This window comes from Gorilla gorilla, chromosome 3, assembly GCF_029281585.2.
Source record: "Gorilla gorilla gorilla isolate KB3781 chromosome 3, NHGRI_mGorGor1-v2.1_pri, whole genome shotgun sequence".
Taxonomy (NCBI): domain Eukaryota; kingdom Metazoa; phylum Chordata; class Mammalia; order Primates; family Hominidae; genus Gorilla; species Gorilla gorilla.
This window is the reverse complement of record NC_073227.2, coordinates 34,234,443-34,378,621: the sequence shown is the minus strand read 5'-3', so window position 1 is coordinate 34,378,621 and position 144,179 is coordinate 34,234,443. Positions and strand designations below refer to the sequence as shown.

At 43.6% G+C, this 144,179-nt stretch overlaps 1 protein-coding gene, 1 long non-coding RNA gene and 1 pseudogene across 5 annotated transcripts in view; all 3 read right to left on the bottom strand.

The window, feature by feature from the left end:
- Window positions 1-27,745, bottom strand: part of RBPJ (recombination signal binding protein for immunoglobulin kappa J region) — a 269,801-nt gene extending 242,056 nt beyond the window's left edge. The window contains exon 1 of the mRNA XM_055385548.2: window positions 27,625-27,745. Coding sequence (XP_055241523.1) covers window positions 27,625-27,701 — 77 coding nt within the window. The 5' untranslated portion in view covers window positions 27,702-27,745. The remainder of the gene's footprint in view (window positions 1-27,624) is intronic.
- A 49,900-nt stretch (window positions 27,746-77,645) lies between these two features.
- Window positions 77,646-79,710, bottom strand: LOC134758398 (zinc finger protein 25-like; annotated as a pseudogene).
- A 6,152-nt stretch (window positions 79,711-85,862) lies between these two features.
- On the bottom strand, window positions 85,863-127,764 carry LOC134758307 (uncharacterized). 4 transcript variants are annotated; one of them, XR_010133356.1, is made up of 5 exons: window positions 120,152-120,857; window positions 116,843-116,897; window positions 111,059-111,199; window positions 109,117-109,224; window positions 87,403-87,587 (listed from the first exon to the last, which is right to left on the bottom strand). It is a non-coding gene; the product is annotated as an uncharacterized lncRNA (long non-coding RNA). The 4 variants fall into 4 exon arrangements; XR_010133354.1 differs by lacking the exons at window positions 87,403-87,587; window positions 116,843-116,897 and adding an exon at window positions 85,863-86,185; XR_010133355.1 differs by lacking the exons at window positions 116,843-116,897; window positions 120,152-120,857 and adding an exon at window positions 127,043-127,764.
- Between the last annotated feature and the right edge of the window lie 16,415 nt (window positions 127,765-144,179).

Sequence of the window (144,179 nt, the reverse complement as noted above, 5' to 3'; positions counted from 1 at the left end):
TCTCTCTCTCTCTCTCTATATATATATATATATATATATTTTTTTTTTTTTTTTTTTTTGAGACGGGGTCTCACTCTGTTGCCCAGGCTGGAGTGCAGTGGTACAATCATAGCTCACTGCAGCCTTGACTTCCTGGGCTCATGTGATCATCCCACCTCAGCCTCCTGAGTAGCTAGAACCACAGGTGTGTGCCGCTATGCCTGGCTATTGTTTTTATGTTGACTTTTAGTAGAGACGAGGTCTCGGTATGTTGCCCAGGCTGGTGCCAAACTCCTGAGCTCAAGTGATCCTCCTGCCTCGGCCTCCCAAAATGCTGGGATTATAGGCATGAGCCACCGTGCCTGGCCACACTCTATACATTTCAATGTATGTATGTTACTTCTCAAGAGATTGATCTGCAAAACCCCAAACAAAGCTGACATCATTTCTCAGTGCAACAGGCATTGATTGACAGCTTACTCTAGATAAATATTTTTGCTGTTACAGAGAAGGGTCAAACAGCAAAAGAGGGTCCCCTGTATTCAAGGAAATTACACAAAGGCTAATGGTCTTCAAACTCGCTGAAGACTGTCCACAGAGTACTTGGGTAAGGATAGTTTTGAGGCCCCTTCTGGAGCCCTCGAAGAGAGGCATGCATGTCCCTGCAGGTTCTCCCTTTCCATAAGTCCTTTTCCTTTCTCTCACTGTATAAAGGGAAGGCAGACGCCCTCACCTATTTCTAATCATATCATGGTACATTACCCATGGTTTGAAAGCCTTCTGGGTACCAAACTCAGGTCAAACTTGAGTTATCATTTTGGGAAACCCTCATGTAATTGTTAATCCAAGTCCCATAAATCTGTCTGGGACCTGCCTTTCCCCCTCTTATGTTTCCCATAGGGACCAGGTTTTGCCTTAGAAGTTGGGTATCTTAGTCCATGAAGGGATGTTCTCAATCAAGATCAATTGTAGAATGGAGGGGCAGCACCATCTTCTAAACCAGCACTGCTCTCAAAAGATTTGCTGCTCTCAAGGGAGATTTCCATGAGAACAAAGCAAAGCAAGCAGCAAATGCTACAAGTAGCTGATTTCCATATGCTTGAGAGCAAGTGATTCTTTCTAGCTACTGTATTCAGGTATTGGAACAGTGACTGCATGTAGTAAGTGCTCATTAAATATTGACCATTATTATCTGATGCACAGGTATTGTATAATCCATTTGCTCCTGTGTTTGAATTTTATTATGAATGGCAGCATCTGTCGAGTGTGTATCTGTGCGTGTGTGTTGGGTGTGTTGGGGGAACTTGTGTGTTTAAGAAAAGTCTTCTTCCTAGGACTTGTTATTAGTTGTTAAGGAAAGCACCTGACAACAGCTGAGCCCTACAGGCTAATTAATGATGCTGACTCTTCAATGAACATAGCAATGTTTTCTGGAACTATTAAGATTTCCATGATAAAACCTGCAGATAGAAATTTTAGGTTATGTCTTTCAGATTTTATGTCTACTATTCCATGAGATTTTATCAAATCTATACTGTTTTTATCAAATCATACATTTTCTTTCTTTCTTTCTTTCTTTTTAGGTGGAATCTTGTTTCCCAGGCTGGAGTGCAGTGGTGCAATCTTGGCTCACTGAAACCTCCACCTCCTGGGTTCAAGTGATTCTACTGCCTCAGCCTCTCAAGTAGCTGGGATTTCAGGTGTGCACCACCACATCCGGCTAATTTTTGTATTTTTAGTAGAGACGGGGTTTCACCATGTTGGCCAGGCTTGTCTCAAACTCCTGACCTCAAGTGATCTGCCTGTCTCAGACTCACAAAGTGCTGGGATTACAGGTGTAAGCCACTGTGCCCAGTCAAAATCATACATTTTCTACTTCTTATTTGATACATGTGGCAGGTTGGATCAGTTTTTGCAGTATAGAGATGTAGTTTGTTTTCCATTAAATAACTTTATTAAATAGAAAAGTTTGAGCATGAGGGCTAATAAAATTATTTATGATTTGTTTTTAATATAGAGACAGAGTCTTGCCCTGTTGCCCAGGCAGGAGTACAGTAGCATGATCATAGCTCACTGCAGCCTCAAACTCCTGGCCTCATGTGATCCTTCCACCTTGGCCTCCCAAAGCACTGGGATTACAGATGTGAGCCCTTTGCCCAGCTATTTCTTATTTTTAAACACAATTGTCATTTACTCCCAAGGTCACACACACAGCTTAAGGAAAGACTATCTTGCCTTCTATCACATTTCTGGCTTCATAGATAACATAATTTTAATAACATACTGTATCATTTTATTGCAAATCAAGTTATGAGAAACAGCATTCTTACCCTGTTTAATGCTTATAAAATTAATTAAATCAGATCTATATCAATGTAAACTTGATTGCTCTTTAGTAATCTATCTTATATGATGCATGCATAATTTATTCCTCAGTGGTTTTTATAATATTCTTCAAAATGAATATTAAGACACTTACTTAAATTGAACAATAAAGTCACACTTTTAATGACAAGGAATATATCTAATTTGGCTGACTGATTTGAAAATTAGGTTATATGATGAAACATTTTTCATCAGTTGAATGAGCCAAATCAGCAGCTCCAAGATTTTGACAAAATTTTATTTAAGGTCCACAAGGTAAAAGCATTAATGTAGTTCTACTACAAAAGATGTATGGAAATAAAAATTTTTGTTTTCTCAACTTGTTCTGTGACAGATTTAATAATATGCCTCTAAGTGTAAGGATAACTGGTAAAATAATACTTATTTAAAAGTCTTGACCTTTTTAGTATACTTCAGAGAATGAGACATTAAACAACAAATCTGTTCTCAAGTTGAATGATTTCTAATTATTTGCTTTTGACAAAATTGTAGGGAGACCTAACCAAAGCGATAGATCCTTAAGATTTATTAAGATCCTTTTATTAAAAAGAGTTCAAAGAATTGTTTGTCAGTGCTTTAAGAAAATTCTTTCTCTTCTCATCTACTTTTTTACGTGTGTGTGTGTGTGTGTGTGTGTGTGTGTGTGTGTGTGTATGACAGAGTCTTGCTCTGTCGTCCAGGCTGGAGTGCAGTGGTGCCATCTCAGCTCACTGCAACCTCCGCCTCCCGGGTTCAAGGGATTTTCGTGCCTCGGCCTCCCAAGTAGCTGGGATTACAGGCACACACCATCCTGTCCAGCTAATTTTTTTGTATTTTTATTTTTATTTTATTTTTTGAGATGGAGTCTCGCTCTGTTGCCCAGGCTGGAGTGCAGTGGCATGATCTTGGCTCACTGCAGCCTCCACCTTCTGGGTTCAAGTGATTCTCCTGCCTCAGCCTCCTGAGTAGCTGGGATTACAGGAGTGTGCTACAACACCTGGCTAACTTTTTTTTTGTATTTTTAGTAGAGACAGGGTTTCCCCATGTTGGCCAGGCTGGTCTTGAACTCCTGTCCTCAGGTGATCCACCCACCTCGGCCTCCCAAATTGCTGGGATTATAGGTGTGAGCCACAGTGCCCAGCCCCCATCTACTAATTTATAGGAAGGAAAGTTCTCAGTGTTCACAGCTATGAAAAAGAAAAACAGAATAGAAATTGTTCTAAACCTCCTCTCTTTCCAGTAGTGTGTACAGTTATTCATGAATATATGAACTTGTTGGCAGTAAATATCTACATCCATGTAATTGAGATGTATTAAAATTACTTTAAATATTATAATTATATCTCAGAGTTAAAATATATTTATGTTGTTTTGTTCAATTGTGTACTACTAATAACTTGTGATACTTACTTCTAGAAGATGTTTTTCTTTTACATTTAGAGCCTAGTAGTCAGAGGAAAAAAGTTTCACTCACATATATGTTACAGAGTACAATAAGATGGTCAACAGAAGACTTTAACACATAAAAACATATTAGAATAAAATCCTGAGGGGGAAGAAAAACAGAAATAACAGTTCAAAGAGATACAAGAATAATATAAGATTTCTGACCGTAAAAGAAAAAGCTTGTTTGTGTTTTTTGTTTTTGTTTTTGTTTTTTCGAGACAGGGTCTCACTCTGTTGCTCAGTCTGGAATGCAGTAGCGCAGTCATGGCTCACCGCAGCCTCCACTTCCCGGGCTCAAGCAATCCTCTCACCTCAGCCTCCTAAGTAGCTGGGACTACAGGTATGCAACACCACACCCAGCTAATTTTTTGTGTGTTTTGTAGAGGGGGGGTTTTGGCATGTTGTCCAGGCTGGTTTTGAACTCCTGGGCTCAAGCAATCTGCCCACCTCAGCCTCCCCAAATGCTGAAATTACAGGCGTGGTCCACTGTGCCAGGCCTTGTTTGTGTATTTTTTAAAATGGGTGATAGTGAGGGGCAAATTGCTGGGGTATTCCGTGGATAATAAAGTCACTTAAAACAGTGATGCAGTTGTTTTATTTTCAAGTATAAGTTGGTATAATACATTGAGAATCTTTTGTAATCATTTAATCTTAAATAGAAATGGTAAATTAAAGTTTAGGTAAATTAGAAATGTATAAAGAAGTATAGTTTTCAGACTTGTTTTTTAGCGAATACTAGAGTGAACATTTTTGAATCCCACTGACTTAGTTTCTGAGAGTGGACCTCAGCAGGTCTGTGAAAGCAAATGGCCAAGCCTTGGCCTGTGCATCTCAGCACCTCACTGCTTGGTTTGTCTTAGAGAGGCTGCCCAACCCTGACCTCAGAGGGTCTCGCTCAGGCACTGCAAGAAAGAGAGTGGTTGGGTCCACAGGGCACAGTCAGGCAACATTGCCCTTCAGACTAGTTTGCTCAATTCTATTAAACATGACTCTTTTCTCAAACTGTATCTACCAAAAACCCATGTAGTATTCACTGTGTACCTGGCACTGTTCCAATTGCCTTACAAATATTAACTGACTTAAGCATCATAAAAACCCTATGAGTTAAGTAACGATGTTATCCCAATTTAACAGATGAGGAAACTGAGGCATAGAGAGATTAAGTAACATGCTAAAGGTCACACAGCTAATAAATGGTAGAACCAGGACTTCTTATACATTGGTCTTTTTTTTTTTTTTTTTTTTTTTTAAAGCGGGGAGCAGAAAGAAGTTACGGTATTCTCCATATTTAAGTGGATGTCTATCAGGCCTATCAGAATTCTTTGTCTTCAACATGCAGTAGTAGTTCCATTCCTGTTTCTTTCTTTCTTTTTCTTTTTTTTTTTTTCTTGAGACAGAATTTCGCTCTTGTCGCCTAGGCTGGAGTGCAATGGCGCCATCTCAGCTCACTGCAACCTCTGCTTCCTGGGTTCAAGCGATTCTCCTATCTCAGCCTCCTAAGTAACTGGGATTACATGCACGTGCCACCACACCCAGCTAATTTTTGTATTTTCAGTAGAGACAGGATTTCACCATGTTGGCCAGGCTGGCCTCAGGTGATCCACCGGCCTCGGCCTTCCAAAGTGCTGGGATTATAGATGTGAGCCACCGTGCCCGGCCCCAGTCCTGTTTCTATATCCAACCTTTGCCTGGCTTACAAATAGACTAGATTTACCTGTGGGGATCCTAGGAATCTAGTACAGAATTGAGATGCACTGGGATTGAATTTCAGTGGCCTGGTTAATGACACTGGCTTTCACAGCCTATGAATCACCATACAAATGCCTTATTCAGAAGCTGAGGTGGAGACCGAAGGACTCTGGATAATTAATATTGCAGGTCACTAGTAAAAGGCCTCAGAAAGCATCAAACCATCCCAAAAATTATTTTTCCTGGCCTTCTCCATACAACCTCGTAATTCCAGTTTCAGATGTTTGGAGTGGGCAAAATGCTCTTACGATTTCCTTTGCAGCAGTGAGGAATACGCATTACCCTGACTGTGGTGTTGAGGAGAGAAACCATTTTTCTTCCATCTCTTGCCACTGTCTTCCAAACAACTTCCATTAAATTTGCCATTTGACACAGGCAGAGGGTGGCAAAAGAGATAGCAAGAACTTAGAGGGTGAAAAATACCGTAAGACGTTTGCCACTTTGCAAAAGAAAAACCACTTTAAAAAATACAAGCCCTTCTTGAAAAAAAAAAAAAAAATCCCTCCTTGATGCAAAACAACATAACTATCTTTTCTTTTTTTTTTTTTTTTTAGACAGAGTCTCGCTCTATCCCCTAGGCTGGAGTGCAGTGGCGCAATCTCGGCTCACTATAACCTCTGCCTTCCAGGGTCGAGTGATTCTCCTGCCTCAGCCTCCCGAGTAGCTAGGATTACAGGTGCCTGATGCCACACCCAGCTAATTTTTGTATTTTTAGTAGAGATGGGGCTTTGCCATGTTGGCCAGGCTGGTCTCGAACTCCTGACCTCAGGTGATCTGCCCATCTTGGCCTCCCAAAGTGCTGGGATAACAGGCGTGAGCCACCGCACCCAGCCCAACATAACTATCTTCAAAAAAAGTTCTTCATTTATAGACAGATTGGTATCTATTACTGTGCCCTCCGACAAACTATACTTCTGGGCAACTATGGGACTTTTCCATGCCCTTAATATTACGTAGGATACTTTGGAGCTCTGAGCCAGTCCCCACATCCCGGACTTGGCCTCCCACTCCAATCTGTTTTGAGGATTGACAAAGATCATCTCCTTTGACCAAAACTTGATTCAGCCTCCCCTGAGTCCTCTGCTTGACTTGTCCTGAGGTCTTGACCTTGGGCCTTTCTTTCTGTCCTTGTAGAATCCAGTTTGAGCAAGAATCCTACTAAGTCAGTTTAGGAAAGTCCCCCACCCTTGGTATCTGACCACCCTCCGTGATAGCTTATCACCTTGGCCTGCCTTCAGCAAAAATCCTATCAAGACAGGAACTCTCCATCCTTGGTGTTTCGTTTTAGTAATTTTTCATCCACTGCCCCCACCCTGCTCCTTGGCTGTCAATCCCTGCTTGCTGTTACAGTCGGAGCTGAGTCCAGTCTCTCTCCCCAATAGCAAGAACCCATTGCAGTGATCGCTGTACCTATGGCCACGGGCCCCTTGAATAGTCCACCTTGAATAGTCCACCACTTGTCTTTAACAAGTGTTTGGATACATTTTTTTCTTTCTTTCTTTCTTTTTTTTGTTTTTGAGATGAAGTCTCACTTTGTCACCCAGGCTGGAGTGCTGTGGTGCCATCTCGGCTCACTGGAACCTCGGCCTCCCAGGTTCAAGCGATTCTCCTGCCTCAGCCTCAAGAGTAGTTGGGAGTACAGGCACCCACCACCATGCCTGGCTAATTTTTTTTATTTTGTTTTTTTGAGACAGAGTCTTGCTCTGTCGCCCAGGCTGGAGTGCAGTGATGCGATCTCGGCTTACTGCTACCTCCGCCTCCTGGGTTCAAGCGATTCTCCTGCCTCAGCCTCCCGAGTAGCTGAGACTACAGGTGCGTGCCTCCATGCTTGGCTAATTGTTTGTATTTTTAGTAGAAACGGGATTTCACCATGTTGGCCAGGCTGGTCTCAAACTCCTGACCTTCAAGTGATCTGCTCGCCTCAGCCTCCCAAAGTGCTGGGATTACAGGCGTGAGCGACCACGCCCGGCTACATTTTTTCTTTAACAGGACAGACCATCTGGGCTATTATCAGTCCTGGTAAGAAGGCTGCTGGGATTAGCCAGGTCCTAGCCCACCACTAACCAGACTTAAATCTGTTAGAAAAATTTCCCAACACCTCCATTTTACTGCGCAAGATTAAATTGTCTTCTAGTTGTCTGAGTTGGGAGCATCAAAAGAACTGAAGTGAAAAACAAACTGGCTTTAGGGGAGCTGCACCAGTGTCAGGCCCTACGAATGGCATTGGAGAGCCCTGTCTGCAAGTAATGGGGCGGGTGGTTATTAACAAGAATGGACGTTATTAACAAGAACGTGTGCTCTGACTCTTCCCTGTTATCTGCCTTGTAAAAAGGAATTGAGTACGGTCATGTGCCGCACCACAGTTTCTGCGTATGATGGGCCACATATATGAGGGTGGTCCCATCAAATTATAATGGAGCTGAAAACTTCCTATCGCCTAGTGACAATGCAGCACAGTGTGTTACTCACATGTTTATGAGTAATGCATTGATGATTGGTGATGCTGGTGTACACACACTTTCTGCTCTGCCGGTCCTATAAAAATCTACACATAAAACATAAACTATGTACAGTATGTAATGCTTGATAATAATAAATTGACTGTGTTACTGGTTTCTGTATTTACTATACCATACTTTTTATTGTTAGCTTAGAGTATATTCCTTCTACTTATGTGAAAAGTTAACTGTAAAGCAGCCTGAGGCAGGTCCTTCAGGAGGTACCTAGGAGAAGGTATTGTTATCATAGGAGATGACAGTTCTATGCATGTTATTGCCCCAAAGACCTTCCAGTAGGAAGAGATGTGGAGGGAGAAGACAGTGATATTGATGATCCTGGCCCTGTGGAGGCCTATGCTAATGTGTGTGTGTCTTAGCTTTTAACAAAGAAGTTTTAAAAAGTAGGCCGGGTGGTGGCTCACACCGGTAATCGCAGTACTTTGGGAGGCTGAGGTGGGAGGATCGTTTGAGCTCAGGAGTTCAAGACCAGTCTGGGTAACATAATGAGACCCCCATCTCTACAAAAAAAAAATAAAAAATTAGCCAGATGTGGTGGGGCATGCCTGTAGTCCCAGCTACTCAGCAGGCTGGGACAGGAGGGTGGCTTGAACCCAGGAGGTTGAGGCAGCAGTGAGCCGTGATCAGGCCACTGCCCTCCAGCCTGGGTGACAGAGCAAGACTCTGTCTCAGGCAAAAAAAAAAAAAAGTTTAAAAAGTAAAAATAAATTAAAAAGTTTTAAAAAGCTTTTAGAATAAGGATATAAGGAAAATATTTTTTTACAGCTATACAATATGTTTTAAGCTAAATGTTATTACGAAAGAGTCAAAAAGTTTTTTTTTTTTTTTTTTTTTTGTGACGGAGTCTTGCTCTTTTGCCCAGGCTGGAGTGCAGTGGTGCTATCTCGGCTCACTGCAAGCTCCGCCTCCCGGGTTCACGCCATTCTCCTGTCTCAGCCTCCCAAGTAACTGGGACTACAGGCGCCCGCCACGGCGCCCGGCTAATTTTTTGTACTTTTAGTAGAGACGGGGTTTCACCGTGTTAGCCAGGATGGTCTTGATCTTCTGACCTCATGATCCGCCTGCCTCGGCCTCCCAGAGTGCTGGGATTACAGGCGTGAGCCACCGCACCCAGCCAAGAGTCAAAAAGTTTTAAAAGATCAAAAAGTTTAACATGTAAAAAGTTGCAGTAAGCTAAAGTTAATTGATTATTGAAGAAAACAATTTTAAATAAATGTAGTGTAGCCTAAGTTATAGTGTTTACAAAGTCTGCAGGAGTGTACAGTAATGTCCTAGGCCTTCACATTCACTCACCACTCACTCACTCACTGACTCACCCAGAGCAACTTCCAGTCCTGTGAGCTCCATTCACGGTAAGTGCCCTATGCAAGTCTACCATTTTTTATCTTTTAGACCATATTTTTAATGTAGTTTTTCTATGTTTAGATACACAAATGCTTCCCATTGTGTTCCAATTACCTACAGTATCCAGTAGAGTCACATGCTATACTGGTTTGTTGCCTAGGAAGTGGTTTGTAGCCTATGACTGAGCCATACAGCCTAGGTGGGTGGTAGGTTGTACCATCTAGGTTTGTGTAAGTACACTCTGTGATGTTCACACAAGAATGAAATTGCCTAGTGATGCATTTCTTAGAACATATCCCCATCATTAAGGGACACATGACTATAATAAAAGTTGAGAGACTGAAGGAAAGGGAAAGGGGAGAGGATATTCTTCGTGGCCCAAGGAGGTATGGAGAGGGAGGAAGGCTATCGCATTAGATAGGGCAGAATTTAGGAGTTATGTGTTGCTGGAGTGTTCTGAATGCGGTCTTCTTTAATTTTGTTTTGGAAGATGTAAATCAGAGATTAAAATTTTGTTTTTAAATTTCCTTTGTTTAGACTGTGCTTCTTTGGAGGTGAACTTGTGCTGATACTTGATGGGTCACGCAGACTTACAGTGAGAAACAGCTTCAGGAAAATCAGAAGAGAAATCTGAGCAATAATTAAAAACACACGGTATTAGTCTGTTCCCAACGCTGCTAATAAAGACATACCTGAGACTGGGTAATTTATAAAGAAAAGAGGTTTAACGGACTCACAGTTCCATGTGGCTGGGGAGGCCTCACAATCATGGCACAAGACCAAGGAAGAGCAAAGGGATGTCTTACATGGTGGCAGGCAAAAGAACATGTGCAGAGGAACTGCCCTTTATAGAACTATCAGATCTCGTAGGACTTATTCACTATCATGAGTACAGCATGGGAAATACCCGCCTCTATGATTCAATTACCTTGCATTCCTGACCCATGTAAATCCCTGGTCTACATTGCCCTTCATAATGGTCTTGTAGCATTTTCTAGCTATTACTGCTATTTGTGAACACATCTATTCTCCTTAACTATTAATAGTATAAACAATTTGAGGGTAGGGCATACTATATTTTATTTTATTTTATTTTTATTTATTTTTATTTATTTTTATTATTATTATACTTTAAGGTTTAGGGTACATGTGCACTTTATTTTTTAACCCTTAGGACAACAATGCTATAGTTTGAATGTTTGTGTCCCCCCCAGATTCATGCATTGAAATCCTAATCCCCAAGGTATTGGGAGATGAGGCCTTTGGGAGGTGATTAGGTCACAAGGGTGAAACCCTCATGAATGGGATTAGTGCCCTTATAAAAGAGGCCCCAGGGAGATATCTCACCCCTTTCACCTTGTGAGGACACAGATAGAAGACACCATCCATGAACCAGGAAGTCGGCCCTCATCAGACACTGAATCTGCCGACACCTTGATCTTAGACTTTCTGGCCTCCAGAATTATAAGAAATAGATTCTGGTTGTTTACAAACACTCAGTTTATGGTATTTTGTTATAACAGCCCCAACAAAGAGAAGCCCTCAGGGTCTCCTACTTTCTTTCTTTTTTTTTTTTTTTAACCTTTATTTTAGGTTCAAGGGTACATGTGTCGGTTTGTTTTATAGGTAAACTCATGTCACAGGGGTTTGTTATACCAATTATTTCGTCACCCAGGTACTAAGCCTAGTACCCAATAGTTACTTTCCCTGATCCTCCCCCTTCTCCCACCCTCCACCCTCAAAAAGACCCCAGTGTCTGTTGTTCCCTTCCTTGTGTCCATGTGTTCTCATCATTTAGCTCCCACTTATAAGTCAGAACATGCAGTATTTGGTTTTTTGTTCCTGTGCTAGTTTGCTAAGAAAAATTGCCTCCAATTCCATCCACATTCCCACAAAAGACAGGATCTCATTCTTTTTATGGCTGCATCGTATTTCCTGGTGTATATGTACCACATTTGCTTTAACCAATCTGTAATTGATGGACATTTAGGTTGATGCCATGTCTTTTCTATTGTGAATAGTGCCGCAATAAACATTTGCGTGCATGTGTGTTTATGATATAATGATTTATTAATATAGTCCTTTGGGTATATACCCAGCAATGGTATTGCTGGGTTGAATGCTAGTTCTTGTCTTTAGCCATTTGAGAAATCACCAAACTGCTTTCCAAAATGGTTGAACTAATTTACACTCCCACTGACAGTGTGTAACTGTTCCCTTTCTTCCACCACATTGCCAGCATCTGTTATTTTTTGACTTTTTAGTAATAGCCATTCTGACTGGTATGAGACGGTAACTCATTGTGGTTTTGATTTGCATTTCTCTAATGATCAGTAATACTGAGCATTTTTTCATATGTTCGTTGTCCTACTTTCTAAGATCACACTCATTACATTACATAAGTACTTGCGTGAATGGACTCATTTGAGACAGTTCACTTATTCATATTACTCTAGGAATGCATGGGGGATTCTGGGGCCCACCAGAGCCCCGGACCTCTTCTGTTCCTTGCAGTGGCTATGACAGCTGGGACCACAGTGGGGCTCCATCCACAGTAGTAATTCTTTGGGGAATCTGACATGGTTCTTTCTGGGGGAGATTTCAAAAAAAAAAACAACACAGTAATCATCTCACTTCCCACCAAAATGCAGCCAGATCTCAAGCAGAAGATGACAGCTCTCGGATAACACCATGAAACCTTTCAAAACATCTAACACTGGAGGAGAGAGTAAAGGAAAAAGGAGTCTGTCATCAGCTACCAGTGGTTGTGCTTGCTTTTTTGTTACTCTTCACTATCTTCCAACCACTGGGAGTGTCTTCTAGGCACCACAGGATGCATGCTGCATGGGTCCCTGGTGAGTGTTGCGACGTCAATTAGCAGCTGGGTTTCAGGGATGGCTGGAAAGCTCCCCTGCTTCTCCACCCTGCAGGCCGCACGTGAGGCCCAACCGCAAGACAGGAACCTTGGCTTCCAAACCCCATCCTCCAAAACTGGGCTTATATAACTTATTTGTTTATTTTTAAGCCAGCCCTGTCCAAGTGGAGAACATTTAAGATTCCCTTTTAGAAAAAATTTGGAAACCAACATTATTATTAACTAAATCAGCAAGCAACGGTTTTGTAAAAATTCCAAACGGCACAGTTCTGTGGACTTTGAGCATCCTGTTCTCGGTGGAATTACATCGCATGGTGGGTTCTCAAAATTGTTCCTGGGATTTCACTCTCACTCCCCTCCTCTGCCCCATGCACTCTGGCCTGAGGCTAAGGGGGTCTGGGACTTCTTTTTTTTTTTGATACGGGGTCTTGCTCTGTCACCCAGGCTGAAGTGCATTGGTGTGATCTCAGCCCACTGCAATCTCTGCCTACCGGGCTCAAGCAGTCCTCCCACCTCAGCCTCCCAAGAAGCTGGGACCACAGGCGTGCACCATCACACCTGGCTAATTAAAAAAAATTTTTGTACAGACAGGGACTTGCTACTGGCTTCAAGCGATTCACCTTGGCCTCCCAAAGTGCTGGGATTACAGGTGTGAGCCACTGTGCCCGGCCTGGGCCTGGGACTTCTGCAGCACTGGAGCCCCCTCCATTTGATAAGGGGCCATGGAGTCCCTGTTCTATAACTGGGTCCAGTGGTTCTCCAGCTAGTTCGGTTGCTGGGGCCTCTGGAAGACACCTGCTCTTCAGAGCATGGTAAAACAGAAAACATAAGATATATCTTTGGGTCAGATCAGATGCCACTTTATATTAGATTCTAGACATGGGGGGACCATGTGCCAATGGTCTGATAAAAATGTCTTCAGAGATGTTCACTGCTATATTATTTCTACCTGGAAAAACACTGAAAACAATCTAAATGTTCAGCAAGAGTGGCTAATAAATTGTGGCCATTTTCAATCTATCCATCCAAGTCATAAAGATTCTTTGCAGAGTCTTTAATGATGTGAGGGAAGTGTTTATGATTTGTTAGGTTAAAACAAAAAGTGGAACACAAAGTCACATATGACGTACGAGGCCAATGGTGTTTATTACATGTACAGAGACTTAGAAAATATACTACAATTTTAGGAGAGGTTATATCCCTGCATGATGGCATTATGGGTTGTTTTTATTGCTTTCTTTTTACTTTTCAGCATTTGCAACTTTTCTAAGATAAGTATATATTACTCTGATCATCAGAAAATAAAATGATTACAAGGTAGCTGACTTTCTTAGTGGTGATGGATTTGGGTTCACATTTTTCTCTTTCTTTCTTCCTTCCTTTCTTTCTTTCTCCTTTTCTTTTTTTCTTTCCTTCTCTTTCTCTCTCTCTCTTTCTTTTTTTATTGAGACAGGGTCTCACCTTTGTTGCACAGGCTGGAGTGCAGTGGTGCAATCTTGGCTCACTGCAACCTCCACCTCTCGGGTTCAAGCGATCCTCCCACCTCAGCCTCCCAAATAGCTGGGACTACAGGTGCACAACACTAGGCCCAGCTAATTTTTTGTATTTTTAGTAGAGATGGGGTTTCACCATGTTGCCCAGGCTTGTCTTGAACTCCTGACCTCAAGTGATCTGCCCTCCTTGGCCTCCCAAAGTATTGGGATTACAGGCATGAGCCACTGCGCCCAGCCCACATTTTCTTTAGATACCACTTTCCTAGGTCCTCACTGCTCTTCACCCTCTCATGTCTCCTCCAGTGACGAGCTAGAGGGAAAGGCTTGAATTCAAGATGAGGAGGATGAGATGCTCTCCTATGCACAAAGTCACAGTAATTCTCCCCGGGAGGCTTACGAATATCTAGGAGCTTATGAAGGCTTATGAATATATAGGAGCGGCACACACCCAGTCCAGATTCCTGTGTGTAAACTCACAGTGTCACAAGTCTAAGAAGGAAAGAAACCAGACTCATGGCAACTTTACATTTATTGAATCATCTCATCTTTAGACAAGAAAAGATTCTAGCAGGACACTCCTTCCCTCACCCTATGACTGCAGCTTCTGCACCCCTAAAAGAATGTTGACTGAAGTGCAGATAGACATCTTTAAGGTCTGGCAAGGCAGCCTGGTTCAAGCAAGGCAACTGGGCTGCACACGCTGAGCTCTGAAGGTGGTCCAGCCAAGACAGGCCTGGCTTACGCCTTGGGCCAGACCACTCCTTCAGTCCTTGTGGGTTTCCTCCTTGTGTTAAATGAATGTAATGTGACTCGAAGCTTCTCTTGGAGCTATGTCCCATGATCTCATCTACCACTGCCTATACACGTGGGGAAGTGCCTGCCTCCAAGCGCTGAAGCATAGTGTTGAATGGGGACATCAGCTGGGCATGAGAAACAAGGCTTTTCTTGAGTGTTTACAGGAGGGGAGCAGTCTTAGTTAGCAAGCACGGTGATAATTCAATTCAATTACATCCAGCAGCTGTTTACTGAGTGATTAGCTACATTCTGAACAAGGCATTCAGGAATCCCCCCAAATTCCTTACAGCATGCCTCAGTTTCCCCCATTAGCATCCCATCAACCTCCTTACTTTAAGACTTGGATTCTTGTGTGGTGTTGTGAAACCAGCACTGGTTTTAAACTCAGTGAGTCCGGTTGAAAATCCCGTCTCCGCTCTATCACTTGCAAGCAAGTTGCTTTGTCTCCATAAGACCCATCTTCCCTGCCTTTGAAATAGGAATAATAGAGCCAGCTTCAGTGGGGTGTTTCTGAGTATAGTTGCTGGATTGAGCAAAGAAAAGTACAGACACCCAGTTAAACTGAAATGTTAGATAAACAAATTTTTTATTTGTTTGTTTAAGTATGTCCCATGTAGTGTTAAGGACATTCTTACACTAAAAAATTATTTGTTGTTTATCTAACATTCCAGTTTAACTGGGTGTCCTGCATTTTATCTGACAACCCTATTTTTGAGGCTAAAATGAAGAGATTTACCGGAAAGCCCTGCCCAGGGGCTCAGTGATTTCACTTTTCCCCGCACCTTTCCCTCTTAGGGTGGATCCCAGAAGGTGCTTAACACCTTGCCCCTTGCATATCAGAGGGAATGAAGACTGTGAGCAGGTGGGTGGAGGGAAGGTCAGGATGCTCAGTTAGGGAGAGCATTTACCCAATAACAGTAAGAGAGTACAAAACACAGCGCCGGCACACTGCTAAACCTCTGCCTCACGGACACCTTCAAAGACCGTGGAGAATAGTGTCCTTTGGTGTGTGTGCTTGAACACGCTGTGTTTGCTGCATGTAGGTCTGTCAGTGGGAGTGACACCACAGGGTCAGAAGGAGCCCTAACGGGGACACCAACCCCAGGGAAACCCCATCTAGGCATGATCATTCCATTGGCTTCGGAGGCCACGGTGGTGCACATTTGAAACAGGGACTTTCCTGGAGGTGATTTTTACACAAAAGGGGTAAAGGTAACTGGGTGCCCCAGAAACCTCCCTGCAACTTGCAGGAAACCTGCGGTGTGATGCGGGTCTGTACTCCTGCTCCTTTCTTTGTTTCTCTGCTCCCTCTTTGTGGCTTCTCCCTGCTGCCTCCCCCAGACTCAAATCCCCTCGCCAGCTCAAGCTCCCCCAGCTTGTAGGGTGGAGGTGGGCAGATGGCAGGTCTGCTCTCCCGAGACATGCACATCACAAGCTGCCCAGGAGCCCTCAGAACCTCAGGGTATAATTTCCCTCCTCTGAGCATCCAAATTCCAGGCGGGGAGCTCAGCTGTTGTCGGCTTCAGGAAATTTTTCCACCAGGATTGAAACTGGGGCCAAGAAAGCATGGCTCTGTAGAAGACATTCTCTTCTGCTATTCAGAAGCACTTTCCCTTTAGTTCAGGCATTAGAAAATGGTGCCTTTACTCAGAGTCATAGAGGAAAGTTTTGGATTTCATTACAATGAGAAAACACATGAAGAGGGGCCATCATAGGCTGCATTTCCAAATCTCTGCCATGTCTTTTTCTCATATCCCTTTCCCTTCTCTTTTTTACTAGCTTTCTTTAAGTGAATTCATTTCCTATAATTTTCTAAGAAAAATTTATTTTAAGCAGCAATATTTATGAAATCTACGGTTTGATGTGATCACATATATATGTGTACATATATGTGTATATATATACATTTCTCCCTCAATATATGAAAATTAATATATGCTTTGAAATTTTAAAATGCTCATCTGGGCTGGGCGCAGTGGCTCAAGCCTGTAATCCTAGCACTTTGGGAGGCCAAGTTGGGCGGATCACCTGAGGTCAGGAGTTCGAGACCAGCCTTGCCAACATAGTGAAACCCCATCTCTACTAAAAATATAAAAATTATTCAGGCATAGTGGTTTGTGCCTGTAGTCTCAGCTACTCAGGAGGCTGAGACAGGAGAATCGCTTGAACCTGGGAGGCGGAGGTTGCCGTGAGGTGAGATCACACCACTGCACTCCAGCTTGGGCAACAGAGTGAGACTCCATCTCAAATAAATAAATAAGTAAAAATAAAAATGCTCATCTGTGTATCACTTAAAACTACGTCTCTGAAACACAGCTCCACCGCATGAAGTTATTTGAAGCCACGGATTCCTGCCTTATCATTCGGTTAACAGTAGCCAGAGCTGAGTGAGAAATTTACGCCGTGTCAGTCACCAGAGGAAGTCCTCCCCAAAGCTCTAGAAATAAGGTATTCGCATTGGCCCCATTTTAGAGATAAGGAAGCAGACTTAGGTAAAGGTCATCTCACTAGTAAGTGAAAGTCAGATTCAAGCCCGAGCTGAGTTCAGAGTCCACGCAATCATCACTTTCTCCCACCTCTTGGGAAAAAACACAGGTGTTGATACCACGGCTTGCCAAGGAAAAAGCAAGCAACCGTCCTGTTGAAGAATGAATTCATTCAGTACTAAATGGTAAGTGCGTCCTTCCTGTAACTTCTAATGCATTGCTTGCAGCTACCGGCTTTCAGAGGAGTTGGATTCCAAAAGTTCATTTAAAAGCAATTTCCCAGTCTCCTTCCTCAGTGCTTCCCTACGGTACTTTGTACACACCTCTCCTATTGCGCTTATCACGTTGTCTCTTAGTTACTCACACATCTCCCTCCTTCACAGGGCTCCGGCTGCCCAAGGGCAGGGACCTTGCTTTATTTATTTTAATATGCTCAGCACCTAGTCCAGTGCCCAGCCCGTGGAGATGCAGAGTATACACATGTTGTATTAAATTACAAGTCATTTGTTTGGAACTCAGCACGCATTTCCCCAAAGAAATGCATTACAAATGGGAGTGGAAGCGTTATGTTTCCAGCCAGCCCACAAAAGTTTATTTAACCCATCTTGTAGCCTACCAAGTTATCTGGAGTCGTGGGTGGGATGAAAGATAGAAATCTTCCCCATCTCCTGGGTGTAAGGTTAGACGTAAATAAAATTTCACATAGGTCAGTGTTGGTTTTCAGCTTTCTCCAAATTGCCCTTTTTTGTCTGCATCTCCCACCTATGAGCATCTTTGTCTCCAAACTTCCTACTCAAAACCTACTGCAAGCCGGGCGCGGTGGCTCATGCCTGTCATCCCAGTACTTTGGGAGGCCGAGGTGGGCAGATCACTTGAGGTCAGGAGTTCGAGACCAGCCTGGCCAACATGGTGAAACCCCATCTCCACTAAAAATACAAAAATTAGCCGGGCATGATGGCACATGCCTATAGTCCCAGCTATTCGGGAGGCTGAGGCAGGAGAATCACTCAAACCTGGGAGATGGAGGTTGCAGTGAGCCGAGATCATACCACTGCACTCCAGCCTGGGCAACAGAGCAAGACTCTGTCTCAAAAAAAGAAAAAAAGAAAGAAAAAATCCCAACATACCCTACTGTAGTCCCTTACCCCAATTCTTTTCCAAATAACCTACTTGTCCTGCTCACTCAACAAAATTCCCATTTTCTGAGTGTGGCTGAGCTCAGTTGATTTTCAGTAGGAAAACAATCTGACAGTTAATTCTTGCTAAGCTGTGAACGACTGCCCCTAATGTCTTTTCACTTGCCCCCACCTCCAAAGCCAGGCATATGACTATGTGTAGCACAGTGGTTAGGATTGTGGGATTGAAAGACAGACCTGGATTTGAATCCCAGTTCTACATATAAGTTATGTAGTCTAGGCAGAGTAATGTGACTTCTCTCAACCTCAGTTCTCTCATCTGTAAAATGGGAATCATTGTAATTATCTAGAGAGCTAGTGCTTTTATAACACTTCTCAGAGTTATACCATCTATCGGGCACAGTTCTAAGGACTTTAAAAGTCCAGTTTGTCTTCACAGCAACCCCATGAGGTAGATATTAATTATTATAAAGGAGAGTGACATTCCAAAAGAGATTTCTAATGGTAAGTTAAAATTAATTATGATTTATTCCCCGCTTTCTTTATTCCAAAAAGGCTTTTGAGGAAAGAACGCTACATTGATAAAATTTCTGGCAGTGTGGATAGGAAAGGACAGTTATTCCCAGGAGGAGACTTTTCAGGGCTAAGACAGAGGGGATTGCTGCTAGATCACCCATGGCAGAAAATTTATCCTAAGAGTCTATTCCCTTATGCTGTTCCTGTTTCCACAGCTTTTCCCCTTCCTCTGCCTCTGAATGTGCGGAATCTGCAAGTGGTCCAAATTTTTTTTCTATCTCTTTCTTTCTTTTTTAATTTTTTTCACACAGCCCACGGCAGCTGCAGGGTGGTGGGGGCCAGGCGGATGGCGGCAGCTGTTTGTATGTATGGGACCTCTGTAGTCTTTCTTTGTGACTCAGGGGCTGTCTGTATATATCACGAGCTACCACCTGGCAAGACATTTAGTTCCATCCATGTTGTTGAAATATTTCCTGGATGATATCATCAATGCACAAGGATGGAAGGAGCTTTACGATGTGGATTTCCAGCCTTCGATGCCCTCCGGCCTTACACTGAAACAGTCTGGGGCGATTTTAACCTCCAGCTTAGCAGGCAGCCTTGGATTTGCTCTCCAGTATTTCCCACTTACCGGATCCAGAGACCTAAAGCCCATGGCATATACATCAGAACAGACCTAACAGTGTAGTCATGCTGATGACAGGGGCAGGTGGCAGGTCCACTCCTCAGCCCCCTTTTGCTGTGGTGGCCTTGTGATGAAGTCACTGCACTTCTCTGGGCCTCAGTTTCCTCTTCTGTCACACAGCGGGTGGCTGTACTATCTCTACTCCCTCTGAGCTTTACGAATCTTGGATGCTCTAATAAAGGACCCGGACAGATGGCAGTTGATCCTTTCTGATGTCACCCAGGAGTGGACAGTCCTTTGTGACTATCGTAAGCCTGTTCAAATGTGTCCTCTTCCTTAAAATTGAGAATTATTCCTTTATGCTAACTATACATTTCTTGTTTTAATTTGAAATTTGTCTCACTCTGTCACCCAGGCTGGAGTGCACAATCACAGCTCACTGCAGCCTCTAACTCTTGGGGCTCAAAAGATCCTCCTGTCTCAGCCTCTCAAGTAGCTGGGACTATAGGAACATGCTACCATGCTCAACTAATTTGAGACTTTTTTTTATTGTGCAGGACTTCTGAAAATATAGATAAAATTCTACCCCATATTCTCATTACAGTGATACCTTGTATACTGTACAGTGACATGTCTATGTTTTAACCTAGGCGATTAGTTTTCAAGGACTTAGTGGTAGTGATATTCTATTTTATATGACATTTATATTTAAGAAATATTTCATGTGAAACTCAAAACAAAAATAGGAAGAGAAATTATACTCATTTTTACAAGTGATGAGATTAAGGATGAATACGTCTAAATATCTTCAACAATATCTCATTACTAAATGGAAGAGGCACGGCGCAAACACAGGTCCTTTGACTCCTAGTCTAATGCTCAAGCCACAAGATCACATATTAATATAAACCACCACCACCAGCCAAAACAACAGCCACCCCTAGCTGAGTTTCTGCTACATGGCACCTTACTAGGTGCTTTGCATACAATGCCTCTAATCCTTGAAGCAATTGTGTAAAGGAGGCATTATCATCCTCAGTTTAGAGATGGAAAAATTGAAGTTCAGAAAGATTAAGCATTAAGATTTGTCTGATGGCTGACATGTACTGAAGGCAAAATTCAAACCCAAGCCTGTTTTTTGATAGTGCTGCCTATTGCTTAAATATGCATCACCTAAAATGAGAGCCAATATCATTTAATCTTATTTCTTAAGGTCGCATAAATTATCATTTCATGAAAACACAGTTAACAAAAATTACTGGTTGGTTGAATCACATTCAGCCAACTTACATCTCACTTAACTGCTCTTAAATTTTCCTGTTTGTATCCTTCTGCTTCTGAGATTTTCTTTTCTGGATTTTCTTTCCATTCCTTTTTTTTTTTTTTTTAGACAGGGCCTTACTCTGTTGCCCAGGCTGGAGTGCAGTGGCACTGCAAGGCTCACTGCAGCCTTGACCTCCCTGGCTCAAGTGATCCTTCCACCCCAGCCTCCCAAGTAGCTGGGACTTCAGGCATGCACCACAATACCCAGCTAATTTTTGTATTTTTTGTAGAGACAGAGTTTTGCCATGTTGCGCAGGCTGGTCTCAAATTTCTGGGCTCAAGCAATCCACCTGCCTCGGCCTCCCAAAGCCCTGGGATTATAGGCAGGAGCCACCATGACTGGCCTATTTTCCATTCTTTTGAAAATATATATATTTTTAGAGAAGCCAAGATGGCCGAATAGGAACAGCTCCGGTCTAAAGCTCCCAGTGTGAGCGACGCAGAAGACGGGTGATTTCTGCATTTCCATCTGAGGTACCGGGTTCATCTCACTAGGGAGTGCCAGACAGTGGGCACAGGACAGTAGGTGCAGCGCACCGTGCGCCAGCCGAAGCAGGGCGAGGCATTGCCTCACTTGGGAAGTGCAAGGGGTCAGGGAGTTCCCTTTCCTGGTCAAGGAAAGGGGTGACAGACGGCACCTGGAAAATCGGGCCACTCCCACCCAAATACTGCGCTTTTCTGACGGGCTTAGGAAATGGCACACCAGGAGATTATATCCCGCACATGGCTTGGAGGGTCCTACGCCCACGGAGTCTCACTGATTGCTAGCACAGCAGTCTGAGATCAAACTGCAAGGCGGCAGCGAGGCCAGGGGAGGGGCGCCCACCATTGCCCAGGCTCGCTTAGGTAAACAAAAAAGCCAGGAAGCTCGAACTGGGTGGAGCCCACCACAGCTCAAGGAGGCCTGCCTGCCTCTGTAGGCTCCACCTCTGGGGGCAGGGCACAGACAAACAAAAAGTCAGCAGTAACCTCTGCAGACTTAAATGTCCCTGTCTGACAGCTTTGAGTAGAGCAGTGGTTCTCCCAGCATGCAGCTGGAGATCTGAGAACGGGCAGACTGCCTCCTCAGGTGGGTTTCTGACCCCTGACCCCCGAGCAGCCTAACTGGGAGGCACCCCCCAGTAGGGGCAGACTGATACCTCACACGGCCAGGTACTCCTCTGAGACAAAACTTCCAGAGGAACGATCAGACAGCAGCATTTGCGGATCATGAAAATCCGCGGTTCTGCAGACACTGCTGCTGATACCCAGGCAAACAGGGTCTGGAGTGGACCTCTAGCAAACTCCAACAGACCTGCAGCTGAGGGTCCTGACTGTTAGAAGGAAAACTAACAAACAGAAAGGACATCCACACCAAAAACCCATCTGTACATCACCATCATCAAAGACCAAAAGTAGATAAAACCACAAAGATAGGGAAAAAACAGAGCAGAAAAACTGGAAACTCTAAAAAGCAGAGCACCTCTCCTCCTCCAAAGGAACGCAGTTCCTCACCAGCAACATAACAAAGCTGGACAGAGAATGACTTTGAGGAGTTGAGAGAAGAAGGCTTCAGATGATCAAACTACTCTGAGCTACAGGAGGAAATTCAAACCAAAGGCAAGGAAGTTGAAAACTTTGAAAAAAATTTAGACGAATGTATAACTAGAATAACGAATACAGAGAAGTGCTTAAAGGAGCTGATGGAGCTGAAAGCCAAGGCTCGAGAACTACGTGAAGAATGCAGAAGCCTCAGGAGCCGATGCGATCAACTGGAAGAAAAGGTATCAGCGATGGAAGATGAAATGAATGAAATGAAGTGAGAAGGGAAGTTCAGAGAAAAAAGAATAAAAAGAAACGAACAAAGCCTCCAAGAAATATGGGACTATGTGAAAAGACCAAATCTGCGTCTGATTAGTGTACCTGAAAGTGACGGGGAGAATGGAACCAAGTTGGAAAACACTGCAGGATATTATCCAGGAGAACTTCCCCAATCTAGCAAGGCAGGCCAACATTCAGATTCAGGAAATACAGAGAACACCACAAAGATATTCCTCGAGAAGAGCAACTCCAAGACACATAATTGTCAGATTCACCAAAGTTGAAATGAAGGAAAAAATATTAAGGGCAGCCAGAGAGAAAGGTCGGGTTACCCACAAAGGGAAGCCCATCAGACTAACAGCGGATCTCTTGGCAGAAACTCTACAAGCCAGAAGAGAGTGGGGGCCAATATTCAACATTCTTAAAGAAAAGAATTTACAACCCAGAATTTCATATCCAGCCAAACTAAGCTTCATAAGTGAAGGAGAAATAAAATATTTTACAGACAAGCAAATGCTGAGAGATTTTGTCACCACCAGGCCTGCCCTACAAGAGCTCCTGAAGGAAGCACTAAACACGGAAAGGCACAACTTGTACCAGCTGCTGCAAAATCATGCCAAAATGTAAAGACCATCGAGACTAGGAAGAAACTGCATCAACTAACGAGCAAAATAACCAGCTAACATCATAATGACAGGATCAAATTCACACATAACAATATTAACTTTAAATGTAAATGGACTAAATGCTCCAATTAAAAGACACAGACTGGCAAATTGGATAAAGAGTCAAGACCCATCAGTGTGCTGTATTCAGGAAACCCATCTCACGTGCAGAGACACACATAGGCTCAAAATAAAAGGATGGAGGAAGATCTACCAAGCAAATGGAAAACAAAAAAAGGCATGGGTTGCAATCCTAGTCTCTAATAATAAGAGCTATCTATGACAAACCCACAGCCAATATCATACTGAATGGGCAAAAACTGGAAGCATTCCCTTTGAAAATTGGCACAAGACAGGGATGCCCTCTCTCACCACTCCTATTCAACATAGTGTTGGAAGTTCTGGCCAGGGCAATTAGGCAGGAGAAGGAAATAAAGGGTATTCAATTAGGAAAAGAGGAAGTCAAATTGTCCCTGTTTGCAGATGACATGATTGTATATCTAGAAAACCCCATTGTCTCAGCCCAAAATCTCCTTAAGCTGATAAGCAACTTCAGCAAAGTCTCAGGATACAAAATTAATGTACAAAAATCACAAGCATTCTTATACACCAATAACAGACAAACAGAGAGCCAAATCATGAGTGAACTCCCATTCACAATTGCTTCAAAGAGAATAAAATACTTAGGAATCCAACTTACAAGGGACGTGAAGGACCTCTTCAAGGAGAACTACAAACCACTGCTCAATGAAATAAAAGAGGATACAAACAAATGGAAGAACATTCCCTGCTCATGGGTAGGAAGAATCAATATCATGAAAATGGCCACACTGCCCAAGGTAATTGATAGGTTCAATGCCATCCCCATCAAGCTACCAATGACTTTCTTCACAGAATTGGAAAAAACTACTTTAAAGTTCATATGGAACCAAAAAAGAGCCCGCATCGCCAAGTCAATCCTAAGCCAAAAGAACAAAGCTGGAGGCATCACGCTACCTGACTTCAAACTATACTACAAGGCTACAGTAACCAAAACAGCATGGTACTGATACCAAAACAGAGATATAGATCAATGGAACAGAACAGAGCCCTCAGAAATAATGCCACATATCTACAACTATCTGATCTTTGACAAACCTGAGAAAAACAAGCAATGGGGAAAGGAGTCCCTATTTAATAAATGGTGCTGGGAAAACTGGCTAGCCATATGTAGAAAGCTGAAATTGGATCTCTTCCTTACACCTTATACAAACATTAATTCAAGATGGATTAAAGACTTAAACGTTAGACCTAAAACCATAAAAACCCTAGAAGAAAACCCAGGCATTACCATTCAGGACATAGGCATGGGCAAGGCCCATGTCTAAAACACCAAAAGGAATGGCAATGAACCAAAATTGACAAATAGGATCTAATTAAACTAAAGAGCTTCTGCACAGCAAAACAAACTACCATCAGAGTGAACAGGCAACCTACAAAATGGAAGAAAATTTTCACAACCTACTCATCTGACATAGGGCTAATATCCAGAATCTACAATGAACTCAAACAAATTTACAAGAAAAAAACAAACAACCCCATCAAAAAGTGGGCAAAGGATATGAACAGACACTTCTCAAAAGAAGACATTTATGCAGCCAAAAGACACATGAAAAAATGCTCATCATCACTGGCCATCAGAGAAATGCAAATCAAAACCACAATGAGACACCATCTCACACCAGTTAGAATGAGGATCATTAAAAAGTCAGGAAACAACAGGTGCTGGAGAGGATGTGGAGAAATAGGAACACTTTTACACTGTTGGTGGGACTGTAAACTAGTTCAACCATTGTGGAAGTCAGTGTGGCGATTCCTCAGGGATCTAGAACTAGAAATACCATTTGACCCAGCCATCCCATTACTGGGTATATACCCAAAGGACTATAAATCATGCTGCTATAAAGACACATGCACACGTATGTTTACTGTGGCACTATTCACAATAGCAAAGACTTGGAACCAACCCAAATGTCCAACAATGATAGACTGGATTAAGAAAATGTGGCACATATACACCATGGAATACTATGCAGCCATAAAAAATGATGAGTTCATGTCCTTTGTAGGGACATGGATGAAATTGGAAATCATCATTCTCAGTATACTATCGCAAGGACAAAAAACCAAACACCGCATGTTCTCACTCATAGATGGGAATTGAACAATGAGATCACATGGACACAGGAAGGGGAACATCACACTCTGGGGACTGTTGTGGGGTGGGGGGAGAGGGGAGGGATAGCATTAGGAGATATACCTAATGCTAAATGATGAGTTAATGGGTGCAGCACACCAGCATAGCACATGTATACATATGTAACTAACCTGCACATTGTGCACATGTACCCTAAAACTTAAAGTATAATGATAATAAAAAAAAAAGAAAAAAAATGAAAAAATATATATTTTTTCTGGACCCCCTTAAAATATCTTTACTTCATTATTAATGATGGGAATTTAAAGTGAGCATGGTGGTCTTAGAACTTGAACGATGTCCAATAGAAGAAAAGGATTCTAGCTTCCCTCCCCCTTCCCTCATTCAGATTATATATCCTAGAATCATTTTACATTTATTCATAATCCATTTTTCTGGCCATCTTACCTAGGTAACCCTTGCCTATTTTGTATCTGCATAATTCATCCATGGAATTCTATCACTAACATCTGTAACTTCATCTATGAAATGAGGACGGTGATTCCTGTCCTGTCCATATCTCATAGTTTTGGTGACATTCAACAAAACAGTATATAGGGAAGGCACTTTGAAAGGTATAAAGAACCATCAGCATAGATAATTATAGCGTATTTTGCTTTAGAAAAAGCTAAACTGCAGAAATGGAGCCAAATAATCAGGATTGTTTAGTAAGGCTGAGATTGGATGTCCACATTTCTGTACTATTTATCATATATAAGAGGTAATAATGACATAATCTAATTAGTCATTAAATTATTTTAAAAGAGAATTTTTTTGCATAATAAAGAGCAGTGCCCTTTTCATTCCATAGACAAACATAAAGACTAGTTCAATACAGTATAATATTATACTGTAGTTAAATACTATACTAGCTAAATACAGTAGAATACTACACTATATGTATTTAACTAGTCCATTGTTTGTCTATGGTATGAAAAGGGCATTTGTCTAAGTTATGCATAAAAACTAGTTAAATCCTTTCTGAGCTTCCCCAGGCCTCCCTGGTTTTCTGGCCTCTAGACTTCTGGTGGTCTACAAAACCCCACACCTTCTGGAATTGCTGTGAATTCTGCATTAGGCTTCTGATACAGAACTAGCAGACGGTCCCCCCCATTTTCCAGTAGAAAAACACATTTTTAACTTTTTGTGCAGTTCTATGACAACAATGAACTTTTGGAATCCATTGGCTGAGAAAATAATGACAAAAGAACATTAAAAGTTTCAGTAAAACTTTCAAATGGACTTATATTTAATTGATCACAACTGCATCCAAGTACTTTTGGAAAATACACAGGCATGTGTGAAACATTATTCTACCAGCCATGTTGTAGACATGCAGTAGATATTTGTCAAGTGAGTGCACGAATAAGAAGAGAATAAAAATTGGCAGACAGTGCTTGTGGTATATGGGGACTTGTGACCCTTCTGTCATAACTCCATTCCTTGGCCCCTGCTCTGAGAGCCAGAGCTCAGAGCTCAGAAACCACTTGTATTGTTTCTTAAATACCTAATATACAGCAGGCACTCAATAATAGTGTATAGGTGTAGAAGTGTATGTATAAGTGAATAGTATACATACTATTGTAATGTATATGTAATGTATAAGTGAATAAATAGTGTATGTATGTACAAGTGAATAAACGCATGCATGAACATTTCTGTTGTCTTTCAGCTAAATTACAATGTTGAAGACAGCTGGTATGTTGTGGGCCTTTCTCTGTCCCTGAAAATCCCAGTGGTGGGTTTCGAGACAACATCCTGCTTTCAGATAAACAACCAACGTGATCAGTATCACCTACCAACAGAAGCATTTTCGGAGGAGCTTATTTAAAAGAAAACATCTAAAAATGTAAATACCTAGAGGGACTATAGATGTTTTTGATTCTAGAAAATTCTTTTTGTTTCTCTGCAAGGGCACATAAAAGAAAGTATGGAGTTAGAAAACTATGAGGAGACATGAAAGGTCCTAAGAAGGAAGGAGTGTTACCGGTCTGGAGGCACGGGGAAAAGCATCTTGTCCTAGGACGGCACAGCTTATCTTTTGCAGCCTAGGCCGGATCATCTGCTGAGTGATCTAAGGCCTTATCAGAAAGAAGGCAGTATAACCAGAACACTACCATGCAGAGATTTCAATGGTAAAGGAGTTGGTTAACTTGTTACCCCTTGAGGTGGCAGTAGCAAAAAGCAATTTACTTATTCATAAGTCACGAACTAAAGCATGTTAAGTATTTTTATGGGCAACATAACATAAATAACTCATTAGAGAATTCACTTACCTCAGTGATGCTGGATAGAGCAGTCCAATCATCTCAAAGAGAAACTCAATACAGGTTGTTCTTGGAGGCTCAGTCATGAAATGCCGTAGGAAGAGCCCCTTCCACCCAATCTGGTGGCCACTTTGCCTGGCAACAAAGGAAGTAAAAATGTCAAAATGAAGAGGAAGAGATTCAACATTCTCTCTCTCTAAGGGAAAAAATGCAGACACAAGTTTTTTTTTTTTTTTTTTTTTTTTTTTTTTTTTTTTGTGGGGTAGAGGATTTGGATGTGCTTTGATTACAAAGGGTATCTGTAAAGACCAACATAAATTAATATTTATTGCTTCTTCTTTTTCCTTGGCTTATCCTGAAATCAGAGGCCTGATTTTTACTAATAGCAGCATGCAAAACAAATCACCAAGGGAAAAAGGAAATAAATGATGTTACAGCTGCTTTAGGCTAATTTGACTTTCTTTCATGTTTAGTGACTGCCTTGATGTTCCTGACCTCAGTTATTTCTGATGAGTTAAAATACTTAATACCCCAAATCCTAGGTGAGGCCTTCACCATCATTTGGTCCAGATTCCCAATCTCCTAGCTCTGAAAGTTGAGGTACGGTGATGTCATGTACCATGGCACCAGCCCAATAACCCATAATGTCATACTCCCTACAGTGCCACATCTCCAAGCTTGACCTCTTGAGCAGAGACTCAGCCTTCTGTAACATAAGCCCTGGTGACAACCATCTATAACAGGCCCTTCTTGGTCTCCCTGCCGCTCTTCCTCCAGACACTTGTGAGCCTGATAGCATACTTCATCTGTAGCGGGGGGCCTAGATGGATGTGAATTAGAATACAGTCTAGGTCCACCTCTAGGCTGTGCCTCCTGAGATGGTTTCTGAACTGTGCAGCATGGGATGAGGACATGTGCTCAGAGCCTGACTGCCTAAGACATCGTGGTCTTGCCACCTAATAGCTGTCTGACCTGGGCAAGTTATTTAACCTCTCTATGTCTCAATTTGTTCATCTGTAGAATGGGGATAATATGCCACCTCTTTCCTAGGATTCTTGTGAAGATTAAATAGATCAATACATGTGAAGTGCCTAGAGCTGTGCTGGGCACAGTTCTACAATGATAGGCACTTGCTAAAGTAACATTGAACGCGTCAGTGACCAATGAAGAAAAGGGATGAATGAATTAGCAGAGTGGACTTGGGCACAGCACGTGACCTCTCTGGCCCTTTCTAGCTTCTCTTAAGTAACATTATGGAGATCATGAACTCACTGGCCTTGCCATAGAGTGAACAGTTTGTCCTGATTTGCCCAGTGCTTTGCTGATTTTAGCATGGAAAGTCCCACATCCAGGGAATCCCCTGTCACAGGCGAAGTGAGACGGTCGGCTGTCCTAGGCCTCTGTGACCACCCTGTGTTCCAGGGTACACTAACACTCAACCCCTTGGGCCTTGAGTTTCTCTGTCCTGTGTCCCCCATCCCACTTCACCACTGGGAGTGAATCAGGGCATGCATCACAGACACTATGGATTGTTTATGCCATTTTAGCTTCCCCCATCACCTCCTTCCTTGTTGGCAGAGTCCTGATTTTATCTTTTGTTCACTCACTGAACGGCCATATGCCCAGAAAAGGTGACACTAACTCCAGTTCACCCAGATGGGGCTAGATCTTGATTAATCTAAGCCAAGTATTCTATTCTCCTTACCAGAGACTGGTTAGCAGAGGGAAGTGCTATGCACTAGGATGGTATCACCAGTTGTTAAACCACTGAGATGTTGTCGTGACGGTCGATAATGGGATGTTGTCCACATGCCCCCTCCTCCCTACCGCAGGACGTCTGTGCTGAAGGCTCTCATAATGCAGCCACTAAAGGGTGAACGTCTAGTACCACTGGGGCCTCCTGGACCCCAGCTTCAGGCCTCCTCCTTTGTTGGTGCAGTGCTGTTGCCTTTGTATCTGTTATTTATTTTATAGCTTATCTTGCCTCTGTGTGACCTATTTCTGGCTACAGGTGGCAGCAGTAACAGCTCCATCCACTTTCCTGAGGACAAGGGACCCCATAGCAGTGACTGGGATCTGGGTCAGTGTGTAGCTGCAGTGTTGGTGTTCACAGTGGCAGACCCAGTGGGATCTTTGTTAGGCTGGTTCTGTGGTATGATTCTGGGTACAGCCTCTAAGCCTCACAGTGCCCTAGTCTTTCAGGGGCTGCAACCTTTTAATAAATCCCATTTCTGCTTAAATCACTATGTCAGTTTGCTTTTGCCTACACCATATCACCTAAAATCAAGTAGTGTAAAACAATCACCATTTATCTACCATGGGCCATTATTCTGGGCTGGGCTTGGCTGGGGCTGCCTGATGTAGGATGATCTTAGCTGGGATGGCTCATTTCTGCTCCATGTAGCCTGTCACCCTCCAGCAGACGACCCCAAGCTTGATCACATAGTGATTACACACTGGTGGCAGCAACCTGAGGGAGACAGTGAATGTGTATAAGGCCTCTTGAGGCCGAGGCTTGGAACTGTCACGATGTCACTTCTGCCCATTCTATTAATCAGAGCAAGTCACAAACCCAGCCCAGATTTAATGGCTGGAGAAATAGCCTCCGCCTCTTGGCAGTATGGGCCAAGAACAGTAACTGGAAACATGTTTTGCCAATTACCATCATCATCCAGAGCTAGTATTTGGTACTCCAGCTGATGCAACATGGTGAGAGATCAGGGCAAGAGAAACAGAAAGAGGCCCCTTTCCCCTCAATAGACTATGGGAGAACCAGGGTGGGATCTGTCTGATAATATCCCTTTGTTTCCTCATTCTGAGAACAAAGGCCTGGTTTGAAGAAGATGCATGTGACAAAGGCAATGAAATGCCATTAGACCCTACTCAGCTTTCTTGGAAGTTGGATGTGATGGTGCCTGATTCACCCACACTCTTTCTCCTTTTACTCTGGAAATCAGTCTTGTTCTAGTTGATAGCTTCTCCATCAACCTCCTTACCAGAGAGAAGAGCAGACCATCTCCCCTACCACGCCGTGGACATGTACAAGAACTAAACTTATGTTGTTTTAAGCCTCTGAGATGTGGGGGTGTTTGTTACTGCATCATTAACTATCCTATCCTGACAGATACATTATAGAATAAGATACTAGCTCTAGGGGACATTGCATAAATAAAGAGTTTTGTGGGTAAATAAATCTGGGGACAATGACAAACTACCAGTTGTCCTTTGGTATTTGTCCTCCCCTGATGCATTTTGGTAAAAAACACTTGGAGTTTCAGCCTGACACTTGGGCACCTAACTGGAGACTGCCTCTCCTAGATTCCCCTGTATCTGACTGTGTTCGTGTGATTGAATTCAGGCCAGTGAAATGAATCGCAAGTGATGTGTGTAACTTGTACATTATCTCCTTAAAGAGAAAGCTTCTTGGCCGGGCACAGTGGCTCACGCCTGTAATCCCAGCACTTTGGGAGGCCGAGGTGGGCAGATCACGAGATCAGGAGATCGAGACCACCCTGGCTAACACGGTGAAACCCCAACTCTACTAAAAATACAAAAAATTAGCCGGGCACGGTGGTGGGTGCCTGTAGTCCCAGCTACTCAGGAGGCTGGGGCAGGAGAATAGCGTGAACTCGGGAAGTGGAGTTTGCAGTCAGCCAAGATCGCGCCACTGCACCCCAGCCTGGGCGATAGAGTGAGACTCCGTCTCAAAAAAAAAAAAAAAAAGAGAGAGAGAGAGAGAAAGCTTCTTGCCCTGGACTCTCTCTCTTCCAGCTTCCTCTGCCTGAGAAATGGTAACTGCTGGTACCATCTTGAAAGCCATGGGTTGAGATGGAAGAGCCACTTGGCCAGCTTTGGACCATTCATCTCTGTACTGATATATGAAAGATAAGTTCTACCCACCTTTAGCCACTGTACTTTAGGGTATCTTTGTTATAGTGGCCCAAGGTATGTCCTAATTAATATCACACTATATCTTCCTCTTGGAAATTCATGGAGGCACTATAAACACGCTGAAGGTTCTAAGGTGTCCTGCACAAGGTAAACAGTTCAAATCTTATTGAATGAAGAAATTCTCCTTTTTATGTAAAACTTATTGATATACACACTTTGGGAAATTTTCTCACAGAGATAGTCCTAACACATAGTTGTTCTTTGGGAAGTACTGGGATAGAGACATCTTGGTAGCTGGAGAAGGCTGTGGAGTTATCATTTCTAATGATTGTTAATAAGGGGCATGGCATCATCTATCCCCACCCCAACTCAGCTTCTCCTCCATTCTTCTTGGAAAAGCAGCCAGGTGGTGGAAAAACTGGAACTTGTGCAACAAGAAGTCTGGACTCATATCAAGACTCTTGTGACCTTAGGCCTCCTCCTTCACCTTTCCAGGCCTCCATTTCCTCAGATGTAAAATGAGAACACTGATATCTACTTCACAGAGTTGCTTGGATCTTATACATGAAAGTGTCTAGCATATGAGTATCTCCTACCCCCTTCCTGTTTCTTTTTGCCTTCTCCATGCACTTCCCATCAGGGTCTCACAATCCTTCTAACAAAGTTCATCCTGAGGTCTCTAAACCGTTTCTTCCCAAGTAAAAGTAAAATGATAGATCATTTTAAGGAATGACTATTCCTCATAGTATCTGCATTCTGAAAGGGACTAAATTGAGAGAGAGAGAGAGAGAGAGAGAGAGTGAAAGAGAGAGAGGGAGAAAGTCTTCTTAAAAGTCACAAGGAAAATTATTAACTCCCTTTTGGGCTGCAGGATATTCAGGAAGAGAAGTGGCTTTTAGTTCCTCATCTTTCAAGGATCTGAATAGCTTTAGGCAAGTAGTGAAGAATCAGAACTGCTTGTGGGTTTTCCTGGTAAAGCCAAGGATGACACATGGTTTTACAATTCAAGTTAATTAGAAATAATTCAAAGTCTACACCATTGACAGAATTCTCTTTCATTGCCAGGTCTGCAAATCAAGAGAGAAAGTAGGCAGAAAATTGAGTCAGAAGGACTCATATATTGGAGACTCCACGAGGGTAAATTTGGTGCCTTCTCTTCACTTTTTCTTCCTCTGCAAAAGCCAGCATGGTGCTCTGTGCACAAGGAAGGTTTTAAGCATACTTACTGACTCCCTTTTTCTCATCTGGAGGGTAAAGCTCTTCATAGGGGGCTTTTATTAATCAATAATTTTGTAGTACAAGTAACAGAAACCAACTCTAGCTATCTTGAGGGTAAATGCAATTTATCCGAAGGATACCAGGGAAAAACATCAAATCTGAGGAACTGTAGAATAACCAGGCCTTGAGAAGACTAGAATCAAGACAAACTTGGAGACCTCAGCAACTGAAGTCCATGGGCCATCCACCTAGAACACTGTCCTGATGTGACAGGGAATGCGACTGGTCCATCCTTAGACAGTGTCCACCCTTGATCAAGTGACTATGGCCAAGGTAGCAGGGCTGCTGGGAGCCTACATCAGTGACATAAGAGATAGTGCCTATAGGATGAGTATTTATTATGAACCAAGCAGCCACCCACAGAATCACCCATTGTAGATTTTGTGCATAAAAATTCACTTCAAAACTGGTTTTAAACAACAACCATTTTACTTGCTCATGATTCTCTGGGTCAGCAATTTGGGCTGGGTTCAGCTAGATAGTTCATCTGTCGGTTTCACTTGCAGTCATTCCTAGGTTGCAGCTATCTGGTAGCTCAATTGAGGCTAGATCATCCAAAATTATTTTGCTAACATGTCTGGAAGTTGGCATTTGTTACCAGCTGGAAAAAACCTGTTGTTACCATGTGATTTCTCATTGTCTAGTAGGCTAACCTGAGCTTACATTGTGGTCTCAGGGAAGCAAGAGAGGGCAGACCCCAGTGTGCCTATGCTTATATCACATTTGCCATTGTCCTATTGGTAAAAGTGAGTCATACAACCAAGCCTAAAGTCAAGATGTTGAGAAATAAACCGTCCTAATGGGAGAAGAGTTGAAATCACATTACAATAAGGAATGTAGAAAGGGATTGAAAAAGTTTACGGAAAGTTTTGCAATCCATACAACCTTATACTGGCTTCCATCTATATATATTCCCTAAAGCATAATTAATTTTTAAAAATCTTTTGATTTTTCTTTGAAAGTAAATAAGCTGCTTAGAGTAATTAAATTTATCTATAGGAAGATTTAGTTTTCCTTTTTATCTTTTTCATTTTTAGTTTTTAGAGACAGAGTCTTGCTTTGTCACCCAGGTTGGAGTGCAGTGGTGTGATCATAGCTCACTGTAACCTCAAACTCCTGGGCTTGAGTGATCCTTCTGCTTCAGCATCCCAATTAGCTGGGACTGCAGATGTGTGTCAACATGCCTGGCTAATGTAAAAAATTCTTTGGAGAGGTGGGGTCTCACTGTGAGTTGCCCAGGCTGGTCTTGAACTTCTGGGTTCAAGCAATCCTCCCGTCTTGGCTTCCCAAAGCACTGAGATTACAGTTATGAGCCACCTCACCCTGCTGGATTTAGTTTTTAGTTTTGGGGGTTTTTTTGTTGGTTTTTTTTTGTTTGTTTGTTTTTGACACAGGGTCTCATTTTGTCACTCAGGCTGGAGTCACAGTGGTGTGAACCTGGCACACCACAGCCTCAATCTCCCTGGGCTCAGGTGATCCTTTCACCTCAGCCTCCTGAGTAGCTCAAACCAGAGGCACCTGCCACCACACCTGGCTAATTTATGTATTTTTTGTAGAGACAAGGTTTCACCATGTTGCCCAGGCTGGCCTCCAATTCCTGGGCTCAAGCAATCTGCCAGCCTCTGCTGCCCAAAGTGCTGGAATTACAGGAATAAGCCACTGTGCCTGGCCCTGGATTTAGTTTTAATTAGAAATTATAACCTATGCTGGGCATGGTGGTTCATGTCTGTAATCCCAGCACTTTGGGAGGCTGACATGGATGGATCACCGGAGGTCAGGAGTTCAAGACCAGCCTGGCCAACATAGTGAAACCCCATCTCTACTAAAAATACAACAATTAGCTAGACATGAGTGGTGGGCACCTGTGATCCCAGCTACTCAGAAGGCTGAGGCGTGAGAATGTCTTGAACACAGGAGACAGAGGCTGCAGTGAGCTGAGATCACACCACTGTACTCCAGCCTGGGTTACAGAGTGAGACTCTGTCTCAAAAAAAAAAAAAAAAAAAAAAAGAAAGAAAAGAAATTCCAACCTATATAGTTATAGTTTTTGGAGTAAATCCAAAGTATAATAGTAAAAACAAACAAACAAAAAAGCCTGGATAAATCCTTAGCCTGCTGCTTGAGACTCAGTCTGACAGGTTTTGAAACGCAATTCTTGCTCAGCTGGTATTCATAAATATCAGATTGTCGACTTGACTTTACACTACATTAACAATAACAGTAATCATTTATTGAATACTTACTGTGCACTAGGTATTTTTATACAATACCTCTAATTTTTGCAATACTCTGTCAAATATGAGTTATTATTCCCATTTGATGGTTGAGGCACTGCAACCCACAGGTTAAGCTTCCTGCCTCCATTAACAAGTTGTTTATGTCAGACACAGTATTTGAATCTGGCTCTGTCTGACTCTATGGGCACTGTCACTGCCCCTTTCTGCCTCTCAGTGATGTATGTTTCTTTCCAGGAGACCTGGATTACACAGATAAAATGGGAAAGGAACACCTACCATGCTTTCTTCTCAACATGGTCAATTTCGTGATTGGAGAGAAAATTTCAAACTGCCAATAGTGAAATGAAACTTCTCTCCTCTGTACCTTCACTGAACCTGCAGGTTTTCTCTCTCTGACCTTCAACCTTCCACTAGGGAAGGAGTTGTATGTTTGACAAACTTTCCTTACTTTAACCCTCTTAAGAAAAAAGGTCACCTGCAATCCCAGCACTTTGGGAGGCTGAGGTGGGCAGATCACTTGAGGTCAGGAGCTTGAGACCAGCCTGGCCAACATGGCAAAACCACACCTCTACTAAAAATACAAAAATTAGCCAGGCGTGGTGGTGCATGCCTGTAGTCCCAGCTACTCGGGAGGCTGAGGCAGGAGAATCGCTTGAACCCAGGAGGTGGAGGTTGCAGCGGGATGAGATCATGCCACTGCACTCCAGCCTGGGCAACAGAGCAAGACTCCGTCTGAGAAAAAAAAAAAAGAGAGAGAGAGAGAAAACTAAAAAGAGAAAAAGGTGAGCAGCTCAGTGACCCAGAGGGCATGTGCCTGAGGTTGAATCTTAGGTCCCCTGGCTCCCCACCTCAGCCATGAAGGGCTTAAGGGCTGAGAGGCTGAGAAGAAGATGGAAATGGCGCTCAGCTGGTCACTTAGAAAATGTTTTTATATCTGTAAGAGTTAGCTGGAAATGGTCAAAATATGTACTTTTTCTTTCATGATTTCATGTAATAAGTAATGGTTGGGATTAATGCATACATGTACAGGTATTCACCCCTCCTTTCCAAAAGAGTGTGATCCATATGTTTGCTAGGAGTTGAGTGTTTGAAGTTGTTTACATTTTCCTCTTTTAATGATATTCCAAAAAGTAGTTTCCTAGACTGAGCCTGTGGCTTGTTTAACTCTTAATATTCTTTATGTCCAGCCCTGATATGGTTGGGAAGTGTGTCCCCTCCAAATCTCATGTGTCCTCAGTATTGGAGGTGAAGCCTGGTGGGGGGTATTACATCACGGGGTGGATCCCTCATTAATGGCTTCACACCATGCCCTGGGTGATAAGTTAAAGCAAGAGCTGGTTGTTTAAAAGGAGCCTGGCACCTCTTCCCCTTTTTTGCTCCCTCCCTTGCTATGGGACACACTGGCTCACCTTTACCTTCCTCCATGACTATAAGCTTCCTTAGGCCTTGCCAGAAGTAGATGCTGGTATTATGCTTTGTGTGCAACCTGCAGACCCTTGAGCCAAAAGAACAATTATAATTACCCAGTCTTGGATATTCCTTTATAATAACATAAATGGACTAACACAAAACCTGTTTTCAAGCCAACCAATCTTCATTTTAAAACCATGTTCCTGAGAACAGATGTGTGTTCAGGTCTGAATAAGATCAGAAAGCACTTCCATCTGGGACCACAGCAGCATGGAAGGGATAGGGAGGTTAGGAGCAAAGGGCAAGAGCAGGCAGAAAAGCAGGTGAGTCCACACGGTGTTTCCCTGGTAAATTCCTATGGGAACGAATATTCATTGAGTACCTATTACATGCCAGACCCTGCACAGACACTTGTCAGAATGATTCCTTTTATACCCTGAATTACCCAGTGAGGTAACCATCATTATCTTATTTATCCTGTTTTACAGATGGAGAAAAATGCAGCAACTTGCCCGAAGTCCCAAATCTGGTAAGTGGCAGAGCCAGAGCTTGAACTCAGGTCTCTATCATTCCAAACTTTTTGTTCTTTCTGTTCCCCGTGTTATGATTGCCTCCACCCACAGAGTGGAGGGGAGCTCTTTGTTTGTCCTCTAAAGGAGAGATGGCAGAAACTCTGGTCAGCAGCTGAGTGGGAGTTCTTAATTGGAGAAGGAGTTAACGATGAATGGGGGAATATCAAGCAAGTTCCAAATACAGATTCGGAGTCCCTAATCCAAAAATCTGAAATCTCAAATGTTCCAAAATCTGAAACTTTTTTTTTTTGAGAGGGAGTCTCACTCTGTCACCCGGGCTGGAGTGCAGTGGCACGATCTCAGCTCACTGCAACCTCCGCCTCCTGGGTTCAAGCGATTCTCCTGCCTCAGTCTCACATGATGCCACAGGTGGAAAATTCCACACCTGACCTCATGTTATGAGTTGCAGTCAAAACACAGGTGCACAATGGTGAAGATGATGTTAACACTGCAGAAAAACGGCCTAAGTTATAATATGGTAAAAATGTATGATGGGTTTGTTGAAGGACTAGAGCTGTGTGTGCCTTCATAACAGAACAAGAAATCATGTCAGCTTATAAAATCAAAGAGAGACCCCCTAAGACAAAAACCATTGTTACTAAGGCCAGTGACACTGGAGGAAACATTTGAAAAAAGCTATCCACTAGCATGCCTCTTCATCCTTGGAGGACCCACATCCTGGTCCCTCAACTGCTTCCAGTGTTTCTTCTCACCTAAAAAATAGAATACAGTGTACAGTAATCTTTTAATCGAAACACAGCATCACAGGTGGAGACTGAACGCCTGCTGTTATCTCTTGCTGTTGTTTCACAGCTGATGCAGGTATTCTGGGCATGCTACTGTGCTGCTTGGTTACCCTGAACACTCTATTTTTTCACTGCATTAACAGTTTGTCATGTTTTTTACCTTAAAATTGACACTTATGTGTGAATAAATGTAAGAAAACAGTTGCTTCTCAGTGGCATCTACATTCAGAGTCAGGAATGACGGTGATGCCAAATAACCACAGATTGTCCACATGGGTGGCTGAGCTAGGGTCACCTTTGCTTTCTGATGGTTCGATGCACACAAACTTTGTTTCATGCACAAAATTATTTAAGATACTGTGTAAAATTACCTTCAGGCTATGTGTTTAAGGTGTATATAAAACATAAAATAATTTCCTGTTTAGACTTGGGTGCCATCCGCACGGTATCTCATTATATATATGCAAATATTCCAAAATCCCAAAACATCCCAAATCTCAAACACTTTCGATCCCAAGCATTTTGGATAAAGGACACTTAACCTGCACTTCTACCTCTTTTGCCCACTCCCAGAGTGTTCATTAGATGATTGGTCATAAACTGGGGCAGTTCATACTATTTTCTTAACTTTGTAAGTTGCATACATAACATCTGACAGTCTCACAGTGGTTGGCAAATTCATTCCACTCTTTTCAACTTCTCATGCTCTCTGTCTTCAAGAACTGAACAAGGATTCAATATTGATTAGTGATTAAGAGCTTGGGATATGGATTCAGAACAACCTGGGTTCAAGTCCTGGATCTGCTCCTTACAAGCTGTGTGAGTTGAAACATCAATTTAAAAATTGAGGTAAGAATTCTTTATACAAGTTATGAGCTCATTGTGAGAATTAATGAAGATAATATGTAGAAAGTACTTAGCATGGTTTATGCACATAGTAAGCACTTATTAAATGCTGCAGATGAACTATCCTGGCTTTACTATGTACCAGTTATGGGATCTCATGCAAGTTTTCCCATCACAAGGGGCTAGGCCATGCTGCTGTAACAACAATCTGAAAGCATCAGTGGCTTACAACAAAGAGGGTCCATTGCAGATTGACTGAAGCTTGGCTTCTCCCATTCTCTCTAGTGTTCAGGGCGTACCTGGAACATTGCCAGTCTACGTGGTGGATGAAAAAGACAGATGGCAAACCACATGCTGGAAGACATGTGTCAACTCTGTCTACACGTCACTAGCCAACACAAGTCCCATAGCCACTCCTGAATTCAACAGTGCAGGAGTGGATAGTATTCCTCCAGGGTGGGGTATTGAAAGGAAGAAAATTGTAATGTTTTATCATAGTGTATAATTTGCCAGCTATTTATTCTGAGCCCTACCACTCTGTAAACTTTCTGGCACAACGTAGGCACTTTTGAATGAGAATCTTATTATACTGTCAACTGTTCTAGGGGCCTCTTCTGCTCCCAGTTTGCCATAAAGAGGCGTCAGACCCCAAAAGCCCAATTGTGCCTTATTTAGTTCAACATCTGGAGAGACTCAGCTGTCCCACATATTTGTTCCTAAATCACTGAGTTGCTCACTGAATTGGCCGCCGAGCCACCTTTTCCAGACAGGAGAAGAGGAAAAACTTATTTGCGAAGAAAAAGAGAAGGCTCCTCTTGGCCAGGCCAAGGCCTCCTTTGGAGATGGGCCATAACAAACAGAGATTTATAATGACTAGGATACCCTAAACTGATAGTAAAATGGAAGTCCACAGGATCAACCCAGCAGAGGGACTGGGTAGTTGGAAGGCTGTCATCGGCCGGTGGTGTGACCTCAGACAAACTCCTTTGCAGCTCTGTGCCTCAATTTCTTCCTCTGTAAAAGGGAGGTGGTGGTGGTGGGGACAGTGACTCTCTCAAAGAGCAGAGATGAGAGTAAAATATCATATCCATGACCAAGTCACAAACTATAAACACTATTCCACAACAGTTTAACAAAATGGTTAAATCTAACAAAAATAGGACAGGATATGCAATATATCTGAGTTTAACAATAATTTGGTAGTAAATATGGAAGGAGTTGAGGGCCCAAAACACAGAACATATTCCCATTTCTTGGAGATCTTCAGCAGATCACAAAAAAGAGAAAGTTAGATTACTTGGGTGTTCAATTTGCTGGCAACCATTTTATGCTATAATTCAGCATTAGTCATGGCTGACTAATTTTTTTCTCTAGAAAATTAGATGGAGCATGTAAACACAAAGACACAGCATGGCCTCCTGGAAAAAACCCCAAATGCACTGAGTCTTCGGGCAAGACTGAGGGATCAAAGGCCAGGTGGGTTGCCTACTCTGCTGCTTCGGTGCCATTTGGTATCATTTCCGCATTTCACTCAGTTGGCGTTGCTCAATTTCCACTCCCTCCATCATCAAAAAGTATTTTTAGAGCCTTTCATTACAGGAAATCTTTGGCGTTGTTCTCAGGGCTGCTCATATAGGGGAACATGTTTTCCATTGTCAGTATATCCGTAAATAAAGACTAGCAAATGCATCTTTACATCTTGGAGGGCACATTTACCCTTGTCTGATGCTGCATGGCATACTGAACCATGGGAGAGGACCAGAGCAAAGATGTGAAGAGCTTTCTCACTAGTGTAAACATGGCTCAGGGGTTGACCAAATAGGTGGCTTCCTACAAACATTTCCCTCACCCCATGAGACCGGGGTATGTGCTCCTGCTTTGTGTTCTGTGTCCATCACTGTCCTTGGCCCATTGTGTACCCTATGGACTTAATCATGTAAGTGTTTGCCCTGTACTAGCCACTGTTTTAAGTTCTTTCAGTGTGTTAACTCATGAGACTGTTACAACAATCCCTTTTTTTCGGATGGGAAAACTGAGTCACAGAGAGGTTGAGTAGCTTCCCTAAGGCTGCACAGCTAGGGCTACTCTAAGAATTAAGTGAGTTAATGTCTTCAAAGTGCTTTATGCAGTGCCCAACACACTGTAAGTGTTCTACAAGTGTTTGTTAAGTAGATATGCGGAGTGTAGGCAGAGCCATACTACTAAGGGGCTAAACATGGTTGCACCCAGTGGGGGTGAAAAGGCCTGGTTTCCAGCCTACCACTGTGACTCTGCCCTGAAGTGAGATCTTGGCTATGTTGTTTGGCCTCTCTAGGACCTGTGGTTCTCATCTGTAGGATGCATCTGATGATTAGGTAGGCTTTCTCAGGTCAAAGCATTACTGGTTGTGCAACACATGATAGGGAATGCAAGCATAGGGAATATCACTAGATAATTTACCATCGACATCCAATTTTTGGAACAGCCTTGGGGATGGGGGCCTGTTTGTGAAATGGAAGAGTTTTTCCTACTGAATTCAGAAATTTATCTGATAAAAAGGAGCTCATTTCAGAGACATGTGTTTCTCTAGAACCTTGTAACCAGAGGCAGTGATAACATCAGAGGTATGGTTCAAGAATGTTACAGTGCGCAGGAGTTTTTAAATGCTAACTGCAATCTCACTGGAGAGGCTAAGAAACGTAAATTCTGCCTCTTGGAGTCTTGGGGCATAGCTGACACTGGAGAAGTTTGGTAAAGCTGGCAAACCTGGAGGAAAAGTCGGGAAGAAAGTTGATGGAGGAGAATTGGCCACCAGTGTGGCAAAGACATATGTCTTAGTCTGTTTTGTGTTGCTATAAGAGAACACCAAAAACTGAGTAATCTACAAAGAAAAGAAATTTACTTCTCATGGTTCTGGAGTCTGGAAAGTCCAATAACAAGGTGCTGGCACCTGGAGAGGGCCTTCTTGCTGTGTCATCCCATGGTGAAAGGTGGAAGGGCATAGAGCATGAGAAAGAGAGAGAGAGAGAGCTGAGCTCACTTTTGTAACAAACCTACTCCCAAGATAATGACATTAATCTATTCAGGTGACCTAATCACTTCTTAAGGATCCCACTTCCTAGTACCACCACATTGGGGATCAAGTTTGCAACACGTGAATTTTGGGGAATACATCCAAACAATAGCAGCTTGGATTCCCCACTCACGGATACCTTGAAAGTAACACTGCTTAGTACTATTATCGATGATAGTAACCTTTGCCAAGTCCATCCAGCCCTTCTACCATTATCTCACTTGACCAGAGGCAGGACAGTAATAAACTGCCCTCCACTTGACAAATCACTGAAGAGAGGCTCAGAGAGATTCAGCGACTTGCTAAACTTTTCACAACATTGAAGTTGGGGAGTTATTTAAACTTGAGATTCTAACTCCCTAATTCAGGTTTCTTCTCAGCCCTCAACAATGTCATGTATGTGACCTTTTCCATTTCCCTTATGACTCTGGAAAAACTGCTTCTCACTTCCTTCTTAAACTGGGCTCTGCTAATATCAGCCCTTCTTGAAGCACTTCATGGCAGGGCCAGTGAGGGAAATGTGGCCCCACTCTTCATGTTTCCATGTTGGGGGGAGACTTCACCACACTCCCAGTAGAGAAATATATGGAAGAAACACTTCTGCTACTTACCACTCTCTTTTTCTTTCTTCCTAGAAAGATAAGTAAATTTCTCAGGGGAAGGATCTTCCCACAGTGGTCCTGATGGTCTTTTATTGCTCAGTTTCAGAGCATCCTGTTCTCTGGAGGCAGGCATCCTTGGCTTCTCTGTAGAAACAGACCTGTGGTTTGGGGCTCCAGCTAATTTTCTGGAAGATGGTTTATCCCTAGGTCTTCAATCAGAGAAAGGTGTTCAGATGCCCAACAGGGTCTTTGACAGAATCTTCTCCAGTCTCCAGACAAACTGCCAGGAATAGCACTGCTTTTTTGCTATTTCTGGTAGGTTCCTCTGTCTATCTTTCATTTGGATTAGAGTAGACCATGTCCTTTTCCTTTAAACACTTTTTTCTTCTTGCTTCTTCTGATGCCCCATTCTATAAGAGTTGTCTGCCATGTTCACTTGACCTCTCCATCTCAGTCTCCTTGGCAGAATCCTCCTCTCACACTTGCCTTTTACTTTGAAGTCTGTCTTGAATCCCATTTTCTTTTCTGTGTATACATCCTCTCTGTGACCCCACTAGTCCTTTGTTTGAAGTACCTTCTACATGCTTTTCCTACCTAGTTCTTCAACGCTGACCTCTCCGAAACACACCAGACTCATAGCCACCTGCCTGCCTGACATTTCCTCCTGTGAGCCTAATGAACTTTGAATGCTCGCTGAAAAAATCCCAAATTTTAATTTCCTTAAGTAGTTCATCTCACAGTCTCTCCGCCTTGGTAAAAGGCACTACTATCTAGCCAGGTGCTGAAGTGAAAATCTAGGTGTTCTCTTGGATTCCACTCTCTCTCCCTTAAGTTCCATAATCCATCAAGAAGTCCTATAGACTACTTCCAAATCTTCTTCTTCTTTCCATGTCCTCTACCAGTGGTTCGTAAATGTTAGTATACACTAGAATCATCTGAGTGGGCCTGTTAAAACCAACTTGCTGAGCCTCAACTTCAGAGTTTCAGTAAGTTCAAGGTGGGGCCTGAAATGTGCATTTCTAACAAAGTTTGCAGATGTTGATGCGCTGGTCAGGAGCCATACTTTGAGAATCACTGTCCTATACAACATTACCAGCCCTATCAGGCCTTCCATGATCCCTCACCTAAACAAATTACTGAAACAGCCTCCTAATTGGGATCTGTATGTTTACTCTTATTTGATTTCATGGATTTTTATTGTGTTTTCTGACCTCCCAGTACTTTTTAAAAAGTTTTTCTTGGAGAATGGCTTGAACCCAGGAGGTGGAGCTTGCAGTAAGCCGAGATCACACCACTGCACTCCAGCCTGCGACAGAGCGAGACACTGTCTCAGAAAAAACAGAAAAAAAAAGTTTTTCTTATATTTGGGAAAATTCCTCCTTTGGGAGTTTCACTCACTGAAATTAGAACCTAGAAAACTCAAATTCCCAGCTTCCTTTGCAACTAGAATGTAAGCTGGTGACTGAGGCTCTGCCACTTGGTATACTTGGGAGAAGTTGATTCGGCAATGGTGAGTAACTGGAAGAAGGAAGATCACTGCAAACTCCTTGTTTTGCGGGGGCAAAAGCAGAGGTAACAGACTTTGAAAGTGACCGAAGTAGAGTTCCACACACAGAAGTGTCAGCAACAGGGCATCAGTAGCAGGGGTATCCTCCTTGTGGTTTTAGGAATTGTCTCTGGACCCTTGACCCAGAGTCCTGTTTTTCAGGGCCTTCAGATCTGTGAGCTTTCCAATGTCCTTTTAAGATAACTGTCTTTCTGCTAAACAAGCCAGAGTCAGCTTTACTGTTTGCAACTAAGAACTCTGAGTGCAATTTTTGGAATGCATTTTTTGGAATGCATTTTCTACAATGGAACTCACACACGTGTCTGATTCAATCATGCTTGAGGGCACACAACCTCCTCACCTCGGCTCAGAAAGCCCTCCAGGACCATGCCTTCCCTTCTGCGGCCACCTCAGTGGGCAACTCCCTCCTCCTTTCCTACTTTGACGGAGCCGTTGTTCCTTTCCTTAAACATGCCAAGCTCGTGCCCCACTCAGGGCCTTTGCACATGCTGTTGCTTCTGCCTGGAGGGTGCTCCCATTGGATCTTCAGGTGCCTGATTGCTCGATTTGTTTTATTTTGTTTTGCTTTTCATTCAGAGCTCAGATTGCTCAATTTAAATGAGCAATCTCTGTAGAGATCTCTTTCCTGACTGACTACACAATCCAACATGGTCAACATATCACAGTAGTTTGCTTTTCTGCAGAGCAGGAATCACTGTTGGATATTTTTCTTATGTGTTAATGTTTATTATGGGCCCCTCATACTCCTCAAAGAAGATAAACTCCATGAGAGCAGGAGTTGTGTTTACAAATATTTTCTCCCAGTCTGGTGCTTGTCTTTCCATATTCTTAATGGTGTCTTGTGAAGCACAAAAATGTTTGAGGAGGTCCAACTGATCAATGTATTCTTTTACAGGTCACACTTGGGGTGTCATAACTATGAAATCTTTGTTTAACTCAAGGTCTTGAAGATTTTCTCCTGTACTGACTTCTAAATGTTTTCTTGTTTTAGTTGTTACATGTAAGTCTATGATCCGATTTGAGTTAAATTTTGTATATAGTGTGAGTCAAGGGTCTAAGTTCATCTTTTTGCATGGGATAGCTGATTGTCCCAGAACCATTTGTTAAAAAGGCTCTCTTTTCCCCAGTAAATTATGTTGGCATCTTTGTTGAAAATCAGTCAACTAAGGCTGGGTGCACTGGCTCATGCCTGTAATCTCAGCACTTTGGGAGGCCAAAGTGGAAGGATTGCTTGAAGGCAGGAGTTCGAGACCATCCTGGGCAACATGGTAAAACCCTATCTCTACAAAAAATGTTTTTAAATTTAAAAAGTAGCCGGGCATGGTTGCATGTGCCTACAGTTCTAGTTACTGAGGAGGCTGAGGTGGGAGGATTACTTGAGCCCAGAAGGTCAAGGCTGTAGTGATCTATGATCATACGATTGCACTCATCCTGGGTGGCAGAGTGAGATCCTGTCTCTAAAAAACAAACAAACAAACAAAAAATTGACCAAAACAAAAGAACTTATTTCTAGACTCTCAAGTCTGTTCCATTGATCTATGTGTCTATTTGATGATTTTCTTTGGTATCATTTGTCTCTTTAATCCTTCTGAAATTTATTTTGACTCATAGTAGAAGTTTAGAGCCCAACTGGAGGTTTTTCTCCTCAAAAGAGCTAATGAAGATCCCAGCATCATTTATTGAATAATCGTTTTTCTCTCCATTGATTTGCCCCATTTATCAATGGTTAAAAGACATTTACCAAAACCTCCTCCGTATTATTCTGACTGGTCCCAGTTCTTCCCACCCAGCATTTTAGAAGTCCCCAGTCCTGTGTTGTTTAACCAAATGATAAAAATTGTCCCTGCCTCTAAAGAGCTTACGTTGGCAATTACAGAAGAGGACATTGATATGTTAGGACAATAAACATAGGACAGATATTTGCATTGGACTCAAAGAAGATTAGTGCATTTGTGTAACAGTAACTGACATGAAGGGATTCTCAGGGGAGTTTCATGTTTACTTTGGGTGGGGCTGTGGACACTTAATCTAAAAGTCACCCAGCCTCTGCTCAGATCACTCCTACCTGTTTGTCTGACACCATCTTAATCTGATGGTGGTTGTGGGGTTTTTAAACACTAAATGGCTATGAAATTCTGCAGAAGACTCCACCCACTCCAACAGAGTTTAAAAGTTCAACATTTTTCTCGATAAAGACACCGAAAGCATAGTTGTAAAATTTCCAGAAGACCTAAGTCTGGGACGAGCAGCTTGTATGACAGGTGATCCAATTAAAGTTCAATTGGTCTTGACAGGCTGGAAAAACTGTTGAAACCAGGAAGATGAAATGAAACTCAGAAAAATGTAAACTACTACATTTTCATTTTGTCTCAAAAAAAAAAAAAAAGAAGAAGAAGAAGAAGGCAGGTTGAGGGAGACTTACTAAAAAGAATCTGAAATTTTCAGTTGCCTGAAAACCCAGTATGGTTGATTTGACTTGGACCTGTTCTGTTTGCAAGGCACAGTGACATAAATTCGACTGAAGACACATATAAAAGAGTGAAGAAATCACAGGGAGGGAAGGGAGACTGGAATCAATTTCACTGGCTCCGGAATCAAAGTCAGGCTTCCCCAGTCTGTCACCCAGGCTATACAATGGAACTGCATTGCATGTGGGACTAGACTAAAGGCAACAACAAAAGAAAACATATTACAAATCTTGAGGTCCAAATTTCCCAAGTCATCAGCTACTGGGGTGTGGGTGGCTAAGCCTAGGAATTAACTTACTCTCTTTTTGCATTTCAGCCATACCTATCCTCTTTCTGGAATTTAGAAGGTTGGAGGATAGAAAGAAATGAAAGAATTTTTAGGCTGGGTGCAGTGACTCACATCTGTAATCCAAGCAGTTTGGGAGGCTGAGGTGGGTGGATCACCTGAGGTCAGGGGTTTGAGACCAGCCTGGCCAACAAGGCGAAAACCCATCTCTACTAAAAATACAAAAATTAGCTGGGCATGGTGGTGCATGCCTGTAATCCCAGCTACTCGGGGGGCTGAGGCAGGAGAATTGCTTGAACTCAGGAGCAGAGTTTGCAGTGAGCCAGAACTGCACTACTGTACTCCAGCCCAGGCGACAGAGTGAGACTGTGTCTCAAAAAAAAAGAATTTTCTTACTCCCTCTTATGCTCTCTTCCCCTCTAAAAAAATTGAAACAAATAAATCATTGACAATTTATTTAAATCTTGAGTTGCATTTTGCAACTTGTTTATACCTATTATAGAAGTGATTTTATTAAAAATTCAAATTGCATGAAAACTTTATAGATATCTTGTACACTAAAAAATATTTTTATTCTATATACACTGTTTTGTGGCCTTTTGAAATTTAACACATAATAAAAAGTTTATCTTTTCATTAGATATTTTTCTACAATAATGTCTTTTGACTGTTTTTAGCAATGAACTATTTTTTAATATGAATCTGTTTTTTGTTTGTTTTTTGAGATAGAGTCTTGCTTTGATGTGCAGGCTGGAGTGCACTGGTACCATCTTGGCTCACTGCAACTTCTTCCTCCAGAGCTCAAGTGATCCTCCCGCCATAGCCCCTAGAGTATCTGAGACTACAGGTGTGTGTCACCATGCCCGGCTAATTTTCCTATTTTTTTGTAGAGACGGGGTTTTGCTATGTTGTCCAGGCTGGCCTTGAACTCCTGGGCTCAAGCCATCCACCCGCCTTGGCCTCCCAAAGTGCTGGAATTACAGGCATAAGCCACCACGTCCAGACTTAATGTGAAAGCTTAATGGTTATTTATTGCTGTGTAACAAACCACCTCAAACTTAGTGGCTTACAAAAATAACAATCTTTTAGTCACTCATGATTCTGTAATTTCTGTAGGCTCAGCAAAGAAAAACCCATCTCTTTTCCACATGATGTTGGCTGCAGTGGCTCCACTGGAGCTGGAAGAACCACTTCCAAGATGGCTCCACTACAAGTAACACAGGGCCCTGGAAGTCATTCATTGGAGGAACTTTGGCTTTTACACTTTGCAAGATGAGGGTTTTGAGCACATGAGTGACATGATACAACTTACCTGTTAAGAAGATTTCCTTGGCTGCTGTGTTGGGAATAAATTGAAAGGGGGATGAGGTGTATGGCACAGAGGGACTGGTTAGGAAGTGACTGCCATAACTCAGGTGAGAGACAAAGGTGGCTTGGACCACTGAGGGAGCAGAGAGATAATCAGATGGGATTGAATTTGGATTAACATTCATCTATGCTGGCTTCTCCTTATTTAATCATATTATTATGAAATATGAGTTAATTTCAGTGTAAGGTTTGAGGTAGTCATTACATAGTGAAATGCTACGCCTATAATCCCAGCACTTTGGGAGGCCGAGGTAGGTGGATCACCTGAGGTTAAGAGTTTGAGACCAGCCTGGCCAACATGATGAAACCCCATCTCTACTAAATATACAAAAATTAGCCGGGCATGGTGGTGCCTGCCTGTAATCCCAGCTACCTGGGAGGCTGAGGCAGGAGAATCCCTTGAACCCGGAAGACAGAGGTTGCAGTGAGCTGAGATTGCACTACTGCACTCCAGCTTGGGCAACAGAACGAGACTCTGTCTCTCTCTCTCTCTCTCACACACACACACATACACACACACACACTCAAAATAGACAAATGCTTCTTAAATGCCTATTCTTTCTCCTGTGCCTGCACAGTGCAGGAAACTCACTGGATACACAAGAAGTGTCTGTAGGTTGACCCGAACAGTTCACTTAACTTAGGTGACATCTGAGCATCTACAAATGAAGACCTTGGTCATGTCCTCTGATAAGGCATGCGTGATACCTGTGAACACTTTGCAATTTAGATTCCTTCACGATAGAGCTAGCTCTTCCCCATCCAAGAGCCTTCTACTCCCAACTAGAGTGTACCATATCCTAATGATCCTGTTAAGCCGCCACCTTCCTCTCACCAGCTGCCCAGTGAAGGCCCAACAAATGTGGATTGAACTCGACTGCATCCCATTGGCCTCCACTCTGGCTGGAATGATGTGGAGTGAGATTCTTTAGATCCAATTCCTGGAGGCCTCTGAGTGGTGGCATATCATCCTGGGCTATGTTTGTCTTTTTTCTTTTCTCTTTTTCTCCCTTCTGGGAGACTCCGTGTTCTGCAGCTGTTACATCAGCCAGCTGCCCAGCTGCCAGATGAACAGAACAAAAGATTCAAGTTGGTGACTACTCACATCTGTACTTCTCAAAAGCAAACAGAACAGATGCCCTTAGCAGTGGGGCTCCCGGGCTCAGGGCAGGGGAAATGTACCCTGAAGGGGGAAGTTTCCCTTCTAAGAGCTGACAGAGCCACTTAACCACGGCAAGGAACATCGTGAAACAGAACATTAAACTTTGATGAACTGCAAAGCCTCAGAGGTTTAAGCTGCGAGTCAACAAAGATGTTCTAATCTATATAAACACTCTGCATGCAAATTCCAGCACAGCTTTGGGCCTTATTTGGATGGTGTTTTTGATTGCTTCTCTTGGGGGGAAGGGGCTCTGAAGGCAAGAAGAGATTCTGCTATAAGTAGAGTAGAATGGCAGGAACTGGAGGCTGGGAAGGGAAAGTGGGAGGAGATGATAAAGAGAGGTTGGTGAATGAACACAAAATTACAGCTAGACAGGAGAAATGAGCTCCAGTATTCTACAGCTCTGTAGGGTAACTATAGTTAGCAGCAATTTGTTGCACATTTTCAAATAGCCAGAAAAGAAGATTTGAATATTGCCAACACAAAGAAATGACAAATGCTCGAGGGCATGGAAATGCTAATTATCCTGATCTGATCCTCATACGTTGTATGCATAGACTGAAATATCACTCTGTATCCCATAAATATGTACAATTATGTGTCAGTTAAAAAAAATAGATGCTGTGGTTTTCTTATTAACTTGGGGGTAGGAAGTGTTCCTGGGCGTTCCGGGCCTGGCTTGGGTCCTGCCCTGGGGCCTGTGCTGCAGCCTGGCCTTCCTGGGTCCTGCACTTACAGCTTCTTCCCACCCGCAGGAGTGGGGTAGGAAGTATCTGAGTGCTGGCCTCGTCCCTGGCATGCCGTTACATTCTTTCTCCTGAAGGCTTTTAGCCCAAGGCCTAGTGCTGGGTTAGAGAGGCCAGAGTTGGAGCAGGAACATCCAAGCATGAATAACAACTGCAAGCGCAAATTGATTATTTACCATGGGCCGGACACACCCTCTGAGGATTTATCCTTTCATTTAATTCTCAGCACAGCCCAGAAAGTAGGTAGGATTATTGGCCTTGTCTTATAGACAAAGGGGCTGAGGCCCAAGATAGTAAAGGGAGTTGCCCTGGGTCACACAAATCCAGCATCTACCCCAGACAGTCTTATTCCAGAGCGTGGATTCTTAACCATCTTAACAACCTGCCTGGCTCTCATTCTTGGAACAGAAAGAGGAGATGAATTGTTCAGAGATGTTAAGGGAAAAGAAAGCAGAGCTTTTCCTTGCTATGTTAGAATTCTCCTCTGCCATTCTCAAATATTGCAAATATTTTATTTATTTATTTATTTATTTATTTATTTATTTATTTATTTATTTATTTATTTATTTGTGGAGGGGTCAGCGTCCCAGATTGGGCTCGGGCATCCGCTTCTCCGTGTGGCTCCAATTCTGCCTCCAAGAGCGGTCCTTGGCCCAGACCTAACTAATCAAAACACTAGGGCGGTGCTTGACCCAGACCTAACTAATCAAAACACTAGGGCGGTGCTGGACCCAGACCTAATTAATCAAAACACTAAGGTGGTGCTTGACCCAGACCTAACTAATCAAAACGCTGGTGACCATCCTGGGATGAAGTCAGGCCAATCAGAGGCAATGTGATTTGGGGGGTGGGGGGGCTTTGGCTTGAGCTTCCAGGGCAGTAGTCTTGCTCTTTTGTCACTGACTGTGAGCCAGGGAGGAAGGATGTAGCCCCTGCCCATCGGGAGCCATTTTGTCACCACGAATGGAGATCCAGTCTGAGAATAGAATCAACGCAGGGAGGAGAGCCAAGTTGGGGGAGAGTGACACCAGATCCTGACCTCATCCTTTGGGCATCTGAACCAAGCCATGTACTCTTCAGTTATGTGTGCTCATAAAATGTTATTTTTGCTGATGTCAGTTTGGGGCAGGTTTACTGCTGCTTGTAACCAAAAGAATCCTAGTAGAGACATGAAGCCTTCAGTACATTTGTGGTTTGTGCCACAGCCTGGGCTGTCACTGGGCAATTAAGGAGGCCCCTGTGTCCTCTTCCCAGCACGCAGCAGCCTGGGGGATGCCAATCAAGGCTGTGGTAACAGTATTAGCAAATGCTGTGTGACATTTACGTAGTACTGTTGCAAGTGCTTTTATCTGTGTGAGTTCACTGAAGTCACCACTATCTCTAATTTTTTAGATGGGAACTGGAGGCCCAGAGAGGTTGGAGAACGTATGCAAAATGACACAGCTCCTAAATTTGGGTGTAGTGGGGCTGGGTTCTAAGGCAGCCATCATCAGGGGTATGCTCTCAGCATTCTGTCCCACCCCTCTCATGACCTACAGCCAGAGAACAGAGGCTCCAGGTGGGTCTGTGGGACACAGGAGCATCTTTGTAGAATATAGAGTCTTCTTAAAAATTTCTTTTTTTTTTTTTTTTTTTTAGTTTTTTATTTATTTTTTTATTTTTTATTGATCATTCTTGGGTGTTTCTTGGAGAGGGGGATTTGGCAGGGTTACAGGACAATAGTGGAGGGAAGGTCAGCAGATAAACAAGTGAACAAAGTTCTCTGGTTTTACTAGGCAGAGGACCCTGCGGCCTTCCGCAGTGTTTGTGTCCTTGGGTACTTGAGAAATTTCTTTAATTCTTAAAAATTAAGTACAGAAACATGAGTGAAAATTCAACAGCCTCTGATTAAGGAAATTCTTAACCACTGAGCACAGGCAAAGACGCTCATCTCTTTGGCTTTCAGTCTGACTTACTGATCCACCCATGTCACCGAGAGGAACAGAAAACAGAGGCCCCTGTGGCCCCACTCTGTGCAATGCCAGGCTCCATTTGCCTCTGCCTGTCTCTGCCTCATTTCTCCAGGCTCTGCCTTGCCCAGACCCCAGCAGAGGCCCACTGAGTGCTCCTGGGTAAGGCTCACCTGCTGGGAGGCCTCAGCACAGCCCCAGGGGGCACACAGCTTCACTGAGCTGCAGGCTGTGACTGGCTCTCATTCTGTCTGCATCTCCAGCTGGGAGCCCGCATGCCACTGTGGATGCTAAGTGTTGAATTAAAGAAAGGGGAAGCCTTGAGCTTCTACTTTGTTCCTGGCCCCTTCCCTGCCCCAGTACCCAACCCACTGGTCCCTCGCAGAATCCCAGCTTTTTTTTAGTACCCAATAAATAACGAAGGAGCTCAACAATGGGCTGGGCACTACACTAAGCACTTAACATGAACTTATTCTTCAAGACAACCTTATAAAGGAGGAATTATTACTTCCACTGCCCAGATGAGGAAACTGAGTCTCCAAGAGGTTCTTAAAGGGCAGTGGCTGGAATGTGTTGGAGCCAGAGATTGGGGTCTGTGGCCGTGTGCCTGTGAGCTTATGCCTTGGGCAGGGCTGTCTCCCTAACTTCTGGCTGCTGTGATGGGCTCCCGCCTCTCGGAACCTCAGGTGCTGGCAGCTGCCTGGGTTGTCCTGAGCTGGCCCAGCCCTTTGGATGTCCGGGATTGTTGGCTGTTACTCCATTGGCCCACCTCTTTCTTTCCTCTTGAGCGCAGAGCAATCTCAGGTGGTCCTAATTATCCCCAGCTTCTTGCCTAGCACTTCATGGAACCCCTAAGCCTTGCTCTTCTCCAATCCTGCTACCAAGACAAGCTGAAGTCATATACTGTCTCCCAGGTCAGCAAGATTGGCCCTCAGGCCTCATTCCTTCTTGTTCTTTGGGGCAGGATTGGAGCATGAGGAACAGATGGATAAGGGGCTGCTTCTAAGCTGCTCTCTAGTGTCTATGAAGTGGCTCATGTGCTCCAGATGGGTCACTAACATGGGACGGCCTCTGCCCTCAGCTTTGGGGCTCATTCTAAACATGCTCTCTGGAAAGACTCAGACTCCAGAGCAGTGACATTTCTCTGGCTGTGTTTGGTGGGGATTACCACTCCCAGCCAACTCTTGATTATCTGTGGGAGAAGGGAAAGGATAGACATCCCCAGGTAACCCTGGAACTTAGTTCCGCCAACATCTCTGAGGCTCTTCTGTTGAGCCTCTTTCCAGAGCAGCTACCAAGAAGTTAAACATGTGGGCTTGGTTTTCACATCCTCTCCTCTTTTCATCCCTGCTCTGCCTTTTTTTTTTTTTTTCTAGTGCCAGAGAGGCCCCAGCATTGGACAGGGAGAGGCAGGGGCAGCAGAAGATTGATGTAACCAGGCATCCTGCTGTAAATAACAAAACCCAACTCAGGTTGGCTTCAACAGTGGAAGGTATTTATTTGCATGAGCCAAAATGTCTGGAGGTTGGGATGATATCAGGTAAGGTTTGCTCCAGCAACAAACTGAGGTCACCAAGGCCATGTTTCTCTGTCTGCCTCCCACAGTGTAGGCTTCATTCTGGGGCCTCACACAGTGGTCTCCTGGCAGTTCCAGGGTCTCAACTCATAGCAGCAGATAGCTATGACAGCGCCAGACCTTCTATGGTCTAAGGGAAGATATCATGTCTTCTGGTAGCTTCTAGATATGTTTGAGAAATCACACTCCCTCATAGGTTCAGACTGAGTTGCATGCTCTTCCCCAAGTCAATCACTGTGTCAGGAGGAGGGTTTATCCTTATTAGGTTAAGCTAACTGGGGCCCGTCCCTGAAGGGGGGCAGGGCCAATTCCAATCAATATGCATTCCTGAGACTAGGGAGGGCTGAATCCCCCAAATGGAAATCAGGGTATTTTGACAGATGGAGGGAGGCAGTTCATCATTTGATGACCCATAGGCCAGGTTGAGAGCATCCAGGTGACAGCTGTGCCTGACAGTGAAATGAGGTACATGTTTTCCAAAGCCATTCTGTTTTCCTCTGTTAGATCCTCAGGAAAACCTGTGTGTCAACTACAGCAGCCAGGCATTATATTCCATGTTTTACAAATGAAGCAAAGAGGCTCGGAGAGGTACGGTGGCCTGCAGCACACCCCCAGCCATACTTGGTAGGACCTGGACTTGACCCCACACTGCTTCTCTCCATAGTACTCTGATGGGCAGCTAGCAGCTGGCAGGGCACAGGGAGGTCACAAAGCAGTGTCATCTGCTGCATCCCTGATGATGGATTTGTTTAGAGCCAAGAAAGAAGTTCAAGGCCTACACATGGACAGTTCAGAAACCAAGGTTACCAGAGGGTAGGGAGTGGGATCAGCAGACTCTACAATGAGAGGGTGGGTCAGGACACACGCATACAACTTGGGGGGACAAGATCTCCCCCAAATCCTGTGAGCTGCAGAACATAAAGCTGGGGTGGGAAAACATCCCAGAGGCTTGTGAAGGAGAGAATTCCAAAGCCTGTGCCTTCTCTGCTGAGCTTGGCTGCTGACCCTCCCAGCCCACAGGCATTCCCTTCACCACCATCCGCCTCTCCCACTGCTCCTGTGGGGAAATTACACCTGGGAACCTAGTGGAGCATCCCAGAAGGCAGGGGAACTTCTTCCACTTTTGTCTTGTCCCCCATTTGTGAAGCTTCTGCTGAATAGACAGGTTTGTTTATTTCTGCAATTTCGTCTAGTTCTACAAGTGACTCTTGAAGATGTTTACGTGGTACAAAGGCAAGTTTTGGGATCAGCAGTACTTGGATTTCAGTTTCAGATCTACCACTTATTGGCTGTGTGACCTTTCTCATCTATGAGACAGGCAAATAATAGTCCCAGCCCCTCAGTGCCATTGGGGAAAAGATAAATAAGGAAGTTAGATATGCTAAGTGCTCAGTGAATAGATTCATATGTGAAAGTGTTTACAGTAGTGCCTGGCACAAAATACCTGGTTTTAAAAAAAAGTTCCCAATGATAATGATGATGATCATGATGTTTCTAAGGGCCTGTTATGATAACTTTTCTTTTCTGTGTAAGTAATCTAAATTGTTGACAGGCCTGACCACTGCCAGGATGCTGCCAGTGGCAATCCAAGGAGAGGCATGGGGGCAGGGATGGGGGTAGCTGACTGTTTCCATCCAAAGTCTCCCTCCCTCTCCCTCTGTTACTTCCCTGCAGTCTCTTGCTTCTGGATCATTCAAGGAGGCATTGCCCACCCAATTTCCACTCCATGGCAGGAGATATGGAGGCTGGGATGAGGGAGTCAACAAGGAAGGGCTCCTGGGGCAGGACTGGACTGCACCCGAGGTTCAGCATTGGGGGTGTGCCCATGGAGCTGGGGATAGATGGGAAAGGAGGGCTGGGCAGCCAAGATCTTGTGACCTGGGAGAGAAGGGATTCTTTCAGCTCCCTGGATTGTGAAGCTGGGTCCATGATATGGTTTCATTGTGTCCCCACCCAAATCTCACCTTGAATTGTAATAATCCCTATGTGTCAAGGGTGGGCCAGGTGGAGACAATCGAATCATGGGGATGGTTTCCCCATACTGTCCTTGTGGTAGTGAATAAGTCTCACGGGATCTGATGGCTTTAAAAATGGGAGTTCTTCTGCATAAGCTCTCTTGTCTGCTGCCACGTAAGACATGACTTTGCTCCTCATTTGCCTTCCACTGTGATTGTGAGGTCTCCCCAGCCATATGTGAGTCAACTAGACCTCTTTCCTTTATAGACATACCTTTACAGTCTCAGCTATGTCTTTATTAGTAGCATAAGAACAGACTAATACAGTCCATCTCTGAGCTTCTTCTTCAAGCAGAGCTGCCAGGTATGACCCACCACATGTGGGGTTGACCTCTTCAGCTCCCATTGCTTGGGTGTTCCTATGTCAGAGGCTGTTGCAAACTTCCCAGGCGAGCCATGAAGTTCAGCGTGTGATGGTCAACATGTAATGAGCGTCCCTTCCTCCTCACAGCTGAATGCAGCTCCTTCTTCCTCAATACCTAGCCAGGCCTTTTAGGTTTCTGCCAAACAGGACAGAGGGAAGTTTATTGGTAGAAGCTCCGAGGAGGCGGGCTGGAAAGAGCCTCAGGCCTAAGGTCAAGCCACTTGGGTTCATATCTCAGCTCTTCTGCTTGCAGCATTTATGACCTTGGGCAATTGCTCAACCCATTGGAGCTCGGTTTCCTCAGCTGTAAAATGAGGATTGCTAATGTTGGCCTCATCTGCCTCACAGGGTTGTTGCGTTTAAATCCCATGTCCACCACTTCCTATCAAAATAGCCATAAATCGTCCTCAGCTTTCTCATCTGTAAAGTGGGGATACACGCACTCCTTCAGAGGGTTGTGGTGAGGGTGAAATGAGGGGATGGATGCAAGTTGCTCATCACAATGGGGCTATGAGCATTGGTAAGTTCCAACGTGTGCTAAGATCTGGAATTAGGGAAGAAGGTGCAGTTTTCTTTAGTAATGGAGAGAGATGTAGACCCTCTTAAATCCAAGTCTCCCTGTGGGGCACATTGAGGGTGTTGAGGGGTGAATAGGACCACAGATCCCCAGGGTACAGAATTCAAGAGGCAAGGCAAGCTGTCTAAGGATGTCAAGGAGGAATGCAGTGAGGAAGGAGGCAGACCAAGGCCTACCCTGGGGACTTCAGGAAATGCTGCAAGGTGAGCCCCTGAGCTGCAGAAAGAACTGTGGTACCGAAGACCTGCCACTGCCTCTGCTGGAGTTGCTGTGTCTCAGGGCGAGTTTCCTTTAGATGATGGTCCTTCATGCCATCATGGAGACTTGACTATCTTGAGATCCCAAATGTCAAAGCTCCTGGTGACCAGCTCTTTCAGTTCATGCACCTGCAGCCATTTCCTCACAGCACACCCAGAGTTCCGGGGCCACTGTGTGTGTCAAGTACTTGGGTTTGTAAAAACCAACTCCTTCAACGAGTTACCCGCTAGTTGAAGGAGCTAAGCTCCTCAAAGGGTAGCTTCCATTTCTATCGGAATCTCCTGGGGATCTTTGGTAAAACGCACATTTCTGGACACCATCCTGGAATGAGAATGGGCTAGGGAAGCACTGGGAAGTTGCATTTGCAGGGAGCACCCATGTGGGTCTTCTGGCAGGAAAACCATTGGCCAAAGGGAATAAATGAACATTTTATTAACCACTGAACTCTCCTTACACTTTCTCCATGAGACAGTCCTCCACTCTCAGGGCTGACTTCATGGGTGTGAGACTGGAGCACTTGCACAGGGCCTGTGTTTAGAAGGGTCCCAGCCAGGGTTTAATACTCTGTTGTCGCCATCTTGAAATTCTTAATAGCTTTTGAACAAGAGCTTCCTGCAAATTATGTCTCAGGTCATGTCCTCTAAATAGATGAGAACTGCAGAAAGCATAGACTTGCCCAGGGCCACAGGGCTAAGTTGTGAAAAGGGGTTTGGTATCCTGATGTGTTTGATTCCAAAGCTCTGCTATCCCATGACGTTGAGACCCAAAAAGAATGAACTCTAAATAGGGTTCATTCTAAATAGTAGGGTTTCAGATTTCAACCATCCTGTCAGGACCCAGGAAATTTCAGGGGGAGGGGAGGACCTCTTCCAGGAACCCTCACACTATACCAGGTAGGTTACTCATAAGGATAATGATGATTTATAAACGTATTCAACTTTAGGGTAGGGAAGCTTCTATGCAGCTCCCTCTGACAGTCCCTGTTGGAGAGCTAGGGTAGAGAAACCCTCTGTTTCCTTCCTTCATCTTTAAAGCTTTGCTATTCAGAGAAAATAAGGCAAAGAAGCAGAGTGGGAGTGGATAGAATCTAGAGTCTGAAGAGGGGGCTCTAAAGCCAGCTCTGTTACCTACTAGATCAGCGGTCCTCCACCTTTTTGACACTAGGGACCACCTGGTAGAAGACAATTTTTCCATAGACTGGGGGCGGGGAGGGGAGGAAGGAAACTGTTCCACCTCAGATCATCAGGCACTAGTTAGATTCTCACAAAGACTTCACAACCTAGATCCCTCATATGTGCAGTTCCCTATAGGGTTCATGCTCCTATCAGAATCTAATACCGCTGCTGATCTGATGGGAGGCAGAGCTCAGGTGGTAATGCTTGCTCACCTACTGCTCACCTGCTGTGTGGCCTGGTTTCTAACAGGCCATGGACCATACGGGTCTGCAGCCTGGGGTTAGGGGCCTCCTGTGAATAATAGTAGAGCAATGAGTCTCTTGAACTCTGAGTCTCAGTTTTTTGTTTGTTTGTTTTTTAGTAGAGATGAGGTCTTGCCTGTTGCTCAGGCTGGTCTTGAGCTCCTGAGCTCAAGCAATCTGTCTCCCCTGGCCTCAAAGTGCTGGGATTCCAGGCATGAACCACTGCACTTGGCCTTGAGTCTCAGTTTTTTATCTGTAAACTGGGGTGATGGAAACACAACGGATTCCCAAAGTCAAGATGAGGGTCCAATGAGCAGACATACGTGAAAACAGTATGTAAAGGGCTGTCTCAGATGATGGCTATTGCTATGACAGTTGACTGGTGCATGTGCAAGGAAATGGTTTGGCCAGAGAGGACACCTGCCTGGGTCACACCGAGGTTTCACCTCAGAGCAGGCACCTCTGGTGGCCTCAAGGTGGAGCTGAAGCTCAGGTGTGACCTGGTTTGGGAAAGACGTAGGAAGGCTCATGGAACCCAAAGGGGGTGGCTCTTGGCTTTTCTGCCACAAAGGGAGGCAGAGCTACCAATAACAGTACTAAAACCCACCTATGATGGAGCAGGGCCTTAGGGATTTAGAAGCACAGACACGGGCTTTCTGGTTGTTAGGTAAGGACCCTGCCCCTTCTTGCATCAGGGCTGGGATGTGGGGTGGGGGGGTTGAGAAGTAAAGAGTAACAGAAAAGAGGCCCCAGAGAAAGAAGTTTGTTACACCCCAGTGACAGTGGTTTTGTTTTGTTTTTGAAGCAGTTTTTGCTCCAAATCTTTACTTTTAGACTGTAGGGCTAAGTCAGTCCTCTGAGGCTATGGCCAGCGAAGACCCAGGGGTTTCCTGGAAGAAAAGGGTATATGAGTCCTGGGGCAGAGAGAGAGGTACAGTGCAGCGGGAGGGCAGGTGGTCCCAGTGGCTCCCAGCTTCCACAGCCAAGGGTGGGGCCTCCCAGAAGCCTCAAACCCACACTCCTGGGCAGATAGCTCTGGGAGGAGCAGGTGCCATGAGCAGCTCTGGAAGGGAGCTCAGGTGGGCACACCTGGGGGTGGTTGAGCCCACCCTAATTAGGCTCAAGGTCCAAGAGATACAATAATTGTCTGATGCTGGGGGAAGAGGGTTCTTACTGAGTTTCTTAAAGTGGGGCCCAAGGGTCCTTGAGTGCCTGCAGGTGAATCTTGGAGTCCACAGAGTCTCTGTGAGAATATTTAAATTTTGTGTTTTCATATGGATGGTGACCTAAAAAAATAGTTAGTCAGTCTAAGCATAGACTGGGTCATATGAATTAGAGACCTTCAAACTTTTTTTTTTGGCAGCCACCCACAGAAGGAATCCATCTTACACAGTGGCCCAGTTTCCGTCACTGATGTCCATGCACAAATAGAACTGACAGACAGCCAGTCTAGACCAGTCCAGGTGTACCAGTTGTGAAAATACTATAATACTCCAAACCACTTGAGAAATGGCTCTGAGCCTACGTGTCACCACCCTACCCCGCTAATAGTCTTGGTACCTCCTCGGGGATTGCCTTCAACTACCCCCGAAAGCAGCCACCAGTGGCGGTGAGGGGAGAGGTGGGCTCTATTGGTTTCCTGTGGCTGCTGTAACAAACAACCACAAATGGGGTGGTTTCAAAAACAGAATTCATTCTCTCCCAGCTTGGGAAGCCGCAAGTCTGAAGTCAGTTTCACTGGGTCAAAACCAAGGAGTCAACAGGGCCACCATTCTGTCTTGATCAAATCTCCCTCTGTGTTTCTCTTATAAGGATACCTGTGATTACATTTAGGGCCCACATGGATAATCCAGGAAAATCTATCCATCTCATTGTCCTTACTTTAATCATATCTGCAAAGACACTTTTTGCTTATAGAGCAACATTTGCAGGTTCCAGGGATTAGGACCTGATATCTTTTGGGGTCATTATTTAGCCTATTTCAGTGGGCTTCCACGGACCTTCCCCAGAAGCAATACTGGCATCTGTTTGGATTGGTTATGTGAGTGTGTGTGTCTGTGTGTGTGTGTGTGTGTGTGTGTGTGAAACAATTTTCTGAATACTTATTCTGACACCACGTAATACTTGATATTTTCTCTTTTCTGTAACATTTTTAAAAAATTGCTTGTAACAGCTCACTAAATTGATCTCATAATGCAGGGATGTGACTGCATAGGGATGTGACTGAGTTTGAAAAACATGGCAACCACCTTGTAACCTAGTAACCTACTAGTGCCACAGCTTCCGCTGCCTGTGCTGTGTTTTTATCACAATGGCACTCAACCTAAATTATCACAGGCTAATGAGAAAAGAACGCAGGGAGCCTCGATATGTAAATGATGCGTTTCTGATAAGCTGAGGCCAGTTGGCATGTTGCACAAATGAAGACTAGACCGTAGCTTGGATGGCAGAAAAAGATGGGAGAATCAATCCTCACGTGGTACATGATGGCACAGGCATGCTAAGCTTAGAAGATCCCAAGCCATCGTGGCCCATGCCACAGTCGCATTCCACGCCGAAATGTAATTTTAGCAATTTCAAACAGCATCATCTGCCACATTAAATTAACACATTAAATTAATGAGGATTTTGTAGTGTTGCTTGTACTTTATTTGTAAGATTCGTTTTTAAAAATCATGTGAGAGCTGTAAACCTAAGGATTTTTAAAAACCTGGTTTTATATTTGTACATTTTCAGGTGATGAGATAAAAAGAAACATAATTCACATCAACTCTCACAGAGTGATGGTGGTAAAGGAGTGCACAGAATTTTTTTCTTCTGATTGAAAAAGGAGTAGATCATTGAAGTTTAGGAAACACTGTGGTGTTACGGGGAGAGTAATGGGAGTCGTGAATGCGGAAATACAGAGAGAAAATGAGTGAGAAAGAGAACAGGAAAAGTGGCAGAACTCGGTTGCTACAGCTTCAGTAGAGGATGTGAAGCTTGAAAAAATAAGGACTGAGACCAGGCAGGGGAGACCTGAGGAGCAGCTGCAGCCGGCATGCTTCTCAAGACGTCCCTGCCCACAGAAGAAGCTGACAAACACAAGCAGACAAGTTTGGAGTTCAAGTAAGAGAATGATTCAAAAATGGACCAAAACTGAGGCCTGTCCTTAATTACTCATAGTGAGAAGATGTAACCACTCCTTGGGGAGGAGGATGGGCAGTGAGCACTCAACTCCTGTGTTGTATCTATCGAGGTGAACTATGTGCTGGCCTAACTTGCCTGTTCAAGAAGATGTGGGTGTATGTATTTAGGTAGGTACCACCTCTTGATTTGCTTTGATTCTTTAAAAATAATCCCTCTGAGGCCGGGCGTGGTGGCTCATGCCTGTAATCCCAGCACTTTGGAGGCTGAGGCAGGGGGATCACTTGAGGAAAGGAGTTTGAGACCAGCCTGGCCAACATGGTGAAACCCTGTCTCTACTAAAAACACAAAAATTAGCTGGGTGTGGTGGTGCACGCCTGTACTCCCAGCTACTAAGAAGGCTGAGGCAGGAGAATCGCTTGGACCTGGGAGGCAGAGGTTGCAGTGAGCTGAGATGGCGCTGCTGCGCCTCAGCCTGGGAGACAGAGAGAGACTCCATCTCAAAAAAATAAAAATAAAAATAAATTAATCTCTCTGCCATCAATATTAAAGAAATAAAAAAAAAAATTCAGGTGATGTCCACCTCCATCCTAGATAGACCATCTTGAGTCTGCTGTCTGGAGGCTAGATAGGGAACACCCAGGAATGAACAGGCCGGGTTGCCATTATACAGATGCTGGTTGCTGAAAGTCTTCAACTGTAAACTAGGTGGATTTGGAGATTGATAGGTAACCCCATCTTACAATAGCATCATCATATCTATAATTTAAGAGTTGTAAGGGACAGTAAGTTCATAAAAACTCATTGGTTTTTCAGATGAGAAAAATGAGGTCCCCCAAAGTAAGTTATTAGTTAAGGTTATTTGGCATGCAGGATGGAGCAAAGATGAGAACCCAGGACTCTTGACTTGCAGCTCAGAGTTCTTTCCACTCAACTTTACTCCGATTTTACTTAATGTTCATGCTTTAGAAAATATCCACTATATGAAATAGATGTACAACACCAATGTGTAGTCACTTTGAAGTACCTTTAGGGTCCACATATTTAAGGACATATTTTTGGATACAGATACTCTTAGGCTCCTTTGAAATGATTCACGGCAGGGTAGGATGGAAAAATCCCTGGGCTGGGAAACAGAACACCTATTTGAGGTGCTAAGCTGGCCACTTACTGATTATTAATTTACTTCTCTGAGCCTCCATTTTCTTATCTGTAAAATGGGAATGACATCATTTGCCTTGACTCCCTCATTGAACTAATATGAAGATGAAGTGAGACAATGTATATGAAAGAATTTGTATTAATAAATTGTTGAGCATTTTCAGACATTGTATTAGTCTACTTTCATCTGCTGATAAAGACATACCCACGACTGGGTAATTTACAACGAAAAAGAAGTTTAATGGACTCACAGTTCCACGTAGCTGGGGAGGCCTTACAATCATGGCAGAAGGTGAAAGGCACATCTTACATGGCGGCAGACAAGAGAGAAAATGAGAGCCAAGCGAAAGGGAGAACCTCTTATAAAACCATCAGATCTTGTGAAACTTATTCACTACCATAAGAACAATATGGGGGAAACCACCCCCATGATTCTATTATCTCCCACCAGATCTCTTTCACAACATGTAGGAATTGTGGGTGCTACAATTCAAGATGAGATTTGGGTGGGGACACAGCCAAACCATATCAGACATCATCTCATAAGACGCCCGTTTAGTCATCAGAATATAGGCTAATTTGGAATAGTGTATATTGTATATCATACTGTATAGTGATTGAGAAGGAGGGGATTGAGCTCAAATCCATTTACAAAGTGTGGGATTTGGGGCATAGCTACTTCATTTCTTCTGTTCCTCTATTTCTTAATGTGTCAAATAGGGATAATCAGAGGGTCTATCTTGCAGGGTTTTTGTGATGGCTATATAATTTAATTCCTGTAAACTACTGCTTGGCACATAGAAAGTGCTCAATAAATGTTTGCCATTATTATTATCTTGCAAACTTGCTGATGGTGACATCTTTTTCTTGGTTGTAGGTGTTATTCATTGTCACGTTTGTGTGTGTTTTAAAAGTCAGCAAACTTTCAGTGCCCCTGGAGGCCATAGGTAGAACCTCCACACCTCTTCTGGGAATCCTTCCATTTTTAGTATGAAGAAATAGGAACAACAGAGCTGCCTTCCAGAGCCAAGTTGGCAACTAAACCCACCTGCTTCCCGCCTTCCCAAGGCCCAGCTGACGTCAGTGGGAGCCTCACCTATATGAGGAGGGACTAGTATTTGCCTTGGCCTGGCTGCTGCTGTTATCTGAAAGGCAGCAGGGGCCCCAGGCCATGCCATCTCTTGCAGGGATCCTGGCAGAGCACACAAGTCAAACAGGATCAGGGTGGGGCATAACTTGGCCCAGAGAACCCACTGACACCAGCTCATGAAAGGTGGGAGCAGGGAGTGCCCCAGATGAATCAATGGGTGGCATGTTTCCCTCTGAGCAGCTGCCAAAAATGCCTCTCAGGCATCTGGTTAAGAGGCAGTGAGTACATGGGGTGGCTGGGAGGCCAACCTCTTTAGGGCCACAATGATTTATCTCATGTCTCTGTGTACATATGGTTCCCTCTACTTGGAGTGTCTTACTCTACTTACCTGCTGGGCAAAACCCTATTCCTAGTTCATCTTTCAAGTCCTAGTTCAAGTCTATGGGGAACCTTTCTGGGATCTAATAGGTAGATTTAGGTGTTTTGTTCCCTATACAAACTGTACTTATATATTTACTCCACCCACTTTATCCTGATATACTCCATCTTACATACTTATATACTCCATCCTCTGTACCACATTACAATTGTTTATTGGTATATGGGCAAGACATGCCATCATGCCTGATGCCTACCAAAAGATTTTCCTCCAGCTCTGCCCACAGACCCTGTCAAACTGGTGAGGCTGGGAGAGTGCATTTCTACCACATGATCCTGCTTCCCAACCATAGCCAAGGGGAGCCAATCTCCACATGGTTGGTGACCTTTGATGTGGACTAGGTCAGATCAGATTCTCACTGTCAGTAATTTGAATTGGGAAAGACTTTAGCAATGAGCAGTAGCAACGGAAGCTGAAAGGTCATGAAATACAGAAAGATCTGATGTAGCAGATGCTGTGATGTGCTGCCCGGATCCCTCTTCAGGAATGATAGATTTATTCTCTGTGCCACTGGGAGTGCTGCCAACAGACAGCCCTCAGTTGCCAGCTGTCTTCAGGAAGCGTCCTTTTAAAGAAAGTCACCCCACCCAAGATCATGCACCCTTCCCAGGGAAGCCCATATCCAATGACTGGCTGAAATTCTCAGTGCTGTCTCAGCTTCAGAGTGACGTGTGTGGTCACTTGAATCCTTCATCAAGACTAGGGGCACCACACATCCCTGTGTGACTGGGATAGAGTTGTCCTTTAAGGCGGAATGACCTTTTAAGCTCAGTCCTTGAAGTTCATGAAGACTTTCCTGTAATGGCAGCTGGCCTTAAATTCTTAGGCTTTTCCACTGTCCATATGGTTATCCGTGTTCCTACAATAAACTCAACTTATTTGATGTAACTGGAGTAGACTTCTTACCTTTGCATTCAAAAGCACCAAAGTAGATGATCATTTTTGCATTAGTAGGGAATTTGGTTGTTGACCACAACCCACAGAACCAATGCTGGCCACCTTGAGGGAAATAAATGAATATATTGGGATGATATTAGAGGTTCTCAAAATCAAAGAAAGGCTGCAGAACAAGTTTGGAAAATGAGCAGGGCATTAGTTTGACCTGCCACCAGTATCATAATGACTATAACCTACAGCTAGAGCCAAGTTTCTTACAGCACTTTCAAGAGTCCACGTCCCAGGAAAGCATCTGATTGGCTAAGCCTAGTCATGTGCCCACCTGTGCCGTACCAGAAATGGAAAAGGGAAAGAGAGAGGAGTATCTGTCTCTTTTGGCTTCTGTAGTGGGAGACAGGCTACCCACCTCAAAATACACAATGGAGGATTCCCCGAAAAGGGGAGTGATGGGCTAGGAGGAAGCTGGGGTTGGGGGCGGGAAGCCAAAAAACAACAGATGTCTTCAGCAGTGTCTGTCTCCTTCCTAGGCTAAAAGCCTCCATAAGAGGCAGGGACTACCAATTTTCATCTTTGTGTCCCAAATCCCTAGTGCCTGGCACTAAATAGGTGTTTCTTTAAAAAGTGCAGATTGCTTGATCTTTTCCATTCAAGGAATTGAATACATCTGGAAAGGCTGGTGTTTGCTCCTTCAGGAATGCAAAGATGGATTTTTTTTTTTTAAAGCAATTCTTAAGGGCTTTAAAATCTAGATGTAAGGTTGGAGCACACAGGCAGTGATACATCTATATCCATACACATTGTGTGTGACAGACACCATAGAGGAGAGGTGTATCCCCATCCGCACACCTGGAGAGAGCATGTGGAGGAGCTGTTATGCTGCCTCTCCAGCTGCATTGTTCTTATGGGTGGAATCCTCAGGCATCCTATAATCCGCCATGAGGGTGCCTGCTGGTAACTAAAGAAGAGGGACGATTTTTTTTTTTTTTAAATGGAGTCTTGCTCTATTGCCCAGGCTGGAGTGCACTGGTGCCATCTTGGCTCACTGCAACCTCCACCTCCCAGGTCTAAGCAATTCTCCTGCCTCAGCCTCCTGAGTAGCTGGGATTACAGGCATGCACCACCACACTCAGCTAATTTTTGTATTTTGGGTAGAGACGGGGTTTCACCATGTTGGCCAGGCTAATCTTGAACTCCTGACCTCAAGTGATCGACTGCCCTTGGCCTCCCAAAGTGCTGGGATTACAGGTGTGAGCCATTGCACCTGACCCAAGAGGGCCATTTTTCTCCCTGTTCCAGATACCTTTTTGGCTGCTTTCTCTAAAGGAATTACATGTGAAACCTGCCTTCCAAGAAAGGTTAAACAGCCTTTTACTCAGAGATTACAGGATACATAAAAACATTCCTCAGTCAGTAGTGTAGAAAAATCAACCTTTGCACTCCCAGGCTGGCTCCATCCACTTCCTATAAAAGTATGTGTGGTGGAGAGGGGGCTTCACTGCCTGCATCACAGGGTGCCCCATGAGGGGCTCCATAGCCTTCAGCAGCTACCCACATGTTGCTCAGAATATAGCCTACATTTCCCAGCCACCCTTGCAGCTAGGTGTGGCCAGATGACTAAGTTCTGGCCAATAGGATGTGAGCAAGAGGGATGACTGCAATTCCTGACTGGTGTCCTTAAAGGGAAGAGATGTGTCTTTCCTCTCCCCTTTTCCCTTCCCCCTTTTTCCCTTCCTACTGGTTGGATTGTGGACATGGTAGTCAGTCATCTCAGACCATGTGCCCGAAGACAACATCTTAGGGGTGGCAGAATAGGATAGAAAGTGTCCGGGTCTCTGACACATTGCTGTTGCCATAGCAGTTCTGAACTACAGTCGTGTGCCACATAAGGACATTCGGTCAATGATGAACTGCATATGGGACGCGGTCCCATAAGATTATATGAAGCTGAAAAATCAACATCATAGCACGATGCATTACTCATGTGTTTGTGGTAATGCTGATGTAAACAGACCTATTATGCTGCCAGGCATATAAAAATATAGCACATACAGATGCGGTAAATGGAACACTTCTACACCACTTGTGGGACTGTAAACTAGTATAATCACTATGGAAAAAAGTGTGGAGATTCCTTAAAGAACTAGAAGTAGAACTGCCATTTGATCCAGCAATTTCACTACTGGGTATCTACCCAGAGGGAAAGAAGTCATTATATGAAAAAGATGCTTGCACACTCATGTTTATAGCAGCACAATTCACAATTGAAAAAACATGGAACCAACCCAAATGCCCATTAATCAACGAGTGGATAAAGAAACTGGTATATATATATATGATGGAATACTACTCAGCCATAAAAAGGAATGAGTTAATGGCATTCACAGCGACCTGGATGAGACTGGAGATTATTATTCTAAGTGAAGTAACTCAGCAATGGAAAACCAAGCATTGCATGTTCTCACTCATAACTGGGAGCTAAGCTATGAGGATGCAAAGGCATAAGAATGACACAATGGACTTTGGGGACTCGGGGGAAAGGGTGGGAAAGGGGTGAGGTATAAAAGACTACAAATAGTATGCAGGGTATACTGCTCGGCTGATGGGTGTCCCATAATCTCACAAATCGCCACCAAGGAACTTATTCCTGTAACCAAACATCACCTGTTCCCCAATAACCTATGGAAATAAAAAATCTAGCACATACAATTATGTACAGTACATAAAACATGATAGTAATAAATGAGTGTGACTGGTTCATGTATTTACTATACTTTTTATTGTTATTTTAGAATGTATTCCTTCTACTTATTTAAAAAAAAGTTAACTGTAAAACAGCCTCAGGAAGGTACTTCTGGAAGTACATAAGACTACTGTTATCCTAGGAGATGACAGTGCCATGCCCCTGAAGACCTTCCAGTGGAACAAGATGTGGAGGGTGAAGATAGTGATATTGATGACCCTGACCCTGTGGAGGCACAGGCTAATATGTGTGTTTGTGTCTTCGTTTTTAACAACAAAGTTTAAAAGTTTAAAAAACGAAATAAAAATGTTAAAAATAGAAAATAGCTTATAGAATAAGGGTATAAAGAAATAAAATATTTTTGTATAGCTGTACAATGTGTATTTTAAGCTAAGTGTTATTATGAGTCAAAAAGTTTTTTAAAAATTAAAGTTTATAAAGTAAAAAATTATAGTAAGCTAAGTTTAATATATTGTTGAAGAAAGAAAAAAATTCTTTATAAATTTAGTGTAGCCTAAGTGTACAGTGTTTATAAAGTCTACAGCGTATAGCATAGATGGTAATGTCCTAGGCCTTCACATCCACTCACCACCTATTCAGACTCACCCAGAACAACTTGCGGTCCTGCAAGCTCCATTTATAGTAAGTGTTCTATACAGATGTACTATTTTTAAAAAATATTTTATACCATATTTTTGCTGTACCTTTTCTATGTTTTGGTATGCTTAGATACACAAATGCTTCCCATTGTGCTCTGGTTGCCTGTAGTATTAAGTACAGTCGCATGCTGTCCAGGTTTGTATTCTGGGAGCAATAGGCCACACCACATAGCCTAGGTGTGCAGTAGGCTACACCATCTAGGTTTGTACACTAGTATATAAGTACACTCTATGATGTTCTCACAATAACAAACTCCCCTAATGACACATTTCTCAGAACATAACCCCGTTACTAAGCAATGCATAACTGTATTTATGCCCAATCTGTTCCTGAGAGGGGAGTGTGCTTATTGTTTGTTTATGTTGCTGCCATTTTGAGTTTCTGTTAGAGCAGCTAATTCTAATGAGGAGGGTCAGCCGACTCTGGCCAAATCTGGCCCACCATCTGCTTTTGTAAATAAAGTTTTATTGGAACACAACCACACCCATTCCTTTTTGTATTATTTATGGCTGTGTTCTCCCTGCAATGGTAGGTTGCATTAGAGACCATATGGTTCACAGAGTCTAAAATGTTCCCTCTCTGGATCTTTGCAGCCAAAGTTTGCCAGTTCCTACTAGATCCTACTCATTCATATGTATATCAAAATATTAGTGGTGTTTACTTCAGGATATGTTACTCCTTCCTTATGTTTCTCTATATTTTCCAACTTTATTCCAATAAATGTGTTTTACATTAATCATCTCCAAAAAATTCCAAGAAATGTTAATTTAAAATGTTTAAGTGTTCCTCCTAACCAGTTCTCATTACTTTGATCACTCTATCTTCCTCCAAATATCTCTGCCTCAAATGGGTGAGTTTACTCCAGAGTCTGCCCTATTTGAACCTACAATACCCACATTCTAACTGTGGCTCTCTGGCCTGCCAGAAACATTTGAACCACTCACCAGTTTGTGCAGAAATACTGGAATTTGGTATTGTTTGTGGTAGGATGCTTTTGGTTCCTTGTAACCCAAATCAACTTAATGGGAATAATATTTGCTGTTATTATTGGACAATCCAAAGACAGGACTCACATCAGATGTGGCTTGATCTAGGGTGCAAATCAGGACTCTGTTTTTCTCTTGATCACTTCACTTTGCTTATCTCTAATAACCTGTTTTATCCTCATTTGGGGTTTATGTGCCCTAAAAATATGGCTGCTGGAAGGCCAGAGCTTGCATCCTTTGGCTAATAATTTATAAATGTGTCCATATATAAAATTTCAGAGATGATTCTGATTAGCCTTGCTTGGGTCAAAGTTTATGCCTGAACCGATCATGTGCATAGGAGAATGTAATCATTTGAATGGCCAGGTGAAGAAGTTCAAGGTCAACAATGGAATGTGTTTCTCCCATGAAAAAGTGGCTTTACTACCTAAAAAGAAAAAAGAGGACACAGGAGATAAATACAAAAAAAAAAAAAAAAAAAAAAAAAAAAAGGGATACTCACTCCAAGCAACTCGAGGTTCTTGTGTGTAATCTTAATTGCTTCTGGGTGTGTGATGTAACATTTATTTGAAGATTAATGTGCAGTTCCATTTTCTGATTGGATGCTACTTGATTATTGTTAAATTACTGTGTCAAGCTCAACACATCACAATACCTATGTGAACTCAGGATAATTGGTTTTTTTCCATTTTGGTTAAGACTATGGTTTACAGAGTAATTATGTCTGGTTGAAAACTGAAGTGTAGGTAACAACTAGTTTCCTCCAAAAAGCAGGCTATAAAGAGGCAGTGTCAGGCAGCAGTGGACAAAGGGTGGAAATAGGAGTTAGACGATGGAGACTTGAGGCTCTGATCTTCTCCTTCTTAGGGGGTCATGAACAACTTATTTAGTGTCTTTGAGACTCGGTTTACTCTTCTCCAAAATGGGGATAAGACTGATCTCATGATTTTTTTTGAGGATTAAATCTTTTCGGCCAGATGCTTCCATTCTAGGCTTTTAATTACTTGGGCACAAACTTGTCTCTGTCTATTTGGTTCTCAAGTTATTGAGAAACCCACACAGGAGCACTTGAATAGAGATAATTTTTGTTGACAAAGTAAGATTCAGATGTGAAAAAGCAGGGCAGCCCACTAGCTTCAGATTCTTTCCATTATGAGATTAAATATTTGCTTCTGCCCAGGGAGCTTGATGCATCAGGTGAGTGCTTGGAATCTATCATTTTCTGAAAATTTTGAAAGGACTCCTTGGAGGAAGTCAATCATTTTGCTAAATTGCTGCTTCAGTTACTACCCACTTTTGAGAATGGTAGATAGTTTTTCCCTCTCCTTCTCCCTCTGCTTCTCCCCCTGCCCCTCCCTCTCCCTCTTCCTCTTCTCTTCCTCTCCCTCTGCCTCTCCCTCTCCTTTCCCCCCTTCATATCTCTCTCTCCTCCCTTCCTTCCTTATTTTGAAAAATGTATGTCCATTTATCTTGGTTTAATCACATAGGGCTAGATAAGAATAGCTGGGGCATCTCAGGAATTCTAATTTACACTTTTGCTTCTAAACTACAGTACTCTTGCCAGGCTTCATTCTGTCCACGCCTCAATGGTCTCATCTATAAAGTTGGGATATTGCTTATTTTCCAGTGTGCAAAAAAAAAAAAAAAAAGTTGAGATAATGGTCTTGAGTAACCTATTGGGTTATGAAGCTGACATATGGCTATTAGGAAACATGAGATGAGCCAGAACTTTGAAACAATATGGTATTGAGCAATATGGTGCCAAGGTTAGGATGAAGGCAAACAGGTCTCAGAAATTTACCAGGATATTTGCTGTTTGGACAGTATGAAAGGCTATGAGAATGTATGCATTTCACTAACAGGCTATGGGCCAAGACAGAGAGGACTAAATTTGTCTCTCAGGAAAAAATTAGAGGTACTGAGAGAACGATTTCAGGTATGGGTGTTCTATAGAAGGCTCTTCTAGACTGTTCAGAACAAAGACTTGTTTGTCCAAGGTGATGGGTGTTTACTGTAGTGGTACTTAGCTATTTAAAAAGCACAGAAAGTCAACATCAGTTGAAAAGCCTGCCCAGCAGAGATCTGGAAGGTTGTTCAGGGCATTACATGATTCCAGGTCTCAGCAACAAGTTTTGTTATTGATTTTCTGGTGCCTTTTCTTTTGTTGTTGCTTTTGAGAGACGGAGTCTATGTCTACTACTACTGCTGACTTTCCACTCTCTCTATTTTCTGCTCGACCTCTTGGTCTTGCTCACTTCCAGCTTCTGCCTCAAGGTGTCCATTTACTGGTGTCTCATGTGGCTTCTTAGCGTCTTTCAAATTCTAGTTCTTCCAACTACTCTCTTTTGATATGGCTCAAATTCAGACTTTTCTAGAAAGAGAACCTACCTATAAAGTGGATGTCTTTGCCTCAGGTACAAAGCCCTATTCAATCATTTGTAGCCACAATGGTGGGGTCTTATGATCCCAAACATGGTATTTTATCTATAAGCTATGAAGGAAAGGGTTCTTGTAACTCTCAGCCATTTTAAGGTCTCAGGCCACATCTAGGACTTGAATATATTTATGTTCTGCTTTGTATCATGAAAGAATTGAGGCTGTTACACTGATAATGCCACTGTAATATAGAAGGTGACCTATACCCTATGAGAGGTGCTAAAATGTCCTGTGGAAATTCAGAAAGAAAGTTGATTTCAGCTGGTGATTTGGAAAAACATCATGGGTGAACCAAAATAAAATTGAACACGGAAGGATGGGTAGAATGTGGATAGAAAGGAAGGAGGGGGCTAGTACCTTCTAGGTGGAGAGAACCATGTAAAGAAAAGCACAGACATGGACAGTTTTGGGGGAATTGGTGACACATCCAGTTTGAGAAGGTCAGAGATTTTCACAGAAAGGGAGGAGGGGGAGCTAATCTGAAAAATGAAATGCCAAGCTAAAGGGTCCATACTTTCTTTACTGGGTTGACATTGGAAGAGTCATTAAAGATTTCCAATCTACTCAATGAAGGGATTGGAACTGTTCCTAGGAAGAGCCTTCTGACAGCTGGGCATATAATGGATTGGGGAGGAAAACAATGGAAGACAGAGGTTGTTATTGTCACTCTAGGGTGTGTCAGAGAAATGAGGCAATGGATGTGAAATACCTGTCAGAAGTAGAAAATAAAAGCTTATGGTTCCTGAGAGTTCACTATATGCAGCCTTGTGCTAGGGGCTTTCCTTACAGTATTTTATTTATTTAATCCACAGTGATATTATAAGGTAGGTATGATTAGTCTTATTTTACTGATTGTGAAACTGAGACTCGGATCAATGCAATACCCTGTTAAAGATCGCATGTTTTGTGAGTGGTAGAGCTGGACTTTGTACCCAGCTATGGAGGACTCCAAAAGCCAAGCCCCTTTGACTACTCTGGACCACATCGCTAAAGGACTAGCCATTGACCTAATAGAAGGGGAAAGAAAAAGAGTGGTGTCAAAGAAAGCCTCAAGTTTTCAAGAGTATGTGATGGAGAGTGCAAATAGTTATGTGGACAGAAATGGGGAAGTCGAAAGAATACCTTTTTCTTGGGAGTTAGAAGTTTAGAAGGTTATTTTGTGAGATGAGAAAAATTGTGAGCTTATTTTGACCTTCCCTCAAGGTGTAACATATGAATGAACCTAAGCAACAGTAGAAATTAAAGGACATAAAGAGGTCAGAAGACATAGTGTTACAAAAATGACCAATCAATTACTCCATCCATTCTCTTGTATTCAGACTGATGTGAATGACCACTCTGTTCCCCAGGACCTCTGCCACATTGCCCTGCAAGCCCGAGTGATCTTTCATACCTGCCTGCTGGTATTAAACAATGGGCCCAGTCTACCTACCTTCCCTGCCTACAGCCCTGGAGAGGAGGTAGCACCTGTTTTGTACCACATGGTCCCACCTGTTTGGCCACAGTTGGCTGGAGAATAACCAAACCACGGATGGACTGATAACCCATGCGTCACCTGGTGAATGATTAACGCTGTAGGATGAACTTTTCTTTTAACCAAAGAGATTCTTTAGTTCTTCACACAAATAAACATCTGGCAGATCCGTGTCTCTAATTCTCCAGACCAAGCCTCTGACTACAGCCAGGGTTTCCAGAGCAGGACTGAATCTCTATGAACCCTTTGCATCCCTCTGTCTTCCAGGTCCAGCTCAGTATCTGAAACCTTGTGGGCAGTCAGTAAATATATATGGGTGAATATATATTTGAATCTTAGTGGTGGACATAGCTTTGGCTCAAGCAAGTTTGTAGAAGTAAAAATACAAACAACTATAAACAAATATACATATTTGTGATATATATTCCACAGATATATATGGATATATATATGGATAATATATCTAAAATGTCACAAATATATATATACACACAAATACGTATATATCCATGCACAAATATATATATATATAATTTGTGGTATATAGTTGTTTGTACTTTTAAATCACTGCCAAATATTTTATTTTATTATATCATAAGCAGTTATGTCCACATCTGTCTCCACTAATAATTATTTTAAGTGCTAATAGTGTTAGGCACTTTCTGAGTGTTTTATGTGTATTGACTTGTTACTTCTTCACAGAAATACCAAGCATTAGTATCTCTCCTTAACTCCATTTTCAGGATGAGTAAACGTACAAGGAAGTTAATTCATTTGTCAAAGGGTTATAAAGTCAATTAAGTGGAGGAACCCAGCTTCTCCCTAGTTTGTCCCCTGAATGCTATATGCTACACTGCCCTTTCAGAATAGACAGTAAAGTCCATGAAGTCAGTCTGACTCATCTCTGTTTGTTTTCTGCTTGTCACTTAGTAGGTGGTCAGCATGTGGGTGCAATATAGAATTTAATTGCCTTTTCTCAAGTTGGCCAACATGTAATACGTCATATTACCTATTGTATAATATGACATGTGGAGGGTCTTCCTTTTGTTAGGTATAGTGATAGTTCAGATAAAATTGAGGGAGATTGTTAGAACTTGGGGTCCCAGGAGGAGGTAAAGTGGGATATCTGGGGCCAGAAAAGCCAGGGCAGGATGCTTGGGCTGCAGGAATTTGTGTACCCTGTTTTGTGGTCATGGGAGATGCCCAGAGGGTGGGGAGCGGGGGTAGCCGCATGGGGCAGGAGTACCAAGGACAGGGTTTCCTTAAGAATTCTTTCCATTTTGAAAGACCACTATGTTCTGTCCAGCAACGTTGATAGCCCTTCACTTAAAAAATCAACTCTCCTGCCTCCGTTAACATTTACTAAGTGTTATAAATTGAGTGGCCAACTTTGTGGGCCAACCTATATGACCTTTCCTCTGAATGGTTGTGGCTTTGAATCTGTGAAAAGTCAGTTTTCTCAGTTAGAGTCGAAGCCATTTTTACCAGAGGCTTTAATCTAGACCTGGGCTTACGCAAAGGTTCCCGTGCATCTCAATGAAGAGCAGGTTCTCTGGAATCTATAGAGACTCCAGGGACCCAAGGCACATGAGCATTGGGAACTGCATTGCAGCTTGCCACCCCAGGAGGGGCAGAAGATTCTCCCTAGTGACAGAGAAGGTGGAGTAGCTTTGGTGCCACTTTGGGCTTGTGGCATGGGTGGCAGCAGCCACAGGTGGCAGTGGCATCCACAATGGCAGGAGGTCTGCTGTGCAGTGGCTTTACACACCTTGTGTGGGTTGATCAGACCTTTGCAATCTGTTTGGTGCACCTTCATGGGCATAAGAAGTTTTTGCTATAGTTCTTCCTAGGAATCCAGGGCTGCAGAGGAAAAACATGGCATGTCCCGGGGAGCTGAGAGGACAGTCCCATGAGTCCATGCCACATATCTCCAGGGGACTTCCAGAAACTGCTGGGCGGACTTTGAAGATGGAGAAAGTCAAGGTTTCTGCAATAGCAGGTGGGAAAAAAATGATAGAAATAGTGTGTGAACATGCTGCCCTCAGGCCAGTACCCCTTGAGAGATTTGGCTTCCATACAGGTTAAGAACAGGTAAGATTTTCTTTTTCTGGTTTTTCACAGCATACCGGGCATTCCATATAATGAGGACCAGCTGCAGGCAGCAATGATAGAAAGGTCTTCTGACATCATCCCTGCCCGTTCATTGGTTTGACAACCTGTCAGCTCAATGCAGCCTGCGATGCCTCCACGTGAGTCACTCTGTTAGCTGCTGTCAACACGGTGGATGTGCATTTTCAGTGCTGATAGCACAAACAGAAAATGTTGGAATGGTCAATTTTATTGAATGAGAACATGAGAAATGGTCAATTTTATTGAATGAGAACATGATGCAAACTTGGAATCTTGAACTAAATGCTAACTTTGGTATGGTTTTATTTTGACAAATTCAATTCATGGTGCCTGTTTATTTTAAATAGGAAGTTAAAGACTATTGTAGAGTTTCTTTTTTTTTTTTTAACATACCACCACTTTTCATCTGTAGAGTGCAGTGAGTACTACTGTATTTCAACTGATGTTAACCTTTGCATAATTTATGTAAATACTATCCTTATTAACAGCATTTACATTACTGACTGACCCAGAGGTAGCTGAAAAACCTCAGAAAAATACTGTTTCGTTCTTCTTTACTGAAGTGCTAGGTTAGTAATAACAGCCATACCCATTCACATGTGCCAGCAAACAGTCAGAGGCAAGGTATGTAATACAGTTCCTTGTGAAATAATATCTCACTTAAAACTTATACTGAATCCCAGCACTTTGGGAGGCCGAGGCGGGTGGATCACGAGGTCAGGAAATCGAGACCATCCTGGCTAACATGGTGAAACCCCTTATCTACTAAAAATACAAAAAATTAGCTGGACATGGTGACACGCGCCTGTAGTCCCAGCTTCTCGGGAGGCTGAGGCAGAAGAATGGCGTGAACCCGGGAGGTGGAGCTTGCAGTGAGTGAGCTGAGATTGCGCCACTGCACTCCAGCCTGGGCTGCAGAGCGAGACTCCGTCTCAAAAAAAAAAAAAAAAAAAACTTATACTGGCCAACCTGCAGAGCTATTGTGATAGTATTTAGAATAGGACTGACTCAGAGGTAGTTTAAAACCTCACAAAAACATTTTTTAGCTCCTTTATTGAAGAGGCAGTTCAGCGGTAATGACGATAGGCATTTGTTTATGTCAGGAAATATAAAAAGAGGTATGTGGTTTGTACTATCAAATATGTTTTCATATGTACATGATGATGTGCTGGTAAATATTTGACAGCAGGTTCTGTGAAGAAAATGAAAACCTTGATTTATAGTTTGCCGATTTTGATGGTGTAAATACTGCCACAAGCTACCAACAAAATAGTATTGAATGTGGAGTCGGGAAGAGACGTGCAGTAGCAGTAGATGTGGATAGTATTTTCACCATACAGAGGCAATAATATAAGTAACCTAAATAACAAAGATCATAGTGAAATGTAGCAACCTAATTAGAAGCGATGAGTGTTGGGTATTTATTACCTTTGTTTTTAATATAATTTAATAGTAAGTTTGTATATTTTAAATAATGACTGTTTAATAACTGCCTCACAAAATTCCTGAAAATTTAACAATCAGCAGCACGTTTAAGTCAATATGAGGTGACGCTAGCACATCACTATATTTTAGTATGTGTGTACAAGTGTATTTACATATACACCCATATATATACACATACATAAGTACATACACACATATAGTTATATCAACGTATAAAGATACCAGTGGTATTTTGTGTGGAAAATGTTAACACATACCAGAATAGTTACTAAACTAAAGGTACGTATTTTCTCCTGACAACCATGTTGGGTTGCAATATGGAAATGAAATATACCAAAATTTGCTACATTAGCATACTCATAAGGTCTACAAATATCAGGGACTTTTCATACACACACACATACATATATATATGTATATATATTCTTTTTTTTCTTGAGAGGAGTCTCACTCTTGTTGCCTGGGCTGGAGTGCAGTGGCGCGATCTTGGCTCACTGCAAGCTCCGTCTCCCGGGTTCAAGCTTCTCCTGCCTCAGCCTCCTGAGTAGCTGGGATCACAGGCACACGCCACCATGCCCGACTAATTTTTATACTTTTAGTAGAAATGGGCTTTCGCCATGTTGGTCAGGCTGGTCTCGAACTCCTGACCTCAGGTGATCCACCTGCCTCAGCCTCCCAAAGTGCTGGGATTACAGGCATGAGCCAACACGCCAGACCCACATACATGTTTAATTCTGTGTCATTCAACTTTTAAATGCTTCAGATTCTACTGTGAAGATGAGTAAATGAATATTGTCCATTATATTTACAATAAAATTTTGGTATTACATTTGGAATATGACACTAAACAACATAAATTTTAGATAAAGGTTTTTGCTGCATTACTTAGACAGAATTCCCCTCAGTACAAATTTCCTAATGAAAAGGTTTAATTTTTCTTGAATGCTTTCACATATTCAAACAAGAAGTCATTTTCTAGTAATTTCTGACATTCTTTGCTTTCTCTAATTTTTAAAAGCTGAACAAAAATTTGACAGGTGTATGAAGGCTTCTAACATTCAGGATGTGGAAAGACCTTTTGGCCTTGTGTGAATTCTCTGATGTTCGGTGAGAGCTGATTTTTCACAGAAGGTTTTCCCACATTCACTACATTTATAGGGTTTGTCTCCCATGTGAGTTCTTTGATGGACAATGAGATTTGACTTCACACAGAAGAATTTTCCACACTCATGACATGCAAAGGATTTCTCTCCTGTGTGTGTTCCCTGATGGACAGTGAGGGCTGACCTGGGGCAGAAGGATTTCCCATGTGCTTTGCATTCATAGGGCTTCTGCCCTGTGTGAGTTCTCTGATGTTCAGCGAGCTTTGACTTCGCACAGAACGTTTTTCCACATTGTTTACAGTCATAGGGCTTTTCTCCTGTGTGTGTTTGCTGATGGTTGGTAAGGTGTGGTTTCTGGCAAAAGGCTTTTCCCCATTCAGTACATTCATAGGGTTTCTCTCCTGTGTGTGTTCTCTGAAGCTGAGTGAAGTTTGACTTCTCCCACAAGGTTTTCCCACATTCACCACATTCGTAGGTTTATTTCTCCTCACTCAGTGAGCTCTCCAAAGCTGAGTGAGATGTAACTTCTTGCTGAAATTATTCCCATTTTCATTGTGGTCAGAGGGCTTCCCCCCATGTGTACTATCTGATGTTTAAAGAGAGTTGAGTTTTCCCAAGTTCTGTCACTCAATTTATATTCATGGGGAATCTTTCTTGTGTAAGCTCCCTGACAGATCATGAAAGTTGAACTGTCACAGAAGATTTCCCATATTCATTGTATTCATAAAGATTCTCCCTTATAGGTTGGGCACGGTGGCTCACACTTGTAATCCCAGCACTTTGGGAGGCCAGGTGGGTGGATCACTTGAGGCCAGGAGTTTGAATCCTGCCTGGCCAACAAGGCAAAACCCCATATTTACTAAAAATACAAAACAATTAGCTGGGTGTGAGACTTGTAGTCTCAACTACTCAGGAGGCTGAGGCAAGAGAATCGCTTGAACCTGAGAGGTGGAGGTTGCAGTGAGCGAGATCCCACTGCTACACTCCAGCCTGGGCAACAAGAGCAAAACTCTCTGCAAAAAAAAAAAAAAAAAAGATTCTCCCTTATAAGAATTATCTGATCTGAAGTCCAAATCTAAAATCAATACAGAAGGACTTCTCACAAATACTGCCTCCATATGGCTCCTTTTCCAAATGAGTTCTTTGAGCTTTCAACAGTGAAAGTTCTTCCACATTCATTATATTTAAAGTGTCTCTGCTATCCAAGATTAACTCTTATTTGTAAAAAAAAAAAAAAAAAAAAAAAAAAAAGGCTGCCTCCTCATAGAAGCCTTGTCCATTTTTATTATACTCAAAAGGTTGGTCAAAAATTATCTGAGTGAGAGCCTGGTGATGATTAATGACCCTCTTTTGATCATATTTATACAATTTCTCTCCAATAGGAATTTTCTCAAGCCTAATACCAAGGAGCAATTTCTCACATACATTAAATGCATCAGGCTTCTTTCTGGAACAGTTCTTTTGATCAATAATTAAACGCAAAGTATTTTTCAAACTCATTTCACACAAGTCACATATTTTATTAGGAAATGTTCTTGAACAAACAGGGTTTGTACCCAAATTGGAAGTTTTTCTTACTCTATTACCACTTTCTATGCTTACTGTTTTGTTTTTGGTGAACACAAGCTCCCAAAAACACTTGTCTTGGTTTTCCTGGCTGCTCTCTGACAGGTCATCAACTTTCCAGTTCCTTTCTGGGTGGCACTGGCTTGGAAATCCTTCCTCTAATGTTCCGGAGCCCCTTGCTCTATCTTGAAGATCACGTCTGGCTTAGTAATGCAACACCTGTCTGAGACCGCATTGCTGTAAGTTTCCAGAATCACATCTCTGGACAGCATCTTCTGAGCAGGATCCAGCAGATACCACTCTTGCTGGGTAAAGTCTATGCATACATCCTTGAATGACACTTGTTCTTGGGATTTGTTCATTTTCTGTGTAGTGGAGGAGAGAGAGGTCTCCATATGTCGCTCTGATATGTGTTGAGCTTAGAAATGACCCTTTTCAATGAGTGAATGTAAACATTTATTTCTTATTAATTTACTACCAATTTAGGTTATCTCTCTTAAACTTGTTTCAGACCTTTCACCTGCACACACACTTCAATGGCTTCAGGATCCCACCACTCCCTTGTCATGTGCGACCAGAGGCCAGGGATTGTTTCCCATGAGGGACTGGAGGCTGGGGAAGGATGAGCCAGGAAGTTGGGGGAAGCCAGGGATGCACATGCATATCGTAGAGTTTTTTTCCCCAAAGCCCCAAAAGCCAGCCATGCAGAACATGCTGTGAAATTGCAAAGCTTGTTTGGCCAGCTTTAGCCCATCAGCCCTGCCTGGGCTATAGAAGAAGAGAAGAAAGAGATGAGGAGTCCAGTGAAGAGTAAGAAGCTGTTGGGGTACACCATGAGGGTGCTGGGCATTTCTGTGCCCACTATATAGGGATAGGGAAGGGAGCATGTTCCCTTCACCTGGAACCTAGTGAGGAAAGTGTTTGGAGAGCTGCTTGCAGAGATGTGTAAGAGTCTCCTAGAGCTTGGGGCTGGGGGGACAGGGACCAGTTTGAGACTCTCAACGAGAAGAGTTTGAAGGAGGGGGACTGGGCCAATCACCTTTCTCTGACAGTAGACAGGAGACAAGTGGTGGTTGTCTGAGCAAGCTGCATGTTGATGATAGTGAACCCCTTGGATGTGACTTCTGGAAGGAAGCCAGCCTAGAGTCATCCTCAAAGGGAGCTGGCTCAACAATCTTCTCATGGGGGAAGAGGGATTCTACCTTGGTAAGAGTTCTTAGTTGCAGATGACAGAACCACTGCCAGTCAGCCTAACTAGAAAGGAATTTATCAGAGGGCATTAGTGACTTAACAAAACATCGGGAATAAGTTCCTAGTCTGCTCCCCTAGGACCAAGTGTCAGAACCTCACCAGAGAGACTGTCCTGAGAAGGGAGCTGATGCCGGCCCTCCACTGACTCCAGGGCTGAGCGGCACCTGGAGACACCCACACCAGCATTATGGAAGCCACACCCACCTATGGACACACCCACACCAGCATTATGGAAGCCACACCCACCTATGGACACACCTACCAGCACCGTGGAGGCCATGCCCACCTGCCTGTTTGCTCACGTTTAACTTCAGTATGAAAGCCTCAACATGGTGCCTCTGATTCATGGAATCTTTGTCACTTGTTCATGCCCTGCACTAAGAGAACTGGAAAATGTGTTTCTGGTTATTCTTTGGGAAGCTGAGTTCATACTGTTTGTGCATGCCAAATTATAAGAGGATGTGCAAAGGACAGTTGCCCACTTATCCTGATGGACAGGTTTTGGCTGCTAGAAGTCAGACCTGAGTGGAGAGTTCTAAGCGGCCAGCTGAAGGACAGGAATCTAACCCTATGTCAAAAGGGTTAGATGTGGAGGTGCCCAGCAGGAGGTTTTCCAAAGAGACAGCCACAGAGCTACAGGAGAGTAAGAGTCTGCAGGGACATTCGCCATGCCACAGGGCACCAATGCCCTGAGTAGCTTCTCCCTTCAAGTAAGTCGTGTCCTCCATCCCCTCCTTCTGTCCCCCTGTGCTGGACCCCAAAGGTCCATAATCAGAAACTAATGAATGGGGTAGGAGATGGAGTAAGAAGTACAGAGAAATTGAATTGTAAGAAGTACAGAGAAATTGACCCCCTTGCCTGCTGTAAGGGTAAATTTCTACTGTGTTGGGGAATGGGTAAGTTTTAACTAGGGGAGGAGCTTGCAGTTTTGATTATTTGGTTATTACACTGGATGGATCTCCTTAATGTTTGAACATGATGTGAAGACCATTTTATTATCTAAGAATGATGGAGAAAGCTATGGGATCTCACTTAAGGTTTCATCCCAGAGTAGGGAAGAAGAGGGCCAAAGAGCACATTGACTGGGCAATGGGAGAATGAATAAGGTGATTCTGTCTGCTTTCTGGCAAGTCTGGTTTATTCAATCAGTTGGTTATAAGAATTATTGTTATAAAGATATATTTATTGTTGCTTCAACTTTAATCGTTTTTTAAATAATGTCAGTTGAGAATACAGGAGGAAGTATATATATATAGAGAGAGAGAAAGAGAGAGGAAGGTGGACAGGCACAGTGGCTATATATATGTATATATATATGTGTATATATATGTATATATATGTGTATATATGTATATATACGTATATATGTGTATACATGTATATATATGTATATATATGTATATATGTGTGTATATATGTATATATATGTGTATATATGTGTATATATATGTGTATATATATGTGTGTATATATGTGTGTATATATATGTGTGTATATATATGTGTGTATATATATGTGTATATATATATGTGTGTATATATATGTGTGTATATATATGTGTATATATATATGTGTATATATATGTGTATATATATATGTGTATATATATGTGTATATATATGTGTATATATGTGTGTATATATGTGTATATATATGTGTGTGTATATATATGTGTGTGTATATATACATATATATATAGAGAGAGAGAGAGAGAGGAAGGTGGACAGGCACAGTGGCTCATGCCTGTAATCCCAGCACTTTGGGCGGCCGAGGCAGGTGGATCACTTGAGGTCAGGAGTTCGAGACCAGCCTGGCCAACATGGTGAAACCCCATCTCTTCTAAAAATACAGAAATTAGCTGACATGGTGGCCATGCCTATAATCCCAGCTACTTGGGAGGCTAAGGCACAAGAATCATTTCAACCTGGAAAGTGGAGGTTGCAGTGAGCCAAGATCACACCACCGCACTCCAGCCTGGGCAACAGAGCGAGACTTTGTCTCAAAAAAAAAAAAAAAAAAAAAAAAAAGAGGAAGGCAAGAGAGACATTCCTAAATTCTTGTTGCTGGTGTTTTTAATCCCTTCTGGCTAGTGAGGAAGAGTAAGAATGAGGGATCAGCCTGGGTGTGGAGCTCACTTTCCAGACAAGGACAGACTTTATAGTGCCACTGTGCCATCCTCTTTATAAGTGTTAGTGTCTTTTATCCCCAGAAGAGCCCCAGGAGGTAGGTATAATCACCCCTACTTTGTGGGTAAGGAAACTGAGCTTGGACAGGTTACACACTGTGTGCAAAGCCACATAGCTTTCAACAGTGGAGTGGGGGACTCAATCCCTTAATCTTACTTTACTGCCCAGTTCATTCTTGCTGAGTCTTAGAAGATGTGTCTATCCCAGTCTGGTTCCTTTAAGAGGCCACTCCCCTTACCAGAACATAGCTGGTTTTTATTGAGCACTTGATATTTAAGTCACTGTTCTATGCATTTTATGCTTTTCTCATTTAATACTCCCATAAACCCTATAAGATAGGTAATATTGCTCTCCTCATTTTACAAAATGCAGAGAGTCAGGCAAACTTGCCTGGAAACCATGCAGCTTGTAAGTGGTGGAGTGAGGGTTTATTTTCAGGCAACCTGGCTCTAGTGCAGACTTTGTTTTTTTGGCTTGGAATTCTGTCATTTTTCTCAGTATAGTGCAGACTCCTAACCACCATCCTTTGACATCATGGAATGCACCAAGGCTGAATTAAAAGGCAAAGGGAACTGCCCACTGATTCTCAGCCTTCCAGGAAGAGAGTGGGAAGTCTTCTCTCTTCTGTCCCTTCTTCTCTTGCCTACCTCTGCAATTTTCTCCCATGGGAGGGTTCAAGGAGAATTGTCACTTCCGTCTGAGCCCTGGATGCCATTCCCCATTCTTCCTCTAGGAGTTTGATCCAAATAAACTCTCTCTACAATGTCTTCAAAACCACCTCCTACTCTGATTTAAGAGCTAGTGGCAGAAAATGTCTTAGAGGACAAACTGTCTCCATGGCCCATTTTGCCTGGAGAAAATGTCATCTGGGCAGCCACACTGGATGAGGAGAGACAAAAACATGTAAATGGCTCAACAGAAGAAATAAAAAATAATTTGCTGAGGTTAGCTGGTGGGGAAGAGGAGAGTCTTGACACATTACACGATGAAGCAGGAGCCCAAGTAGGAGAAAGAACCAAAGGGAATCTTCTTTTTCTTTTTTGAGACAAAGTCTCTTTCTGTTGCCCAGCTTGGAGTGCAGTGATGTGATCTCAGCTCACTGCAACCTCCGCCTCATAGGTTCAAGTGATTCTCTTGCCTCAGCCTCCCAAATAGCTGGGACTACAGGTGTGCACCATCATACCTGGCTAATTTTTGTATTTTTAGTAGAGATGGGGTTTCACCATGTTGGCCAGGCTAGTCTCGAACTTCTGACCTCAAGTGATTCTCCCACCTTGGCCTCCCAAAGTACTGGGATTACAGTTGTGAGCCCCCACACCTGGACCCAAAGAGAAGCATCTGAGGGCCACGTTGGCCAAGGGAGTTTGAAGAAAGAGACTCACATTCAGTGCTGCGGTTTTCTATAACAAGCTACGCTATAATATCCGATGTTTCCCAACCCTTGCGTGAAGTCTGCTGTGTGTTGTCTTGAACTGGTGGCACTTTGAGAAGCCAAACATTTGAAGTGGTGTCCTGCAGGCAGTACCTTGGGGAGAGGCACTGCTCTTCTGGAGGGTGGAAGCTGAGATGGAGGATAGAGTGGAAGCAGGGCCCTGAGAGGATTTGAGAAAACATGAGTTACCTCTCCTTTCCAAGGCACTTTGGTGTGTTAGGAGGAGTCCTGAATTTGTTAGGGCATGTGGGATGGGCACTTGAGACTATTTTTACCTAATTCACAATCCAACCGTGAAAATTATTTGAATTATTTCAATATCAGACTAAATTTGACCTCAGCTACCTGAAGTACTTGGGATTGCCCAGAGTTGAATCTCTCCTTGCCCCATGCTCTCAATTCTTTTTTACTACTGACTTTTCAACTCATTCTCAGTCTCTGCCTTCATAAGCCTCTCCCATTTACCACAGAATTTACTTTCTCCTCTGCTGTAACCTTGGCTCCATTTCCTGGCTTCTGTTTTTCTCTCTCCTTTGCAACTCATCAGTTCAAAAAGATTTCCTGGATAAAAAATTTCCCCTAGGTCAGTCAGCTCCTGGAAACCCCCCTTCTGTTTCCTTCTCCACCCTCACTCCTCATTCAGTCTCTCCCAGGTCCATGTGCAAAACTGGGAAGAAATTGGAATTTCTGTAGATGTAAGGGAGAGGGTGCATTGGTCAGAGTCCAGCTGCAGAGAGCAGAATACATTCTAGCCAGTTTAAAGGAGAAAGGGATTAAGGGGTATTCAGTGACTTAACAGATTATTGGGGAGGTTGTTTATAGGACCAGCTAGCAAAGACATACTACAAAACAGCGACACCAAGGCAGCCACAGAATCTCCCATAAACATGATGCTACTCACAAAATTTGAAAGCTCCTGCAAAAGCTGCGTGCTCTAGAAATACCCCATCCAAGCCACAATCAGGAAGGCAGTAGAAATGGGATACACAGACAACAACATGACCAGGTGATATGCCATGATAAGGAAGTCCCTGCTATTTGGCAGCTTCAGAATTTTGACATATCTGCTACAATCCACACTTGTAAAATAGATGGCTGAGGGCTGGGTACTGAGACCATACTAATTCTGCCGTAGTGGTGTTTGCCTCCAGAAATAACAGAAGCAGAAGTGAGGCATTCATCTCACTAACCATCTCAAAGCTTTCACTAGTGATTCCAATTAGTAGAATCCAAATAATATCTAGAACTCTATTGCAAGATAGCCTGGAAAATACTGTTTGACTTTCTGACCCTCTGCTGTACAGGCAGACACACAAAAAGGCGGGAAGGGATGTTGTGTTTGAATGAATTGTGTTTACTACAGTGGGTTATCTTTGCTCTTCAGTGGCTCTTCTGGATCCCCTTCTCTAAATAGATTTACTGCCCACCTCTTTGGAATGACAGGATAGTCCTGTTTGGCTCTGGGAAGGATGACTCATAATCAGGCTATTATTTATCACAGATTGCATCATAGCCTCTTCCAACTTGTTGCCACAAATTTAGTAATGGCTAAGGGTAGATAAATCGCACTCCATGACACTGGACCATTGCATAGATTTGCTTGCAGTCCACACCATAGACGGCATGGCGGCCACCTTGTAGATCTCTTTTTGGGGCAGAGATCAAAATCAGAAAGAATAAAACCCTTCAGACTTTTTTTCTAGGAAAATAGAAGTAACAGGTCAACTTACTTTCAGCACCATGTTTGAATGATCTTCATCTCTCTTGCAGCTGGAAACAGCACACACTATCTTTTCTCATGTTTTTGTTCTTGTTTTTTTGTTTCAATCTTTCCGTGTTCTCCAGTTATGTCCAGTTGGTTCTAGTCATTAGTAGAATCTTCCTGAGCTAGTCCAGTTCCACTGGAAACAGGAAATACTGGAAACCTCACTAGAAAATAGAGTCCACTTCTGGCCTAGTTTTGCCAGAGTTTTGATAAGCCTCCAAAGTTTTGGTTGTTTATTCGGATTGAGCTTCTGAATCTCTTGAGATTCACCCCTTGCAACTGGTAAGCCAACAGCCTGCAGGGAAAAAAAATCACACATTTTCTGGCCGATCCTTGGAAAAATGTCTGCCTTTTCTCTGCCAGATTTACTAATTTACATGTGCTCCAAAGCTGAGGCCAACTGGTTGAAACTGGAGAGCTAATTTTTAACAATTGAACAACAGTGAAAATTATTTGAATTATTTCAATACCGGACTAAAGTTTATTTATTCTTACTTAAGGTTAAAGGGAATATGTGGATTATTAAAAATTTTAGGGATTGAGCCCAAAAATACACTTTTCTGCAGGAGCTGGATTTTTTTTAAAGAAAAATATAATTTAAAATTTATAATAAACATCAGGGATTGGATCATAGAGTCAAAGTATTTGTATTTAGAAGGGAACTTGTGGGTTCCAATATTCCTGATAGGTTATCTTCTGTTATCTTGGGTAAGTGGGTGTTACTGTAAATATGATTTGGGTTTTCATCCAATGTTAGAAAATTCTTGGCAAAACACAAGGATGCATTTGTTTAGAGGAAGGTAATAACATTTATTACAAAAGAAACCCATGATATTAAAGTATCTCTTCATAAGGATTTGATGTTGGTTCAAATTGTGAGACTAGTTATATGAAGTTGTGAATGTTATACATTCTTTCTGAGTTTATTTCTTAATCAGTATGTAATTCAACCTTTTCTATTCTCACCAACATGTTGCTTAAAACAGCTGAATTTAAGGATGATAAAGAATATTCCATCAAGCCAATGGAATATTCCTCAAATATTTCTGAGAGTCTTAGGGTGCCTTTCATTAACCCCTATACAAATCCACTTAGCTATCATGTCAACCATCCTGCGGAACACACTTTTCTCTTTAATTTTTGATGGGTACCTTTATTTCTGATAGCTGCTAGTGAATAGTGCTGTCTCGTGATATGCAGCACCTCTCCAATGGCATATTTGTCCTGGCATGGCCATCAATATACTGCATGCCTTGATGTGTCAAAACTATAAGGTGGTTTGTAGCTAAGTGCAGATAAGACTACCTCATTCTATGTATTACTTAGGATGTTTGTGGTTGAGAATTAATAGAAAACTCAACCAAATATGGCTCAAACAAGTGGAAATTGTCTGTTGAACAATAAAGTAGGTGTCCAAAGGTAAGAAAGTATATGTATCTGTGAGGATTAGGTTAGGTAGCAAGAAACAGAGACTGAAACTAACAGTGGCTTAAACAAGCTTTGTTTCTCTCTCACATATAGGCCAGAGATAGGAAGGCCAGGGCTTCTATAGTAACAGCACTCAATAGAATCTGAAGAAACTTTCATCTTCTTTTAGACTCCTTCCAGCTCTGCCATTTCCTAAATCCGTGTGGCATTGTCCCCCTGGGCTGAATTGGTAACTAGAGCTCCAGCCATTGTATTCATGCTCCCAGCAACTGAAAGAAGAGAAAGATGAAGATGTTCGTGACCCAGCATTCTTGTAATGGAGGTTCCCAGAAGTTGCCACATAACTCTTGTGTTTATATTCCCTCAGCCAAAGCTCAGCACATGGACACACCAAACTGCAGAGAGATGATATCTTTACTCTGGATGGCCAGGTGCTCAGCAAAACCAGCTTAGCAAAACCCCATGGAAAATGGGGAGAACAGTTTTGGGTGGAATTGTTTCTGCCGAAGCACCTTTCAGGTTGTTGACTACCATGGACTTCAACTCTGTTTTCTTGTGAGTCGCTTGGCTTTGCCTACTCAGTGTTCGGTTTCATTTTAATTTGGTAACAAAACAATTGAAGCAGTTTCAGAACATGCCCGTTGTGACTGTGTGCAGAGAGAAGAGGTGGCTTCCAGACATTCTCCTAAAGGAATGTGAGATAATTTTCTCACAAGACCCTATCAAAGCTGGCTGGAGTCTTGCTCACTTTTGAGCCAGTCAATGGCAAAGGGGTAAAGATTACTCCTAGATGGGTCAAGTGCACCCCCCGACTGGGGATGGGGCCCGTTTCCCCAGAGTAAGCTTCCTGGTCAAAAAGGAAGAGTAGATAACTGAACAAAGTTGGGGTTATGTTAGGAAAAACAGAGAGAATAGATGTTGGGCAGGGGACTCTCTGGTCTGGGGCAGAGAAGGGTGGCACTAAAGCCCACTGTTTCTGGCTCATGGGCACATGCAGCTTCCAGAGAAATGACTCTTAAAGTTTTATTTATTTATTTATTTACAGGGGCTCACTCTGTCACCCAGGCTGGAGTGTGGTGGCCCAAACATGGCTCACTGCAGCCTTGACCTTCCAGGCTCAAGCAATCCTCCCATCTCAGTTTCTTGAGTAGTTGGGACTACAGGCATGCGCCACCACACCTGGCCAACTCTCTTTTGAAAATTTTTTGCAGAGATGGGGTCTTGGTATATTGCCCAGGCTGGGTCTTTGTGTTATTTATTAATGTAGTTGTTGTTTTCTTTTACATTCCCTTGCCGTCTCAGGACCCAGACATGAATCCTATGGATAGATCCAGGGATGTCAATAGCAGGCACCACATTCTGCTGACCTCTAAAATAGAGTATTCATAACCTGGTCAAGATCACTGTGCTCAGCTCTCCCTTCCCTTAATGTGAGTTTCCTGTCATAAATTTCTTCAATCTTTCATGCAAACAGATTCCACAGGGCATAGCAAGATGGAGAGAGCTCCTATCCAAGTTGAAACCTACATTATATATAAAATGGGAATAGTAGTCACTCATCCCAAAAGGTTGTTATGAAACTTAAATATATGGCCTTTGAGTGTAGGTTCTCACTTCTTCACACCATCAAATCCCCAGACAGCAGGATATAAAGCATGGTAGTGAATAACACATAGTTAAATGTTTTGGCATTAGATCAAACAAGATAGCACGTGTAGATGCTTAGCATACAGTAGGCATTTTATAAATGTGAGTTGTTTTCCTGCAGAGGCTCTTGATGTCATTTGTCACACCTATTTCAGGTGAATTTCAATACCTGTGGACTATGTCCTGAGTTCCTGGTTTATATCTAACATCAAAGCCAAGTTAATTTTTAAACTACCACCAAACTCATGTCCCAGGCTGAAACATATAGGAAGATGATTTCTTTAATTTTTTCCTGGGACAGGAACAAATCCAACAGTAAAGAAAGAGTATTCTTTCACTGTCACCCAGTGGAGAGAAGTTCTGTTGAGGTTGCAAACATGAAGAGTTGAGTCCAGTGTGGCGAGCACTAAGCAATATGGAAATCAAACAGCCCTGGGTAAATTGGCTTGATGCTTGCAGTAGTTATCGAATGAAACATTATTTTAATGAAGAAAGAGGTCATTGTTAGTAAATGCGATTTAACTACAATGAGGTTGTAAAAACTTGCATTTTATTATTGATCCTACAAGAACTATAAGAAAAGAAATCATAGGAATTATAGGTGACTTTCTTTTTATTAGGCAATTATAGTTTTTTCAGACAAAGCATGGATGTTTTCTGAGGTGTTTAAACTTTGTCTAATCATGTAAAAATTATCATAGAGCATTTGCAGTGTTCTTTTTTTTTTCTTTTCTATTTTGAAGGGGAGTTGTCCTGTAGGTGCTTCGTATATTGGCCATAAAGTGTACTCTTAATGGTAAAGCCTCCCTGATGTAAGTTTATATATTTGTTCCCACAAGGCATTGACATCTGTTAAATCAAATTGTATTAAGTTATTTGCTAGGAGCAATGTGAAAGTCTGCCTCATCCAATAGAGTTGATTTTATTTATTTTATTCCCCAGGAAGATGACTTCAGTCAGTCATTCCATACCTAGGGTGAGATCGGGGTAATCACTCCCAGGAGTTGGTTAGAAGATGGACTGCCCTCTCTCCTCAAGCCTTATTCAATGGTGGCTCCTCCCTGGGCCCGGAGCCTAGGCCCAATCTTGGGAAAGAAATTTCTCTGTAGAGTTCACCAGAAACGACGAAAACTTACAAACCAGATTTTTTCCTTTGGAAAAGTTGCTAGCTTTTTACCAAGTTCTTTTACACATCAAAATAATTTCTCACTTCTGCATTATATTCACTTCTAATTTTGAATTTCTCATTTGCTCCTCCATGAGCATCCGTGGATCATGGTTTTGCAGTGATGAACAGGACCGAGAAGGCCTCTGCCCCTCACATGGCTCACGTGTTCAAGAAAGAGACAGACTGAAATTGAGTAAAGAGAAAAGTAAAAAACTATGATAATAGCGGATCATAAAAGTGCTAGAAGAAAGTGAAACAAGATAAGGTGGTAAAGAGTGTTTGAGGGTCACATTAGCTGGAGTGCTCCAAAGGCCTCTCGGAGGAGATGACGTTTGCTCTGGGACCTGGTTGAAGGTATTCTGTCACTCTCTACCTTAAATCACAGCCATTAATTTTAATCTTCCATTCTAGATTCTAAGTTCCTTAAGGGCACTGTCTTTCTCTAACTGATCTTTGTTTCCTCCAGAGCTCACAGCCTTATGCCTTCTACTTGGGAGGTGTTCAATCAACAGTCGCTAAATGAATGACGATGATCTCATATTGACCCATAAAGCCCTCAGAGCTAAGAATTGTTACCCACATATACAGAGTGGCCAAGTCACTTGATTAAAGTAGTAAGTGAGGTACCACCACTCCATCATGCTTTTCTTTCTGGAAGCCCATAGATAGTTCTTTAGAGCAATGAAAATATAATTTTAGGTAGGGGATTTCATGCTTTTTGAAGTTATGGAAATACCAGTTTAAAAAATACAGAACACCACTACAAGATCAAAAAGTTGACAATTCTTCACTCTGACTGCTGGGAGATGATGTTTTAGGTAGGATACAGAACAGGAGAATGAAACTATATCTAGGATATAGTTGTCAGTTTTTGAAGCCTCTGAGTGGAGAGCTACTTTAGGTCACAGACATAAAAGGTTTGGAAATTTACAATTTAATTCTAATTATCTAGGACCTAGAAAAGTCCAACACTTCCCATGAAGTGGTACTGGGAAGTGGGGAAGTAGTATTGTGGAAATTCAGGATGCAAATGAGGAAAACCCTTCAGTTACCATCTGATTTACTCTGATATGACTTCATTGCTCTTTAGTGACATTTACTGGACTTTGTGAGATTCATCTTTTAACCTACATTGGTGTATTAGAGTTCTCCAGAGAAACAGAACCAATGGGATATATATAAATGAGGGAGTTGCTTTTATTACTAGGAATTAGCTCACACAATTATGAGAAGTTCCAAGATCTGCTGTCTGCAAGGTGGAGAGTCAGGAGAGCTGATGGTATAGTTCTAGTGCAAGTCCAAAGCCCTGAGAGGTAGGAGAGCTGATAGTGTAAGTTTCAGTCTGAGTCTGAAGGCCTGAGAACCAGAAGAGCTACTGGTGCAAGTTCCAGTCCAAGTCCCAGATAAAAGGCTGGAGAACACTGATGTTCCAGCTTGAAGACAGTCAGACAGAGAGCAAATTCTCCTTTATTGAGTCTTTTGTTCTCTTTAGGTCTTCCATTGATTGGATGAGGCTCACCCACATTGTGGAGGTCAATCTGCTTTACTCAGTCTGTCAATCCAAATGTTACTCTCATCCAGAAACACCCCCACAGACATACTCAGAACAACGTGTAACCAAATAACTGGGCACCCTGTGGCCCAGTCAAATTGACACATAAAGCTAACCATCATAGATGGAAATCTATGGTTCTAAGGGAACCTATCCCAGGAAGATATCCACAGGTAGGGTTTTGCGAACTATTGATCAGAAGATAAACATTTCATTGCAGAAGGAAAATGTATGAAGCTTAGATTACAGCAATGGAATGTATTAAATTTGGGAATCTAGGAAAATGTGCACCAAAGAACAAGACATTGTGGGAGAACAGAGAAGAGGCTGTTGGATGTTTGCATTATTTTGAGTGCAGCAGTGCAAAGAGCCAAGAACACAATGGGCATTCAGTTAGACGGAGCATGCCTGGTACTGTCCCCTTGTGTGAATGACATTGTCATGAGAAAAGCCACCTGCAAATGAAGGAAGCTCTCATTAGGAGTGGGCAACAAGGAGTCCAGGAACATCACTTTGGGAAAAGTCTGTTGATGAATTTAGGGAAGGTTTATGCAATGAGCACATGATCAGATTATAAGAATCTTATAGTGCAAATCCAAATAATTGTACTTGAGGATGAAGATTCAGAAACTTCTTGAACAATGCAGACCTGGTACAGTTCTTGCTGACTTGGTCACAGGCAGTATAAACTTAATACATATTGCTTCACTTTTTCCACATTGTGTTTTTCCTGTACAGAGGGCACCAGGAACTATTCCTCTCATGACTTTATTAGATCGGCCTGAAGTATCAGCAACTATCCCAAAAGTTATGGGATAGGATAACTTGCTGCTATTATTACCTTTCCTGCCTCTCATTGCTACCCAGGAGAGTCTAGTCCACCAGAAATGGTTACAATCAGGTGACAGGCAAGTTCCTGGTACTTACACCCTTGGACAATCCCCTTCCCCTGAGTGTGAGTTGGACTCACTAACTTTTAACAAATAGAATATGGCAAAAGTCATGAGATGTAGTTATGAAAAGATTAGGTTATAAAAAGACTGGCTTCCATAATCTCTCATTCTCTATTTTAGATCCCTTGGCATAAGGAAAGCAAGCTTTCCTGTTGTGAGCAGCCCTATGGAGAGGCCCATGTGGCAAGGAGCTGGCATCTCAAGCCAGCAGACAGCAAGAGCCTGAGGCCTGCTGACAGTCACGTGGGTAAGCATGGAAGTGGACCCTTCCCCAGCTGAGCCTTCAGATGACTGCAGCCTCAGCTGACATCTTGGTTGCAGCTTCAGGAGATACCCTGAGTTGGAAGACTTCAGTTAAGCCTTAACTGGATTCATGACTCACAGAAACTGTGAAATAATAAATGTTGTTTTTAGCCACTAAGGTGTGGGATAGTTATGCAACAATAGATAACTAATACATATAGAAAGAAGGGGAGATCAACAGAGATACATGAAAGAGAAAGAAAATACTTCAATGAAGACTTCCAACTTGCAGTAAATTATAAAACAGCACATCACTAAACCTGCAGAGCTGTGCTTCTGAAAACCACACTCATCACCTGAGACATTTCTTTAAACTCTTTATAAGATGTAAGGGACTTAGTACTCCTAAAAATATTTTTCTGCTTTCTATCACTTTACTGATATTCTCTGTTTAGGGAGAAATTGTTCTTACATATTATTCTTTACTTATTTAGACAATTTCCTTGGTTCTTTGAACATATTTAAAACAATTGATTTGAAGGCTTGGTCTAGTAAGTCCAAAATCTAGGCTTCTGCCGAGACAATTTCTATGACTACTTTTCTTCTCTGTGTGTAGGCCATACTTTTTTGTTTCTTTGCACATCTTGTATTTTTTTGTTGTTGAAACTAGGCATTTTAGATAATATAATGTGGCAACTCTGGAAATCACATTCTTCCCCATCCCCCTGGATTCACATTGTTGTATTGTGATATGGCTTAGCTATGTCCCCACCCAAATCTCACCTTGAATTGTAATAATACCCTTGTGTCAAGGGTAGAGATAATTGAATCACTGGGGGCCATTTTCCCAATACTGTTCTCATGGTAGTGAATAAGTCACATGAGATCTGATGGTTTTATAAATAGGAGTTCCCCTACACAAGCTCTCTTGCCTGCCACCATGTAAGACGTGCCTTTACTTCTCCTTTGCCTTCTGCCATGATTGCGAGGCCTCTCCAGCCTTGTGGAACTGTGAGTCCATTAAACCTCTTTCCTTTATAAATTATCCAGTCTCGAGTATGTCTTTATTAGCAGAGTGAGAACAGACTAATACATATTGTTTCTCCACTTTGTGACTTCTCTGAATTAATTCTGTCAAGTCTGTATTCCTCATCGTCATTAATTCCTCTATTGTTCTGCCCACCCACCAATATTCATTAGCAAGTCATTAGGAGAACCTCTCAGCTCTAGCTCTAAAATCTGTGCCCTTTCCTCCAGCTGCACTGCTACCACTCCAGCCCAAGACACCTGCTTCTCTCTTCTAGGATTCTCCCCAATGGACTTCTTGCTTCTGCCTTACCCTTCCATCTTCTGTTCTCCCCACAGCATCCAGGATGGTCTTAGGTTATAAAAAGACTGGTTTCTACTTGGTATCCTCCACCAAGGCTAGCACTGTGCTTTGCACATAGTAGATGTTTAATCAATGTCTACTTACACACAGTAAATACACTTCTGTTACTCTTCTGCCTATTCCCCTCCAGTGGCTTCCCTTCCAGAGCCCCTGAGGGCCTAGCTGATGCGGCCCCTCTCTACCTCTCACATCTCCTGTCCTTCCACTCTTTTCCTTACTTCCTGTACTCCAGCTCCCTGGTTTTCTTTCAATTGCTCAGACACACCAGGCTGACTTTCATTTCAGTGTTCTTCGACTTTATTCTTTCTTGCTTGGAACATTCAGCCCAACACCTTCTTGTGATTACCTCCTTTGTATTAGGGACTTCTCAGCTCCAATATCACATGCTCAGAGAGGCCTTCCTTACCATGCTGTCTAATGGAGAGACTCTCTCCAAGTCCATTTCAACCCCATGGTCCTGTCTGATGACAATCACAGCAGCTGTTAGTTTGGAAATTATCTTGTTTGTTTAATTGGTTGTCATAGTGATACTCTACCTTTTTCTTGAGAATATAAACATCACAGGAGCAGGGATCTTAACTGTATTATTTCCCAGCATCTGGACAAGTGCTTAGCACATAGAAAGTAATAAGTGCTCAATAAGATATTTGTTGCATGAATGAAGGAATAAATGAATGGGCATACATGCTAAAGTAGTAAAGCAAAGTGTGTGGGCTCAGATCCACATTAGGAGGAAGGACTGAAATAGTAATAGTAGCCATAGTAATAACTACTATAAAAATATCAGATATGACTAGTCTCTGGGAGCGATCTTCATTGTCATCTCATTTTCCATGAAAGAAAACTTGGCTTTTTGTCACATCCTCCCTCCACCAAAAAAAAAAAAAAAAAAAAAAAAATCAAATTTTACCAAGTTTTAGTCAGTAGCGGTAAATATAGCACTCAGCATGTGCCAGGCTTATTACAAGCCTCTTGCATGCACTAACACATTTAACTCTCACAAGAACTTTATGGGGTAGATGCTATTATTATCTTTGTTGTACAGATAAGGAAACCAAAGCATGAAGATGTTGGATTAAATCACGCAGAGTTGCATAGCCCAAAGTCACCGAGCCAGAGGTGGGAATGGAGCCGGCGGGGGGAGGGGGGGGTGCGGAATGAGGCACTCTGGCTCCTGAACCTGTGTTCTTAGCCACCACACCAAGGGCTGAGCTAGTGAAGACATTGGAGAGAAATGGTGGAGAGTGGTCTATCACACGGAACAAGGCACAGTAGTAGAAATCCCTGCTAAGCCTCTTAATTCTTCCTGTGTTGTTTCGTTTCAGCCAATAGCTGCTCTGTTGCCTCATCAGCTCCCCGAAATGGACCCTGTCACTTGATGGGGACGATTGCCTTCTAATCACACTAATCACACTCATCATTCCACTTAGCATGGATGTTCAAAGGATCCTCCCTTAGAACTAGTGGAGGATGATAAATTACTTATCCCAACACAAATTTGTTTATTCCACTGTCACATGAATAATGATATTCAAGTATTAGGATTCGGGGTTGTGGTTGTGAGAGATGTAATAACGTTTATCTTTCTAGTTTAGTTTCTTCCTCTAAACAAAAAAGTATCGTAATTCCAATTAAATTTATTTTCCTTCTCTCCTTCTCACCTTCCTTCCTTCAGTTCCTTCCTTCCTTCCTCCTCCTCCTCCTTCTTCTTCTTCCTCTTCTTCTTCTTCTTTTCTGTCTCTCTCTCCCCCTCCCTCTCTCTCTTTCTCTTTCTTTAATATGAAATGGGGTCTTACTACATTGCCCAGGATGTCAAACTCCTGAACTCAATAAATCCTCCTGCCTTAGCCTCCTGAATAGCTGGGATTCACGTATGAGCCACCGTGGTTGGCTTAAATATACTTCTTGACCACAGAAAAACTGTTTACTCTCTGGCTTTGTCCTTAATTGTATCTGAGAAACAAAGGTATCCCATAAAATAAAGACAAAAGTGTAAATTAGAAATAGAAAAGGAAGAAGCCAGAGAAATGCAAATTAAAACCACAATGAGATATCATTTTATACCAGTCAGAATAGCTATTAATAAAATGACAAAAAAACAACAAATGTTGGCAAGAATGAGAAAAGGGAAGGTTTTATACACTGTTGGTGGGAATTAGTATAACCTCTATGGAAAATAGTATGGAGATTTCTCAAAGGACTAAAAATAGAACTACCATTAAAACCAGCAATCCCATGATTGGGTATCTGTCCAAAGAAACAAAAATCATGACACAAAAAAGACTTGTATGTTTATTGCAACACCATTCACAATAGCAAAGATATGGAATCAACCTAAGTATTCATAAATGGAGGACTGGATAGAGAAAATGTGTTACATACACAGTGGAATACTATTCAGCCAAATAAAAGACTGAAAGCATGTCTTTTGCAGCAAGATGGGTGGAATTGGAGGCCATTATCTTAAGTGAAGCAACTCAGAAACAGAAAGACAAATATTGCATGTCTTCACTTATAAGTGGGGGATAATAATGTGTACACGTGGACGTACAGTGTGGACTGATAGACGATGGAGACTTGAAAGGCTGGGGGTGTTGGGGGTGAATGATGAGAAATCACTCAATGGATACAATGTATGTTATTTGGGTGATAGATATACTACAACCTCTGACTTCACCATTATGCAATAGATCCATGTAACAAAATGACACTTGTACCCCATAAATTTATTTAAAAAATTTTTAAAAGAAACTGGCACAGAAATAATATCCTTTAGTAACCAATAAGTGTGAAAAAAAATGCTTGAAAATGTTGAGCCATGGGAAGGAGGGATATTGAAGGTCTTGGCATGTGTTCCTTGTCTATGAAACACATTAAGTCACAGACATGTCTCCCCCACCCACATAAACTGAGGAACATCTATCTGTTTAGGAAATAAGCTGTCCTAGGTAACCCCCACTCCCATCCTACCACCCTTGGCCTTTTGCTTGGTGGCCTGGTTTGTCCCTGGGCATGCCCACAGACCTCTTAGCTCTAGATGTGATGATCAAAGGGAAGGTCTTAGCTCATCAACCGTGGGACCCAGAATGACCTGCTCTGGATAAGCCTGAGCAGCTCAGGAGGGACCTGGCATTTTGTCAAGTATATGGGCTAGAAACTAGAGTACTGCATTTATTTAGGCAAAGGAATTAAGCCGCAAGTATTTCACTTGATAAATTGGGTGATTTAGACCATATTTATACTCTGGATTTCTGGGAAACAATAACAAAGCATAATAATCAAATGTAGAAATTTTTGAGGATGAAATCATTTTTATAGAATGTTAACTTTGGAAAGCCCTTCAAGGTCTTCCAATGCTGTCCATTTACCAAATGGAGGAAGAGCGAGATCTGGAAGTAAACTGACTTGCTGTAGCTAGCTGGTGGCAAACTAAGCCTCAGAAAACCCAATACAGTGCCCCTTGCACCACAAGATGCCACTCATCGCAAAAACTTGATTTCACCCAACGTTCCAGCAGAATCATGTGGACTGAATAATAGCTGGTGCCACACATCAGCCCAAAGATGGTCATTTGTAAAAAGCCAAGCCCATCTAGAGCTTAACTAAAAAGCACAAATGTGTTAATGGAACATTCCTCTTGATCTCATGCTCCCAGTTACCAAATGTCCTATTACTTCTATTTCCTTTTTTAGACACTTGGTTACAAGAGATGTCTGTACCTGTTGTTTCCTCTTGTTTTTGCCGTCTATGACTAAGTAAAATTTCCTGGCTAGACATCTCTTTAACCCCCTGTAAATTGGCTTCTTTTTTTCACCACTTTGATAAAGCTGCTTTGGCAAAGGTCAACGATGGTTTTAATTACCAGAGATGATGGCAGATTTCCATACCTTTCCTTTTTTTTTTCTAGAACTCTCTGCTGCATGTGCTACTGTTGGTCTTTCCTCCACCTTGCAGAGGTCCTCCCTGGCTACCTATGAGGTTGCTTCTTGCTCTCTTCCTATTTCCTTGAACATTTCTTCTCTGTTTCCTTTTGTAGTCACCTCCTAACCACCTAAAATTCTTGTTCACCCCAGACTTGTTCTTGTTTTATTATTTTACTGCTTTCTTGGAGATATCTCAGTCAACCTCAATGTTTTAATCTTCATCTGTTTTGATTATATGTTGCTACAACAAACCACCTGAAACTTAGTGGTTTCAAACAGTAACAAATTATTATCTTCACAATCCTGTGGGTTACCTGGGTGAATCTTCTTTGTGCAGTATTGGCTAAGGTGCTAACAGGGTTGATTGCTCAAAAATAGCCTCACTCATATAGCTGAAAATTGGTGCTGGCCACTTTACTGGGACAACTGAGGACCTTAGTATTCTTTTTCTTTTTTTTGTTTTTTGACAGGGTCTCACTTTGTCACCTAGGCTGGAGTGCAGTGGTGTGATCTTGGCTCACTGCAGCCTCGACCTCTCTGCTCAAGCAATCCTCCCACCTCAGCCTCCTAAGTAGCTAGTGAGACTACAGGTACACGCCACCATGCCTGGCTAATTTTTGTATTTTTTGTAGAGACAGTTTTCCTCATGTTGCCTAGGTTGGTCTTAAACTCCTGGGCTGAAGTTATCTGCCAACCCCAGCCTCCCAAAGTGCTGGGGATTATAGGTATAAGCCACCACAGGCAGCCATTATTCTTCTATATACTACTCTCCTCATGGCTGCTTGAGATTCCTTACAGATGAGGGCTGTGTTCCAAAAGGAAGGAGTCTGTGGAAGCTGCTGGTTCTCATAAGACAGATTTTAAAGTTCCATCTGACACTTCTGCGCTATTGTATTGGTCAACACAAATCACAAGGCCAGCCCAATGGAAATAATCTACATTTATTGATAGGGAGTGGTATTTGTATGCAAGGAGGGAAGGAATTGATGGTGGACATATTTGGAGATTATCTACTATGTACTCTCATGTGCAAAATTCACTCCTCCCTCAAATTCTCATTCCATATGGAATCAGCTCCAAAAAAAAAAAAAAAAAAAAGGAATCAGCTTTAAGTTTAGGACAACATCAGTTCAAACAGGCATTAGTGAGGATGAGGCATCCCTGGTCTACTCCTTGAATATAGCTTTTCAGCTGTGGTTTCTTGGATGTGAAGATCCATGAAACAAAAAAATCAGATGAGGCTGGGCGTGGTGGCTCACGTCTGTAATCCCAGCACTTTGGGAAGCCAAGGCAGGCAGATCACTTGAGGTCAGGAGTTTGAAACCAGCCTGACCAACAAAACCCAAAACCCCGTCTCTGCTAAAAAGACAAAAAAAAAGTTAGCTGGGTGTGATGGCGCATGCCTGTAATCCCAGCTACTTGGGAGGCTGAGGCACAAGAATTACTTGAACCCCGGGAGGCAGAGGTTGCAGTAAGCCAAGATCACACCACTGCACTCCAGCCTGGGTGAAAGAATGAGACTCTCAAAAAAAAAAAAAAAAAAAAGTCCCAATGATCTCAGAAGCTAACATAAAATTATGAAAAAAAAAGAATAAAGCAACAAATGTTTCTGCTCAAAAAAAGATGAAAACAGGAGACACATGGCCCTACTGTTGTTAGCAATTTTGAAATTCAATTAGGTACATATGGCCATTTTCTCTGATTCCAGGGGTAGAGAACATTCCCTAATTAAGAGTTCATTTCTGAACAGTATGGAGATTCCTTAAAGAACTAAAAGTAGAACTACCATTCCATCCAGCAATCCTACTACCGGGTATCTACCCAAAGGAAAAGAAGTCATTATTTGAAAAATACACAGGAAAATGCATGTTTATAGCAGTATAATTCACAATTGCAAAAATACTGAACCAATCTAAATGCCCATCAGCCAACAAGTGGATAAAGAAAATGTGGTATATATACCATGGAACACTACTCAGCCATAAAAAGAGATGAAATAATGGATTTTGCAGCAACTTGGATGGAGCTGGAGGCCACTGTTCTAAGTGAAGTAACTCAGGAATGGAAAACCAAATTCTCACTTACAAGTGGGAGCTAAGTTGTGAGGACGCAAAGGCATAAGAATGATATAAAGAACTTTGGGGACTCCGGGTGAAGGGTGGGAGTGGGGTGAGGGATAAACGACTATGTATTAGGTACAGTGTAAACTGCTTGGATGAAGGGCACACCAAAATCTCAGAAATCACCACTAAAAAACTTATCCATGTAACCAAAAACCATTTGCACCCCAAAAACTATTGAGATAAACATTTTAAAAAATTTAAGCAGTAAGTATAATAATAATTTGAAAAGATCTGAAAGTCTTTGATCCACGCGGAATAGCGTATAAACTCTTTTTTTCAGAAAGCTGTTTGTCAGCAAACATCATTATGTCCCCTTCCAATGTTATCAAGAACCTAAAACATGTAAGATGCACACAGTTTCAAATAAAATCAATAAACAATGAAAAGAAAGCGTTTGTTTCTGCTCCTTGTGAGTGATTTTCCATGGCTGTTAGCTCTTCCCTCTGGAATCTTGACTTCTCCTTCTAAATTGCCCTTCCTCTCCTGTAAGAAATGCCCTGTGTTTGTAGCCTGCTTCCTGCCATTAGGAAGTCTAGAGTCCAGGGACCTCTTTTTATTTTCCACTCTTTCCCTTTAAGTTAAAGCGATATAATTCCTTTAAAAAATGTTGTGGGCTTCCTGTATATCAAATTATAATCCATACCTAAGACAAAAGAGTATCTGTAAGTCTCTTTGAGATAGAACCCTCAAGTCAGTGTGTGGTGAGGCAAAACATTTATAATTCTCAGAAGTGCTACTGTCTGATTAGGAGGGTCTAGAAATCCCTTTAGCTATTTGTCTAATTGGGAGGTCCATGAGGCATCACTTTAAATCTTGCTGATATTTCAACAAAGGTTCTCACAACCATAGCCCTGATCTGTTCTTTACCTGGAAGCTATGGTTTCTTGGATTTGATTTTTGTCCTTTGGTCATTTCTTACTTTGGGAATCATTTGTTTTCCAGATAATCTGTGAATATAAAATTGTTTAAAAAGATTCCCATCAAGCAAGCCTTGCCTTGGAAATATTGCCTCTAAATTCTGCTTGAAAACCAATCAGTTCTTTCTTAAGCTCATCTCACTCTTCCCTACTTAAAAAAAAAAGCTGCCATTCTGCTTGGAAATCTTTTTAGCCAGATACACACATTTATAGGTGTTCTTTCTATCTTTCCTGTCACTGTGGGCAACATTTCACCAATTATTCTGCCAATCCATAACCATGTCCCTGTTAAATTAAATTTGGCCTTAAGCGTCCTCCACACTTTGAATCCTATTGCAACCTAACTTGAGTATATTCTTGTAACAAATAGCTGAGTCTCAGCCAACCACGGCAGCCAAGCTTTCGTTAATTGCAGGCTGCCAGCTCCCTGTAACGTCCTTGAGAAATCACATCCTAAGAGAAGCTATGTTATAGTGATATAAAGCCCATAATCTGGAGGCGTAGTGTCTGCATTGACAACTCATCTCTACTGTTTACTATCTGGATAATTCCAGGAAGGCTACATAGCCATTTGGTGCCTTGTTTCTGCATCCATAACACAGGCATAATACTAACAGGTAAGTACCTTACAGGTGTGTTATGAAGATTAAATGAGTTAATACATCTATTTTAAATAAGCAGTATCTGGTACCTGGAAGAAGGATAGGAAACACAAGTTATTCTTATTAACGATGATGATTTATTCAGCACCTAGTGCTTAATAAATACAGATGCTCCTGATACTAATAGGTAAGTACCTTAAAGGTGTGTTATGAAGATTAAATGAGTTAATACATATATTTTAAATAAACAGTGTCTGGTATCTAGAAGGAGGATAGGAAATGAGCTATTCTTAATGTTAACGATGATTTTATATTCAGCACCTAATGCTTGATAAATACAGATGCTCCTCAACTTACTATGGGGTTTCTTCCTGATAAACCCATCATAAACTGAAAATATCATACACTAAAAATGCATTTAATCCACCTAACCTACTGAATCTCATAGCTTAGCCTAGCCTGCCTTAAACATGCTCAGAACACTTACAATGGCCTATAGTGGGTCAAGCTCATCTAACACAAAGCCTATTTTATCATAAAGTGTGGGAAAGCTTGGCGATCTATTGAACAGTGTACTGAAAGTGAAAAACAATATTGTATAAGTACTCCCAAGTATAGTTTCTACTGATTATGTATCATTTCGGCACCACCAAAATTAAAATATCAGAAGTGAACCATTGTGAGCCTGAGACTATCTATGGTTGTTGGCTTGAATTCCTTCTTTTTTCTTTTTAACTCTATAGTGCAACCTTCCATTTTTTCACCAAGTCCCACAATTTTCTGTTTAAGTCACAGATTGTCTTGAACATTTGAATGGTGGGATTTCCACCCCCCACACCTCCTCCACCCACCCCCATTCCCTCTGACCTGGGGACAGCTGAAGAAGTAGATGACATCCAAAGATACACTTCTATTTGCCATCTCTGCACTGGGGAATGTCTCCTTGGCTGACTCAAAGGTTCTTCCCCAGCACCAGCCAAATGGAGATACAATATCAGTCAGTTGCTACTACTTCCTCATCTGCCCACATCCTGAGCAAAACAGGGGAATTCTTCACATACCCAGAGGAGTCCCTAAGGTAAATAGTCAAATTTCAATGCCTAATTGCCAACTATGATTCAAAGATAATGTAGCAATGAAAAAGCATGTGAGTCCCTTGCCATAAAAACAGCTCTTCAGAGGAAGGGAGTGTCCCCTAAGAGCCACAACTAGCCAAGAACCAGAAATAGCGAGTTTGTTTCTTAGCTATGTCTCTGGTTTCCTGTATAAAAATAAAATGAAGTGAATCATGTTTGCTCCCTAATCCCCACCAGCCTGGCTGCGCCAGGTGTCGGGACGTTTTCCTACAGCCCTATTCTGAGAACCTCTTCCTAAGATCTCCTGTGAGAGCCCAAAAGGAGAAGACTGGCTCCTAGAGCTCCTCATGGGAGCGCAGCATCTGAAAGGATGCCATCAGTCTAAATGGCCTGCTCCTTTTTCTTGGTACTTTAGAAAATATGTCTCTTTATACAATGCCAACAAAATGATTTGGTTATTTAAAAAATACAACATAATAAGATTAAAACACGTCCCTACAACGATAACCTATATCAAAACAAAAGCAAACACAAGAAGTAATACGCCTTCTCTTCATCACATAGAATCACAGGGTTTCATACAGATTCAGCCAGGAACAGCCTGAGATTACTTTAATGCAGTGCTTCTCAGTGAGGGTGTTATAATAAGTTGAGGCTTTCTGGCTCCCTCTCAGGACCAGTAATGCTCCGCTCCCCTGCCTTCCTCTCCCCAGGTATTGCAACAGTCAGATAGACTTCCACAAATTTCCAAACGCCATCCCACATCCCCTGTCTCTGGGCACAGTACCACAATCCTTGCTCGCACTTGCCCCATTTGAATATCCTGCATTAAGAAAAGTTAAGCAAGGCCAGGCGCGGTGGCTCATGCCTGTAATCCCAGCACTTTGTGAGGCCAAGGCGGGCAGATCACTTGAGGCCAAGAGTTCGAGACCAGCCTGGCCAACATGGCAAAAACCCCATCTCTACTAAAAATACAGAAAAATTAGCTGGGTGTGGTGGTGCATGCCTGTAATCCCAGCTACTCAGGAGGCTGAGGCATGAGAATCATTTGAGCCTGGGAGGCAGAGGTTGCAGTGAGCTGAGATCACACCACTGTACTCCAGGATGTACTCCATCCTCGATGACAGAGTGAGACTGTCAACATTTTGTTCTCCATTTTCCAATGAGGAAACTGAGGCCAGAGTAATTAAGCAGTTTTGTCAAAGCTCACATCATCAAGTAATTGAACTGCAATTTCAAAGTCATTCTTATCTCAGTATGTTGTGCTGCCTCTTATAACCCCAGATGGTGCCAGGACAAGCACAGATGTGAGTTTTAATTTAAAACATTTATTGGGAGACTTTGTGAAGTCTTAGGAATCACTTAGGAATGCTGTCGTGGTCAAGTGACCAGTTAATGAAGGGGCTCCCCACACTGACGAGGAAATCACCAATGGGTTGAGATAGTCCCAAGTGAAACTGTCATGCACCGATTATTTCCCTAGCAGCATCCATGGCTAGCAGCATTCCCTAGCAGCATCCCCACGAGGGATCTTAGTGGCCAAGCAATAGCGTTTCTGCATCTCTGGAAAAGTCCACTCTGACTTTCAGCCAGAAAATAATTGTCTATGTTCATAAATTGGCAAAATACATTTCTTGCTACAATAAACAGGACTGCATCTCAGTAGGGGGTGGGGGAGCCTTTGGATAACTCTCCCTAAAGCTCCCTGCATCTTTTTGTATTTTCTGTCATCCCTGCAACTCACATAAACATTGTTCAGACCTCAGAGATATGATATTAGCTGGTTCTTTTTTAGTTGATTAGCTCTTCTGATATATTAGTAGATTATCAAAAGCAGTTTCAGTATGTCATAAAATCTGTTTGGTATTAAGTTGTACATGATGTGTTTTTCTCCATCTAGCTAAATAGTTTCCTTCAAATCTGGACCAGATGAGCACCCTGGGACTTGCATGAGCTCATGAGTGTATCTGCGTGGAATGCAGTACGTTGGGTCCCGTTGGATGTGTGAGCAAGTGTTTGGCCCCAGTTGAAATATCCTTAGGCGCTGATGCCTCAGTTAGGGAAAAGATAAAGGCACAAGCTCAGATAACACATCTGCAAAATGTTAACGTCCTGGTGGTGCTCTCTATTCGAGCCATTTTTCGGTTCTGTTTGATGGCTAGTTTAGGCAAATTGTGACGAGCATGAAATTGCCTTGATTCAGCAGCCCCTTGGGATGGGCATCTCATCCCTGCTCCCGCTCACTGTGCCTCTTGCTGCCGCAGGCTCACTGAGGCTCCATAGCTGGCTCCTGCTCATTCATTCAACAGGTCTCTTTTGAGCACCTATGATGTGCTAGGCACAGTGGAAAGAGGAGACTAAGAGCAGCCCTTGCTTCTGAGATATGGAGGAGGGTATAGAAATGTGAACCGACAATTGTGTTACAGCAGGATAAATATATCTACTGGAGCAGAAGAAGGGTCCAGACTAGTCCTGGGGAGAAGTGTGGCTCAAGAAAGGCTTCCTGGAAGGTCAACCCAGGAGCAGAGAGTTGAAGAAAACCCAAGAATGAGAGCTGGTGCTGGCCAGCTGTAAATAAGAGAGAGGTACCCCTTCTGGCCAGGAGCAGTCTCCTGCAGGCCATGCAGGTTGGCAGGCCCAGTGTGAGCTGTATTTAGTCTCTCCTCGTCCTCTCAATTAGTGCCCTTGAGAAGTCAGCAACCTGCACAACCTTCCATGGGATCCTGGGATTATCCATGCCTTTAGTTTCCTAGGGCTGCTTAACAAATTATCACCTACTGGGTGGCTTAAAACAACAAAACTTTATTCTCTCATAGTTCTGGAGGCCAGAAGTCCAAAATTAAGGTGTTGGCAAGCCCATGCTCCCTCTGCAGGCTCTAGGAGAGAATCCTTCCTTGCCTCTTCCAGCTTCCAGTGATTCCTCTGGGCAATTCTTGGTTTCAGGTTGCACTGCATTGCTCCAATCTCTGCCTCTGTTTTCACAAGACTGTCTGCTCTGTGTCAAATCTCCCTCTGCCTTTCTCTTATAAAGACACATGTCATGGGATTGGGGGCCCACTCAGGTAATCCAGGACGATCTCATCTTGGGATCCTTAAGTTGCTTGCATCTGCAAAACCATTTCTCCAAATAAGGTCACATTCTCAGGTTCTGGAAGTTAGGACAGGGCATATCTTTTTGTGGGCCACTACTCACCCCAAGAGACCAGGTGAATAAGGAAAAAAGTATTTTCAGACAGGAAGAGCAGAGGATGTAAAGGCAAGGAGGTGTTTGTGGACTTGCTTCATTCTTCAGTGGCAAGAATGCCTGGGGCTTAGGCTGCCAGAGGTGTGGTGGGGAGCTGAGACTGCCTTGGGAAGCAAGTAGCTGGTCTCAGAGGACCTGGAGTGCCCAGCCAAGAGGCTTGAACCACAGCCCAAAGGCAATGAGTCAGCTTTGCAAAATTTTAATTTTAACCTAGAAAGATCACGTGGGCTGATGGTTAGAGAATGTACTGGAGGCCAGCAAGACAGGAGGTGAAGAAATTCCTTCCAGAGGATGTTGCTCTTCCTCAGGTAAGGAATTTGGTGGCCTGAGCTTTGGAGAAGAGGTTATGATGGTGTGACACTGAGGAGAGGGGACCACACACAGCACTTGGTGACTGATGTGAGCTGAGTGGGGAGGGAGCACTATTCCGGAGGTGTCCTGGCCCCAGCACTGCCCATCGTCCACCTTCAGGCAGCTATGGATACACTGGCACTGCTCTTCACAGATCAGCCCTTCGCACTTGAGAATTTGAACATGAATTTTCAAGAGCTTTGAAAGCACTTTGACACAAAAGAACATCCCCAAGAACTGGGTTGAATACTGACCTCTCGAAATTCATGTCTTCCTCGAACCCGTGGATGTGACCTTATTTGAAAGTGAGTCTTTGCAGATGTAATTATGTTAAGGATCTCAAAATGAGGTCATCATGGCTGATCCAGGGGGGCCCTAGGTCCAACAGCAAGTGTCCTTATGTGAGAAACGCAGAGAAGGGACACTTAAGGAGAAGAGGGGGCTGTGCGAAGATGGAGGCAAAGATTGGAGTGACGCAGACACAAGCCAAGGAATGCCAAAGATTGTCTGGAGCCACCAGAGGCTGGAAGAGGTAAGGAGGGATTCTTCAATAAAGCCTCCAGAGGGAGCATAGCCCACACCTTGATTCCAGACTTTTTGGCCTCCAGGGCCATGAGAGAATAATTTCCTGCTGTTTTAAGAAACCAAGTTTGTAGTAATTTGTCATGGCAGCCCTAGGGAACTGCTACAGATTGACAATGAGCATGAAATACTTTGGACTTTAAAATAATAATAAGAAAAAGGAAAATAGCAAGATGACTAGATGACTAGAAGTATGGGAGTTTCGTACTAGCAGCTATTCTTGTTCTAAGAAAGGGGCCCCTTCAGCCTTCCTGTCGCTGTGCCATAAGGGACCAAGCTGTCTTGACCTTTTAAGTGAGTTTGCTAATCCCTCCACCTGTTTTCTTTGCTAATATAGCTGTTCTTTCTGTCATGCTAGTGTGCACCCGGGGAGCTGACAGAAATCATTGGCTCTTGATACTGATCATGCAATAAAAATGGCAAGCTGATTAGTCAGCCAGAAAGGAGAAGCCTTTTTCCCATTAGAGGCATGATCTAATGCTGTAATCACCTAGCCTGCTGACAGCGGCCAAGTGCTTGTGGTCGCAGAGTCCTCTGAACAGGTGAACCCTGTTAAAAAGCATCCTTCTCCATGGTTTCAGCTGTGCTGCAGAACATCTTAAGTCTCAGTCCCTGAAATATAACAATGAGACGGAACTCCTGTGTCCCTGAGTTTATGACAACCTTCCAAGACCATCCTTTTTGTAAAAAATATGTATATATATATGCAAATAAAAGAACTCCAGCTTCCAAACCAGGAGGCTTCAGGAAGCCCAGGGTTCTTCCAAGGAATGTAGACACAGTCTTGGCATTCACTTACCATTTCTCCACCTGAATGTGTGTCCCTGATCCAATGGATTCAGTGCCTCCCTTCACCCCAAGACAATGCTAACATGAGGCTTTCTGGCTCAACTGAAAGCTTGAAAGAATTTCAGTGCAGAGAGGGAAAAATTAAGCTCTGTGTCAGCCATGACCAACCATACCCCAAGTCCTTAGGTCAAATCTCATCCCACCCAATTCCTACTGGTCTTCCTTCACCTTCAGGCTCCCAGCACATTGCCAGGTGTGCTCCTATGCCGTCTTTACCTCCACACCGGGGTTTGCATTGACTGTGTTTCTCTTTCCCTGAATGCCGTGCCCCCACAGCCTCTTCCCTCTGTCTACCAGAGGAAGCCCCAAATCCATTAACATCGGTACAATCCTCACTCTTTTACTTTGGTAGACACAGAGCTTGAGTGTTTCCTTGTCTAGGCTTTCCCATCCCAGAACGGAATTTCCTTTTGCACAGATAAAAGCTCAATTAAGAACGTTTTCTCCACAAGAAAGCATTGGCCCCCACAGACTAATTTGGGTTTCCATTTTTAGCAGCACAAAGAATTGGCAGAAGCTTTGAAATTGCAGTTCTTCCTCAAAGACGCCCAAGAGCCCAGATCCAATTCTCAGGCAGAATCAAAGTTCACCTACTGAATTTCCCTCCTCTTACTTCCATGACAGGGAAAGCTTTCCCCAAGCCCTCAGAGAACTTGATCTTTGTAAAGCAGAAGATGCAATTCTTCTCCCAGTAATCAGCACTGGGTGACTTTGATCAAGAAGGTTAACTGGTCTGAGTGTTGGACTCCCTAGCTATAAAATAGAATTAATAATACCTTTTTGCCATAGGGTTATTGTAAGAATATTTAAAGAAAGAACTTAAGAAAAGTGTCTGGCTTGGTGTGTGGCACACAAAATATGTTCATTACTTCTTCCTTTCATTGTATGATTAAGCAATAGTTTGCTTTGTTGCCTTATACAAGGATTATAATATAGTTCTAAGGATTATCTGAAGTTCAGAAACTGGTTAGCGAACATACACTGAGCGCTCAACAAAGTCAACATGCACTGCATTATAGAGTGTTCTCTTGGCTTCATATCTGCACATGCCTGTAATTATTTATTTGAGATGAATTCCCAGATATGGAATTCGTGGTCAAGAGGTACATACATTTTTAGGACTGCCGCTATACATTGCCAAATTGCCTGACAGAAAGTCTGTGCCACAGACTTCTTACCTCCCCCACAGAATTGTGTCCGAGAGCCTATTTCTTGAAATCTTGAGTTTTTCCTCAAAATGTATTAGCTTGATGGGAGAAGAGCGGTTGTGGAATTGTTTCTCAAACCTGGAAAACAAGCATCCAACAAACCCAACTCACTTATTTTAAAAATGAAGATCCTAAGACTCAGAGAGATTAAGTGACTTGGCGAATTCATCTAATTAGTAAGACAGCCAAAATCCATACCCCATGTTTCCTAATGCTGGAATTCTTTCCATTATACCACTCCAGAGAGAGAGTGTTAGCCCTGAGGTGAAACCACTCAGGGACTGCTTAATAACAAAGTTCAATTAGACCAGAGGGAAGGCGCTGTAGAGAAAAGTGCTAATGCAGAGAGCTTTAATTAGTGTCTGGCTAATTCATCCTCAGATAAGTACAGTGTAGTGTTTGTGTTAGCACCACCTACTGGTGAAAATTTAGACTTGTACAGGATTCCTTTTATGGAGTTGCAGGTAGAATGGGAAAAATCTCCGGAAGATTTGGACTGCTTTAAACTGTCTTATTCTAGAAAGAAGTCGGTAGAAAAATGAGTAGGTATGGAGTCATTGAGTCGTGAACCATAAGGACTTCAACTTCTGTGGTCTCAGAATTGCTGTGAATGAAGTTCCAATTTCCTGCAGCGACAAAGTCAGTTTCCTGTTCTTCCTATCGGCTATGCAGAATGTAAACCTCTTCATTTTTCTATAACCTAATTTCTAGTTTAAGTCTACATTCTTCTAGTGGCAGGAAACTTAATATATAGTGTCTTCCTGGTAAAAATCACTCACTTCAGTGTTTATGCAGTCATGCCGGTTTCAGTCACTCAATTCAAAATTTCATGCCCTTCCCTTCTTCTTGGGGTTGCTGGTAAGATCCTGGAAATATAGGATGGTGTAGGTGTAGAAAACGGGGTTCTGGGGGACTGAGAGAGGGATGGGGTGGTATGGTCCACAGGCATCCTTAGCCTGAAGCAGACCTGGTCTTTGGCCATCGGCACCTATGCGTAGTGGCACCCAGGGGCCATACTTGGAGGCTGCCAAGGCCTCCGTTGTTAGAAAGCCCTCCATCTCCACTGTATCTTCTTGTCCCAACCTCAAGCTCTGCTCAGGTCTGCGGCCCTCTTTTGGCCATTTTGTGCCCATTTTGGAGGCAGGAGCAAGGGAAACTTTAGGATGCTCTCTTACATGGGCCTGGCTGTGACAGATCGGGGGCATTCCTGGGGCCTCCCCACTGCTTTGCTCTGTTGCGCTCTCTTCTCCACTATGGCCAGCATACAACGCAGGAGATGGCAAACTATGCCCTGTAAAGGGCCAGACAGCACGTATTTTAGATGAGTACTCCACTCTGTTACTGTAGCACAAACGCTGCCACAGGCAATAGATAAATGAACGGGCATGGCTGTGTTCCAATAAAACTTCACTTACAAAAGGAAGTAGCACGCTGCATTTGGCCCTCGGGGCCCTTGATGATCTCGGTATGTATCTGTGCTGTTCTCCCCTAACTCTAGGCGTCTCCCGTAGATCAGGGCACACATTCTCAGGTCTTGGCATTACTAAACCTATCTTGATGATTTATCACCCGCTACCCCACTTCAGAAAATCACAAGACAAGGGAGCAGGCAAAGTGCAGGACCCCTCAGGGCTATGTCAGCATCTTCTTCTTCCCCTCTCATCTTTCCCTAGCTAGAGCAACCATCCTTTCCTCTCTTTCCATTCTCTTGTTTGTAGTATAAACTTTATGTCGTGCTTACGTGGGGCTTAGCCTTTAGATTTGATCACACTTTTCTATCACAAACCTTGGCTATGGAGGACCCACCCAATCTCTGTAATAAGAGTCAAGAGCCTAAATGATTCAAAGTCAAGAACTTGACATTTGTTCTGTGTTCTTCATAATCCCTCCCTTCCCTGTGAGTAGTAGATACCTGGAGTGACTGGGAATATGGTCCCATGATGTCCTCTAACCCTTGCTAAGTTCTGGGCTTTGACCAAGCCTCAGCCATACTCTGAGGGCAGCTGGATTCAGGTAAGTTTGCTGGTCTGGTATTTGTTCCTCTGTCTTTATCCTACGAGGAAATAAGAAGAGTAAGGTTAACTTGACATTGTTAAAAAAACTGCTCACTCACATGAATAGAAATGAATCCTTTTGGGGCAAAACCATTTAGAACAGAGCGTTTCAAACTGCAAATTGCAACCCTTTAGGGTAGGGATAGGCAATTTTTTTTCAGTAAGGGCACAAATTGTAAATATTTTAGATTTTGTGGGCTGTACTCAACACGGAACTCTCAACTCGCAACTGCTCAACTCTGCCACTGTAGTGCGAAAATGATCAAAGACAATGGGTAAACAAGTGAGCGTGTCTGTCCTGTAATTAAACTATTTATGAATACTAAAATGTGAATTTCATACAATTTTCACCAGTCATGAGATATCATTCTCCTTTTGACTTCTTCCAACCACTTAAAAATGTAGAAAATTTTTTATCTTATCTTTTTAACTTTTATCTTATCTTTTTTATTTTTTGAGACAGAGTCTCAAAAAGTGGTATGGAGTGCAGTGGTATGATCTCAATTCACTGCAACCTCTGCCTCCTAGGTTTAAGCAACTCCTGCCTCAGCCTACAGAGTAGCTGGTACTATAGGCATGCGCCGCCATGCCCAGCTAATTTTTCTCTTTTTAGTAGAGACAAGGTTTCGCCATGTTGGCCAGACTGGTCTCAAACTCCTGGTTTTAATGCAATCCGCCCACCTTCGCCTCCCAAAGTGCTGGGATTGCAAGTGTGAGCCACCGCGCCTGGCCAAAAATGTAAAAAACATTTTTAGCTTACAAGCCTTACAAAAAGAGGTGGTTAGTTAGATTTAGCCCTGGGCCATAATTTGTTGACCCCTCAATTAAGGGGGTCATGAAATCAGTTAAGTGATACTGGACAAAGAATTTTTTTAAAAAGAAATAAAGTAGAATGAAGGAGACAAAATATCAGAATATACTGCACACAAAAAAGGTTTTGTAAAATGTTGATTTCAGTTAATACACATTTGTGTGTATTGCACTGTGATGCAAAATGTATTTCTTTCTGTGGAATGTGGCTGGAAAAAGTTTGAAAATCAATTTGGAGAAACATTTCTTTCAGTGTGACATTTTTATTTCCAAAGAGTTATGCCTTTGTTTATTCCACACACCTTAAGATTTGATGTTAGTGTTGCCAGATAAAATATAGGACACTCAGTTAAACTTGAATTTCAGATTAAAAATAAATAAATTTTTAGTATAACTATGTTCCATGCAATGTTTGGGAAATACTCATACTAAAAAATTACTCATTTCTTATCTGAAATTCAAATTTGACTGAGTATCCTGTTTGTTTTTCTAAACCAGACAATGCTATGTGGTATATTACAATTGGTTATTATTATTATTGTAATGATCTTAAAACTCAGGTAGGGGCAGCCCAGTTCAGCTGGTAACTTAAGGGAAAATTGACATTTAACAGTTCTTCCTATATGCCAGGTTCTGTGCCCTCTCACAATTGCAGAAGCACTAGCCCTCACTACAGCCCTCTAGGAAAGGTACAGCTTTGTTGTCTTCACTTTACAAGTGAGGAAACTGAGGCACAGTCTGACCTCAACAGGGGATTTAACAGTATAAGAGGGATGGTTCCAAGTCCTTGCCACACCACCAGGCTGTTGGGAAAGGCAAGCCCTGTGAAAGGGCCACCAGCTGTTCTTGGTCCTGGTGGTGCAGTCAGGAGGGCGGAGGGGACAGTGGGAGTGGCAATGAGGGTGCATTGTCCATGGAGTATTGGAGCCCAGTGTAAAGATGATCGAAGTCATTTTATATTCATTATGCAATGCCAGTGATAACCTGTCCCCTCCCCATCGAGGCTGACTTCCCCACCCGCTTGACATGCCACTATTTGGCATATGATTGGTGCTCAGAAAATGTTACTTTCCTCTTTCTTCCTGCTCTTCTTTTCTCTACCTTGGCAAATGAGTTGCAAACCACTTGCCCATTCTGATTAGTAATGACAGCCTGGACTGTTGGATTGGGAAGAATTCTGGAGTTGAGTCTTTGCTCAAAGTAAATGAGTGCTGTGCTCTGGAGGCTCATCTGCTAGAGAGAGGTAAGAAGTGGGTACATAGATAGATACCACCTGCCACCCTATAGTTAAACGCTTTAACCTACAGAGCACAAGCAAGCATGCTGAGCAACGATTCCCCGCAAGCCCAAAACTCCTTCCCACTTAAGACAAAGTAAGAGAGGAAGAGGAAGAGAGTTTCTATCCATCACATCACCTTGTCCCACCCCCTCTAACACACGCAACTCCTGAGTGACCTGGAGCTAGATGCTGGAACACAGATTGGAGAGGCACAAGCAGGCTGGACAGGCAGGCAGGGCACAGGTTTGCTGGGCACCAAAGGCCAGAGGCAAGTTAATATCTCCCTTCCCACTGCCCTTCGCTGCCTGAAGCTTTTGCACTCGGCTCACCATAGTGTGACCAGGGGCCTCCGTTCACATGCACCTTTTTGGAAGCTGTGGGGAGGAATGCCCTTCCTTGACTCAGTTATGTGCATGGCTGGAGGCAGGGCTACAAAAATAGACTGAAGGCAAGACTTTCCACTCTTCCATTTCCCCAAAAGTAGTTTCTTCTTGGACACAAACTGCCATCTTCTCTAAATTCCCAAATTGAGTAACCACTTGGAAGGCTTTCTTGTTTTTTTTTTTTTCTTTTTTTTTTCAAATGATTTTTCCAGCTGTAATTTTTCTTCAGTATGGAATTTTGCTCTTTCTGCCTTGAACTTTATTATAAATCCAAGTTTAAAATCAGAACTATTATAAATAGCCTTTGTGTACAGCAAGCGTTTGGGCATGCCATGTTTTAACCTTGAAGTAGCCTCCCATTTAGGTGGCTCTATAATTCCTCAGCTTGTCCGTTTATCCTCTGCCCCCCCAAATTGGAGGTAATATTAGAAAGGCCATGTGCGGGCACACCTTCAGATGGAAGGAGTTGATAAATTTAAGTGCATGTTTAAGGTCAGAGAGAAGGAATGTTCAAAAGCATAGAAAGGTATTCGGATAGTTTCTTGGATATTTAATACCTTTGGCAACACCTTATTTTCTTGAATTAGGGCCTTGTGGGTCTAGAAATGGCTTCCAAAACTATTTAGTCAATTTCCTCTTGGGGAGCGGTGGTAGAAAGGGGCAATCCTTCCTCTTACAGCTCAGGCCAACTTTCTATTTTGTACAGAGGTGAGGATATTAGTCATGATATGAAGGAGAATCCATGACATTTTGATGATTCTGGCATATGTACATCTGAAAACTGCAAATTTAATTTTTCTTAGCATACCAGAGAGACGAGTCTCCAAGGAAATGGGTCTGACTCTTGAGCTTTGTTTGGTGTTGCTTTGGCCAAATGATTTGGTGAGTCACTTGTTATGGCTTTCCCTCAGGGTTCAGTGTTGTTTTTCATTGTGTCCTTAAAACCAACTTCTAGGCCACTTAGGTGTCTTGACCAGACTTTCTGGAGCCATATTAATTCCAACCTCAGAAATTTTGTTCCTGCTTAGATATCCCCAGGTTTTCTCTCCCCTACATCTATCCTTCTACACAATCCAGATTTCAAGGTCCCTTACAGATCTCAGGTCAGTCAAGCCATCCTTGACTTGTGAAAAACCCTGCGATTTCTCCCATCTTCGAACGCCTTTTGGGATCATCATCAATATCTAATCTTTGCACTTGATCTCTAAGAATCATCTACATTGTTTAAATTTTTCTTAAGGGAAAAGGCTATGTCTTATGCTTTTTCTATATTTTCCAAAACACCTGCCCCATGTTGGGCATGCCCCAATCAATACTGGATTGATAAATGATAGAGAAGTCTTCACTAGGCCTACAGTTCATGCATCTATAAACATGGAGCTTCCCTTTATCTTTGTAGGGTTTGACCAGAATTTGCCCCCAGCCTTACCCGATTACAGGAAAAATAGTGTTCAAAGTAGGAAGCTAGTTCTGTGAATCCACATTTCCTTTGTTGGGCAATGATCTAGCTGCATGTGGCATAACATTTGCTGACACACAGTGTACTCACTCTTTTTTTTTTTTTTTTGGTCAGAAAAAGACTATTTCCATTCAAGTCACAAGTGGTGAAGGGTGGTGTGGTTTCTCTGTGACCTTAGGCGAGTCATTTCACCACCTTCAGCTACAGTTTCCTCTTCTACAATTTTCCACCTCTAAGGTTGGCAGTTCTATGGTTTGGGGGCTGCTCAATGCTTCTAAGATCTCATCTAACAGATTTGTTTGCATGACAATGGGAAGGATTCTAAGGTTCAAATTCATTCTCCGCTTTGGATCTAATGTGGATGGATGGGGCCAGCAATGTTAGTAATTATTGGCTGGGACCTTCTCTCTGTATTAACCAGAGCTCCTTATATCCTTCTAGCTAGCAGCTCAGAGCCTACCTTGAGGATGGTGGCATTAATCCGTCTGCTTAGGGACATCCAGACATTCTGCTAATCGTTCTTGCTACCACTATGGATATCCCTGATAGTGCAGAATCTTCTGCCTGTGGTTCTGTAAATGGGCCAAGTTAATTCTTCTGTTAGAGCCTTTGCAAAATTCAAGACAGGTACCAGTGACTAATAAAGTGACTAATAAAGGCTATATTAAATGCCCTTTCTCTTTCTTTTTTGTGGTTGACGCAACAACAAGATTGTCTAGTCTTGTTAGCCATAATTTTATAAGTTGTTGCCTTTGGTGACATATTTCTGCTTTATCATTTTAGGTGTCACATCTTGAGGACAGATGTCTTGTGTAAGACATGGGCTGATTTTCACTTGACAAAAATTGGCCCTTGTGTTAGAGGGAGAATAGAGGAAACCACTCTATTATTAGACTTTGAAATGAATGTTTATGGCCCTATAAAGTGACTAGCTAGTCTGCTGTCTGCCATGATTGAAGAGAGATCTAAAGCTAGGTCTAATTAAGAAATGTGATTGCTGTTGTGTTTAATAAGCTATTTAAAACAGAGAAATTATTTTGTGGAATTTAAAAAAGTGAGTTGATTGGATGCATCGGATTTGGACTTCTAAAGGATTTGCAGCATTTTTTCCTAAAAAGGCATTGTTCAGTGGGAAGTGACAGTGGGATTATTGCTCCTTGTTAAGTAAATTCAGCGTGTGATTTATGTGCTTATATTTCCATGCACATTCAAGGAACCAATTCTCCTTTGAAATTTACAAAATAGTGATGCCAAAAGAAAAAAAAAAGAAGCGAGGAAGGAAAATCAGAGTTTCAGAAGAAAGTAAGCTGTTTGGATTAGAACTGAAACCATGTGGGGTCCAGAAATCTTGTAATATTCTGCTCATTAAAAGTTCTTCTGCAAATAAATGTGCACATGCAAAAGTGGGGGTCGGAAAGCCATCCATTTGGATTCAGCAGCATGTCAGCCTAATTATACTAGACAATGCTGAGCTCAGTAATTCCACTTTTGATCCATTGCTGTGTGAAGTTCATTATTATCTGTTTCGAATTATTGTTCATTTCAAGAGCCGTACAATGAAAAAGCATGTCAAGACTGTGAAAGAGCCCTTGGCCTTCCCCGAAAGCTTTGTGAAACATTTCTTTGGAAACATTTCTGCTGAGATGGTGCATTGGCCGTGAGTGGGTGTAGGGGATGGGCGTCTGTGCTTCCCCTTTTCACATTTGTTTACCTTAAATACATCTCCATGGAAACAAGACCTGCTTCTGAGTTGACTTGAGGGTTGTCTGTAAGAGGAATGAATAGCAAAATATAGATAGCTAAAATTCTCATATAATCCAAAAAGGATCAGCCAAAGTGAGGGACACTAAGTGTCATTGAGCCCTCTTCAAGACTGATGATTTTAAATAAGGTTTCTCATGTAACGCTGAGAGGTAGATGGTATTGTCTCTGTTTTACAGATGAAGACCTTTAACTTCTAAATGTTTACTCAAATAGGAAGCGACAAACCCAGATTTGAACCCAGAACTGTCTGATTCTGATGCCCACGCTCTTTCTATAAAACCACATTGCCAGTCGTTTCACCCTTTCCTCCCACCTGCCCCAAGCATTTTCCAGAATTGTATAAAAATGGGCTACCCTTGATGTTTCCGTCTTTTGGGTGATTAAGTGCTTGGGAGGGAAAAGGTACTGTGAAGAAAGAAAAACAAGCAGTCTGCATCATCTAAATGTGAAATCACCAACAGCAGCATAAACAATTGTCCCCTGTACTTCCGGAATCCCAGGCCAGGCCAGAAAAACCTCAATTTGCTAACAAAGCCTCAAGTAGGAAGGCCTCCATTTACCTAATTGTTGTCTATGCTGCACTTTGAGGAGAAAACAAGACAGTGGACTGGAAAGAGCCCCAGAGATATGAGTTCAAATCTTGACCCCACCACTTATGACTTGCGGGACCCCCAGCCTCAAATGGGTAACTTCTCTGAGCCTCCAGTGTCAACAGGGTCTCTTGATGAGGCAGGATCTGGCCCAGGGTTTCCTGTTGGCCCATGGCGATAGGCAATACCCTTTACATATTGACTTAAGTCCACAATCTCTGTCTCAGATATATTAAAAATTTAGTTTGCAGACAGAGTCAACAAGGGTTGGGAAAGAACTCACACTGAGGAAATGGTCCTGTGTGGGGAGGCGGGCTCCAAAGCCAGGCCTGAGTGTTCAGGAGGCAGAATGGCCCTGGTACTATAATGTGGCTGGTACTGGATCTCAGCCTTACCCAGAATTTAAACAGGTTTGCCATAAATGCCATTGCACTAGAATTCTGGAACTGGTTGTGGGACTCCCTCACATCGACTGCAACTGATTGTAACATGAAAAGAGCACTTTCCTCTTTTTTTTTTTTGAGACAGGGTCTCACTCTGTCACCCAGGCTGGAGCTCAATGGCATCATCTTGGCTCACTGCAGCCTCCGCCTCCAGGGTCCAATTGGTTTTCCTGCCTCAGCCTCCCAAGTAGCTGGGATTACAGGCGTCCGCCACCACACCTGGCTAATTTTTGTATATTTAGTAGAGACGGGGTTTCACCATGTTGGCCAGGCTGTTCTCGAACTCCTGACCTCATGCGATCTTCCCTCTTTGGCCTCCCAAAGTGCTGGGATTATAGGCATGAGCCACCACACCAGGCCTGCATTTTCCTCTTTATTTCACAGGTGACAAGATATCTAGCTTTGAGGTTCAGCTCTGATGGTACCCAAGAAATGGAGACAGCTGGAACCCTGAGTGACCCCTTCAATAGAACATTGAGGACTTGAGGCCAAAAATCCTAGCTCTGTGATCCATAGCTATAAGTGGACAACCAAGTAGGATCCGTGTTTAGGTGGTCCTGAGTTTTCTCACATGAAGGTATGATCCACTAAATATTGAACTTTCTCTGATCAAGGAAGTAGGGCTTTGGAGCCACTGAAATTTGTGTGGAGATAATAGTGAGAGTAGACCACACACATTGGAGAAGTTACCTTTTAGGTTATTGAAAAGATCGAGAGCAGTGCTGGCACAGAGTAGGACTTCAATAAATGTGAATTACCTTGATCTGTTTGGAGTACAAGCCCAAGTCGGCAAAAAATGTCCTGGATGCTGGACAAAAACCTCCATGGTGGCCCAGATCTCAAGGGGCATTAAGCCAAAGAGATCAGCTATCAGGGCGCAGTGTGAAAGAAACATTGACTCAGGAAGAGGAGACAAGGTGTCGATCTGGAAATTAGCTGGGAGGAGGCAGAACAAGAAAGGCAAGCCACGAGGCCTCCAACTGGAAGGGCAGGAGGAGACCCAGGGGTGTAGAGACTTAGCCAAAATTACACATTTATACAGAGCAAAGAAGGGACCAGAGCCTAATGGCTCTCTTCTCTTCCTTTAACTTACTATTATTATTATTATTATTATTAGAGACAGGATGGAGTGCAGTGGCACGATCTCGGCTCACTGCAACCTCTGTCTCCCAAGTTCAAGCAATTCTCGTGCCTCAGCCTCCCGAGTAGCTGAGATTACAGACACATGCCACCATGCCTGGCTAATTTTTGTATTTTTAGTAGATGGGGTTTCACCATGGTGACCAGGCTGGTCTCGAACTCCTGACCTCAAATGATCTGCCTGCCTCAGCCTCCCAAAGTGCTGGGATTATAGGCATAAGCCACCACACCCAGCCTAACTTTAAACTTTGATACAATTTTAGACTCACAGAAAAGTTACATGAATAATAAAAATAATTCTCATAGGCCTACATACTTTTCACCCAGATTCCCCCAATGTTAACATTTTATCACTTTGCTTTATCCTGTATCTCGATCTATCTCCACATCTGCATCCTCACTAGTATTATATTTTTTCTGAACTGTTTGAGACACAATGTCCCTTTACATATTTCAGTGTGTATTTCCTAAAAATAAGAACATTCTCTGAATGTACAATGACAAAATTCAGGAAATTAACATTGATACAATACCTTTATATAGTAAACAGACCTTATTCAGATTTCACCAATTGTCCCAATACTGTCCTTTAAAGAACAGCATTTTGCTTTAAAGCAAAAGATAATCCCACGTCATGCATTGCATTCAGTTGTCACGTGTCTGCAGTCTCCTTTAATCTGCAACACTTCCTCAATCTTTGTCTTTCATGATATTGACATTTTTGAAGAATATGGACCAGCTATTTTGTAGAATGTTTTTCAAGTGACATTTGCGTGATGTTTCCTCATGAGTAGATTTAGGTTATGCTATTTTTTTTTTTTGCAGGAATAACACAAATATGATGTTGTGTTGTTGTGTTTTCCCCAGTGCATCACATCAGGAGGCAAATGCTGTGGATTTTTCTCATCTCTTGTAACACTAACTGATCAGTTAGTTAAGGTGGTATCTGCTAGGTTTTATCATTGGAGGGTTATTAGTTTTGCTTTGTCATTAAGAATCTGGAGGGCGGATACTTTGAGACTATCTAAATAGTCTGTTATTTCTCAAACTTGCCCACACCTCAGCATCCATTAGTGTTCTTACCTGAATCAATTATCATTAGGACGGTTGCCAAATGGTAGAACCCAGATTCTTGACCTTTCTATTTCAATCAGCAAATAATGTGCATGGCCTTCACATCTTCTGCATAGGCCTCCATGCCTTCGCTCATGGCTTCCTCTCTCTTGAAACATCCTTCTACCCCTTAATATTTGCCAACTTTTTTTTTCAAGACCCTCTGAGGATTCATCTCCAAGGATCGACTTCCTGTTTCACCTCAACCTACAGTGACCATTCTCTTCACCTCCTTTGTACTCCTGCCTTTAACATTTCTCAGTTTCCAAGCATTTCTTGAATGTTGGCTTTTCCTTACCATGTGACTAGGGCTATGTTATCTTTGACAACATATTTTATAAACTCTCTGCAGTTAAGGATGAGTTTTTTAAAATTTCCAAAATTTTGAGGGAGGATATGTGGTCCTAGTGTGTGTGAGCCACCACACAAATTCAACAGCACCCCAAATGCTCACCACTGCCCTCTTCATCAAGACAGGTCCATTGATCAGGTGCTTGGACACTGTGGCAAAGTAAAATCACCTTAAACATTTCTAAACCCTTCATTTCTGTATTTAACATGGGCCAATAACATTTCAGTAACCCATATTAGGACAACTCCTTCCCCTTCCTACATCCATCCCACTCTTAGACCCGGAGAGAGAGAGAAAATGATGGTAATCAGATGAAAAATAAAATCCTTTCCCCCCGATTGCCTCCATTCCATTTGATTTTGACAAGATTCCTCTCTGTGACATAATAACCACCAAAGAAGCCTGAGGTTTCATGGATAAGGAAGTAATAAACAGCATCTTCTAATTGAGAAGGAGTTTGAAGGACATAAAGGGAACATTAAGATTAAGGGAAATAACTCCTGACAGCATAATATTCTGAAGGAATAGGCAGATCTGCATTTGCCCTTTGAATAATTGAGTCTACAGCAATCAAATGGATGAACCAACTTCCACTCCATCTCCCTTGGCAAAAACAGAGCTCTTCATCTGCCATTCCAATATAATAAAAGATTGCCATTTTTAAGGCTGGGTGTGGTGGCTCACACTTGTAATCCCAGCATTTTGGCTAAGGCGGGCGGATCACCTGAGGTCGGGAGTTCGAGACCAGCCTGACCAACATGGAGGAATCCCGGTCTCTACTAAAATACAAAATTAGCCGGGCGTGGTAGTGCATGCCTGTAATCCCAGCTACTCGGAAGGCTGAGGCAGGAGAATTGCTTGAACCCAGGAGGCGGAAGTTGTGGTGAGCCGAGATCATGCCATTGCACTCTAGCCTGGGCAACAAGAGCGAAACTCTGTCTCAAAAAAAAAAAAAAAAAAAAAAGATTGTCATTTTTAAAAAGTTTGTCAACTCTCTATTATATGCCGCTCAGGCACCGTGGTCGGTACTGGGAATGAGGAGGTAGATAAAACACAGTTCTTGCCCTCATGGAGCTGATATCCCACTGGGGGAGGCAGGGGTAAGCCCACAGGGGAGAAAAATAAGAAACCTTGAGAACATAGGAGCAAAAGTTGAGTACAGGTGGGAGGTGGGGAAGGAAGATATGGTCTCCCAGCAAAGATGCCAGCTAGGCAGAGGTGGGCAGGAGCTCCCCACACTCAAAGGACTGCCTAAGCCCTGGTGTGACTGGGTACAGAAAGGCAGAAAGGGCCTGGATGAGGCTGGACCAGCCAGCAGAAGCCAGACGTGGGCCCTGGGGGCTAAAATCTGAGTCCTAGCATTGATTGAGAAAGCGATTGAGAATGCTTGACAAGGGAAGTGATGGAATGAGATTGCATTTTTAAATGGATCTCTCTATCATAGAGAGAATGTGCTGGCGGGGTCAGAGTGGGCTTACTTAGCAGGACTAGTTAGGGGGCTCTTGCCTGGGTCTGGGCCGGAGAGGACACTGGCTTGGATGAGACAGTGGAATCTCTTGCTCTTTTCATCTTTGGGGGACCTGCCAACCACCAAACTAATTAAATTCTTGTAGGGTTGAGCGGGCAGCATTCCCATTTATTCAGATGGAAACACTGTTAGAGGGGCCCTAATCAAGGTATTTCTGCCCCCTACGGGTGGTGAAGAGAAACAGCTTCTTGGAGAGGCAGAGACTACAAGCCACACGGAGCCCAGGTATGTGGGCTGCTGAAAGATTGTTACGGGACTGAATACTTCCCCTGTCAATGCACAGGAGGCCATTCCTAGCTCCTTCTGCCCCACCACTGATGTTGTTTTCATCCAGCATATCTTAAAAAGGACAGGCCTATAATCGGAAATTAAAGCTGGGTTTCTGGCTTAGAACCTATGAACAACCCAGTTCCCTATCCAGCAAAAGTCCCACTGATTGAGAGCGGAGGGGAGGGCTGGGTGAATTAGACTGAATTTTCAATTACAGCATGTTTTAAAAGAAACACAGCGTGATGACTTTCAAGGACAAAGGTGAACCAATTAGGAGTAAATGGTTTTCCTTTCTCTAATAGGCTAAGAGGCAGCCACGGTGTTATTACCCACAGGTGTGCTCCCATCGGCCGTGAGGCATATTGCTAATGACAAGAATAAGAAAATATTCATAATAAGGCAGTTACCACCTATTGAGTATTTACCATTAGCAGGCACATTGCCAAGCATTTAGTCTGCATAATCAGATCCAATCCTAACGGACCCTCCATCGTAGGAGTTCTATTATCATACCCATTCTGCAGATGAGAATGCTAAGACTCAAAGAGGGTAAGTAACTCACCCAGTGCCACACAGCCTATAAGTGAGGGGGTCAGAATGGGAATCTGAGATTGTCTGACTTCCAAGCCTATAGTCTACTTCTAACAATGGAGAAGACATCAATGGTTTTGTGTGAATTACTTATTTTGTAAATTAAAGTGAGTTCATGGTCATCCCTCTGTGAATGTCACTCTCAGTTGCAAGTACTGGTGGCTCCAGGGAGGGTGTATGACCCTGGGTGTATCAAAGACATGGGTCCTGCTGGCGAAGGTCATGTGCCTTCTATGTTCAACAGGAGAAAGGCTGAGAACTAATGGCCTGGTGAAGAGATAACAGACTGATCCCAGGGAAAAGATGTCTGTGTGGGTCTGTCTTAGCCCACCCCTCTTGAACTTTTAGCCTCCTTTCCCCTTAACTCCATGTCCTGGTGGCCTTCTTCAAGGTGCCTGCTTCGCATCCCCAGGGCTGTATGGCTCTGTGACTCCCTGGCTTCTGAAATACCCTGCATGGATCATCTGAATCCTAGGGACAGCCTCCCGCTATGGGGTCCCAGGCAGTGAGGCTTGCTGGGACCCAGGAAGCTCCTCATCTAAAAATAAACTGAGCAGCCCCTAACTTCAGCCCCTCTAATCCAGTCTCCCCAAAAGCAGGCAGAGGAAAGTTCTGAAGGTCAGGCCGACACTCTCGCTCACCTTGAGATGCCTCAGCAGTTCCCCTTACCTTTGGTACATGGTTCAAATGATGCTTCCTGGACCTGCCCTCTTCTTACTTCTCCAGGCCTGGCTCTTTCTCTCACTCTACCCTCCAGCTATATTCAGCTGTTAGCAGTTGTCCAAATGCCCTCGTGTGCTCTCGCCTCTCTTGCCTTTGTCTGTGCTGAAGCTGCCACCTGTAATGCAGTTTCTTCCCACTCCCTCCTTCCTAAGACTCAGAGCCGGAAGTGGTGGCACATGCCTATAATCCCAACACTTTGGGAGGCTGAGATGGGTGGATCACCCGAGGTCAGGATTTCAAGACCAGCCTGGCCAGCATGCTGAAACCCCGTCTCTACTAAAAATAAAAAAATTAGCAGGGCGTGGTGGTGGGTGCCTGTAATCCCAGCTACTCCGGAGGCTGAGGCAGGAGAATTGCTTGAACCTGGGAGGTGGAGGTTGCATTAAGTCGAGATCGCACCCACTGCATTCCAGCCTGGGTCGAGCAAGACTCTGCCTCAAAAAAAAAAAAAAAAACACCTCAGCTCTGGGGTTACCTTTTCTGGGGCACTTTTCCTGACTTCCCTTGCACCTCTGTCTGCATTCCGGCCTTCTTCTCCCAACTGTGAGCATATTTCTATAATAGACTTTCTCACATTGTGTTACGGTGGGTGCATGTGTGTGTTTTCTGCTTGTTTCCTCTATTCTCAGTGAGCACCAGGTGAATCACATGCACATTGAAACCTGAGAATCGCTGGTCTAACTCTTTGCCCAGGAGGAAAAGGGGATGGGCTGGATAGAGAGCTTGCCAGTCTCTGCCAATTTTGCTGATGTACCCAATCAGAAGCCATGTATTTGATTGAAAACCTGCGCTTGTCCCTATCACAGCTGCTTCATAGAGGTTAGGGGTATGAGCTCTGAATTTAGACATACGAGTCTCCACCCAGTTACCACCCATTACCTGTGTGGCTTTGGGTGAGTTGCTTGCCTTCTCTGAGCTTCAGTTTCTCATCTGTCGGGTGGAGATCATTAATAATACAATTAAATGAGATAATTAATGTGAAGAAAATCCTTTCTGCACAGTTCTTGGCACAAAACGAATGCTCAGTACATGCCTGTTATGGGTGACGTGTATAAGACAAGGCTTTGATTAAGCACAGACGTTTAATCTCAGCAAAGTCTCAATTCAATTACACATATATTAATTTAGTGCCTTTGTCTTTCAGGGTGTTTGCCAGATGCTGCAAAGAGAAAAAGACTCAATTCTTCCTAAAGAGTCCACAAAAGACTTGGGGGAATAACCTGATCAAACAACTCAAATTCATGGAATGGGACCCACTCCATAAAATAAGGACTCTGAAGTTTCAAAGAGTGTTTGAGAGAAAGAAAAAAAAGCTCACATCCCGTTGAGTGATTAGGAAAGGCTTTATGAATTAGTTAGTATTTGAAAGGGCCTTGAAGTGAGGATACAATTTCATGGGTCTTGGGGTAGAGAGGGCACTCCTGGCAGAAGAAAGAGCCTGATCCGAGGAACAGAGGTTCTTCAGAAGATGGCAAGTTTCCAGGTGACTTTTCATATAGGCTGGGTTTGGGAGAGCACTGGGACATAGCCTGGAAATATACATTGATGGCAGAATTTGCGTTTAATCCAGGAGGTAAATGGGAAACCATTGGATGCCATTACTTACCCCACTAATGTCAATATATCTCATGCTTTGAAAGTGCAGTTATATGGGTGGGAAAGATGGCAGATGAGCCCTCTAGTGCTTTTCTGACCACCTGCAGTAGATGCTATTGGTGCCCCACCCAGGTCCCTTGATGGGGCTGCTGCATGCATCCCCTAGCGCCTGCTAGGGTTACATGCGAACAGCGCACAGTGGCCCCCTTCTCCAAGAATTGCCCTTGACCAACCCAACAGGAGCTGCCTGACCCAGAAGGTGAATGCCCCCCTTCAAGAGGTAGCTCACTGCCAATGACTCATAGTCATGGGGTACAAAAGGTCAGCTCCCTTGCCTCAGGGCAGGACCCACTCCGCGTGCAACTCACACTTCAGAGCTGCCCATGAAGTCAGGCTGAACAAGACCACAGCTGATGCTACATCCTTGTTTAGCACCTTCCCCTGCCCCATCCAGCTTCCCTCACAGCCCTTTGCTCCAGACCCAAGACACCACCCTCTCTCAAGGAGAGCTTTTCTTCTTTTGTCCCTCAATTCCTTCCTTCTCTTGTTTGCTTGTGACTCTGAAGCCCAAGATACAGCTTCTTTCCTCTTCTCTGGGATTTCACCAGCAAGAGATTGTTGAAAATGTCAGTGACCTGGTCCTGGCCCCTGGGTCATGGACACCAGGACCAACAGATTTTAAAGTGATTGGTGTAGTTTGGTGAAAAGTGGGGTAAATAGAGTATGGCTCAGTCATGTCTCCTGGTCCCTGGGGAATATAAAACCAGAAAAAATCAGAGCGCTGCAGCTCATGCTTATAATCCTAGCACTTTGAGAGGCTGAGGCAGGATTGTTTGAGGCCAGGAGTTCGAGACCAACCTGGGCAATATAGTGAGAACTCTGCCTCTACAAAAGAAATAAAAAATAAAAAGTTACCTGGACATGGCGGTACACACCTGGGGTGTTAGCTACTTGGGAGGCTAAGGTGGGAGGAAGGCTTGAGCCTAGAAGTTCAAGGCTGCAGTGACTTATGATCGTGCCACTGTATTCTAGCCTGGGTGACAGCAAGACCCTGTCTCTAAAAATTTTTTTAAATAAAATATAATAAAAACCGAGAAAAACAGGGAAACAGATTTTTTAAAAAATTATTTCTGCATCTTTTTGATATTGAATCAGTTACAAAATAACAATGATAATGTGGGGTCAATAGGGGTCTTCCTTCTGGGAACACAGCAGGATTGCCCTTTCTTCCCTTTTGAAGTTAAGTGTGGCCACATGACTTGTTTTGGCCAATGAAACATGAATAGAAGCAACCTGTATCCGTCCTGGGGAGAAGCTTTAAGAGCCAGCGTGGCTTTTTCTAGATTCTGTTTTCCTCTGTCGTGGTGGCCAGCAACATTAGAGATGGCAGCTGCTCCATCAACTTGAATTTCTGAATATGTAATATGAGCAAAAATAAAAACTGTATTATTTTAAGCCACAAAGACTTTGGGGCTATTTGTTATTGCAGTATACTGTCTGATACATATAATTTTTTAAAATTACAATATGCTGACTCTATGCCAGGCACTGTTCTAAATGCTTTCCATTTGTTAACTCATTTAATTCTCATATCAACCTATGAGGTAGATACTATCATTATCCCATTTTATAGATGATAATATGGTGGAGGGGCAAAGAGGTTAAGTGTCTTGTCCAAGGTTATACAACTAGGAAGTGGCAGCTCCAAAATTCAAACCCAGGCAGCCTAGTTTTCATTCATCATGTATATCACAGAAAAGATCATGTAAAGACTCCTGTAATTTAAAAGTCCAGGTATTACCTGCTTCAGGCACAGCTGGTGAGAGATGACAGCATGCTGGCAGTCCTCATAACCCTCGCTCGCTCTCGGCGCCTCCTCTGCCTGGGCTCCCACTTTGGCGGCACTTGAGGAGCCCCTCAGCCCACTGCTGCACTGTGGGAGCCCCTTTGTGGGCTGGCCAAGGCCCGAGCCCACTCCCTCAGCTTGCAGGGAGGTGTGGAGGGAGAGGCGCGAGCGGGAACCGGGGCTGCGCGCGGCGCCTGCCGGCCAGCTGGAGTTCCGGGTGGGCGTGGGCTTGGCGGGCCCCGCACTCGGAGCAGCCGGCCGGCCCTGCCGGCCCCGGGCAATGAGGGGCTTAGCACCTGGGCCAGCGGCTGCGGAGGGTGTACTGGGTCCCCCAGCAGTGCAGCCCACCGGCGCTTCTCGCCCAGCCTTAGCTGCCTTCCCGCGGGGCAGGGCTCGGGACTGCAGCCGGCCATGCCTGAGCCTTCCCCCGCCTCCGTGGGCTCCTGTGCAGCCCAAGCCTCCCCGCGAGCGCCGCCCCCTGCTCCACGGCGCCCACTCCCATCAATCACCCAAGGGCTGAGGAGTGCGAGCGCATGGCGCAGGACTGGCAGGCAGCTCCACCTGCAGCCCCGGTGCGGGATCCACTGGGTGAAGCCAGCTGGGCTCCTGAGTCTGGTGGGGCCTTGGAGAACCTTTATGTCTAGCTCAGGGATTGTAAATACACCAATCGGCACTCTGTATCTAGCTCAAGGTTTGTAAACACACCAATCAGCACCCTGTGTCTAGCTCAGGGTTTGTGAGTGCACCAATCGACACTCTGTGTCTAGCTGCTCTGGTGGGGCCTTGGAGAACCTCTGTGTCCATACTCTGCATCTAACTAATCTGATGGGGACGTGGAGAACCTTTGTATCTAGCTCAGGGATTGTAAACACACCAATCAGCGCCATGTCAAAACAGACCACTGGGCTCTACCAATCAGCAGGACGTGGGTGGGGCCAGATAAGAGAATAAAAGCAGGCTGCCCGAGCTAGCAGTGGCAACCCGTTGGGGTCCCCTTCCAGGCTGTGGGAACTTTGTTCTTTTGCTCTTTGCAATAAATCTTGCCACTGCTCGCTCTTTGGGTCCACGTTGCTTTTATGAGCTATAACACTCACCGCGGAGGTCTGCAGCTTCATTGCTGAAGCCAGCGAGACCACGAGCCCACCGGGAGGAACCAACAACTCCAGACGGGCTGCCTTAAGAGCTGTAACACTCACCGCGAAGGTCTGCAGCTTCACTCCTGGGCCAGCGAGACCACGAACCCAGCAGGAGGAATAAACTCCAAACACAACCGAACGTCAGAAGGAACGAACTCCAGACGCGCCACCTTAAGAGCTGTAACACTCACGCGGAGGGTCCGCGGTTTCATTCTTGACGTCAGTGAGATAAGAACCCACCAATTCCGGACACGCTGGATGCAGGTGCTTAAAAAGGTATCAATTAGAATCACTCTCTATGTTCTGCTTTTTTCTCTGTGTTGCCTTCATCCTCACATGCTTTTCCAATGAAGAGGCCTCCACCTCTCCAGGCTTGCTTACAGTAGCAACTACAGGGGGGATAAATTTTCTTCCCCAATAATTCTGGTAAAAAGTCTTTCTTTTGATTTGAGGCGGAGTCTCGCTCTGTCACCCAGGCTGGAGTGCAGTGGTACAATCTCGGCTCAATGCAACCTCTGCCTCCCAGATTCAAGCGATTCTCCTGGTTCAGTCTCCCAAGTAGCTGGGATTACAGGTGCCCGCCACCATGCCTAGCTAATTTTTGTATTTTTAGTAGAGATGGGGTTTCACGCATTGGCCAGGCTGGTCTCGAACTCCTGACCTCAAGTGATGTAAGTGCTGTGGCTTCCCAAAGTGCTGGGATTACAGGTGTGAGCCACCACGCCCGGCCAAATTCTGGCAAAAAGTCTTTAGGGAACCATCTTTCTTCCAGTGTTCAATCCCCATCATCTTGTGGGGCTTCACCTGAAGAAGTGCAGTGAAGGCTGAGCCAAGGACAGCAACCGTCTCCTGCATATGTGTGTGATCAAGACCATTAATAACTGAGAGCTTCTGAGAATCTGCCAAAGGGCGCGAGAACTCTCACATCTGCAGTTGCTGGAGTCATAAAAATAAACAACCCCTCAGATGAATACCAGTTATATTGTCACACATTGTCATGGAATTAAAGATGGCAAAATTCCAAATTGGAAGTCCTGGGACTTGCATGCATACTGGAAGGATTCCTGGGTTTTATTTCGTTTTTATCCTTGTTCTTCCTCCTGTCCCTGAGTTCCTCTTACTCTCCCTTACTCAGCTTGTGCTGCAGACTCACATACACAGAGGTTCACATGCACACTTACTTTCCCCAGACTACAAACACACAAACACACATACACAGAGACACACAAACATAGATACACACAGACACACACACACTCTCTATGCGCATGTGTCTTCAGAGCGGTGGTAGAAGGGGCAATGGATTAGGGGTCATGAGGCCTGGCTTCTTGTTCAGCTCCAGTCTCTGTGAACTTGGGGCTGCCACCACCTTGCTCTGGGTTTCAGTTTTTTTCACCCGAAAAATGTGGCCTTGTACCAAATGATTCCAGACACCCTTCCCAGCTCCCACATTGTTCTTAGTTCCCAGCTCCCCTCCCAGTTTCCTCCCTTAAATCTACCTCCTGGCCCAGAGCCCTGGACTCCTCCCTGGCCTCAGCAGGGCTCCAGCCCAGGCCCAGCTCCAGGCCCTGCAGTGTGCCCCTGACCCCTACTGCTGCCAGTGGCTCCACAGGGCTCAGCTCACTGAGGACAGTGCTCCACTGCACTCTGCCAGCACTGCTGCAAATTCTTGGGCCTGTCCTTAAGAATGCCCCCCGCCAACTTCCTCCAATAATTCATGCCTCAAATGGGATTCTTGAGAGGCAGAAATGCAGGAAATCATATTAATATGCATTGAAATAAAACAGCATGCACAAGGCAATATGGCATTATTGCCAAAGAAATACCCAAGTTGGCATCCAAGACCTTTGCCAAGCACCTTAGGATACCGCTCAGCTCACTGTCTTAGTGATAGTCCAAAGTCTCTCCTTGAGAGGGAGGCCGTCTAGTGGTTAAGGGATGCACTTGTAGTGCAACAGGCCCAAGACTGGTCGGCCGCTTCCCTACTCTATGACCTTGGGCCAGGACTTAATCTCTCAATGGGCCTCAATTCCTTATAGCAAAATGGCGGTGATAACTACAGGCCCTAGTTACCTCCTGGGACTGTGTAAGGGTTAATAAGATCGTGTGTTTAAACCCCATAGCAGGCTCACCCATTGCTGATGATTCACATTTTCTAGAATCAAAAGCTGAGTGGAATATTACAGAGCTATTAAAAAAGAGAAAACACCCACGTAACATTTCTGGGGGTGGTAAAATAATAATAATAACAAAAAAAGAGAAAACTCTTTGTGTACAACTTGGGATATAGTGCCCAGTGACAAAAGCAAGGCAAAGAACAATTTGTGCTCTTTCAAATCTTTTGTTTAAAAGAAAAGAGGGAAAATGCAAATTTGGTTTACATAAATATAAATAAATCTGAATACACAATATGCACACTTTGTAAATTTGCATGAGAAAATAGTAGTCATGTTGACTTTTGGGAGAAAGGGAACTGAATGAGTGAAAACCAGAGATGGTTTCACTGTATACCTCTTAATATATTTAATGTTTCCCAGAATTTTGCCCCATGCAAATATATTCAAAAAGTTGAATTTCAAAATGCTAGAAATAAAACAAAAGGCATTTCTATTTATTTGCTGAAAGTTGTAGGGTCTGGGGCTGGAAGGAGAGGGACTTCTGTGCAGGGTTTCGTTTTTGACTCTTAGGACAGGTCCAATAAACTGAGGAAATGCCATTTCCAGCCACGTGAGAAATTTACAAAGACTTAAAAGCTACTGGAACCCAATCTATGGTCAGGGATTCCTATGAGGGAGATGGAGCAAGTGATCTAGCATGTGATTCATTGCTGTCATCGGCATCATCACCATCCCTAGTATCAAATGGAACGTTGGTATGATGACTTAGTTTACACAGTGGTTTTACATGTATCACCTCATTGGATTTCCCAGCCATACACTGAAGTTAGCATTCACGTTTTTATTGTTCTTCTTACTTCCTTTTATGGTCAGTAGCAGACACTGTCATTGCCCCTCCTTACGCCCTGGGTTCTCACCATCCCTGATGGCTCCTTACTGTAAGCACCAGTGGTCCCTTCCTGTCTCAGTCGGTTCTGGCTGCTATTTAAAAAAAAGAAAAAGAAAAAGAAAAAACACCAGAGACTGGGTGGCTTAAACAACAAGCCTTTATTTCTCACAGCTCTGGAGGCTGGGAAGTCCAAGACCAAGGCACCTGCAGATTGGGTGTTGGATGAGGGCCCGCTTCCTGGTTTGCAGATGGCTGTCTTCTCATTATATTCTCACATGCTCAAGAGCAGAAAGAGTGGGCAAACTCTTGCGTTTCTTCTTATAAGGGCACTAACCCCACCCCAAGGGCTCCACCTTCATGACCTAATCACCTCCCAAAGGCCCACCTCCTAATTCAATCACATGCAGGGCTAGTGTTTCAACACAGGGATTTTGGAAGGATGCAAACATTCAGCCCGTAACATGCCTAAGAGGTTTCTTCAGCCACAGGCTCTGGCTCGGCCTGTGCTAGGGACAGACCAGAGGTGCCAAGGAGCTAATGCCTCTAGGAGCAGCCCTTGCCCTGTGGCTGAGGGCAGCTGGTAGCTAAATCCCCATGCTTCCTCCCCCCTTGGGTGGGACAGCTCTGAGGTGTGCTCCACAGTCTCTCAAAGATCCCTACTGGGATTAGTTCCCAGTTGCCCTCCGTGGTGACCTAAACTGCTCAGTCAAGCTCTCTGGGTTGCTTTTCTGTCTTCTCTTTCCCATGTCTCCTCTTGACTCCCCTCCTGGCGTTTCTCTTGATCCTGTCCAGAGGAGCTACTTGCTCTCCCATCTTGTCTCAGGCCTGCCTGTGGGAGAACCGAGCCCAAGTCAAAGGCACATCTCTAGTGAGTGAGCCATCAGGAACTGACCCAGTGCTGGTTGCAAAGCCCAAGCTCTGTCCACCCCATCGAGCTGCTGCCCTCATGGGCTCTCACAGAAGACAAAAGCCAAAACCAAGAGGGCCAGCATTCTCTTCAAAGCCCAGGCAGAGGAAAGCCACCGAATCAAGCACATCCATGAGCTCTGAGCATCCTCACATTCAAAGCAAAAGAGAAAACATGATGCCAGTTCACCAGCACAAGTATTTAAACCTGTCTTTCAGGACACTTTAAAATGGTTCATTTTTTAAAAAGCATTCATTTCACGTTTGAAAAATAACTAAATATTCATCCAGGCTTTTTCACAAATGTGCTACTTTCGTTTATTGAATGCCTTGCTTTCCTGTCAAAGAATTACATTGTCACTTAAAGTCCTCTTTCATTTTCTTACAAAATCAGATCATCATCTTGAAGGGAGCTATGTGGCAAGATTGGCAAGGGGGCCATGGAAGGCTTTGGAAGGAGCTAATATTTGGGCTGAGACCCTGCAGGTGAGTAGTTGGTCCAGCAGGCAGAAAGTTGGGATGGTGTTTCCCAGGCACAGGACTGGCCTCTGTGTGTGCATGGATGCCAGGGAACATGCTCCATGACAGCTGGGCTCTGAGCCAGCTGGAACGAGCAGAAGAAACGTGTGTGAGTGAACAGGCGGGCACGCCACACTCTGCCTCCCAGGCGATAACAAGAAAAAAGAGAAAATGAATGTCGAATGGGGAAACCACCTGGTTTCCTCCAGACCAAGAGTGGGGCCCTAAGGGCGAGCGTGCCCTGGCACCCGCGCTGAGCATCTGGGAAGGTTCTGCAGCAGTGCTATCGACAGCTCTGGGACAGTAGAAGCCTTGTTAAAGACCCAATCTCCTCCATAAGATACTAACTATTGAGCTGGGGTCCGAGGGAAGTCCTTTAACCGGGTCAGGGGCCCATTCCAGGGACCAGGATGGATGATCAGGAGTGTTTTTGGTACTCATAGACTGGCTTGTGCTCTCAAATATTTTAAATGGTAGAGATGCAAGGTCAGAAGTTTGGGCTGGGCGTGGTGGCTCATTCCTGTAATCCCAGCACTTTGGGAGGCCGAGGCAAGCAGATCACTTGAGGCCAGGAGTTCAAGACCAGCCTGGCCAGCACAGTGAAACTCCATCTAAAAATACCAAAAATTAGCAGGGTGTGGTGGTGCACAACTGTAATCTCAGCTACATGGGAGGCTGAGGCATGAGAATTACTTGAAACTGAGAGGCAGAGGTTGCAGTGAGTTGAGATCATGCTACTGAACTCCAGCCTGGAAAACAGAGTGAGACTCTTTTTTAAAAATAAATAAATAAATAAATGTAAAAACAAAAAGTTTGGAGCAACTGTTCTATGACACACTCAACACATATGTTGTAACCGGTTGATGTGAGCCCCCGTCACTCTCTTGCTCCCTCTCTTGCCATGTGATGCGCCTGCCCCTACTTTGCCTTCCACCATGAGTAAAAGCTTCCTGAGGCTCCCCCTAGAAGCTGAGCAGATGTTGGTGCCATGCTTGTACAGCCTGCAGAACCATGAGCCAATTAAACCTCTTTTCTTTATGAATTACCCAGTCTCAGGTATTCCTTTCTAGTAACATAGAAATGGACTAATGCAGTTATATATTTTTTAAAGGTATTGTATTTTAAAAACAGCAGCAATAGTGATAGGAAGCTTGGACTTCCCTGGACAATCTGAGATTAAGTGTAGGGGATCTTGATCTCACCAGCATCTGACTATAGCTTCCCAGGAAGCTCTGATTTCCATCTGTGCGTCCAGTGACCCCATAGGTGTTGTCCCCACCCCAGTTTTAGGAAGACAGCATGCAATCCACACCAAGCCAATCAGTGGGCTGGTGCCTTGGCCACAGGAATTGGTTAAAATGGCAGGACCTAATCTAAGCAAAATGAAGTTCAGGGCTCGTGTTTAGAAATGTGGGACAAAGGCATTCTCTGTCTTCTTCAGATGAGGTCTGGCTTCTGGATGTGAGGATTAGAGCTGCTGCAGTCATTTTTGCTACCCAGAAGGAGGCCACCCTAAAAACAGTTCAGACACGGAAGAGACTGGTGCTGAGAAAATGTTGGGAAAGAGAGTGGACTGGGCGCAGTGGCTCACACCTGCAATCGCAACTACTCAGGAGGCTAAGGAGGGAGGATTGTTTGAGGCCAGGAGTTCAAGACCAGCCTGGGCAACATAGGGAGACCCCTATCTCTAAATGAAAGTGGGAAAAAATGGCTGGGCACAGTGGCTCACACCCATAATCCCAGCAGTTTAGGAGGCTGAAGCAGGCGGATCACTTGAGGTCAGGAGTTCGAGACCAGCCTGGCCAACATAGTGAAAACCCATCTCTTCTAAAAGTAGAAAAATTAGCCAGGTATGGTGGTGGGCACCTGTAGTCCCAGCTACTCAGGAGGCTGAGGTGGGAGGATCACTTGAACCCAGGAAGCGGAGCTTGTAGCGAGCCAAGATTGAACCACTGCACTCCAGCCAGCCTGAGTGACAGAGTGAGACTCTATCTCAAAAAAAAAAAAAAAAAAAGGGTGGGAAAAAATTATCTGGAAATGGTGGCATATGCCAGTGGTCCTAGCTACTTGGGAGACTGAGGCTGGAGGATCACCTGAGCCCAGGAGTTCGAGGCTGCAGTGAACCATGATCATGCCACTGCACTCTAGGCTGGGCGATAGAGCAAGACCCTATCTCGAAAAAAAAAACAAAAAATTCAGTGTTGGCCCTAATCATATTTAGACACTCTGGAACAAATTGTGCCTGAGATTACCTTCAATTTGGACTTGTGGATTACATAACCTAATCAGTGTACTCTCTCAGATGAGCCCCAGCCAGGAAAAGAGAAACCACAGTAGATATTTCAAAACAGGAGATTTAGTAAAAGAATTTTACACAGTGACAGATGAAAATGAGGATGCTGCGATAACTCGGGAGTAGGTTACTCCTAGGGCTGGCAGAAAAGAGGGGAGAGGGTGATTACCAGAGGAGGGTCTCATGATGCTGGTGCTGGGCTCCTGGGGGGAAACTGCATAGCTTGTGTTCAGACCACTGAAGAGGAGGGGGCATGATTTGACAGATGCTCGCACCCCCAGGGTGGTGGGCCAGGAATTGCTCTGATGCCCACAGTGAGTAGGTGAGGAAGCTGTCAAGCTTCTCCTCCACCCCCCAGGTCCCGGGCTGTTGGTGGGCTCCAGCACCTCTGCAGGTGCATGGTGAGGGGCCCCTGGGAATGCTGAATGGAGCTGGCAAGTGGAGCTCACCGTCTGCTCCTGCTAGAGAGACACTGCCAGGAGCTGAAAGACAGCAATGAGGTCCTTCTCCTCTTCTCTTGCTCCAGTCTCCCTCTAGTGCCTCCTATGGGCATAGTCTGTCAATTGTGGCTTGCAGAGTACCCTTCTGGCATCACAGGGCAGTAGGGTGAGCTTAGACATGACAGCCGAGAGGTAAAGGGCGGGTCTCACCAGCTCCCACTGGGCTTCCATTCCTTGCATCCGGCTGGTACACTTGATTATCATAATTACCGCAATTAGAGCCTTAGCCCATTTTTCCTTGGGCCATAATCTGGAAACCATTTTGATCGTCCTAAATTCTATTTACTTTCAAATCTTCTGTGGATTGCTGGGGCGCCCATCTTCCAGCCTCTTGGATGAGAAGACCAAGCTCAGGGAGGCCAGATACCAGCTTCACTCCAAGTTGACCACTTCCATTCTGGAAAAGCTCCCAGAGCGAGGAGACTTCAGGACCCACTGCAAGAGGAAACCTGAGGCTCCTTCTTGGGGTGGGAATTGGAAGAGGATGTTTTCTGGTTACAAGAAACAGAAAGCCTGCCTCAATTGGCTTAAACAATGAGAAAATACAGTAGTCTCCCCAATCCACGGTTTCAAGTTCTGCAGTTTCAGTTACCCACAGTCAACTGTGGTCTGAAAATATTAAATGAACAATTCCAGAAATAATCAATTTATAAGTTTTAAATTTTGCACCATTCTAAGTAGCTGATGAAATCTCTCATAGTCCTGCTGTGTTCTGCCTGGGACATAAATCATCCCTTTGTTCATCATATACACACTGTAGATGCTGCCTGCCCCTTAGTCACTCAGTAGCCATCTTGGTGATCAGAACAACCTTCGAGGTAGCACAGCGCTTGTGTCTTTTCTTTTACTTAATAATGGCTCTAAATTCAAGAGCAGTGATGCTGACATATTTTTATACTCGCTTTATTTTATTATTATTGTCGTATTAGTCCATTCTCACACTGATGATAAAGACAAACCCAAGACTGGGTAATTTATAAAGAAAAAGAGGTTTAATGGACTCACAGTTCCACGTGGCTGGGGAGGTTTCAAAATCATGGCAAAAAGGCGAAAGACTCATCTTACATGGTGGCAGGAAAGAGAGAATGAGAGCCAAGCAAAAGGGGTTTCCCCTTATAAAACCATCAGATTTTGTGAGACTTATTCACTACCATGAGAACGGGATGGGGGAACCACCCCCATGATTCAGTTATCTCCCACCTGCTCCCTCCCACAACACATGGGAATTATGGGAGCTACAATTCAAGATGAGATTTGGGTGGGGACACAACCAAACCATATCACCTACTGTGCCTAATTTATAAATTGAACTTTATCATAGGTATATATGTATAGGAAAAAACATAGCATATATAAGGTTCAGTACTATTGCAGTTTCAGTCATTCACGGGGGATCTTGCAACATATCACCTGCACATAATGGGGGATACTGCATAACATCTCCCATACGTGGAACGCTGGGGTAGGCAGTTTCAAGGAAGGTTGACACCCCAGCTGAACTATACCATGGAGAACACAGGTTGTTTCCATCTTTTCTATCTTGGTCCTCTGATTGGTTCTTTGGGTAATCCCCTGGCTTGGTTACAATGGCTGCCTCAATTCCAAGCATGATATCTGGACACTGCATCAGTAGAAGAGCACCATCTTTTCTTTGTGTCTTTTTTTCAGATCTAGGAAGCCTTTCCCGCAGGCTCCACTATTGGAGTCCCAGGTCGCATGTCCATCCCTGATCCCGTCACCATCAAGGGGAATGAACCACAACTGGCTCAGACCAACCAGGATTCACTCTCAAGCTGGGAATATGGTATTTACATAAGTCAGAGTTTGATAGAGAGACAGAAAGTGGCTCTACATAGAAACATGCAATGAGAGATTTGTTACAGAGGTTTGACCCTCTGCAGTTGTGGGAACAGGTTCAACTGTCTCTACAGTGCTGTGGCTGTGGCTGGAAGTCCATGGGGTGGGAGGTGGAGAAGAGGAGATGAATGTCAAGTGGAAAAGAGCAAGGACAAGCTGGACCCCATGAGGATGATCTCCATGTGCTGCATGAGAAGTGGGTGTCCTTTGTCACTGAGCTCTGCCACGGCCTTCAGGATGCTGAAGAAGGATCCAGGCAGAGGCAAAGCACTTGCAGGCCCGCCCACCACACTGACAATGAAATGAGCCTGGCGACACTGCCTGACCTTTGGAGCTTGACTTCTGCCCTCCAAATCTCAGGCAAGATATCTCTTGTGGCAGAACTGGAAACATACAAGAAAGTGGACTCCAGAAAACTACCATCAGCCTGGCCACACCAATACATGACAAAGCCATCATCATGACCATCCCTGAGGAGTGATTCCTGAACAACACTGGGGTGCTGTAAGCAAGAAGGAAGGGGAGAATAGATCTGGGTGAGGCCACCCAAAGTGTCTGTGCCCCAAGAGGATCAGTTTTTGCTCGTACTGGAATCTAGTGTTAGGAGGGGTTTGTGTGTGTAAAGTTCACACGAAGATGAGATAAAACAAAACTGCATCAATGGAACGCTGTCTCCCTCAGTCTCTCTCTCTCTTCCTCTCTCTCTCTCTCCTTATCCCCAAAGGATATCTTTGGGGAGAAGAAGGTCCTCTGGGCCTATCATGGGCCAACCTCTGGCAGAAAACACTCAAGAAGAATAAACTCATGCCTTCAGCATTTAGTGGTGTGCCTGCCCCACCTCTGAGTCACGCCACCCTGTCCACTTCCCCTGCTTGGCTCCTGCTCTCTCCACTTCCTGTTCTCATTCCACAAGCACACATTAAGCACCAACTGTGTGCTGGAGGCATTGGTGGCAAGATGAGAAGGAAATGAAGTGGAGCTCCCTCTCTAAGGGGGAACTTCCTTCCTCTGCCCCAAATGGCCCCTCCTTCTACAAACACACCCAGATGTCATCCCAGGCACTCGAGCAAAATCCCCAAGGCCCTGCACACGTCTCTGCGTGGCTGTAAGTGATTATCTACAAGCATGTGTGTATATGGACATGCCACTTTGTTTTTAATGAGCTCTTTATTTTTGTTGATCCCATCTTCCCCCTGGAGCGCATAAGAACTTTGAAGGTTGGGTTTCTGTTTTCCCCTCTGCTTATAACTACGTGCCATGTGCAGGGCGGCTGTGCTCAAAAGGGAGAAATCCAACAGGATTTTGTTTCCAAAGACAACAAGTAGCATTTTCCCAGAGCCTTGGAAGATGCAAAATGTGTTTTGTACATACAAGCTCCTCTGTTCCTGACATCCCACTCTGTGTGGTCCCTGACACACCTGTTGTTAGCAGTCCCTATTACCGTCTCATTCTACTGATGAGGAAATTAAGGCTCAGGGTGGGGCAGGGGGTGGGATTGAGAAAGTTGTAGAAGCTGAGCTCCATCCAGCATGCTCCTGCATCTTGGGGCCCATACTCAGAACCCCAGGTGCACTGACCCCTGGGGTCTGTGGGTGTGAACGCATTGTTACACATTTCCTGGAGGCTTATTCGATGGTGGGCACTGGGCTATGGCTTTCCACACTCTAGTACTAGGTAACACTATATTATCTTCTCTTTTAGTGAGGAAACCAAGGCTTAAGGAGTTTATATAACTTGTAAGTGGCAAAGCTGGAGCTTCAATCTAGGTCTTTCTAATACCAAAATGCATGTCTTTTACTCTTATGTCAACTATGATCTAAAATGATTTGAGTGAACATCTAGAATTCACTTTTCCACACCTGTAGAACGGGGCTCTGAAGTTAGACCACCAGGATTAAATCCCAACTCTGCCGCTTTGGGAGAAGTCCTTCATCTCTACAAGTGTTTCCTCTTCTGTACCATGATTAATCAAACAAACAGAAAAATAGTTCCAACTTCGTAAGCTTGTTGTGAGGCTCAAACAAAAGAAAAAAAAGATGCATGTGCTAGCTTCCCACAATGTCTGGCACGAGGTATAAGGTGAGCACCCAGTGAATGTGAGTTTTAATTCTTATCACAGCAATCCTTTTTCTTTTTCTTTTCTTTTTTTTTTTTTTTTTCTTGAGATGGAGTCTCGCTCTGTCGCCCAGGCTGGAGTGCAGTGGCTCCATCTGGGCTCACTGCAAGCTCCGCCTCCCGGGTTCACACCATTCTCCTGCCTCAGCCTCCCGAGTAGCTGGAACTACAGGTGCCCACCACCACGCCCGGCTAATTTTTTGTATTTTTAGTAGAGACGGGGTTTCACTGTGTTAGCCAGGATGGTCTCAATCTCCTGACCTCGTGATCTACCTGCCTCAGCCTCCCAAAGTGCTGGGATTACAGACGTGAGCCACTGCGCCCGGCCAGCAATCCTTTTTCTTATTGGCCTTGTACAGTCAGCCTGGCCACAGCTTTCCCAGCATAGCTGTCTTTGTTAGGGCATGATTAGCACTGAAGGGCCTGAATTCTGGGGAGCCTCAGGTTCCCCCAGAAGCTTGCACTGGAACCATTCCTGCAGCCGTCCAGGAGATCCTGTGTGTGCAGCAGGTCTCTTATTGATGTCCTATCTTAGCCAGCCCCACTCAGCTGCTGCACACATGTTCCATAAATGGGAATCATTAGCAGCTAGCCCCATAAACACCCCCTCCTAGCCGTGTTGCAGCGTGTGCCGGCTGTGCGGCAACCGCTCAGTCAAGCCTATCAGCCCAGATACAAAACAGTCATCAATGTGCATGAAAACCAGCATGCCCTAAAAAGAGGCTTCCAGGGGCCAAGGGGCGGGGGTTGGGGGATGAGTGGGGAGGAGGGGGGGACAGCTCCTCCCGGTTGCCTCAACAAACTCTGCTTTCACTCATCTCCCAGCAAAGAACCAGTTAGTTCAGGAGAAGAATCAGAGATCTGGCGTGGGCTTCTCCACAGGGACAGTTAAAAGTGATGATCTTCTTTGCATTAAATGCAACTTATTTATTAGGTTCTCCATACCCTCAAGTTAATCGAGGGAGTAGATTCTCTCTAAAGGGGCTGACAGTCTTGATTTTGCAAAGCTGAAGCCGTCCCATTGCAAGCACATAAAAATGCATCATGTATTCAAGTGATTGAAGAGGAAAACCCAAGGAGCTGGGAGCTATGTCAATCTCGCTCATTCTCAGTAGGTTCTGGTAGAACCCGGGATAGGGAAAGATCCAAAGCATGGCCAGGCTTTTGCTAAATTGGGGTGGAGCAGGAACAGTGGAAGCATGAGGAAGCTGGTGTCTCAGGGAGGGGATGCAGGTAGCCAGGTCAGAGAAGTTCAGGTTAATTAACAACCCTCATGCAACCCTGTTGACCACATTGTTCTTCGAAAGAAGATGGGATTAGATGCGTTTAACAAGTGATTCCTTACTTGAGTATAATTATGGCAGTGCATGCTCCGGAGAGTAGGTAAATTCATCTCTCTGAGCCTCAGTTTCTCCATGTGCAAAGTGGAAGTAACTATAGAAGATCAGGTGTTGGAAGAAGCAGGTTGTCTTGGCTGGGGTTATACTTAGGGCTGACACAAAGACATGGTGATTGTCACATCCTCTCCGGAGCACCCACGAGGGTGTGGCTGAGGAAAAGCCCTGGATGTAAATGAGGTGAGAGGCCTTTGGGGTAGCCATGGCTTAGCATGAAACTGCTTCTGAGCTTGAGGCTGCTGAGGCGAACTCCGGGTTACCCCCTGGCTTTCTGCCAGGCAATCCAAGGATCAGAGAGGATCAGAGGGGTAGAAAGAGGAAGGGGAAGAAAGGGGGCGAGGAAAAGGCGGAACAGAGAGGAGGCGACTGTGCCAGCTGGGGAAGAAGAGGAGGCCACCCAGGCAGGGCGGAGGAGCCACAGGGCAGCTTCCTCAGCAGTAGGCACAGCAAGTCCTATGGTCAGCCCAGTACCTAAGGAAGAGGGTGTGTGCAGGGTGCACTGCTGGTTCTTTCTCTGTGGCAGAGGAGGGGTCTGGGGCTCAAAGAGATGTAAGGATCTATTTGCCGATCACGTGGCCATTACTGGGGAAAGCACCATCCTAATTGCAATATCCCAGAACCCAGGGCCCACAGCGCTGATGAAGACTGGGCCCCTGTCCACCCAGAGCTCATTATTGGGTTAGGTAGGCACGGTGGCCTTTGGAATCACAGTGTCCATCCCAGGATTTCAGGAGCTGAAGATGGCTCCATTCCTCCCACTTCTTGCCCATCCTCCATATCTTGAACCCACCAAGCAAACAAACAGCATTTCTCCCTCTCAGGCCTTTGTGAAAATACAGCTCTCTGCCTCTTCTCAGTCCCTTCTTGGAAGTCCTTCCTTGCGGGTGAGAGAGGCAGATAAGGAGGGGGTATGCAGGGGGGAAGCAGGAGCTGCAGAGAGAAAAATGGGAGTGGGGAGGGGAGCCCACCAGTGTTACTTTGCCAACGTTGGAGCCCAGAGGGCTAGGGACAGATACACCAGACATGCAGCCCTAGATGGACTCAGACACCAGGACAGGCAGGTCACAGTGACCGGAATTAGATCAATAGCTGGCTAAGGCATGCCACCCAGTCCCCCAAGCATTGCCCACAGAACCCCATGGCACTTCCCCTGGCTACCCCCATGAGGCTCTCCAGGACAGTCCCTCGAGGCTGGTGGGAACCCCATCCTCTCAGCTCTTTTCTCCCACTGCCCATATTCAGAAAGCTGTCTCATCAAACCCAAACCAGAATGGAGTCTGTCTCTGCAGAGGGAAACTCCTTATATGGCCTCCATCCCCTTTAAGAACCTTCTGTATTTCTCTGATCGGATGACCCCACTCTGGCCTTCAGGAGGGAAACCTTCTTTGCAAATTCTTGGCAGCACCGTTTCCTATGCTCCCATCTCCTGCACCCCTGATAGTTGAGGCTGCTGAAATGTACCTAAAAGGATGTGTCGCTCTTCCTGAGCCTTTATTATTTCAGTCTTTCTGTCTGCCCAGCTGCCCCAGCCTTGCGTGAAATGTTAATAACTTCAGAAACAAATCTGAGCGATGATGGGGCCAGTTGGGGAGTGCCGGATTCTCATCTTCTGAAAACACATGTGGAAATTTCCCCCTCACTGGCACCTCCAATCTGTGATCCTCTGACATTTCTAAAGTTTGCTTCATTTCCTTCATCTCACCACTTGCTCCCTAGGTTTGATGTTTTGTTTGTTATCCCTTGAAATTATATACCCTCTTAGGAGAGAAAAAGAAAGTTGAATGTGGAGAACAAAGAAAGTTTAGGCTTTTTAAAGCACTTTTATGGAGGCTTTTCATGAACTTTACAAACGGAGTAAAAAACAAGTGTGAAAGGATTTTTCAAGGAAGGAACATGCTTTTGCAATTTGCTGGAAGTTTTCCCTTGTGTTCCAGAAAAGCAGCCTCCCCATTACTCACCAGGGAGGCACGCAGGCCAGGGAGGAAGGGGAATCAGCGAATGAAAACAGGCTTTCCCCGTCCATGTGTAAACGGCACTTAATAATCAAATTGAAAAAACACGCAAATGAAATTAAAACGTTTTCCAAATGGGCTGCAGCCTTGAGGCCAGACTTTGTGGGGCCATGGCCTGGCGTATTTGTATCTCTGCCCTAGTTGGGCCCCAGGCAAAGTAGCTGTGGGGACAGCCAGTTTCAACAAGAGGGTAGGAAACAAAGGGCCCCTCCAGGCAACGACTGTGGACAGACAGCACCCCCACTGTCTCTGTGAATCCACTCTCCAGGGCAATCTCCCATGTCCTGGGACTCCTGCTCAGACCTCTCTCAGATGGCGGAAACTTCGCTTGACCCTGTATCTGCCCTCAGTCACTCACTCCCTCATGCGCTCCTTCATTGACTCACTCAGTCCCATCAACGTTATGGACTGGCCATCTCTTTTCCAATCTTAAAGCAAAAAGAGGAAGAAATCAAAAAGCCCCAAACTTCTCTTGACCCCCTGCCCCCCTTTGTCTGTGACACCCCCACAACTCTGCTCTACGCACTGTTTCCAATGGCTCTCTTCCTAGTCTCTCCCAGGCCTCATCCTGGCAGGCCTTTGCTACTTCCCTCCGCTCAAAAACTGCCCTGCCGAGGTCAAGGTCAGCTGCGCCTCTGCGTGGATTAACCCAGGCCTCGGGCCTCATTTTTGACCCAGGAGGGGACCCAGATGATCGCCTCCCCAATCCACACTCGGCTTCCAGGGCACCGCTTTCTGTAGGTTCCCTTCCCTCACACTGGCCAGTCCTTCAGAGCCACCTCGGCTGATCCCTACTTTTCTCCTGACCTCTTGCCTTGGAAGGCCCAGTGCTCACTCCTTGGCCCTTTTCTCTTCCTTATCCTCATTCCCTTCGTGATCTCATCTAGTTTTATGGCTTTGAAATCATCTAATTTGCTGATGACTCCCAAATTTTTTGTCTCCTTTCATGGCTTCTCCCCTGATTTTTTTTTTTTTTTTTTTTTTTTGAGACAGAGTCTCACTCTGTCACCCAGGCTGGAGTACAGTGGCATGAGGCTCACTAAAGACCTTCTGGGCTCAAGCAATCCTCCTACCTCAGCCTCCCAAATAGCTGGGACTACAGGTGTGCACCACCACACCCAGTTAAATTTTAAATTTTTTGTAGAAATGGGGTCTCGTTATATTGCTCAGGCTGGTCTCAAACTCCTGGGCTCAAGTGATCTGCCCACCTCAGCCTTCCAAAGTGCTGGCATTACAGATGTGAGCCACCACACCTGACCTCCCTTGAATTTCAGACTTGCATACCCAGCTGTCTGCTCAACATCTCCACTTGGGTGTTACATAGATATTTCAAACTGAATATGCCGAAAGT